Raw genomic sequence first — 144,179 nt, 5'->3', positions numbered from 1 at the left:
CCTACTGCACTCAAACCGTTCATTCCGTAGGGGTTTGGGATCGAATTTACTTAAGTAATAGAAAGCCTGTCCTGTTTAAAGGGCAATTAAGGGCTGTGTTGTTAAACTGTGCCCCAGAACTTTGTGTAGATTGTGGCCTCTCCCAACGTAGTTATCGCTGGTCTTTGCAGTTTTTTTGTCTTCGGGGGTCAGTGTTTAAATGTATATAACCCCCAATGCAATAAATCAACCCTTCTTTATTCCGCAGGCCAGACATACGAGAACAATACCCAAATAAATTCATCCAGCGAGACGACACAGACCGGTTCTACATCCTCAACACCCTGTTCAACCTACCAGGTACCGGCGTCTCGTTACTTATCTCAGAAAGCTGGCCCCAGGAGGCTCCTTACACACCGCCATAGTGCCGATCCATCTAATAACTATGCATTATTACACTATATATACACCAACTAGCAGGTATTCGTTTAGATTTATTCCACCGAAACACTTCATTAGATACAACCCAGATGCCGCAAAATATATTCAGAAATTGCTAAATACTGGCCAATGGATTTCAAGTATCAAAGCCCAATAATACAATAAGGGCTAAAAAAATCCATCTATTTCTGAAAAATACCATCTGATGCTAAGTAGCACAAGAAATCGTCCTTCACGGAGCTCATTAAATAAAATATTAGGGCTTAATTGCTAAATCTGGTATTTCCGACCATCATTATGATTATGATGACGGCACCTTCTGTGAAAAACAGAGAGAGATTCAAAATGCTGTAATATCCGACATGATTTTAAGTAGCTTATTAATCTTATGACCCATCGTGCTTTCTGTTACAGAGACCTACCTGCTGGCGTGTCTGGTAGATTTCTTCTCAAACTGTGACCGATACACAAGGTAAAAAACAATATATATATATATATATATATGTGTGTGTGATCTATATATTTATATATATAAATATATATATATATATAAATATACATATATATATTTATATATATGTATATTTATATATATATATATATATATATATATATATATATATATATATATATATATATACATTTTGTGGCAAAAATTCCAAGTGGCAAAAACAAGCTACACTTAATTTTTATGTATGAACTCCCACCCACTACAGTTTCCTTTTAAAAGAATCTATTAGGCTAACAGTCCATCTGAAAAAGAGATCTGTGAGGTCCCGAAACATTTGTAACTTTACATGTTTTATATTTTTGGCCTATAGAAGATAGACTCCCTTTGAAATGAAGCAGAGAATCAAAAGCAATGTCTGTTTCACTCGTGGCCCATAATGCTTGATCTGAGACGTCAGAGGTTTTCTCCGCCGTGTATAAAAAGTGTGAGCATTTCAAGTTTCATATTATTTTTATCGTGTTCTTTGTTTTTCTGCAGCTGTGAAAAGGGATTTAAAGATGGCGACCTCTTTATGTCTTTTCGGAGCATGTTCCAGGATGTCCGAGATGCTGTTGACTGGGTCCACTACAAGGTGATGCCGGGTTTAATGTATATACTGTCATCTGACTAGGGGGTGATAATAGATCTTCTGTTCTCACAGGGTATTTTGGCCGTGTAAGCCCCCGTTGCTCATGGCAGTTTGCCCACAAGGTGACCCCGGCTCTCCGGCTCTCACGTTGTGATCATCAGCTGACCATAAAGTGGTGGTAGATCTGGTCTATACTCTGTAGGCGATGCTGACTCTCCTGTTCTCACAGTGATTTTGGGAGGGTGTGAGGCAGGTCCCTTGTTCTTCTTGGTAGTTTGAAGATGCCAGTTCTCTCACAAGCTGCTGAAATGTTGTATTTCTTTTTTTTAGGGATCACTGAAAGAAAAAACATTAGAGAACCTGACGAAGTATGTTGTTAAAGATGTAAGTTCCTGAAGTTCTTTATTTTTTCCAAAGCATTTTAATTTTCATCATAATCACACTTTATTGTAGTATAATAATAATAACAGAGAGAACATTCTACAGCGCTGTGCGTTCTATGTAAAGGATTCTTCAGCTCTGTTAAAACCCATGTTCTCTGTAGAACATTGTGCGGCGCTGCCAGCCCCTCCGTGTACAATGCACCGGTCTGCAGCCTATCCAGCGGGTTAGTGTGCCGAAGGCTCTCGCTCAATTCTGATCTCAGCCGTCTGGGGAGGATGCACCGGCGGGGGGGACATCTGGCAGCCGCTGCTCCGGTTTCACTGAACTTTTGCTTCACTCGCCCCTGAACAAAATGGGCAGGATTCCCTCTTTAATATTTTATGTTTCCTCCTTTGTCTCGCTGTCAAGGAGCAAATTACAGTAAAAGCTGCACTTTCCTCTAGAAACTGATAAAACACCAAATATATATAAATATATATGTGAAAATATTTCTCTGCTGATGCTCCTTATACATTTTAAGATTGAACCTCGCCAGCAGCACACTGCCCTGCTGAGGAGCCATCAAAGGGCTGAGGAGCCATCAAAGGGCTGAGGAGCCATCAAAGGGCTGAGTGGCCCTGCGGTTCTTCAGCTCTACAATGTAGCAGAGTGAAAACAGTAAAAATGCTTATTTTTTGGACCAGAATACATATTTTAACGCTGTTCAAACAAATACATTGATCTTTGAGTTATTGTGGATTATCAGGATGTCACTTTGCTAATCTGCGTATATTATTAGTCTCCTTTTAATCTCTTGTTTCTACAGCATAAGCTGCCTCTGCTGTTGAGTCGAATGTGTGAAGTCGGGAAGGTTTTCCTCGTCACGAACAGTGACTATAAATACACCGATGTAAGTGCTCATCAAATATTCAAGCTGCTGAAAACGTTGCCTGGGTACAGAATATGCCCCGGGGACAGCGATCTCCTGCATTCTAGATACAACGTAACGTCCTCACTCCAGAGACACCGAGTCTTCTTTTATCTATAGCGAGACTGTAAATCAGGGAGCTACTTCTTTATGTCCTCTTATATACTTTCATAGGGCCCAGTTCACAATGTTGGAAATAACTCTCTATATAGTAAAGATTTAAGGAAAATGGGAAAAAGGCATCTTTTTTTTTTAATCTGGCCTCTATTTTTATTTTTTCCTTTCAAATTCACATATGCATTTTCTGTGCAATCAACTACAATTTCTGGTTTATCATTAATGCACATCATGTAGTTAAATGCGTTAACCTGCGCAACCACCTATATACACCGGTCATATACAGTATAGTCAGTCCTGCTGTGTTACTTTACTGTGATGTTGGTAGCTCAGTGGATCAGCCTCCCAGCAGAAGCAGTAGAGGTAAATGCATGGAATTGGTATAAAGCTAGCCTGAGCCTAAGACTAAGAACTGATTAAGGTTTGAGTCTTTACAGCAGAAAAAATACTATATGGGATTCATTCATTTTTAGGGAATGAATGAATGCTTATGAAAATAATGTTATGTATTCTAATGTGGACATTTTTTTGTTATTCTAGAAAATTATGACGTACCTCTTTGACTTTTCACACGGACCAAAGGTAATGTATGATAATTAAACGCAGAATCAGCATTTCCAGATAAATAGCAAACTTGCAGAATACGGAAACCAGTTCTCTTGGTTTCATAAATCATTGTTATCTTGTGGGTCCAACTCACACAAACGCACAGATTCACCGCGTAATAATTAAACACAAGAGAAATAAGACACCAATGAACTAAATATGCATTAAGGGTTAGTATATGAGGCTCAGACAGTCAGCTGTTCTTTGATATTCATTAAAGGGACTTTCCAACCCCACCGCTGATAAGACCCCCTGCGCGCGTTGGGTGCACCCATTGATTGGAGCGTGAATGTTCTCCTGACAGTGATTGGCAGCAATGAACCAATCACTGCATGGATTTTTTTTTGCATATTTAAGCACTAACTAAGTACATATTTTTGGCGAGGCTGTTCGGATCAGGAGGCTGTCCCTTTAAAGTAACGTCCTTTCGTATCATCAGTGTGACCTAAATCCTCGCACGGCGACTGAGCTAACGTGATTAGAGATTTCTGTGCTGCGTCCAGCGCCCGTCGTGACCGCCTCGGAGTTTGCGTGTGAGATCATGTGAGGACATGTGCAAAATTCTTTGAGAGGATCACAGGGTTGGACAGAATAGGCGTTTTGTGTTTTTATTATTTTTTTTTATATCACTTTTTCTGTTACAGCCTGGCAGCACACACCGGCCTTGGCAGTCCTATTTTGATTTGATTTTAGTCGATGCTCGTAAACCACTATTTTTTGGAGAAGGAACAGTACTGCGACAAGTGGATACTGTAAGTACTCTTCTGGAAGCCCCCTTTCTGTTGTTTGTTACCCCATGTAATATGCGGCCTGTTACTATTTACTGGCATTAGCAGCATGAAGCAAGAGTCCTGAAAAAGGGGTGCGTATTATACATTGTGCAGTGTTAACCCCACCTGTCCCTGCTGCCATAGGCAGCTTCATGGTAACTTTGCCCTCCCAAAAAGTTACAAGTCACAATCAATTTTCTGCCCCTCTAAGAATAATAATGAAACAAATCCACAGTGGCACCGACCTGGGGCTCGAAGCTGCTTCCGAGCCGGTCGCTGTCTGTAACACTCTGCAGCAGGTCAAACTGCTGATGATCCATAACATCACCCCTTAGGTAAAAAAAAACACACACATACATTATTAAAAATACATCTTTTATTATTATTTTTACATTTTATATAACATAACTGCTTACTGTCTGATCAGTGGCATTTTAGGTCGCTGATTATTGATCGAATTCACCGGTCAATATCAGTGGCCTAAACTCCTCACAATCGATCTGCTTTTGGTTACAGATTTTTTTTAACAATTTTTAACCCCATAGATTATCTGATTAATGATTAAAGAATCTTAAGGTCACTGATCACTTATCAGTCTCGCCCATCATTATAACCCCAAACAAATAAATGGCTGTTTTCCAAACCTCAATTTCCTTCCCTTTGCTGCCCCCTGCTGGTGACCTTCTGAACGGTAGCCTGTAGGAATTACTGTTGTTTAAAATATTATTATAGATTATATATATATATCTATGGATATGTGTTCATGTTTCAGACTTACACTTTTTTATTCATAGTATGCATGATTTTTCTTGTCTCCACAGAATACGGGGAAAGTGAAAATTGGGACGTACACTGGCCCCTTACAGCATGGAATTGTCTATTCTGGCGGTGAGTATATGCTAACCAAAGTCTTTTCTATAGATAGACTTGTCTAATATTCTTTGTGCTAAGACCCTGTGATTGATCTGATTCTGGAACGGAAATAATACGCATCCGTATTCTATTCTGTTAAACCTCCCTGTTTCCTTTTACTGACTTATAATATGTCTATCTTTATAGGTTCCTCGGACATTATGTGTGATCTGCTTGGAGCAAAAGGCAAAGACATCCTGTATATCGGCGATCACATCTTTGGAGACATTCTGAAGTCCAAGAAGCGTCAGGGATGGAGAACATTCTTGGTGATCCCGGAGCTAGCGCAAGAGCTTCACGTCTGGACCGACAAAAGCTGTAAGCGATTCTAGTCCGTAGCTTTGTTAGGGACTGAGTAGAAATGGCATTAATTAATGTACATACACTACTATAAGAGCTAGGCGGTAATGCTATGATTTAATTTAAAAAAAAAAGCAAATTTGATAAAGTTAATGCCTTTGTTGGCTAACTATAGTATAATAGATTGCAAGCTTTTGAGGCTATGGCTCGTCTTCAGGTGTATTATGCTGACGAAGAGACCGGGATAGTTCAGTTAGCCAATAAATGATTAATCTTTACCAGATTTGCTCTTTTTCTCTCTACAGGTAACACGTTACAAAAGTATATCCTGTATTTCAGAATTATCTTCATTCCTATTTAAGATGTTAATAAATGTGACGCGTAACAAACGGAAAGGTTTTTATTCAGGTCACCCACAGGTATAGAAAACCTAGAGGGGGCCATTTTAGGCCATCTCACTTTCTCCTTGAGCATAGCAATGTCTGGACCTGGGCTCAGGTTCTCTCTGGCTCTGCCAGATCTTATATGGTCCTCATGGAACCACTCAGAGACCAGAACCTTTACCTCCTAGAACACAGGTGACTAAATTGACTTAACCATCCACTTGTGGTCAAGCAGGGATATTAATTAGATTTGCTTGTTTAAAATACCTTGCTATACACAGCATGTGGAACACATATGAAAACCTATGAAATGATAACCCGATTACATACCATAGGACAGTGGTGTCCAACCTGCGGCCCTACAGCTGCTGCAGGTCTACATTTCCCATACTCTGCCAGGCCCTTAGCTGAAAGAGCATTATGGGAGATGTAGTCCTGCAGCAGCTGGAGGGCCGCAGGTTGGACGCTCCTCTCATAGGATATAATGTATACTTTTCCAGTCTGTGCATTCATCGTGTAATGCGGGACGATTAGATACATACCTGCGACGCGCTAGAATATATAAATACATATCACCTGTTTACGATGAGATTATAATAATGACCAGGGAGCAGCGGCAGGCGGACAGTAACTGTGGCAGGGTGAGGGTTAAAATATTTTTATTGTACAGGACATGTTTTCATGTCACCCAGAAGAATTTTAACCCTACATAGGATTACAGCATCACATGTGCATGAGGTGCTTCATCAAGGGTCCACAACCTTTTTTGCTGAGTGCCAAAAGTAAGATTTATATTTTCTTCCTCCCCTTCCCCGTTCCTGTTTGAGTGCTTCTTCAGATAAAAAGTGTTTTTTTTGTTTTTTTTTACCCAATATATATTTCTGTATTATATGCACATACTGTCCATCTCTTTGCGTCCAAACCCTTTTCTCTTCCTTACTATTTGTTTCACAACTTCTTTAGCTTTTTTTTTTTTTTTTTTGCTGTTTTCTTGGTATTTTGTCTCCGTTACCAGCGGCGTCTCCCCGACACTGTTTTCTGTGCATTCGCATTGTAAGGACCCTTTGAGTCTGGGAGGGGATTCAGACTCGGGGCTAAAAAGCGTAATATCACAAAAAAAACTATCCTCTGTGGCAGTAAAGAGGGCTCAGATCAGACTCTGCTTTGTGATTATTTTGGGCAGATTGTCCCCCTTTTTGTCATTTCTGAATCACTCCTGACTTTTTTCTCTGCTCTCACCTTCACGCTATGTTTTCTTTCGTTGAATCTAGCCCTGTTCGAGGAGCTCCAGAGCCTGGATATCTTCCTGTCAGAACTCTACAAGTGAGTAATTAAAACTAACGCTGATGTTAAAGGGGAATCCTAACGGCTTTAACAATTCCTGAATTCATTCGTTAAAACGACCAAAAAAGTTGTGCTTTTGATTTTTCAATCAGCGCAGTTGTTTTGGAGAAAAATAAGTTTACCTTGTGGAAGCTGAAATCGATGGCAGCCTGTGGCAGAGCCAGCGTTTTCTGATTAATTTCCGACCCTGAAGTTCCCTTCTCCTCGCCCAGCCTTACAAAGGCTCCCTGAACCAACCAGCAACAATCAGGAACATAACTGTGGAGAGATAACTTTACTATGGAGGAATAGGCATGCAAACAGTTAAGATCAGCCGTGAATGTAGGTTGGGGGCGATATGACATCATATTCCAACACTTCGTCGCGACAGACAGCGCTCTCTAAGAGATGTCTCTGTTTACTGGCCTGTTGGACAGCAGCATGTCCAGGAACAGGGTGATCGGCCCCTGGTCCGTAGACATCGTTACATGTGTTTATTTAGTGTATAGATGTATCCATCAGTATGAAGTAACCTGAAATTTTCAAACCTTTATTAAAAAGATACACATTGACCAACCAATCAGAATGCCGGATGCTCCATGAGAACAGGTTTATGCAAGAGGTGTGCTTTAAAAGCACAAATAATTATTATAATATTATTATAATATTAGAATACAATAAATATTCAAATAATAAACATTATTGGATACAAAATGTGCTGAGTGTGATGTGCGTGAAATCCCGTACATTGTAATTTATAAGTGAGTTCTCTAATAACATCGGTCGAGATTTCAGCCGCTTCCGTGTATTGTTACATACATGTCCTAGGCGGCAGTCTATTAAGTAATGGGGAGTCTGCAGACCCATATCAGAGAGGTCCCAAAAAAGAGACGGTTACCAGACAGTCACCCGACTCACAACTCATTTACCTGCAGTCTAAGCTTTTATGAGAAGAAATCTGAGCGATTTGGGGAAATTAAAATATGTCTTATATATATATATATATATATATATATATCTATATCTATATATTCTCTACTGGAGTCCCGGTCGCACTAACTTGTGTTGTCTGTCACTTGTAGACATCTGGACAGTAGCAGCAACGAACGGCCTGATATAAGTTCTATCCAGAGGCGCATTAAGGTAGGAGCGACTTCATTTTCCAGGTCTGGGGCAGTTGGGTGCTATTAGCATCCTGCACGTATAAAGGATAGTTATAGCCAGTGATCCCGGCTTAGGGGTGGCCATATCATATCCCCTCGCCCCATTCCTTAAAGTCTCAAAGCACCTTATTATTGGACCAGAGACGTCTACTGCAGAGACCCAAAGACAGTAGAGAGGGGAAAAACTCACTTAGGGAACTTATTTTTTTCCGTGAGTACTCTGGAAGCTTATTTGGAAGGGAATTGGTACAAAGGATATGTCATTAATTCTTGTTCTTTGTTAATCTCCATGCAGAAAGTCACCCATGACATGGATATGTGCTATGGGATGATGGGAAGCCTCTTCCGCAGCGGGTCTCGCCAGACTCTGTTCGCCAGTCAGGTGATGCGTTACGCCGACCTCTACGCCGCTTCTTTCATAAATCTCCTGTATTACCCGTTCAGCTACCTGTTCAGAGCTGCGCATGTACTGGTGAGTTCTTCACACCAACAGCAATGTTACTTAGTGAGTCTCCCACTGCAAAAACTAAACTAAAAGCTGTTTGTTCAGACGAGATACAGAACAAGTTTCATTTCTGGCGTGACATATACATGTTTTACGTCACTTAGACCCGTGTGTACAACGTGTAGAGATAATCTTGAATGGCAGCATATATGGATATATAGGTTTCGGTAATACAGCCACCCCGCCAGATCCATGGGTTGGATGGGATGGATTGGGTTGGGTTGGATAGGATTGGGTTGGGTTGGATAGGATTGGGTTGGGTTGGATGGGATGGGTTGGGTTGGATAGGATGGGGTGGGTTGGATAGGATGGGGTGGGTTGGATAGGGTTGGGTTGGATGGGATGGGTTGGGTTGGATAGGATGGGGTGGGTTGGATAGGATGGGGTGGGTTGGATAGGATTGGGTGAGTTGGATAGGGTTGGGTTGGATGGGATGGGTTGGGTTGGATAGGATGGGGTGGGTTGGATAGGGTTGGGGTGGGTTGGATAGGGTTGGGTTGGGTTGGATAGGATGGAGTGGGTTGGATAGGATGGGGTGGGTTGGATAGGATGGGTTGGATAGGATGGGGTGGATTGGATAGGGTTGGGTTGGATGGGATGGGTTGGGTTGGATAGGATGGGGTGGGTTGGGGTGGGTTGGATAGGGTTGGGTTGGGTTGGATAGGGTTGGGTTGGATAGGATGGAGTGGGTTGGATAGGATGGGGTGGGTTGGATAGGATGGGGTGGGTTGGATAGGATTGGGTTGGATGGGATGGGTTGGATGGGTTGGGTTGGATAGGATGGGGTGGGTTGGATAGGATGGGTTGGGTTGGATAGGGTTGGATGGGGTGGGTTGGATAGGATGGGTTGGGTTGGATAGGATGAGGTGCTTTGGATGGGATGTGTTGGGGTGGGTTGGATAGGATGGGGTGGGTTGGATAGGGTTGGGTTGGATAGGGTTGGGTTGGGTTGGATAGGGTTGGATAGGATGGGGTGGGTTGGATAGGATTGGGTGGGTTGGATAGGGTTGGGTTGGGTTGGATAGGGTTGGGTTGGATAGGATGGGGTGGGTTGGATAGGATGGGGTGGGTTGGATGGGGTGGGTTGGATAGGATTGGGTTGGATGGGTTGGATAGGGTTGGGTTGGATGGGTTGGGTTGGATAGGATGGGGTGGGTTGGATAGGATGGGTTGGGTTGGATGGGGTGGGTTGGATAGGATGAGGTGCTTTGGATGGGATGTGTTGGGGTGGGTTGGATAGGATGGGGTGGGTTGGATAGGATGGGGTGGGTTGGATAGGGTTGGGTTGGATAGGGTTGGGTTGGGTTGGATAGGATGGGGTGGGTTGGATAGGATGGGGTGGGTTGGGTTGGGTTGGGTTGGATAGGATGGGGTGGGTTGGATGGGATGGGTGGGCAAAGGACATATCTAAACTAAACTAAAATCTCAAGAGCTCCCTCTTTAGACGGGCCTCACTTTTTCCAGTAGTTTGTATACTTTTGGTGGAATATGGGAATGTTTTCAATCTAGTTATGTGTCGTGTGTTCTAACACCCAGCGTACCGACTTATGCAGTCCGTTATGCTAAAGGCTAAGTGCTTTTTCCTTTCCTCCAGATGCCTCACGAATCCACCGTGGAGCACATCCACGTGGACATTAACGAAACCGAATCGCCGATGGCCACTCGCAACCGCAGCTCCCTTGATTTCAAGGATACTGATTTCAAACAACGACACCACCTAACTCGCTCGATCAGCGAGATCAAACCACCCAACCTTTTCCCTCAGGCCCCGCAAGAAATTACACATTGCCACGACGAAGACGATGACGAGGAAGAGGAGGAGGAGGAGGAAGAAGAGGAGGAGGAAGAATAAAATGGTTAAAAAGAAAATATTCTTGATTGCTGCAGTGTGGAAATAAAAATCACTGCAAAGTTCCACTAGGAAAATATCCATCGTTTTAATGGACACAGAAGAATAGTTTCTCTCCTATTGTTTTATTGTTGATTCCCGTCCAACAGTTCTAAATGCAAAGTATATTTTTATGGGGGTGTACTCCTTTTACCAAGTACACGTCTCCTTTGCGAAGACAGAGCACAGTATTTTCTTATCGTTGGGTTCTTGAGTGTCGACTCTTAACTCTTTTGAGCACCGCAGACACGGGTGCAAAAGCAACTGATTGAGCAGCCCTCTGGCACTCAGAGAGTTAACGGCACCCCAGAATTTTGTTTTCAGAGGGTATCCTCCTAGTACTCTCAGGCAGCATGTATCTAGTCTGTAGATATGACGTCGTTAATACTGGCAACGGACGCGTTTAACTAGCAGTGTTTATAGCAAAGGTTATACTGTTGTTGTTGTTTTTTTGTTTTTATTATTACGTTAAACAAGCTGTGATTTTTGTGTAAAGAGTTTCTAAGTCCACGAGAAAAACCAAATCCAGTTGTGGAGTATATTATATTATAGCTTTGGAAAAGATTAAATCTTTGGACCCTGTACGTGAACGCCCCACTGAATGGTTATATATCTCGTACGCTCTTCCTGCTGCTCTAAGATTCCTGCATTTCAGCCAAAAATATTAGAGTGCGCTCCCCGTCTCGCAGAGAGTGCATCGAAGGAGAGACATTCTTGGGCTAAGTGCCGGCGGTTATATCAGATTCCCTTTTTCATTTTATGATAGGAGACAAGTTTTGACATCAGCCAACATCTTAAGGAACTTTATACGCTATCTTGTAACCCTCACATTTATTCCATTCATCGACGGGTCCTTTAACGTTCCGTAAACAAAGTTAGAATCCAGCTGCATTCGTTGGGCTGATGGACCGGTAACTACTACTACTACTACACGCGAGGAGTCACATTCAACAAAGTCCGGCATAAATTTTACTATTTACCGCTTTTAGGGTTTTAGGGTTAGTTGCAAATAACTTTTTTTTTAAATGAAGGGATCCCACTAAAATACGGCACAATTATGATCCGTCTTGCTTTCGCACCGCGCTTTTGTTCACAGTGATCATTCTAACGACAAACGACCCCAAGTAGTAAAAGAACAGAGGCGGTGACACTAACGGTCAGAACGATTATTAAAGGGCCAGATCTGTGCGTTCAGCGATAGGTTTACAAACCTCCCACATGTAATGTAAATGTGTTACATTCTGTATAATGCTTCTTAGTTGCTATCGTATTATTTTTTTTTTATTTTCTCTATAATGCAATCTTTTCTTGTGTGTGCGGATTGTGACTGCGTAGTAAGCTCTGCATTTATTTCGGGTCCATCTTACAAACTGTTGGGGCAGCAGAAAGATTTTGTAGTAAAAAAAAAAAACATTTGCCCCAATGCATTATATATTTCCAAACGTGACCAATATTTCCTCGCTGTTTTGTGTGTGAGAGCCTGCTCTGTTACTTCACATTTTAGGCAACTGCCAGTGCGGGGCATCTGCTTTCGCCTTCCCCTTGTTCCTGATTTTAAACAGTTTTGGGTGTCATGGAGGATGAAAGCCCCCTGGTTTGGACAATAAGCTGGACGTCGGGCGCTACTCGTGTATTAAGGCCGTAGGTTCCTTCTATTCGAGTATTTTTGGCTCATCTGGGTTTTCACAAGACCCGAAATAAACGAGGGCGGCTCCGATTGGACGGCTTCACCTAATCCCAATACACAGCAGTTTAGCGGAGAAGTTGGTGGAATTCATGGTGGTTCCAGTCCGACATCAGACCGGATATTCTCCTGCCTTTACTCACTTTGTGTTTTATTCAATACGTTGATTGATCTTGAATCTTTATTTAGTTTGCCGCATATATATATATATATATATATATTTTAGACATACTGTGATTTTTGTATCTAGAATAAAAAAATGGAAGCCTGCCGCTGTTGTTGAACTGCAAGGCCCATCATCCACAGCCAGACAGGAGCCAAAGATTGCGTGGATTTATTTTAAGGGGTTCTCACCCCATACAATTTCTTCTCTCCATTGATGTAAGCAACTATCCTGAGCCTGGATGATATCGGGGTGCGCGATATTTTATTATAATGGGAGCTGCGGACAGACTGTAGAGATTTGAATTTATAGGGAAATAATTTCCTTCACGAGAAAATAATAATATGGAGCCCCCCCCCCCCGTGCAGAATCTGCAGCGTTCTAGACTTTCTCCTCGCTCTGCTTCTTTAGTCATTCTTGGCCACCAAGGAGCGGGCAGCGAAGTCACCGCGTGCGGCTATCACCACCAAGCGCTGGAAACAATGCAATATTACATAGACCTCTGTATAAATGTATTGGAAGGATAATACGATCCCTTTAAAAGGCACAGCAGGCCGAGCATATCTGTCGATATAAAGTCCGCGGCATCCTGGAGTCAGAAATAAAGCGTCAGAAACGCATCCGCCGCTGGGCGCAGTTGGTTATTCATTTTCTTGTAGGGGAAAAACCGCCTGCTTCCGATGTGATTTTCATTTTCACTTTGATATCCTGTTTGCAATTTGTTCCTATTCTTTATTGGTTATTTAATCACATTTTACTGTATCACACCCAATAAACTTTGGAGATATAATGTAGTTTTCTATTTGTTTTCTCTCGAGATCAATTTATTTTTTTTTGTATATCTAACTATATATCGTGGCGTCAACTCTGTGAAGGAAGTTAATATTATTATGTACTGTTTTATATAGCGCCATCCAATTGCAGTTAACTCAAACGCCTGGGTTAGATACTCGATAGCAGAGAAAAACTAGACGTATTCACTTAGGCCAAGTATTCAGACGGAAGAGCGGATCAGATTCCAAATTGTGCATTTAGGTTGGGAGGATCTGATTCAACTTCCCTCCGCCCTTCTGCAATGGAATTGAGGGGCATACATTTGACCCATTGATGCCCGATGTCTCCTTGGGTAACAGAATACATGCTTAAAGCACATTGAGGTGTTGGTTGAATTGTGTAAAACAAATGTTCAGCATGCGCCTGCCATCGCTGTGTACAAGAAACCATCGCTGTTCCCCAGTTTGTAGTTTAATTCTCTGGCCACTAGGGGTCAGTGTAACACAGCAGAAAAATGGCCATAGCCGTAACTGGCCCAAGTAGAAATCAGTCTTTGACCGAAGTCAGTATCTTTTATTGGGCCAACATAGAAAAATATGTAGTTACTTAAGCTAGGGGATTTAAACATGCGCGGGATCAGCATATGGCTCCTGGATCTAAGGCAAGACCAACAACTGATTAAGGTCTGGGATTGGGGCCGAATGGGACTGATCTGCTGGCAAATTCTACGTTTCTGTTTGTATACAAATACATGCAGGACAGGAGCATTTTAGCTTTTACTGCTATGTATGACCATGTGTAGAAATAAAATTGACATTCTCCCTAGAAGATCAAGCCCTCCCAAGGCCCCATTCTGGGTGCGAAGGAAGGGGCTGTATATCCCCTAAAGGAAAAGATGGGGGACCCGGTAAATGGTGTGGCTTTGGAGCACCTGTACGCCTTTTTTTCATCGAAATTCAAAAAAACTTGCTGCTAAAAGGACATGGGGACCCTTCTGAGCCAATTGCTCTATTTAACGGCTTATTAATCTCAAACGCAATAAAATCCACCAATGCCTATAAGCTATACTTTCCAGAGACATACATATATATATATATATATATAAAGATCTGTAAATTAAGGGTGCTGTTCCACCTAGAGGAAACATTAGCGTTATGCTGTATGTTAACAGTGTCACGCACATAGAACTTAGCTGGTTACGCTTGCAGGAATGGTTTGGCCATTCAGCAATACTTGGAATGGTGTTTCTAATTCTGAGTTTTGTTATAAAAGTGATAAATTGAGCAGAGTAGGCGGAATGATGTATAACATGTCATTCCGAGGCGTTCCCAGGTATGCCTATTGATCGTAATGGTGACGGCATCGAGTTGCAGGAAAACCTCCGGGAAGCTTGTTAGTATCGGGCGCCACGCGTACAAATGTGTAAGATTTATATGAGACACAACAGAGGTCCAAGATAAGGAAAGGATAGACTTTATTGGTACCGAGCAGGTCTTCGGATAAGGAAAACGGACACGGCCATATCAGACCAAACGAAGATGGAGTTTTTTAATGGAGGGTTACATTTTTGATGCCGAGAAACAAGGACTTACGGTCTTCTGCTCAGATGAAGAAGATACGTCCCAAATCACCATATTTGTTTTCTGTAATGGTCCAATAAAAAGCTATTCCTTTTGACTAAAGACCCAATTTAGGTGCTCATATTAATTAGAATTATGGGGTTAATTAGAATTTTTGGGTTATTTGATTAAAACCCAAGGATCTATTCTAAGAAACATTTAAAGCAGCCTTTTATCTGCGCCATAAAGCATGGGCTTTCTCTTGCCCTACATATCCTGTTTTCTTATGTTTATATCTCATTTATAAACACGTTCTACATCATGAAATCCCATGTAAAAATATTTTTCTGCATTCCAGATCAAAGCACACTTTAGGTGTTGGCCAATCTGTGGTGGGTAGAGATGGATGATGTGAATAGACTTTCTCCTGGTCACAGGCAACTTTGAGCAGTTATTGTAGCCACAGCCACAAGGAGGGCTAGGATTCATCCTCTGGAAGAAGTGTTTTTTTGTTTGTTTGCTTTTGTTTTTTAAGTCTTCGTTCACCGAGATATCACGCTCAGAAGTAATTCCCAGGGACCCAACGGCAGCGTCTTTTGGCAGGGATCTGCTTCTCTTCTCCAATCGGCATATGAACCATTTAATATCCATTACTGCTGTAAAGAACTATGTTTTATCTAATTAGGAGATGGAATGATCTTTTCTCCAATAACATATATTATTAGAAATGCATCCTTCCCTGGGAATGAACAGATAAGCCACATTTTATGAGAAACTTTTTAACATGGAGCCCATTGTATATACATTCCTGTCTATGTCTGCAGTTTCCCACCCAACAGGTTTGGGATAAATACTTTCCATAAGTCATAATGTAGATAGAATTTCTATATTCCTATTTCCACGGTGCGTATTTTTAAACATTTTTAAAGCTATTTATATAGTTCTACAAACTTGTTTTCTTTTCCAGAGCTAAAAAAAGGAATATCCCATTAATGCAGAGTAACAAAGCAACAAATCACCGGGCTTCTGTCTGACATATTTATTTACTTTTCCCATTCCTTTCCCTTGGTGATGGTCGTAGAATGTATGGATCAAATATATCACAGAGGTCAGTGAGGATCGCCCTGGACACAAGAACTGTTTCTCAGATGCAAAGTCTTCTCTATCTGCACATTCTAGAATCCAGAGATGAAAGGGCCAGCGAGTTCTCTTCAAAAAGTTTCTGTTTGGGTCACCTCTCCTCCTAATGTTTTTGCTCCTTTATTCCCCCCAGGAACATAGTATGGGTTTAATTGCCCTGCTGAGCATTGATAATGTTCAAATACCTTTCTGTACGCTGAGTTCCTGAGGGTCTGAAGTTCTAGCTCACTTGTGCCTTCACAATTTCTCCTTCCCTCTGCTATTCCGCACACATTAGCAACATTTTGAGTCCCTCGGATGTAGACCATAGGTTGTTAATATAAAAACTGCCCAGGAGTCAGCTACTACTATGATTGCAACAAATACGTGAAAGGAGTTTGGAGGGAACCTGCTTTTTCTATCATTTACACAGTCTAAAAATATGATTTTTCGTTAATCACCACCCTGGAACAAGGTGAGACACAAGGGATTAAATCTGTAGATGTAAATATCCCAACAAAAGCAAAGATCTCTGTCCGCTTGTACTGCGACCACAGAGAGCGCACATGGGACTGCCTGAGGGATCTATTTCTGGAGGTCACTGGCTTAGACCTGACCCAGAAAAATGTCCTCAGTCCTACCATGCCGAAGGGGGTCCTCCACCTCATTCGCTCCTCCTTTTCATGCAGAACACTTGCTATGGAGGTCTGTACTTCTAGACTAAATGGTTGAAATGACCTCTGACCTCCCTAACAGGCCCACAAAGATCTGCAGCACATTGGGGGGGGGGGGGCAGTTGTCCAACAGGGGGATTGGTCCCTAAAGCAGCCTAGGGGACATGCTCTCGCCCCCCCCCAATCTATTACCCGAGATCTAGTTGGCCACTATATCCTCCATCCGGACTTTCAACCCTGGTCCAGATACCCCCTAAATAAATAATTCCCTAACATATAAACATATTCTTCGTATGATTATTATTATTACGTATAATAAAAAAACTTATTATATTATTAAATAAAAAAGAAAAAAAGGACATTAACACCAAGATAGATAGCAATCATTGTTTATCTAAAAATAGCAAAAAAAAAATATATAAATTAAAATCACAACATATACAATTTATACAAAATAAATAGAATATATTGCAAATCTACAACATCATTCCAATAATTCTAAACGTAATATGCAGAACAATCAGCAATGAAAAGTTTACACTTCGATTGGAATTGGGTTTTTTTGTTGTTTTGTTTTTTTGTTTGTGCTTCGATAAAACGTATTTACAACACATTTTTAGATATGGTTTTTGCAGAAATCTGCCGGAGCAGAGAGCGAGTAATGTACAATATACTACAGTTTATAGAGCGTGCCTAATACAATATGCAAATCGCCGCTTCGGACTGAGGCACAATCCGCCGCTGTCACTCCCGTTACGAGCGTAATAATAAGAAGGTGAGCAGAACAGCCATTTGTTTCGCAAGACATTTCTCATGCGCTAAAATATAGAATCTTTTTTAAAAAAAAATATGAAGATATTAGAAATTTCGCAACACAATTTATCTCCAGTTAATTGTGAATTGGTAAGAAATGAAAGATCACCTGGATTATCGCACTCTGTGATTAGGATATTAGATGGGGTAACAGGCAGGCGATAGAATGGATACATTGCATAGATAGTGTGATAAAGATGCACTTATATTGCAATATTTTTAGTACTTTTTTTTATTAAGTGACTGCACAAACCATCGTCATAGATATAACCTACTATTACACTTAAAGCAGTATATTGAAAGTTGAGAGGGGGCAATACTGCCGGTGGGTCTGTCGAAACCCATGTTAGTTTAGAAGGGCCACCAAAACAAACCATGATCAGAAGTGTTTAGTATTTAAGGGCAATAGAGAGGGGGAGCTTTAAGGGTTTTTAATCTTTAACTATAAAGAAGCCATTGTCACACACGTAGTCCCCCTAACCACAGACATTTTACGACAACATGTGGGGCTTTTGCTCAGCGATATTAACAATATTAACTGTAGGATACACAGAAGAGAATTCCTACGACGCAGCAAGAGGAAGGTTGTGAAAGGGCCGAATAACAAGCGGATCTAAACTTTTTATTTATTAGTTATTGTACTTTTTTTGTTGTGGTGTAAAAAAAATATTTGCTTCATTAAGCACATTGCATTATTATTGCCACTCCGGGCGCTGTGTAATGCTAAAGAAAAATCAATAATCGCTTTTATTTTTATTACGCTAATCTCTCCGCCAAGAGGCGGAGCGCTGGGATATGATGTCATAAGACATAGCGCCCAAGATAAAGACTCTAATATGATGCACCATTTTTTATGTCCTGTTTACTCTATAAAATATTTTTTTTTAACATTTTTGTTGCAGATGCTACTTAATAACTTAAGAATTTCTGCAAACCTAATAATGACTTAATAATAAGTCCCAAGACATCACAGAGTTCCAGGAGAGGGGAGCGGGTGTAATAACCAAACTTTTTACATGTTTGAGGAAGATTGCAGTATAATAAACCATATTAAGTCACCATGTGATCCGCCGGGCAGATATTTTCCAATATTATTGACAAGATCCATATCAACCTACCTCAAGGCAACAACTATAATATATAGGTTTTTTTAAGTTATAAAGTTCAATCGCTATTGAAATCTGATATCTATTGCACATTTGGCCAAACAAAATATGTTATTAAAGAATAATTCCTTGCAATATAACCCTCCGCTCAGAAAGTACAGAATTATATTCAAATGGGAGATTTTTCGCAAGCTAGTCAAGTCTGATCAGCACCAGACCCCCCCCCCATATCTCTAACAGTCTAGGAGGAAACCCCACTCAGCACTCAACTCAACAGTTATCCCTTAAAAGAGTTTCCACCTAACTCAGGAGTCACAGCGTATTCTACAAGCAGCCTTTAAATTATCAACCACCAAGAGATGTTCCAAAACAAGATGGCCGCCTCTACATGAGTGATCTTTCTAGTACAGTACAATAATATGTATGAAAACATTGAAACCGTACCATCTAACAATTACAATTGTTTGGTCTATTCAATGTATTATCTGTAAGGAAATATATTTTTTATGAAAAGTACAAAAATATAAGATACCAAAAGCTTACCGAAAATCAAAGGAGAAAAAATAAGCACCAAATGGGACTGGCAGAGCCCAAAGTGATATTAGGGTATCTACCATATGATTGGCGTTAAAAACACAACTGCCATAAACCCTAAAAACCATAAAGAGGCTATTCGATCACTCTACTCTCCCAGTAACCTTTAGAAAGTTGGACTTTTTAATACATTTCTTTAAAAAATATTAAAAAAAAATTTTTTTAAAAAAAATCTAAAAAAACAAACAAACACTGGGACACTAATGGAAAAACAAGATTAAAAAAATAAACTTTCATCATAAAGAATGAAATAAAAATGTAACTTTATTAAAATTAAACTCCTTCATAATTCAATATTACAATGTTCCATTCAGAAGCAAAAATAGACCATTTTATAATACATTTAGGTTTTTGCTACATGTAAATGCACTATTTGTTCAACAAAACACAGCTTTCCATTATTAAAACTGCCTTAGAGTATATACAAGGTAATGGAATAAGACAACAGAGCTCCAAGTAATAAAGTAATAAGGGATTGGGTTCGTCGACGACATTTCTTTTTAAAATCGAGTGTTTAAAGTGAACCTAACAGAAGAAGGTCCTCAACAAATGAATGAAATGAATGAAGTCACGATGAATGTGTGATCTACAGATTATTACAAGTCATTAGCCACCATTATTTACAGGAATGCTACCATAAAATGCACGGGAAACGCCAGGGGTCCACAGAACAGCGATTGCTTCGTGACCCCCTATGTCCACAACCAGGAGGAACTGAAATGAAGGAGTGTTTTTCAGGTTTGAAATGAACACGGAGTTGAAGGAGCCAATCACAGCTGAACATTATGAATGAAACATTAGCTTACTCCATATCTTGTTACATCATCAATATACCCTGAGACAGGACCGGCATAGCCATCTGGCACACCCGGCAAATGCCCAGTAGGATGCTGGCTATCGCCTGGCCGCACATGACATGAGCATTAAGACGCACGTATCCATCCATTGGCCCCGCCCACATCATCAGGCAGCCGCTGGCCTTAAAGTGCCAGAGCCACATTGTGATCGCCGGTCTGGCCCTGAAGACTGAGTATCTTATAAAACAACGCAAAACAGAACCATTTGGTATCTTGAAATTACCGTTTACGCAGCCAGCAAAGAAATTTTGCCCACATTTTCAATCCAAGAAAAGCTTGAGGGTCACAGTCTCCCCAAGTATTAGCTACATAAATTAATATCGATAGTGTAGGTTATTTAATAACATTTTGAACAAATCTAGAGCTTTCTATTATACATTTCACATCTACTCTGAATAGACTGATTTAAAATAAAAAAAATAAAAAAGACGCATTTTTGACCAAAGCTATGAGTCTGAATAATTTTGGTGCATCTGTGTGTTAAGCCCTATATAATATAGTGTAAGCGTTGCGTAAATTGTTGGTGCTATATAAATAAAAGATAATAATAATAATAAATAGTGTTGCTTGTATAGAAAAAGAAAGCAAAACCATCACCTTATAGCACCATAAATGACAGAAAAAACCCCCAATGTTTTATTGTGATGTCATACAAATGCTTTCCGTACAATTTTTTAGAGAAAAAAAAATGAAAATGCTGACATTATTACCCAATATTCTATTTCCAATCTGAAGCTAAATGTTTCCTTTAGGTTTGTCCATCTAGGTAGACCTGACAAGTTATCCATCATCCCAGATTCCTGTAAAATCCATACATGTTGGATTGTTTGTTATGATGTCACTTTTACAAAGAGAACCTTATGACAATTATCCTCTGTGTTTTGGGTATATCTTGCTTTAAAACAGTATTATAAGGAGAACCCATGAAAGTGTCTCCATAACATACAAATATTGTCTTTTGGAACAATACGGGCCGAGGTGGTCTGTGTTCTGGGTCTGAAGAAGGTAATTTCCGTATTCGGAAACTCTGGAGTAACCCAATAATGAAATTGTTCGTGGGTCAGAGGTACAGATTGCGCCCCTTACAGTACTAGAGATTCATAAAAATTCACAGGCAGAATATACCTGCTTGAACACAGGTTGTGTACCATTTCTGAACATATAGTGAAGTCTCACAAAGTAAAGGTTTGGGGTAAAATCCTTGTAAATGGTTAAAAAAAAAAATCTGTATTTTGGTAAAAACACCAAAGTATTTTATTTGAATGAAGTTTTTTAAAGAGATGCGTTTTAGCCACAAATGACCACATTATTGTGTATATATATATATATATATATATATATATATATATATAATTTTTTTTTTAAACAGGGGAAGGTAATTTGCTATAATGTGATATAATGTGATTTGTTATGTCTGGCAAAGCAGTTACCGGTAACATAAAAGGTAGCTATTTAAATGTCTGGGTTTTACCAATTTTATCTCAATTGTATCACTATTTAGCCTCATTCCGATGCCCTCGAAAAGTAATTCTTAAATTAATATTAACACAATATAAATAATATTAATGGATCAGATCTGTTTTACGAAAACCTCTACCAGTGATTGATTTCATGGAATAATATATATAGGGATACAATATATAGGGATATAATATATAGGGATATAATGTATAGGGATATAATATATATAGGGATATAATGTATAGGGATTTTCCTCTACTGATCACCATTAATATTTTGGTTTGGCACAAAGGGCTGACACGGACCCGCTAAGCGCTGATGGAAGCTTTGAGACGCGGATATTACGGTTCTTTTAGCGGTGGACTAGAGGACCTTTTCCTTCATAGACACATAGATGGCTTTAATGAAGAACTACATTCACTCAACCCCATATACAGAGCAAATTATCACCAAATCCAGACACAATGGGGACAAATATCCAACCAATATTTCAACCAGTATAAATATCATCTCTCTCGCAAACATGGTGTTCTACGCAGATGTAGAAGCCTGAGACAGAAGCTCTCATTGACTGAGATCCTTCTCATAGTTTGTGACACGCGGGAGCCGTAGAAAACGCGCATAAAACCAGACTTAACGCAGCGGCACCAAAGCAGACGGCATAGACAACCATCTTTGGGGGGCTGGGGGTAGCTGGCTATCCCCAACCAGATCCACCTGCACCCCGACACATCAATGCATCTTAAGTAGAGTGTCAGCTGTTTAACTCAAGAACAAGAACCCAACTCTGTTGATATGATATTTGCACCACGGCTGGCTGGCTGAAGACCAGGGCATGGCGGGAGACAGGGCTCCGGGGTTTGCCATTCTCTCTGTGTTTGGGGAAAAGAACAAGTTATTCACCTTTAGACATTAAACATTTCGATATTAGGCAGGCTGGCAAAGAAAACGATTAAGGACATTTGTGCTAAGAAAACAGCAATCTAATCACACATGGGTTCACACAGCAGCATTTATTGCCATCGTCATGGAAGGTAATGGCAGCTGAGAACAAATTATAATGGAAGTAACAAAAATAAGATCTTCTTCATATATCGGAGTACTTGGTTTTTTGGGGGCCACCAGCTGGTTTTTTGTTTTTTTTACAACGAAATTTGTTGTTGCAGGAATTAGTCGCGGTGATGGGGTAAAAAAAGACGGATTTTTTTTTTTGTTTGTTTGTTTTTTTAACTTAACCCCTTGAGTGCCGGAGATGGGGCAAACCATTTTTTTTGCATTGATTTTTGCAATTTCAATAACATTTTCACATCTAAAAATAAAAAAATAATGAAATATTAATACATACTGGTATTATTTCTGCTGAAAAGATTATATATATATATATATATATATATATATATAACTTTCAGCCTGGATGGGATGAAGCACAGCGGTTTGGTTCATATTCACTAAATTCTCAGAATGTGCCTTTTTGACATATTAAGAGGAGCAGAATAGTGCAATTTCGTTCAATGATGGCGTCACAGTCATGGCAGAAATACCGATTGGATCTCCATTCAGTTCAGATAGAAAAACTTGCAAATTAAATGACACAATATCAACATAGACAAGAATATAAGGCACTGGAAGCTAGCTGGTGGGGTTCGTATAGCGTGTCTATAGGGGAGGTGTACCGACAGATGCTGGAAATGTGGGTCCGCCATTTTCAACAAGAGTTTTAATATAGACTAAGAGTTTATTCACTAAAATGGATCTTTGCTGGTGAATTAAACATTTGATGTCCCCAACTTCACTATGCATTATGAAGGGCCGGGCACAGTGAGCTTCACCCCTAAGGGCCGGCAGGGGTCTTCACCTTGTTGATCAGCAGCCGCTCAGCCCTTCTTGCAGAAGATACTCACTGGGGTTGGCCCCATAATGTGTAACGAGGCCAGGGAATTAAAATGTTCAACACCCCTGTAAACTCCCTACTTAGTGAATAGACCCCTCCGTCACTAGACTTTAACAAAGGGAAACACTTTTTTGGAAGAAACAGCAAACTTAAAAATGAAATCTTTGGGTCAGCTTGTTAAGGTGAAATGCATTTCAATTTGTTTCAGCTCCTCGGGGAACATGGGTTAAGTCACGTTGGACCGCAAACTGATAAAATACAGCTTTAAGGACTCGAACTGAAACCGGTTGTTAATGTTAACATCCCTGGGGCACTAACTTGGTGGGAAACCGAAACGCTGGACTTGACCAATTGGTCAAAATCGCTCTAATTCTCTAAATTTGAGCTGCTTAAAGTCTGGCGGCATCATTTTTAACACAAAAAGCAGCACATGTTCAACAAATACATGGTGGCAGAGAGTGCAGACAATACAAGGAGTGCGCTGTCTACTGCCCTTGGGGGCAGATATTATAAACACTGACGTGTCCATCGTGGACCATCTTTATCCCAAGCAGGGCGCTTTAGACCATGCATGCCGCACCTCAGTTTATAGAATCCGCTCTCTTAAATATCAAAATTTGGGCTAAGATATCATATTAATGGGGTATAACAAATAAAATCAACTTTCGTGTCTCTGAATATCCTGTTAAAGGTACTCGAAGACGATGGAAGATGATGTTCTCCTGTAGGTAAAGGCTCCTCGTTTTTTGGTCTAACTCACCGATCCCTATTACGTGTTATTATCTGTCTCCGTACAAGTCTATCTCCTGCTCGGGTTCGGAGCTCTTGGTTCCTGCCGCCGCTGGCCTAGGAATCTTTGGTCTCAGGGTGGTGGGGTGGCTCGCTCGTACTCGTGACTTTTATCACAATTAGGAATCCGGGAGTGAAGCTTCAGAATGTAGTGAGGATTGTCCTGAACACCAACGCGTCGGGTTAAACCTCAGATGGGCCCTTCACTGTGCATACTGTGATTGGACTTGTTGTGCGTCACGCAGTTCTGTTCATTTAGAAGGTTCGCCGTCTCGTCCGCTAAACCGTCGTGAAGCTCGGTGAGAGTCATTTCAATTTTAGTGTTTTCACTGTCTGAGGATTGGGGCGTTTTGTCCATTCGAGAAGCCATTAGGGCGTTTTGGTACTGCTGCCTTGTGATCTATTTTACAGCCCCCCCAAAAAAAAAGAAAGAAAGAAAGAATTACATCTATTACATCAATAGGTCACACATCTTGAACGTCAGCCGAAACGCTACACTTTATTAAAGCGTCAGGTGATATAAAAAGTTACTAAAAACAAACGGACCTGGGTTTGCAGGTCTGTGAACGGAAATCCCAACAAAAATACTAAATATGAACCTCTAGCTGTATTTAACGGGAAAGCACGGCAGACGAAGGCTTTCCCGTACCCAACGACAGCATCAGCCGTGGCCGGGTGTAGAAGTCCTCTTCTGCTCTCATGCACACGGGTTTCATCGTACCTGGCAGTGATGTATCCAAGCCTAGGCCGTCTACAAACCCTCTTGGGTGATGAAGCCCCCCGATGTCCTGCGCTGCACCATGGGCCAGTTACAGAGGACATCTATGGAGGCCAACCATAGACCGCATTAAAAGGCGCCCCGTCCCGGGGGAATTGTGCCTTAAAGGCGTGCAGCACCTTTTAATGCTTTCAGGACGGCGGATGGGGTCGTTCCCGTAATCTGCTAGCATTAAAAAAGAAAAGTACCTTGACAAACTGCAGGTCTGTTACGGCTCGTACGGAGTAATCAGGGATATACACTTGCAAGAACGAGGCGTTTAGCTGGTTGTTGCTGCTCCCGAGGGTCGGTGTAACGGCGTCTATCCTGTCGCTGCGGTTTAAGGAGTCCGAATGGTTCAATCTGCACGGGCGAGGGGGGGATTTATTTTCTGCTGTTTAAAGAAAAAAAACAGGATACATCACAAAAACGTCAGTACCTGATCCGGAATGTTTTATTACATCAGCTCAGACTTCAATAAAAATAAATACCACGTAGGAACGAGGTTGGGTTTTAGAAGCCTTCAGGTTCACTTACCTGTTTCCTAGGTTTCGTATAGATATTTAATGGTGTTAAAGTCACTTAAAGAGTTAAACCACGCTAGCAGAAGTCCCAGGCTGGTAGTGTAGCGGATACGTGAATGATTTTTAGGAAATGTGATCTGGGTCGTTCTAACCCCCGCCACCTGCCTTCAAACCCCGCGTTCTTTTATAATCCAGAAGAACAGACTACGTAGATTAAGATAAGAAACACCACAAGTTTGGGACCTCAAAACGATAAAGGAACAAGACACTTGGGTTGGCTTTTTGCATGACGCTGGGATAAAACCGTTAGATCAGAAGTGAAACATAACAGGGGGCGTAAGATGGCAAAATCCATAAAAAGGAGAGAAGCCTAAAACCAAACACTGAAAGTTCCAAATTGCATATGTATTAGTACTATTAGTATATTATTAATTATCATTAATATTATATATTATAATGCATAGTAGTAATATATTGCATATTATATCAATGTGAATAATAATAAATAATAATTAATGTGAAGGATCTTTCCTTTGTGAACCCATTTCAATAATATTTTTTTTTTTTAAATAAATGGGGGACAAAAAAGGATTAAAAAATATGTTTGTTCCGTATTTATTCCTTATAGCGCTCACTTCGTCAAAACATGTAAACTAAAAAAAAAAAAAGGCTACATGTGAAAATACTTTCTCATTTTTAATTAAACAGAGATTACATGTAAAATCCCCAGAGGCCAATACCCGCAGTGTGTCTGGAATGTAAATTACTTTAAGGTAAAACTTAAAGAAAGAAAAAAGATGTTATGTCTTAAGGCTGTTTCAGTATCTAGAGAACGGTTTTGATTCTGGAGGGATCCAGAATGAAACAGTTTTCTAGAATGTAGAACAGCAGAGAAGACTTTTACAGAAAAGGCCATAGATTATTTCGGCAGATTTCTCGTGTTTGCAGGATATTTCCAGATTTGAGAGGACGGAGCGAAATGACACCTGAACTGCCCAGGGATTTTAGGGCTATCGTTGACGACCTTTGTGAGCTTCCATGCCGTTGGCATCTAGAGCTCCTTTACAAGGTTCACAGCAGAAGAACTCATGTTGTCCAATTGATGATGGATCTCAAGCCAAGGATGGGGTTCTACAAAAGCTCTCGACCATTATACACTATGTATGAGATCCACCAAGGGGACCAAAGGTGTCTAGGATGATCCAATGATGCTGAAGATCTTTGGAGTTAAATGGGTTTCTTTACCTAATGTATTAAATTTTCACTGAATAGATGCAAGATGGGTACTCTCAACACGGCTGGTCCATCACAAACAAAACAGAAGATATGTAATGGTGATCGGGACGCAGCCCGGCATGCGGTCCAAGGGTTTGTTTTTTAATCATTCCTGCATATTTCTACATGCGCTGTTAACATGGTCCAAAAACTTTTAATAAATCCAGACAATGTCAGGGGATGGAGGTGAACCGGTGCCTCTCACAAAATGAGATGCCTATAAAGCAAGTTTTGTGTAGTTATTGAGGAAATCGTTTCATTATAACACGTCAGATCATTCATTCATTCACGGTATCTTCACATATAGTAACCAGAATGAGATAAAACCCCAGTTTCTTCACGCTCGCACGATCAGTACTGACATGACTGAAGATCAAGGTTAGATTAGTGATTAAGACAAGAACACAGATGGGGTTGTGGATAAAAAGCTTTGGAAGGAAACATGCAAATTTACCTGGAGAACCAGCTAACGATTCTGTTCTGCTGACAACAAAGGTACGAGACAGGGACAAGGGAACTGAAACCAAGGAGAGAGACCATAAGGAACCAGGAAGAGAATGACACAGGGGCGGTTCTCGGAGGGTTCTAGGTCAGACCTTTTCAGGTCTAGTACCCAAAGGCTACAGATTTCTCCAAATAAACACGACTACCATCGATGTGATGTTTTACTGACACCCTCATAAAGGCGCTGTATAAAGAGTTGTATAGGGCGTCTTCTATTTATCGGAGTTACCTGGGTTTGCTTATTCCTGGCTACAAACTACAACCTGGCCTCGTTTTATGGCACTGCTAATCTATAGCTTTTTCACAATGAGGAACTCCAACATGCAACGTTCCCATTAACACCGGATTTCCGTTGTATACGGCATAATGCCTTGAATGGAATTTTAGCAAAATCAATGGGATCTACACAAAATCCTAAGAAAAATAACATTCTAGGTTTTATGACGCTGATATAAAAATGAATGCAGCCTTAACTGCAGCGATTTGAATACGACATTAAAATCTTTCAAGACTGTCATTTTAAAATATAGTTCACTTAACAGGTGGGACATGACCAGGGCCGGCCCGACAATGGAGCCAAGTGCGGCAACCGCTCCAGGCGGCACTTTTGAAGGGGCGGCACTTTGCCGCCCCAAGCCCTTTTTTTTTTTTAAAAGCGAAAGAGAGAGAAAGGGGCGCCGAGTGGTTTTCGCTTACCAAGCTGTCAGTACCCGCTCAGCGCCCCTCTCTCTCTCCTCTGCGGCGAGTCTCCCTGTTCGGTCTCGGTGCCGGCTTGTAATGCTGAGTGCCGGAAGATTTCCTCATAGCCGGCACCGAGACCGAACAGGGAGACTCGCCGCAGGACTGCTGAAAGGTAAGTACAAGGGGGGGGGGGGGGTATAAGGGTAGATAGGGGGGGGGGGCGGCATTTTAAAAATTTTGCCTTGGGCCGGCCCTGGACATGACCTCATCATTTTCCAAAAACACAATTACTATTGCTCCTATTCCGGAGGATGTCCTAATTTGCAAGCTAGCGAGCCGGGTCCTCCTTACCTAAAGCATTGGCTTATCTTACTCTGTCTATTCTAGTTTTATCAGACCCCTTGAGTATATGTATTGTAGTAAGCGCTGCAGAAATTGTTGGCGCTATATAAATAAAAGATAATAATAATAATAATAATAAAATAATAATGATCCTCAAGGGGCAACAGTGACACCTGCAGGATAAAAAAGGTACTTCATATTTTCTGTGTTGCATGTCTTTTGATGATTGTTGAATATGTATTTTTAGTTATTGATTTATATAGAAACTATGATAATCTATGGATCTGTACGATGGGATTTATACATTATAGGAGGAGTCGGTTTTAGTAACTAGACGTAGATTATTATTAACAGATTTTTTTTCCCCATGGCTTTCCAACTGAAACACCATGGCTGACCAGCTGTGATCTACAAACGCGCTCACATAATAACCTTTGAGGACTAGAAGTGAAATGAACCGACATGGGCAATCCCTTATTAAGAAGAAAAGAGATTATTAGTATAATTGATCAAAAAAAGGTAAAACAATCATTTATCACAATTATATGCCGGAGAGGATTTTTTTGGCACACGTCATGCAAATAGTTTATAACACGTTAATATTATATTCGCTTTAGAAAATAAGTAGCTATTACTAAGCATTGTGCACATTTTTGGGTTAATGGGAAAGGGATCACGTTTACCTATGTGAAGTCTTACAAAGTGATTGGTATGATTGGGTAATAATAATAATAATAATAAAGATAGTAATAAAAATAATAGTAATGATAATAATAATAATAATAATAATAATAGCAATAAATGAACTCGTTAGGTTAGGAGGGGTGGATGTAATCTTCTGGAAATTAGAAAGAAAGCATACAACATATCACAGAGCAATCTAATACAGAACTTATTTATTGGATTGGAGGAAACGTAAGGCAGAATAGAGCCCAACTGCGAGGCTGGTGACTGGAATACAAAGAGGACCGGAAATAATCAGTTATTTTATAACCCCCCCAAAGCCATTGTTCAGTGCGTGTCACCGTCCCACCGATCGGCGAGGGCCACTGGCAACGCACGTCAAAGGCTGGCCAGCTACCAGACCGGAGAGTGGAGGCCAATGATGATGGCATCATCAATAAACCGTATATATATATATATTTATATATTATCCCATATCCCTAGCATTTATCCTGCCCTGGAATATCATAGAGTATCTAACGTGTCAAAGTCTACATCCATGCAGGCTTCTAATGAACACCGAAACACCGAAAGAGGATTTGGGTCCCGCTCCATTCCTTGACGGAGGAATAAAAAAAAGTACCTGGTGACGCTGTGAGCGCCATCACGCCATAGTATGAGAAGGCTCCGGCTTCAAACTTCATGCCTTCTTTCCCAGCTTCAACTTCTACTTTCCCCTGTGAATAAATATGGATGACAGACTTGAGCAAACCCACCGACTCAAATATTCATCGATGAAATAGTTAATTCAGTTCTCTAAAGAACGTTAAAGAGATAATAAGGCTGTGTGACAAGGGTTAGATTACGTAGAGTTTACGCAGGATGTGCTCCCTGGGGGAGGGGCTATACAAATTACAGCCGCCCATGAGGTCCAAATTTCTTAAGATCTCTTTCGTACAACCGTTTGGAGTGCCGACAGTAATACGTTTCACAGAAGGTTTGGCTTTGGAAAAATAATAAGCGTCAAAAAAAGGTTTTACAACCTTGTCAATAAAGTTTTTTTCTGGTCACCGCCAGCTGACAAATATGTCGGTATCAGCGTCCTTTGGTACCGAGCTTCTAGGAAAGCATGAATGTAAAGAAGGAGCAGTTACTGAGCAGCTCAGGCCAGAAATGATCCCGCAGGCTAGTACTTTCTATAAGTTACAGCCAGGGGCAGGAGACTAGGTCATAATATATAATGCACCTTAAAGTGGACTAGAACATTCTTGTTGGTATCTGAACACCTTTTGTGTGCTTAATTATGGAAGAACTGGAATGACCGTCTTCTCTTATAAAATGAAGCCATAAAATAACATAAATAAGACAAAGCCTGAGGTGTCCAGCCCCGGGTAACGTAAAAAGCCTGACCTGTAAAACAAGGACAAAGTAATCCACGGGTTTACTACGCTGGTAGAGGTAGCACTCAGGAGACTTCTTGTTCTTGTCATCGAATTTCAGCTCTTGGATGACGTTTGGGTGCCTCAGCAGCCTCAGGAGAATCTTCTCAGACATATGGGACGGGCTGAACGCATCAACTTCTGCAGCGGAAACATTGCATATTATTAGTATTGTTATTATATATTGTTTTATATAGCGCCATCAAATTCCCTAGCACTGTACGGAAGCGCTGGGAGGAGGTAAATGAGATGCGATAACTTAACAATGCCTGCACCAGTTTGCATGAAGTAAATTACACTGGAGTCCATGCAATGTCAATTAGTAGTTTAGTAACCATACTGAATTTCTGGATTTTTGTTTATATTGAGCTATTTGTGAATTTTAGGGCTGTAGAGGATAAACCCCAACCCTCCAAACTTTCTGAGCTCCTTGAAAACAGAAACATCGAAGGAGGAAAGTCACACAGAAGGACGTGGGGCCCAGAGAGGAACTGTCCCTTCTGAAGATGGTCACTTGGCAGGTATGCATTAGAATTCGGCCCTGCTTAGCATATAGAATTTACTCTCTTTCTCCAACCCACTGTAATAGATTAAGAACTCTGAGTCAGTTGATTAACCCGATGCTAAGAGTTGAACGTGTAGCTTGTCCTAATTTACATTTTATAGGGACTTTTAGCAATTTTGGGGCGAATTCCATTGAAATCGGCGCTGACCTTTTGCTTCATCTTGTGCCGGTGGCGAAAATAATGACTAAGCAGGGGAAATAGAAGCACATGCATAAATGGCCCATTACGAGCCGCCGAGCGCCATCGCTCCCCCCTCTCCAGCGTGGAGATTGTTAGCGATCTCAAACTGTGATAAGCCCAACTCGCCTGTTGCTAGGAAACGGTGCATGGCCAGCAGAAGCTGCGGAGATATTTTAACCTTCATTTCGTTGTCAGTTTGTTTAAACGCTGAGAAGTCTTGCTTTCTTTCCCGATGAGTTACTTTCTTTTTTGTCCTGTTATCGGCTGTAAAACACAAAAATAAATCAATAAATTAAAGACGCCGTCGTTGGAGAGCGCCGCACAAAGACCTTGGCCATCACAAACGCCCCACGGCTTGGAGACCATTAACAGGCCATGCATTCTTATATCCATGCCTGAACGATGAATGGAGGATTTGGGGTTCCTGTGAACCGTACAGCGATTGGGAAAGGGTTTCTTCAACTCAAAAAAACACAACGTTAGTCTACGGATTTGATACCAATCTGAGAATTAAAGATCTTATGCCAGCAATTCCTGATACGACCATCCGGAGCTCCATATCTCAATGTTCCAATAAAGTATTTCTATTTGGTGGTTAAGTGAATAACTTATTAGAGGTCTGGGAATTAGGCAGAGACGCTCTAGATAAGGCCATGTGGTCTATTTACTCAGGGTTGCGTTGGCCAACTTGGCCATTAACTAATCATGTAACTCTGTGTGATTCCATAAAACTTCATCAAGAGAAGAAACTGCTGGCTTACAGATGGGATTTGCCCATGTACCAAGGCAGTTGTTCTACTCAACTCAATTCTAGGTAGTGATTATTATCTCTGTTAGTTAATGGATGAGATGTCTACTGGATTAGAAAATTCTGCCAATGTCTTCACGCAGGTGGTGGGGAATAGCCCAATAAAATAATATATCCTACATCGTTATATTAAAAGTGTTGACTTACTGTATAAGTCTGTTTCATCAAGGATCTCGGATTTGATAATCTCTTCGATGACATCTTCCAAGGTAACAATCCCCAGAACTTCATAGAATGGATCCCCTTCTCCCTCGTTGTTTACTCTCTGCACGATAGCAAGATGAGATTTACCTAGAATGGGGGAGAAGAAACAGCCGTAAGGAATACAATACCAAAAACAGATATTTAACTGCCATCGAATCGCTACCCTTTCTTCCACACAACGGAGAAGAGAGGACATCATATTATATTTTTTTTCCATAAAATATTTCATGAATCCAGAGTATCCTCAGTTTCTCATCAGAACTGCCATAACCCCCCATATAGCATCTATAGCTAAGATTCCCACAATACCCATGACTTCTTCTGAATGACCAAACCCTAGACCACCGAGGTCTTCAAAGTTTAGCTGACCCTTATTCTAACCCTGTCTGGAAAAAGTCGTCACGTCACAGTATGCCCCAATTATATTTCAGGGACGGCTTAACTGTTGCCATAGGACACATACAGGGAATTCATTGGTGGAAATGCTTGGTTGCTTTAGCAGCAGAAAACGCTTTTCAGAAAATAAATAAAAAAGAAACATGGTGGAAAAGAAGTAATAATCATGCTATAATGCAGTAGTGAAAGAAACCGATTTGAACAAAGTAATTATTATTACTACAGTTTATTAATAGAGCAGGGCTCGATAAACTCCGACATACTGGTACAGAAGAAGACAAGGGCCCTGTTCATGTGAGCTTACAATCTATTAAGGTTAAGAAAATCCCCACCAATTATGGCATGAAATTCAAATAACACAAATAGCTGGAATTTGTCTGCCATAAAATAAACAAAGAGCCGATTCGGCCAAAAACCCAGACAAAAATCTGCTCTGAGAGTCAAGCGGCTCTTACTAAAGTCTTGAAGAGTGACTGGACCAGAATAAAGTTAGTTCTGGAATGAGGCTACGTCTTTCCAGCCGATATAAACAATAAATTCAGTTAAATAAATTCATTTTTCCCATGGTCTATTGGAAGTGGTTAAAAATTCTTGGTGAGTGCTGTTTGCTAAAAGTCGAAATTCTTTCAGCTATTCCCAGCTTGTGATCATTTAAGAGGAATTTTCCGAAAGGGATTCTAATATTAGACTTAAAATGAACTTTCCATCTTGGGCTGCCTATATTCACACCAAAGTAACTGCTCTATAATCTGATTGTCTTGGAGCCACTCATTTAAATGCAGATAGACATGCTTTACATACCAGCTAAAACACCGAAGACTTCAATCAGAGGGGCCTAGTTTTAATTATTGGTTCAAAAAACGAGTAACAACCGTGTAGCGCCATAAAAAATAACGACCTGACCTGTGAGAAATTTTCTCAAAGGTAACAGAACTCACATTATTTGACGTAAGTTTTAATCGATATTGCGTTATTAATTTATATCAGGCGTATCCCTGCTGTCTGGTTTGGAAATTTTAAAGGATTTATTCATTTGAAATCTGTGGACGGGGGCATCCATTTTGTACACTTAGGGACCGCCCATCTCTCTCTTCACTTCATAATCATATTCCTTGATTAATTGATTACATTTATTCACATAGCGCAAGCAGATTTAGTGCTTTATAATTAGGTAGGATAAATTTTAAATCGCACAGAACTGGTACAAAGGGAGGAGAAGGCCCTGCTCTTGTGAGCTTACAATGTAGTCGGTTGAGGGCGATCCTAGAAACATTAATGGATCATCATGGGGAATATTGTGCTGATCTTATCCTCATACCTGGGTACTGTCATGGTCCCAATTTCTCAAGGGTTCAAAAATAACACATTTTTGTTTTCTGTGGGGCACACGACCTAGGAAGATCCCCATGCTCTACCATATCCATAGGAGGGTCATGTTAAGACCAATGATTATCACAACTAAAGAGTCAAATATCGATTCTGGGTGACTGGTTATTAATGTCTTAGACTCTGCTCATATATACATTAATAACTAATGATTAGCAGGGACATTGATGGCTTGGACGCATATGAAAGCATGACTTCTAGCCAGAGACATGTTTCCCTCATATTAAGAAGTTAGTTTACAGCCAAACCGTGGCTCAACAATTAATGTCTTAACGTTGTGTTGAGCAGTAAAGCACATGATATTCTATAACTACACAGAGTACCCCTAGTATGAATGCAACATTGTTATCGGTGAGAGAATTGTGAATCTTGAATTCCCAGGACAAATTGTATCATGTTAAAATTTATCTGCAACATGTTGCCATTCCATTAATACTCATAAAACACCCCAAAAAAACATGAGAAAGTGGTTATATTTTAAGCTGATCATTTCTAAAAGTGTTAAAGAGTCGGCCTATTGCGTTCTTACTGGAGAAGGTGTGTCGATACAACATTTCCAGAAAGGCTTGAGAAACACTGAAGCTTTAGGTGTCCTACAAAGAAAATTTGAAAGAGAAAGCCCAGACGATCATTTAAAGCCAAGTCCTCAAAATACCAGCCAACGGCGCAGGTCTTCAGAATGTTCTGACGTGAACGCCGATGGCTTTTGACAGTACAGGTGGCTCTGTTAGAAGAACACACAATGAATCACCTGAATTCATGTGAAGAGATACCAAACCAACATTAGCTTCCATAATAAGCTATGAGCCCTGTGTGTTTATTCTCCAGCTCCGTTTTTTTTACAGTTAAGCCGTTCCTTACTTGTTCCATGTTCTACCCAAGTTCGGAATGGCCATGTGGGAGGACTGTGAAAATATTTAATACAAAATGTTGCAACATTATTCTGCATGGGAACGCTTTCAGCACAATTAAGGCTAAAGTAACGGTTATAATTGAAAGAGAATTCCGCACGAATGACTCAGAGATTTGTCATATACATAATAGAAAATAGTTTCCAGTTTAGGAAAAATACATCTTTATAGGGCAAAGGAAACATAAATAGGGATGTATTCATTAACCAGGAGTTTAACATTTCAGCTTCCTGACTCCAGTACGCATTAAGAAGCCTCCGTTCTCTGGTTGGGGAATGAGTTTCTCCGTCAAGAGCTGGCCCTACATAATGTCTCGTTAATGCCATACTTAGCTATGTATTATACATGGCCAGCTCAGCCATTCTGATCCCTTTTACTGCCAGCCGTGTATGTGATACATGTTTGGCAAACTGGATCTGAGATTGGACCAGTATCAAGCTTGTAGTGAAGGGAAAGAAATGGGGCTCCAACTCTACAAAGTCACAAAAACTCCTAACTGGGAGTCAATGAGCGGCTTGACTGCCGACTCAACCGAGAGTCTCAAATGACGATCTGACCTTCAATCTGCAAGACCACCTCTTATCAACAGTTCTCAACAACAATTAAATGCGGGAAGACTTTTAATGTCTAACTTTACTCAACTTTTGGTGAATAGATGTTGCTTAGTCAAGTGCTTTTGGGTTAAGTGAAGTGACCCTTAGTGAATAAACTTACTTGTATGCGCAGTTAGTATACAAGTGATTAGTATAAAGGACCTTTCCCTATTTATATTTTCCTACCCGGTTTTTGTTTTCCAATCAGTATGATAGCTTTTGAGGTATTTGGTGTGAAAGTAAGAGGCTCTTTTGCTTCAGTTCAAAGGCATCTACAAGAAAACCACCATAAGTATTTCACATCAAATCACCTTCTGAGGCCAGAAGAATCGATCGCCTTCCATCAAATAGGAAGTGGTAACATTATAAGACGTATTGTCTATGATGGGGGGGCTCTTCATGCCTTCCCCATGCACTACGAAGGGCTCATCACAACAAGCTTCTCTGGGCCGGTATAATGTATTGTTAATATATACAATGCTGTGCAATCTCGGCAATTATTACACAAGAGCCGTACTACTCCTGGCTGTTCATAAGGCGTTATGATATTGACTGTCCTGCAAACCACCACTTTAGTGAATAAACTCCAATGTTTAAGACTTAGGACAAGCATCCAAAAGGAACGCTTCCACTAGCATCCCGTTCTAATCCATTTATGATAATTACATTAAGTTATAGGTTTTTTAGGTTTACTTAACTATAAAACCTAAAATTCTGAAAAGTTGCGGGTCTATTTAAGAAGCATTTTGGACATATGGTTAAGAGAAAGCCTATTATATTAAATGTACAGAATTCAGGTCCCACCCGTAGAACTCATGAGAAAAACTGCTCAGGACAATGAGAATATTTCTTTTTCCATCACGACAGGATTATTTTAAGATGGCATTTTTTCCCCCTCTTTTTGTTAGGTCTTTTCCCATAATTAGAAGAGTACGTTCTCTGGGCATTTCTTCATCGTTGGGGTGGTCAGCCAGTGTTTTACAGGATGAGATGTTTTCACAAGACATGTGCAATGGAAACTATATCTTAACCCAAGACTTGGAGGACACAGATGAGATAAGGCAAATGGAAAAACCACTCTCCCCAGGGACAGGCCACCTCTCCAGTAAACCAGGGAAAATGATTACTCGCAGTTCACAGACAATAGCTCCATCCTAAATACCATCCTGCTGAAAAAGCAGTTTCCAAAATGCTCCGAAGGTTTACGATTCCCATGAGCCTCCCAAGATGTTTGGCCAAGAGATCCGTAGACTACAACTCCCACAAAGTTTGATAGATGTAGCCAAGCACGATAGGCAATGGAGTCGCAGAACCCATTTCAATGCGGGTAAAAGCAACACTGCCTTTATATATATATATATATATATATATATATATATATATATATATATATATATATATTGTAGGGGACAAAAAGGTTAACACACATTACAACATATTGGTACAAAAGGAGAAGAGGGCTTACAAGCTATCGGACTTAATGCCATAAAATGCTACATCACAAAAATCAAAGTAGATAAAGTACAATTTATTGATGTCCATGGTACGGAAAAGAGACCAAAAAGGTTGAGTTGATGCTCCCATCCTACACCAATTATAAACCCGAAACAACACAGCTCAGTTCTGTGAATAATACAGATTTTTTTGATTATTTTTGAAATAACAGTGAGCTTTCATAAAAAAACACATTCAACAAGAAAGTATTATTTTGGAGAGGTTATTCTCTTGGTTTATTGGAAATTTTAAAAAGAAGCCTTTTTGTCATTTAAATAAAAATTAAGATGTCAACAGACATTAGCAAGATTCCTTAAAAGACGCTGCACAATCTTGTGAATCGGGAACGCTGGCAGATATCCAAAATAAATTCATAGAAGTTTTTCCCAAATCAACCCCACGCTCATATAATAAAATTTGATTAATTAAAATTTTCAGTTTATTAAAAATAAAAAGAACATCAAGAGCAGCAAACATTCTACTATGGCGTAAGGGTTAATTCAGCAAAGAGGGGGAAGGAATAATAAAAAGAAAATAGTATACTAAAAAAAAAATACCAAACAAAACATTTTTGTACAGTGATAAAACTAACAACAAATAATTCACGTAATGTTGGAAGAATTTCATAATTACAGGATGCTTTTTTTAAATAAAAAAAAAAACCAAAAAAAACGTAATCCTATTTTCGTCTTGGTGCTTTGATTTAGTTAATGAGATTTGCCACTTATACTAAAGGAATGTTAACCCTTTGGTGCCTCAAAGGCACAAAGTACACGATATATTGTGTCTGCTTTTTGACAGTTTTTGGGCAAACCGCACCAGATTAAAAATATTCCAAACGTATTTTTAATACATTAATACACTGCTGTGGATAACCCTGTCGTTTAGAGTTAAAGACAAACTCCAACTAAATTTATTTAAAAAACAAAACTAATTTCTAGTTTCTACATAATATAATATTTTCAGACCTTATTGGTTAGGCATATGGGTTCTAGCTCTGTTATGTTAGCCCAATCTACCAAACAGAGTGGCTCTGTCTTAATCCGATGCTGACCCTCTGACTAATGAAAGTCTATGGAGGAACTGACTTCATTAGCGTTGCCATAAAGCATCAGTGCAGTGTGGTGTTTGAGCAGGAAAAGTCACCCAAAGCATCACATGGCCCACAACAATGGCGGCCTCCAGGTCTGCAGGTTTATATGGCAACAGCCAATGAGTGGCTGTTTTGTGTCACATGTCAATTAAGCATTCCCAGCCAACATGATATTTTTGGCAAGGGTTTGGGCATTAACTAGTGCTACGGATAGCATTTCTAACGCTGCATTTAGTTACTTTGCTACAACATTAGTAGAGTAGATGGAAGAGCACCTTTCTATACTGAATTACATAGACCAAATAATTCACTGCATTTGGGTAATAAACCGCAGGAAGCATTTCTAAATCCAGCAATAGGGAGCGGAGTGAATCAGCTGATATATATATCTAGGGAAGAAGCCATCTACGATGTTTAGGGAAACTATCAGACACACATGCGACTTCTATGCAAGGTTTTAAAGGCATGGCTTTGCTACGGAAACATTATTTTTTCCTTTGAGCTCCGAGGATTAACACTAATCCGTTCACTATTAGAAAATGCCATTAACTCTTTTCTAGCAAGTGGCTACGGCAATGCCGCTATGCAACTCTTGAAACTTTTGCTGAAGGGGTTAACAAATGAGGCAACTGTTGGAAAATAGCGTTGGGGAGAAGTATCGGTCAGGATGAAAAGGTACCATTATTCTTGAGTCATACGGGTCTTAAAGAATTGTACAGAGATGGGCCACCGACAAGACAAGCTTCTGGAAGGTCATCAACACCATAAAAGTAGCTATGACATCACCCAAAAAGAACATGAAATTCTGAAGGGCTGCATTGCAGAAAAGGAATTTCTTTTGGAAGCTGTAGAAGTTAAAACCATAAGGGAATTTAAACAATCATATAAGAATATATAAGCCCAATGGTTCTTATCTACAGTCAAATTCTTAATATCTATTATTGAGAAAAAGTATTTAGCTTTGTGCGATTCTTTTCTCCATTGCCGTGTATTTTATTTATTTTGTTTGGTCGGATCATTTTGTGGATTTTAGTAACATATGTAGAGGGAGGCTGAGAAATCTATTGACACAGAAGTTTGTGTGCTAGGTAACCGAACATAATGTGTGGAAAAGGGTATTTTCCCCCTCTAATAAACCCAACAACCCAATAAAAAAAAAACTGAGGGTCTGAAGACCTTGATACAAAATTAGCCCTGATCTGAGCCAGACTGAAGAAAAGCAAAATCATACAAGAAGTACAAAAAGCAATGTCCTGCCATCTGCAGGACTGCCTCAACTTAGCTAAGGTCAGCGTTCATGAGGCGGAAAGCATCTATAAAACGAACATGGATGTCCCGAAGACATGAACTTTTTGGGTGCCGTGTCTGGTGGCCAGCAATTACCGCATTCCATACTAAGAACCTCATAGCAATGGTCAAACATGGTGGTTGCAGTGACACGGTTTGTGATGCTTTGTTGCTATCATTTAAGGTAGCGGGGACTCTGCTTTATATCAGTATTCTGCTGGAACGGGCCATCTGCTCATGAGCCGACGATGAAGCACAACTGGGACAAGCTGCGAGGCAATGACCCGAAACACACGCAAGTTTACATCAGAAGGGCCGAAGGACAAGGAATTTAGAGCTTTGGAATGGCCTAGTCCCAGAAACAAGTGGATCATGTTCGAGAAACCATTACCGTTATCAAATAAAAGCAGTGTTACACTGGAGTGGGCCAACATAACTCCACTACGCTGTGGACTGTAGGAAGCTCTGGTAGCAGTTATTGATGCTAAATCTGGCATAGCCAGGTTCTGAGCCTAACGAAATGATAAGCCACCTTGTTAGGAGCAGAGATACAGTATCTGGTTTTGCCCCATAATATAACGTTCTCATAAAGCTGCATGTTAGCCATTTCTATGAGTTCTCGATCTACTAGACAAGCATCCTGACTCCTTATCATACTGTCTGTGGTAAACAATAGAATGACTCAGTCTTAAGCACCCGGATGGCCACTCTGACCGACGAAAGTCTATAGAGGAACAGGCTTCGTTGGCATTGCCATAAAGCATTATCTCAGTGTGGGGATTGTGCAGGGAAAGTCACCTAAAATATCACTTGACTGACAACAATGGCGGCCTCCATGTCTACAGATAAAGGGAGTTTACAGGAATAGTCCAGAGCTAAACTACATTTCTGTATACAGCATTAGATTATGCTCAAAAAAAGAATATTCATTTCCTTTAAAGTTTGTGTCCCCCCCCTCCCCGATGAGCACTACTACGGCTAAAGCCCTCCACTGAGCCTCCCCCATCCATGGAGATACGGAGTCATTTAGGAATAGAGATCCGTGTCCCCACCAACACGTTCAAACTAAGTGACACCTCTTTCATACTCTACTTAAACTTGAAGACAGAAAAAAAAAAAAAAAAAGGTATGATGGTAGCCAATTGTTAAAACACAGAAAAAACATGTTTTACTATAAAATTATAAAAAATGAAGTTTGTTTTTTTTATTAAAAACTTTTACATTCTTACACTTATATACTGTACACCATGGTTTTTATCAATAAAATACATTTTTCTATATTATTTCTGTGTCCAATATTAGCTTAATAGAGGAAAACAATGGCGCAAACAATCTTTAGCACTTGAAACGCACATATGATTTGTTAAACCAGCATATGCTGGGAACAGAGCGTATGTTTCAACTTCCTGCCTGGCCTAACTTCCTGCCTGGCCTAACTTCCTGCCTGGCCTAACTGTAAGATCCCGATGCAACCTTCCCTGATGGATCATGGAAAATAAAGATATTTTCGACAAAATATCCAGGTTATTCCTGTGGTAATAATATCAAATTATAATAAATTATATATAAAAATTAAAATACAAAAATGGAATATTAGAAAATAATACAACGGACTTGGGAGTCAATTATAGCTGTAAGTGGGATGTGACAGCTCGTCTTTAAAATCCGAAGGAAGGGTGCAAGTGTTTAGCCTTGTTGGAAACCTTAGGAGACCTTGGTGTCCTTGAATTCTCTGTTGTCTCGGGTGTCACTTTACATCACATATGCGATCAGCTTATTACAAAACTACTTTCACCGAGACAGAGTCAGATACTCTTCGGTGACCGGTTTCCTTTAAGAAGGACCCAAAATCCGGTCACTTCTTTCAAGTCACACTACCAACCTTTAAGTCCTGTCCTGAGGACTTTTGTCCCTAAAATCTGTAGATCTTTATAAAAATATTTAATTTTAAAAAATAAACAGAGCACCAATATTTGGCATCTATAGAAAATATAGTAGCATTATTAAGAATGTTAACAAAACACATGTCACAAAATAAATATTCTTGTGTGAATTTCTTTTTTTATTTTCTGGTCTCGCTGACCTATATCGTGAGTAAATCTCCCAAAATTAAAACTGTTGGCATTAGTATCGAACAACTGCGTTGATTGTTTGTGGCGATTAAAGAGGCTTTAAGTTGCCGGAGGGATTTCTACTAAAAGTGTCCTGCTCGCTAGAAATTAATCCCCGTTCCCAGAACCCAAGTGAAATTTGATCCGTGACACGGTATCGAGCGAGGAAGACGGTTACGTTCATCTAAAGGCTTGGGCGCTGCTGCGCACAAAAAAAAGTTTAGACATCTGTCAAAGAAAGGTCATCTCTAGGAACGCAGAACCCACGAGTATCAATAGTACTAGGAACGAGCTGCGGTCAACGGCAATAAAATGCAGCAGCCAAGGAAAGCCAGCAATAGTCTACCTGCCTCTTATTCTTAACGGTCCAAAGGGAAGAAGGATGTTACATTGTAACCACGATGACGTCTTAACGTACATCTGGGAACTTCAGAGGGTTAGGCTGCCCAGAGCTCAGCATCTTCTGAGGAGGCTTTGTGGAGACAGACAGTCTTTAGAGGGTGAGGAGTTAATTGGGAAGTGAGAGAGGAGTAGGCATGGTCAAACTCAACTGCCCTACCTGGAGGAAGAAACCGACTCAGAGACTCCGGGTCAAACCCGTACGGTTCCTAGGTACGTGAACAGGGACAAAACATGTTTTAGCCCAAAGATGAGTTTTTAAAGATTTTTGTGGGACATGTTTTTTTCCTTGAGTATTAAATAAAATACTTTATGTGCCAAGTGTAATAATGATAAGCAACAAGTGGAACTTCTAAAATTGAGATTTAATGAGACTCATCGGAATCTGAGGATGCAAGAGATCCAGTGAATTTTCTCAACAAGTTTAAGGAGTGAAGAGTAATTTTCATCCATTTTTGGGCCAACTTGAACACTGGTAACACCATGGAGAGCATTTAAATCAAACGTAGAAACAAACGATTTGACGTGATGTAACAGCTCAAACCTTAATCAGTCGTTGGTCTCGTCTTAAGATTCAGGAGTTGTAAGTCTATCCCATGCATGTTTAAAATTCCCTGACTGTATTAACCCCTGCAGCTTCTTTTTTGGGGCCGTTTCACTTATCTACCACCCTCTCAGCAAGTATCGAAGCTCTGAAGGAATAGAGCAGCCTCTCCGTTGGGTAATAGAACAAGTATATTAACATAAGTTAAGTTGGGTGACATAATCATTAACTTGTTGTTTTGAATAATTAATATTCTTTACTAATAAACATATTTCACGTTCTTAAAAAAAACGGACTTTTCCAACGGAGAGAGGGCGTCAATATAATTTACCATGAAGGCCTCTTTTGGTCAAACTGCCAATGGACAAAGCAATCGCAGATACTAGTTTGGGTGTTTCAGGTCCCTGAAATTCTCTTTTTTTTTTTTGCTGATTTAAGATACAAAGACAGAATGGGCCATGCGTAACAATAAGATGTAAAGTCCCATAAGGTTTTGGGACCTCGGACGTCTCTCCTCCATATTTTCCCTTTATCTCGATTAGTGGTACTGCTGGACTCTTGGACTTCACCCTTCACCTCGTCTTACTTCCTTCGAGAAGCCAAAACATACACATTCAAATTGAGCAAGGCAGCGGCAGAGTAACCGCGCATCAAGTTACAACCAGACACTCCCTCCACCCTGCTGAGGGTCACTGTAACAACAACTCTAATACCGACGTTTAAAGAGCTGCGGAAAGCAGGATGTGGGTGACAGATCGCATGCAGAAACGCTGATTGTATCTGTGGCCGTGCAGAGCCGCAGCGGATCGCTGATACTATAGTGCATGTTTCATACACCACACCGCAAGGGCAAAGATGTGAAAGAGGTTCAGAGGCGTAAGGGCCGTATCCAATCCAGAGTGGGGCAAAAATCCAATGTGAAGAGGCGTGCGAGAAATTTCCAACATCTGAATTTCACGAGAATAAAGATCATTACGCGCTGAGATGGCTTATCTTTTTTTCTAGGTCACTGAGCTCTGTGTAATGAAACATTCCACGGGTATAGCTGCTAAATACTACTATGATAAAAAGATCGAGAAGATAAAAACAGATAAAAGAAAAGAAATCAGTCACCTGGAGCCATCCCCGGACTCTTATTACACATTTTTTTTGTATAGTGCTATTGTGTTGCTATTGGTTATTTCGGAGAAAACCAGAGGATCTCCCAAACCGGCCAATGAACCGCACTGACTGCAAAAAGCACGACACTTAGGAGATATGCATTTCTTAACCCCTTAATGACAAAGCCCGTAAATGCATTGTTTTCAATGGGTTTAAGGACAGCCTATTGTCCTTAAGGGGTTAACATAGAACTCGACAGCTGATAAGAACCGTCTGGGCCATCTAGACGCAGACCTTGGTGTCGTCTGAGATTCAGGTGCCAAATGCATATGCCATGCGTGTTTAAATTCCCTCACCGTATTAGCCTGTACCACCTCTGATGGGAGCCTGTTTCATTTATCTACCACCCTCTCGGTAGCGTAGAAACATTATTTTTTGTTGTGGGACTGTTTTTCCCCGTCAGCTGCAATCACCGTTGTGAGCGTTCTGTGAGTATGTTAACCTCTAAACATAAACTGATCAACAATACAGTCACTGAAGGTTTTTAGGAAAGCAGATAATGCGCCTTTAATAAACAAGCTTATTCACTAAACTGTAAGGTATAGGTTAAAGTAGACAAACCTTGTTATATCATGGCAGGGAACGACAATCCCATAAAGCTTCTCCTGGAAGAAAAATGTATCCCCTGTGTAATGTATAGTTAAATCACATATATTGACTATACATTATGCAGGGCCAGCTCGGCCATTCTTTCATAAGCTCACTAGGACTGGTTATATACAACACCCAGTGCATAACTCCCCTAGTACACTGTGGATGAGCCATTATAGCCTCTGTGGTGCATGTTATCCAGCACTGTACATCACTAAGACGGAGCCGGGGGGGGGCTATGACATCATATCTATGTGAACATTATTAAATGCTTATTAGTATTAGATCGACCTTTGGCACTCTGTCGTTTTTTTCTCCTTCTTGCTATGACATCATATCCTGGGACGTCGCAGTAAGGCCGTGGCACTTTGAGGACATCAAAAGTGCACATGAAGTCCTTCTTGGTGACCAATTTTATTCCTTTTTTCTTCATTTCTAAAGAAAAAAAAAACAAGTGCGTGGACTTTGCTTGACATGTTTATTGCGCTGAGATAACTTCAAGCAAGAAAAAGGTTGTTGCATGTCCACTTTGAGAAGAGATAAAAGTGTCCAACGCATCCAAGGGAAGTTGCCTGCGAAATGTATAAATCTATTTTTCCATGATGCAATGTGTGCAAAACTCCAGGACTGTGCAGAGATGTTGGCGATGTACCGTGGATTTAAAGTGACGGTGACTTTAAACATAACTTTCACTTCTTTTGAAGTTATTTGTCCCAGTGTTCCCAAGATTTTCAGCTTCTAGCGGTTTAGAAGTTTGAAGTTACTTTGTCGGGGCGACCAGTGATTGCCGACGGCTGCTCCCTGTTCCTATAGCGCGTGGCTCAGCTTTAACGCAGATCAGTGGTCCTTTAAATCTAAATGCAAGCCCACAGATTGTAAGCTTGGAAGAGCAGGGCCCTCTTCTCCTTTTGTACCAGTTTGTGAGTGAGTGCGAGTTAAAATGATCCCTCAGATTGTAACAGCGCTACGGCGCCTGCTGGCACTATATAAATGTAATGTATGTTCTTTACAGTGGAGGAAAAATCCCTAGACGAATACACTGTGATCTGACCATAGCATAAATCCCACCGTCCTGCTATCCCACCATCGCTATCCACAATGGAGGTCATACCTGGGAACTCTCCAGGTATGACCCGGAGTCTCCGGATAAAGCCATGCTTCCCTGGGTGTCCGGGTCAGTTTCTTCTTTCTATGGGCAGGGAAGCAGTATGTGGGCACTCTCCAGGTGAAACCAGTCCACCAGATAAGGGAGGGCTCCATGTTTCTGCCCTAGGGAATTCCCAGTAGAAAACAAGAAAGAGACACCTCCACAAACTGGTGAATACTAAAGATTATAAAAATTATTATAAATACCCTACAGGTCCTGCTGCTGCCCGGGAATAACACTCCTCATAAGCGTTAACAGGAACGATAGATCAAAATACCGGGGCGCAAAGACATGTGGGGAAAATGAAAATAATAATATAGTGTAATAAAATCTCAAATTTAAAAAATATATAAAGTGAAATAATTGCACTCACAAACGTGCTCAGGTTAAGCGCTCATCAATGTGATGGAGTCTGTATATCCTTAGAAATTCTGTGATAGGGAACAGAGACCAAAAATAGTGCAGATAAACGTTGATATATTTATTATAAAATAAAGGTAAAAAAACTCACAAGAGTATATGCATAACCAAGGTGTCATGCATAAAAGCAATGGAAGGATGTCCTTTTCGGTCTAGGGAATTCCCAGGTAAGGTGGGATCGTGGGCCAGTTGGAGAGATCCTCTGATCCCCCCCTCACCAGCCCAGGGAATGGAAAACCAATGAATGTCTGTGCTGTTAACAAAGATCTCCATTACAGCTTCGTCCGCAGCTGAGTGCCTAAGGTGGTTCCTCAGGTAATCCCAATCCCACTATAGGGGCTGCCCACTTCTAACCACGCCCCCCAACACAGGTGTCCCACCTGCACGGAACCCATCAACAACACAACTTCTGGTCAAACATAATATAGTGATATTTAGAACACAGCCACGAACACAATAGGAAAAGAGCAATTATATTATGGTAATAAAAATCTATTTATTATTGGAATTTTCTTTGCTTTTACATTTTGTTTTGGTGCCAAATGTTCAGTACAAAATTCTCCATGAAATAAGTCGTTAGTCCTTGCTGCCTTATCATGGTCTACTTACAGAACATAACTAGAACACGTATGTAAGAGCAACTTAGCAGGAACACATTGCCCTTTAAATATAAAGTGTTCCATAAATGAATAATTCACGGTTCTAAGGTCAGGGTAGTTTTTCTACAATCGCGCATCAACACTTCGCTGCAACAATATCCCGCGGCTATAATACTCTGGAAAGGGTTACGTAGGTGAAAAACAAGACGGCCGACAAAAAAAAAGCAGAGAGACAGAAGTTTTGCAGAAACACTATTTATTACATTAGTATATATATATTTTTTTTTATATTAGGAGCATAAAATAGAGTTAAAAAAAAAAAAGATCTTAAAAGATAAAAGTACTAGAAATAAAGATAAAATAAAAAAAAAAAACTGCCCATTATTTTTAATAAACCAAATTAGACATAAGTTTTTAAAATTGTTTTCTTTTTTAAACAGTCTGCATAATATAATGTTTCAGGCTGTCGAATATTCTTCATTTGTGTGAGTTCTCGTTCTGTTATCCTAACATACTGCCTGTGATAAACAATAGAATGGCTCAGTCTAAATCACCCCAACCAGATACTCTGACTAATGAAAGTCATTAGGGGAACAGACTTCTTTAGCACTGCCATAAAGCATCAGCTCAGTGTGGTGATTGAGCAGGGAAAGTCACCCATAATATCACACGACTGACAACAATGGCCGCCTCCTGGTTTGCAGATAGAGTTTATTGGAAGAAAATGCAATAAAACAAGGCTTTTGTCAATGCTGACCTATATTACTGTATACAAGCACTGGGGGGGGGTTGTTACTCTATACAGCTCTGGGGGGGTTGTTACTCTATACAGCGCTGGAGGGGTTGTTACTCTATACAGCGCTGGGGGGGTTGTTACTCTATACAGCGCTGGGGGGGTTGTTACTCTATACAGCGCTGGGGGGGTTGTTACTCTATACAGCGCTGGGGGGGTTGTTACTCTATACAGCGCTGGGGGGGTTGTTACTCTATACAGCGCTGGGGGGGTTGTTACTCTATACAGCGCTGGAGGGGTTGTTACTCTATGCAGCGCTGGAGGGGTTGTTACTCTATGCAGCGCTGGAGGGGTTGTTACTCTATGCAGCGCTGGAGGGGTGGTTACTCTATGCAGCGCTGGGGGGGTGGTTACTCTAAACAGTGCTGGGGGGGGTTGTTACTCTATACAGCGGTGGGGGGGTTGTTACTCTATGCAGCGCTGGGGGGGTTGTTATTCTATGCAGCGCTGGGGGTTAAAAGGTGACGCAGAGCTATGTGTAACACTGCAGAATAGACAGTGGACCTTATTTATGGCCTAATGGTCCCAAGATCTTTCGTGCTGGCAGGCTAGGGATGCGGAAGCAGAACGTGTCACCAACTTTGAACATGGACACTAACTGGAAACGTTTTGGGGACTCATGTTAGATGAATGACCCTATTGGAAGAAGAACATCGATTCATATAGCGCAATCATATTCCGCAGGGCTGTACAAAGAGTAAGCGGGACACGAGTCGTTCTTCATGTTGGACACAAACAGAAGGTGAGGAGATCCCAGCCCAACCAAGATAAGGCTAGGACAATACATGTAACACCTGCTAATCGGGCACGGCGTCTACATCAAGGCAAAGGGATCGTTCCAGAGTCCTTAAGGAATTTCACGACTGAATTAAAGCTTTCGCATTTTACCGTTATAAAGAAAAATAAGCGGGCTGTTCCTTTAAACGAGTGAAAAATAAGCGCAGAACAAAAGTCAGCGGCGAATTACTCCCGGAGAAATCGCCGATCGTTACATCCTGTATTCCTTGTTCCGATTTGGTGGGTATACAGTTTATATAACAGGTCATCCAGTTATCTTATCAGAAACGAGATTAGATAAGATTACATGGAATTTCTTTACTCTATTAACTGAAATACCCGTGTGCTTTTTAACATGGAATCCAGAGGACACACTTTAAAGAGACGCCGACATCAAGGAATCAAAGGGGCGGCAATGGTATTTAACTATCATTTTTTTTTTGTTTTGTATATGACACGTGCTAAAACTCACAAACCCCGCGACTCGCTTTATCGGTAGAGTTTTAATGAGAGCTGTTTGGTCCCTATAAATTTTCGTGTGGTCTATTTTTCAAATAAATGGTGAGTCTTCTACAGAACCCCCCCCCCCCCACAGCTAAATGCACTACAGGAGATGCATTCGGCCGAATGCATGCCCCCCCCCCCCACCGTGTCATGTACTGACACCAGTCAGCTGTGAGCAGGGGTCTCCCCACTGATTTCAATGGGATCATTTTCCTGCCACCAATTGACTGCTTAAGATGTCAAATCAGTTCCAGGACGTCCTCCCGTTGATTTCATTGGAAGGACTGCCACTGATTGACAGCTTAAGCAGCCAATTAGCGGCAAGAAACTTCAGATCGTGGAGACACGGTAAGGTTTAGCAGCGTGGCTGTAACCTGTGTGTCAGGTGAGGGCTATTTATTTAATTTTTTTTCCCGTTTTGATGGAATGAGTATTAAAGCAGGGACGGTTAGGGTTACTCATTGTATAAATTAATCATTCTGTGGACACCTATATCGTATGCCCCGTCCCTGCACAGAACCCGCGTCTGTGTGCTCTGCAATCCAATCCAGCCGCCTCTGGGTTATATGAAACAATTGAGAGAGAAAAATACGGCCGGCACTAAAAGCAGAGAAAAATTTAGGATACAACATAATTTTAGTTAACACAACTATCCGTTGAATGAATTATCAAACGAGGAATGAGAGAACATTAACAAAAAAATACTAAATAAAAATAATAATTCTCAGATATTCACCTAGAATATTTTTTCATACAAAGCAACTCATCTTAAATGGGCGTCCCCCGGGAAGTCTCCGGAACAATAAAGTGATATTTGAATGATATGAAAGTACTTATTTAACCTGCAGAAAATAGTTATCTTCAGGAAAGGCTGCAACTCTAGAGCTGCAGCAGAATGCCTCCTCCACTTCTTGTCATTCTTGATGTTCCAGTCTGGTATAATTAACCAAAAAGATGCAATCGCCGCGCACACGCGTGTACACGTACCGTATGAACACTGTAACGCGTAAGAAACTGTAAAAAAAAAAAAAAATACTTCTTTTTACAAGTGCCGTGGATAGTTTATGGCGTTTGCTTAAACAAGAGTAATGTGTAGAATTATATCGTGATGCTAAAAGTTAATTATATATATATATCATATATATATATTATATATACACACATACATACATATATATATATATATATATATATATATATATATACATATACACTTAGTTTATACATTTATAAAATATTTTAGACATTTCAAGCACCCAATCAGTGGCAAGACTCGTCACACCGCAAAGGAAGAGGGCAGATGCAGCGGTAGGGCTGCAGTTTGACTCAAGTCAGTGCTGTGTTATTTCTTGTGTTTTTGGAAGAATGTATATAATAATGTATAAAATACACACGGGAGGGGTCACGGGGACATTAAACTGCGATAAAGAAAACTGAACAACAACTTCCCAGACTGAGACGGCATAAAAATACCCCCAACTCCCACAACAGACTCTCAAAGGCTTCAATGTTTCCGATCCGGCCCCAGTCAGCCAAACGTCTTCGCTTATATCTCGTGTAAAAAGCCAGACGCGGCCTCCCACGACCCTGTCTGTTACACAAAGAAGCCTCCTCAATGTCATTCCATCCCGTTACCGCTCATCAGACGGGGCACTTCTACTAAACAAGTAACTCAGTTACTGGACTTCGATAACTCATATCCCTGGCTAAATGGAGTCATCTACAGATGATCCCCCCCCCCATAAAAAAAATTGTAAACATTTGCAGTGAACTAAAAGTCTAAAAGCTAAAACTTTGTAAAGATGGGTGAGGAGAAGGGAGAATTTCTGGACTAGGGGTCGAATGATCACTTTATAAAACAATAAGCACACGCTATAGCTTGTTTCAATAACACAGGAGTGATGGGAGTGATAAAGGGGCCACTGGAACACAGGAGTGATGGGAGTGATAAAGGGGCCATTGGAACAATGGAGTGATGGGAGTGATAAAGGGGCCATTGGAACACAGGAGTGATGGGAGTGATAAAGGGGCTCTGTACGCCTATGAAGAGATTCCATTAAAAATCAGCCGTTTCCAGCTACAAGTCATTTACAACATTAACCCCATCTGCACTGGATTTCTGAAAACGTCAGGTGATCCCAAACAGAAGTGTAGGTGTGATGGTCAGATTTCTACCTCATTTTGGTAATTTGTGTATATAAAGTGCATGCTTGATTGTGGTTTTATACTATTTAGTGTTTTAGTTCAGTTTGATGCGCCTCTAATATTAATTTGGGATAATCATAAAAATTGAATGAAACACTCGATCTTTTGTGTTTTTCACACTTTATTACATTAAACTCATCATTACAATCGATAATGAACCCCATTTGTTTCTTTTTGTGAATGTGTCCACAATCAGAGTAAGAAGTTTCAGTCCCGGCCTCTTTCACTCCTTGGAGGTTCTGTTGTTGCTTAGATTAATTTCTCCCCACGTCCTCATCATGTACACCTCGGGTTCCTTATTCACTAATCAGCGGACATTACACAGAAGCCAATCAAAATACATACACCGGCCTACAGCGGCAATGAGGCTATCAGGACTGTCAGTAGACAAGTCTATGCATAAGAGCTGACATTCTACCTTATATATAAAGTGCAAGTTGTGGTTAAATTAATTGTATTATAATCACACTCAATACAGTTTAGTGTGATGGGAGTTGAAGCCATCGGTGTCCATGATGCCTGCTGCTCATACACTGCTAATGATGTCACAATTAAGGAGCACGATGTTGAGCTCACAAAGTTGTTTACCAGCACATTTGAGCTACAGCTTGCAGGTTGTAGAGTGACAGGATCCTTGATCACAAAACTTGGAAACTGAGATTATGTGGACTGGGACATCCATGTCCATCAACAGCCATAACACCAGGCTGCGCGAGGAGGAGATTTTGGGAGGAGATCATTCTTTTGCGGCTGCCCAGAGCAATAATATCAGCTCTGTAACATCTGGCATGCCCTTAAAGCAGCGCGCTAATACCATCCAGCCGCAGGTGGATGAAGAAGACATCAGCGCCCAATTGGCCGATCCCGATCCCAGCATAACATCTAACTGGGCAGCGGAGAAGATCGCCACCAACAAACTGCTCCAATGGCTGGGCAACTTCATCCACCGGAGATGCTCTCTGCTCGTACGTTTAACACCCGAGGAGCCGATCGCCTGGATACGGAGAGTGGAGAGGAGGCTCATCGCAGATGAATGGCAGACAGACCGATTCTTAATACCATCAAATATCATTTTTCTATACATGATCTGCCGAGACGTAATCCCCTCCAGACTCACCACCAAGCAGGAGCTACGGAAGATCCTCATGATTTGTCTTTACGTCACCTATTCGTACGCCGGTCCGGAGACGTCGTATCCCGCCGTGTACTTCCGTAGAGGCCCTCGTAACGAAGACTTCGGGAACAAATGCCTTTCCGTGATTGGTGCATTGAGTGCCAAAATGCTCCGTATTAACAACGATCCGATCTTTTACGCCAAGACTTTTGCGTCCCTGAAGGCCAAAGGTGGCCGATGAAGAAGAGGAAATCAGCGCTCTACCAATTAAGAACATCTCGCTGCATTTCTTATTGATTTATAATATTGTAATAGTAATAGAATTTCCTTTACCCATTACCCCATACCGATTGGTACTTCATAAAAAAAATAAAATGTAAAATACAATTGGAAAAGATCGCCACCAACAAACTGCTCCAATGGCTGGGCAACTTCATCCACCGGAGATGCTTTCGGCTCATATTTTTAACACCCGAGGAGCCGGTCGCCTGGATACGGAGCGTGGAGAGGGAGCTCATCGCGGATAAATGGCAGACAGACCGATTCTTAATACCATCAAATATCATTTTTCTATACATGATCTGCCGAGACGTAATCTCCTCCAGAGTCACCACCAAGCAGGAGCTACGGGAGATCCTCATGATTTGTCTTTACGTCACCTATTCGTACGCCGGTCCGGAGATCTCGTATCCCGCCAAGTACTTCCGTAGAGGCGCGCGGAACGAAGACTTCTGGGACAAATGCCTTTCCGTGATTGGTGCAATGAGTGCCAAAATGCTCCGTATAACAACGATCCGATCTTTTACGCCAAGACTTTTGCGAGCCTGAAGGCCAAAGGTGGCCGATGAAGAAGAGGAAATCAGCGCTCTACCAATTAAGAACATCTCGCTGCATTTCTTATTGATTTATAATATTGTAATAGAATTTCCTTTACCCATTACCCCATACCGATTGGCACTTCATTAAAAGAATGTAAAAATAAAATTTTTGTTATGTTTTTGTATATTTGCAGATTTCAGCAAGATGTTAAGGTTAAGCACCCCACCTAACATATAGGTGCCTCGTTAATGGTGTTTAGAATAGCAAGATAGCACTGAGACAATCTAATCCTAACACGGTTCTATTGCTTCCCATGGACCGGGTCAGTCCTGGACCAAAGAGCACCCCAGGCAGGAAGCCCTTTTGCGGCCAAAAACCAGTATGTTTTTTGTTTTTTTTTCTTTTGAGATGGTAATATAGGCAGAGATCTCTCTATATGCCCCGTTTGGTACCAGATTGACTTCTACACATTGGGGTGACTGTTGGCTCCCCCTGATCCTGGCGCCGCAGACAGCTGCCTGACTTCTCTGGCGCTAAGAAGGACCCAAAAGGATACATTTATCCCAAATATATCCTTATCCTGGGCTAATAGGAAATCTTGTGGAAAGCCTTCCTAAATGAGGGGCCAACTCCATATTAATGCCCATGAACTTGATACGGGACATCCAACAAGCTCATATACACCATAGCTCAAAAGTTTGGGGTCACTTAGACATTTTCTATTTGTAACATAATTGCAAAATTATTTTCTTCTTTCTAATGTCAGTTAGCCAAACTTTGATCAGCGAACACAATGTGGCAGTGGAACACAGGATAAAGGGCCTGTACGACTATGAAGATATTCCACAGTCTTTTACGACATTAACAACTGCACTGTATTTCTGCTCCATTTTATGTTATTTTAATGGATAAAATGACTTTTTCTTTCAAAAAACAAGTGATTTTTCTAAGTGACCTCAAACTTTCAAAGCATAGTGTAGATAATAAAATTCAATTACATGTTTCTAGCATCTGTTTATTTGGATTATCTGTTTGAAAAGCCTGATCCCAACCCCAGCAGAGGTGGTAGAGGTTAATACAGTCAGGGATGGGCATATGGCTCCTGAATGGACTATACGTGGGAACCTGGGATAGGAGGTACCGATGACGTTGGTCGGCAGATGCGAACAGTCCCGCTGAAGTCAGTTGGCGGTTAATCACAACCCAGTTACCACCTTGACACGAGGAAAGTTGTTTCCTCCAGATGGATGACCACAGAGGTCATGTTTTCCATAAATATCATATATTGCTGACCGGGACACGTAAAGTGCTGCCCCCTGCAGGGTGCGAGATGTACAGACTCATGGAGGAGAACCAACTACTTGGTTATACGCCCCGCAGTCTGTAGGGGGCAGCACTTTACCTGCGCTGGCCAGCAATATGCCAAAGAGTCCTGGAAAACATGTCCTCCTCCCATCAGGTTTTTGGCCATGGATGCTTTTGTGGACCAAAAACAAGATAAGGAGGCCCTTATGTGGCTCGGGCTTATCTCTTAACGGGCCAAGCCAAGCCGCTGGTCTCAAGACTAACCCAAGCCAGCACACCTCACCCAGGTAAAGGCCTTTGTTAGTGAGACTTCACCTTTAAAACTGAGTGCTAAGTAAGGTCTTTACATTACCTGGTATGAAGCTCAACCAGAATGTCACCCACTTTGCTATTCATTATGAAGGGTCAACCCTGGCTAATTCCTCCTACAAGAAGAGGGAAGCTGGCCCTGTACACTGCATAACTCAAGACACAATGTGATTGGACTATACATTACACAGGGCCTACCATCCTTCATTTTGGTTCACGTAGTTTAACTAGTTGACGTGACTAGTCTAGCTAGTCAAAGGTTTGCTTTATAGGAGGCTAGGAATGTGCTTATTAAGCGAAATGTGGTTTTTTTTTGCTCCTTTGGCCATGGGAGCCCAAAGCAGAAGACGACACACTCGGCGCCGCGCACGGAACCTAAAAACATGTTTTTCCCCGCTTTCTGTGAAATAAGAACGAGGCATTCTTCGCTGCTCGTTTACACGCTCGCGAATCGTAATTAATACCCCCAATGAAAACAATTACTTGTGTCCGAAAGGCCTAAAGCTACGACCAGCTAATTACCAGCGCAGGTTCCCCGCTCGCGCTTAAGCTGTGGGAATGTCACCCGGCGAAGCGAAAAGAGCGTGTGAGCGCAGCTTAACCCTTGGCCTGCCAGGTGCTTTGGAATACAACTCCCAGCACTCCCAACCTAGACGCGCCCTTTTGCTTTACACAGATTCCACTAGATTGTAAGCTCACTTTACCTAACGGATCGGTTCCTCTTAGTCTTTCCGTTCTAGTTTGGTCAGGCGCTTTGCATGTTTGTACTGTAACGAGCGCTGCGTACACTTTTGGCGCTATATAAACGATCTTCGTTGACGGCGTGATATAGGCTAGGGTTGTTTCTATAAGTGGTATATATCAATATTAACAATATTTGGCAAAGATGTGTTTGAAGTACTTACTTGCATCTTTATGAGGAGGCAGCCTACTTTGGATGCTAATTAACATATAGGGCAGTATGATGATGTCACCAAATTGATCAGAAATAGGTTTGTTTTATATATACGCCCTTAAAACACAGCACCCTGTACCGATGGGTTCCGAAGCTCTGTATACCCCGTGCCACTTACTATCCATACCTAGATTTTCCGTAAAAAAAAAAACTTAAGGATCTTCTTTTTATAACAATATACACATTGTTGTATATCAGGGGCGTCCAACCTGCGGCCCTGCAGCTGCTGCAGGACTACGTCTTCCATCCTCCTCAGCCAGCCCCTTAGCTAAAAGAGCATTATGGGAGACGTAGTCCTGCAGCAGCTGGAGGGCCGCAGGTTGGATGCCCCTGATGTATATGATAGCTGTGTGGTCCCTTTACATTTCCGTGGTGTCTCTTTTGCAAATAGTAGACTATAAAAGAAAGATGGGAGCTGCAGCTTCTCCCTAAAGAACCTTTGTTTTGTTTTTTAAAGAATATATATTAAAATACGTATAATTGACTCTAATATGCAATCTTTTTTATACGGCCCTATAGTTTTATATAGTTGTAGAAGTCCTGATTAATTATATGCTTTGAATATCTCATTTCTTGGATAACAAAATAAAGGTTTGTGACTTAAAAACACATCCCAAAATGTATGGAAAATGACAAATATCAGATAAATGAGATAAATGCTAAATTTCTTTAGGGCACTGATGGCAAGTAAAGTTGTCTGACGCGAATCCGATCGCAAACCGCACAACCGATCATCGCCCGCATGATTCGGAATGATGCAATTTGCGATGCAATGGGTCCTTTGTACCCTCGGATCACGCTGTTGTGTGTTCCCGCGCTAAGCAATGGCTTGATTGTGTCATCGGAGGATTAGTAATTCAGTTTGCATCATCCCTGTTCCCAGATGTCAGCTAAAACATTTTGGGAAAAAAACACGAAAATATCCAGCATTTCAGCTAAAACTACTCCTTAGCTGTATGCGGCAAATTAAACGGGTTTTAATAGAGAACAAAAGGGCAAATTGTTAATTATATGAAATTCCCAGACAGTTAAAAAGCTTTTAATAACGAAGGATTCTGCGTGCTGGAAAGGGATACCCGAGAGCTGGAACAATTAAGGTGGACTGCATGGTACCGGGGATTAGATAAACAGGGGGGTGGTAGATCAATGGAACAGACTACAGGCAGAAGTGGTAGCAGTTAACACAGTATGGGAATTAACACATGCTTGGGATAGGCATATGGCTGCATATAGCATGGCATGATTTGTTAGTGTTTTATAAGTAAGCTAATAATGTTTAACAGACCCTCTGGCCTCCATGTAGCTCAATAAGCCCACTGGAGCGTTATTATATTATATTATATATATCTATCACAGTGTGATGCACAGATTGCCCTTGCCCACTTTAGCGTTACCAATACATGGGGCATTTCTCATGAAATTAGCATGTTAAAGGGACTGTCCGGGTAAATTTAGGACTACTGACAGCTATGCCGATATGATACACAAAAGGTATTATTTATTAAGAGCAATTCAGGTGCAAAGTTTGGGAAATGGTCATTTCGCCATAGTACCCAAAAGAAAGCTGCTGTCGACTGGACCATTCCACTGGTTGCTATGGTGATAACACCCCCCTCTCAAACTTTGCACCAGAATGGGTCTCCAAGCACCAGCTCACATCAGACTCTCGATACATTGTTTAAGGCATAAAACACACATCGTGTAACTGCTTTGACATGAATTAAATGGTGCAATGATTTTAAGCACTTTTTATTCATTAACCCCTTTGCAGAAGACGGTTGAGCTCTTAGCATGACTGTTAGGGGGACGGCTGGACCCGCAATAAATCACCTGCCGCCACGCTTCCCCTGCTAGGTCTCACACCCAACCAGCTGGAACCGGCTAGCACCACTCGGTAGTTGTAAAGATAAATGATATACAACTTCGGTGTGGAAACTGAACATTACGAGTGTGAGACCTGCTACAAAGTGTAATTACAGCGTACGTCACAGTATGGAACCGCTGGCTTTCCGCAGGTTCACAGGCACCCCATTTATTTTAATTCACTGTGTTCTGCACAGCATTCCCATCAGAACCCTACCCTGTCTGAAAGGCTACCATGCATGCATGCGCAGATGCCCAACTTATATACTAGGGTGATCATCACATTGGCCATGTTTTCCAGGACACATAATACTTACATATTGCTGACCAGCCCAGATAAAATGCTGCCCTGCACTATGTATAACTGACTAACTGACACAGAGTCTATAGAATGTTTTTTTTTACCTGTTTAACAAATTTTTCTTAAATTTGTGAGTTTTCACTGTTCTCCCTGTTTTGAGGACGGTTGTTTGCACAATGCGCATGCGCAGTGTGACTCTAGTGAACGCGCAAGCACATGGGTTTCAGCCCTACTTTGGATGATGCTCCAGTGGTTTGCATCCAGTCATCTGCACTCGTTTGCTTTGTTCTGGTTCTGGTGTTCTGTGCTCTCCTTTTATGCCTGACCCATCTGTATTTAAACGTCCCCGTCCAGGCGCTCCAGTTGCCAGTTTGCCCTCAGTGTGTTGGAGGTAAGCTCGTTCGTGGTCATCTCCCTGCTTGTGTTCAGGTGTATAGTTAACTGTGTTTTACGCCAAAATTAGTGGCAGGACTTGCGAACAGCGAGGTGCTTTGGTGCGGTGGCAAGACAAACATCTCATGGCCATTAGGTGTGACTAAACACCAGATATTACTCCAGTGTCAATATCTGCACACTCTTTCCTTGCCTTTGGGCTTCCATGTCGTAGCTATTACCATATCCTCACCTACCTTTACCTAAGGTACCCGTACCCCCCCCCATCGTACCATGCCTATGCTTCCCGTAACCCCTCAGTCGTACCATGCCTATGCTTCCCGTAACCCCTCAGTCGTACCATGCCTATGCTTCCCGTAACCCCTCAGTCGTACCATGCCTATGCTTCCCGTAACCCCTCAGTCGTACCCTGCCTATGCTTCCTGTAAACCCCCCAGTCCTACCCTGCCTATGGCCCCTATTTCCCTCCTATGCCTTCCCCTTACAGGATTCCTGACACAGGCCACTGGGTATGTTGTTTCCCAGCACCGGGCCCAAGCAGCCTCTGGTCTCTGTCCTGTAACAGCCCGCCTCAGTCATGGTGGCGCGAAGCCTTAAAGGGGGAGCCCCACCAACATGAAAGCGTATTCGGGTACTTTGTAACTGTTAAATATTTATTCTTTACCTACTTGGTGAAGAAGCTGCAGCTCCAGAGGACCACCACCTCCTTCTGCCTCAAGCAATCAGTCACCGACAGGAAAGCGATTCCTTTGAAGTCCCTGGCCGTGTGTGTGTTTTGAACTTGTGCAAGGCACCGCCGGAGCAGGGCGGGAAAAAATTATGCTTACCCTGCGGTAAGCAATTAAAGGCAGTATAATCGACACTTTCCATCATCTTATTCATTTATTAAACTATCTATAGCTTCCGCTTTTTAAATCCGTGAAATTGCACCGGAGAGAGCCGTACCTTAGCTTTAAGAGTAAAAGATTGTAAGACGCGAGGTTTGCACTCGCTGCTGGAACTTAATACATTGGAACTTATTTACCTTCAGATGGGGGCCAACATGAATTAATATTGGTTAGTTCCTTCTCTCGTATGTATGGGAAATATCTAATAAGTTTATTGAAGCCTATGTTTAGGTCTTCAAGCTGCAGTCGCCTTCCCTTCCCGGCAGAATTTGTATTGACGGCTAAAAACGATGATTCCCCGGCTATTTGTCCTCGGAATTTTGTCCTGACCACAGTGCGCCGCGCAAACAGCTGACCGAAAGCACCCCGGTCCCAAAGATAAAGCAAAGCCGAAACAAAAACACACTTGTGTAAGGAAACAAAAATTACCACTGCTCTATTTTTCAATGTGGTTTTTAAATCGCTACGTTAAGGGGAAAAAAAAAGCTCACGTATCCGTTATACCAAATAGAAAAAACAAACAATCTATATGTTTGGGTTACATGAACTGTACTGGGTTACGGGTGCTGTTCCACACTTCTGCTGATTGTACCGCTTTCAATAACCCTAAATACAGCATTAAATATACCATTCCCAGTACGGCTTTCCTTTCCTGATAGGATCTCCAGTTAAAATTTGCCTCATTCATAATTTATTTTTTTTTTGCTGTGAGGTTTGCAGATCAGCCAAGAGTTATTTGCTTTACGTGCAATTAATGTGAAAATCATATTTAGATTCTAAATATTGTAGAATAAACACGAGGTAGCCGGTACACTGCTGGTGTGGCTTGTATGTATGGTAATAGGGTTTAGTAATCTCGGGGTACAGTTCTGTCACCCCTTTTCACATACAATACATTGAGGTGCTGGGTGAGTGTCAGTGGCCAGTTTCATTGCTTCAATAAATGAACGCAGTCAGCCGAGTCCTTGAGCTACGTTATATTTATCTCCGGAGCCTGATTCGATTGTCTGTGAAAACTGTATCACTAGTAAAAAAAAAAACTAAAAAAACAGCAATACATTTTAACCCCTTAATGACAAAGCCCGTACAAAATGCATTGTTTTCAATGGGTTTAGGGACCGCCCATTGTCCTTAAGGGGTTAAAGGGAAAATTACTGTCCCCAGAAGTCCTACTAAAAAGCCGACAATCTGCGGCAGGAAAGTGCTCTCATTAAAATCAATGGGAGTTCTTTCTGCGCATGTACACAGAGAGCTGGATGCAGGTAAGTATATCTTGTGTCAGATGTGTTTGGCAGAACATATCTGTAGGGAAAGGGGCAAATACATATGGGGGGATTCAACTGAGTTTGCATGGAGGACACTATATTATGACGGCTGGAGTGTCCCTTTAAGTCATGTAATGGGATCCAGTCTTTGCTTCCTAAAACAATCACACTTTGTAAAAATGTCTAATTTTCTCCTTAAAAAAATACCCAACTAACCTTGTTATACATTGCTTGGTGCTTTTTCCAGGACGAATAAAATAAAAGACCCACGCAAATAGAACAGCCAATTGGAAGACGTGGCCAGATGCAGGGTGCCATTTTTAACCATTTGAGGGCTATTCATAGAGGCTGATTGTTATACCTACGTGAACACAGGTGAGTTAAGCGCCCTGAAGTAATTTGGCAAATGTTATCCATGTCACTCAATCCTGGCCAGTTTGAGTACCTAGAATCTGACACCCTTACCGCTAACACAAGGATTGGGGATCAGAAGTGTTTAAAGCGGCTGCTTTTATGACACAAGAAAAACCCTCAAAGGAAAAAAATATGAATGAAGCAAAGTGTTACTTGTTACATGTTTAAGATATTTGTGCTCAGTTTTCACGTTGCCTTTAGTAGTCATAAAGTTACAGATCCAGCAGTCTGTTGGGTGGCCCTTTAAGCAAACGGATATTCTGCTTAATGCAGGTTTTAAATATCGCGTTTCTTTGGAATCCTGGAATATCATGGCAACTGGTTACATTCACGTCACCCAAACATTTACGGCGTACAGGTTATCTGCTCCAACACAGAAAAACTCAAAGTACCGAAAGCAATATATTCCCACGCTAAGTTAACTTTTGTTCAGGAAGGTTGGCCTGCCAAGAACTGTATACAGAAAACTTAACAGGTGTAATAAAAGATGGTTGGTGCAATTTGTTTTGCGAGTCAAAGGGCTTTTAAGTGATGCAGGGGCATGACTAATACACGTGATTCTGCCTGTTCCCTCTGACTGCCACCATACACACACACACACACACACACACACACCTTCTTGCTTTTTCCATAGTAAACAAGCTGTGTGTGTAACTTCAACACATCCTTAAGTAGTTCTTACAATGCTACTTGTTTGCTACCCAGCAAAGAATGCAACTTCAAGTACTTTGTAAGTATTTTAATATCTGTTCTTTAAACAAAAACCTTGAGTAGAAGCTGCAGCGCCGTGACGCCTCTATGGTAGGATTCATGCCACTGATTGGCTGCTTTAAGTATATCAAACATCTCGCGTGTCAGCAGAAGTTGGTCATTTTAAGTTCGACAATCCAGATTGACAATCAAAAGTAACACCTCCACTATGTGAGAAAATAATTACATGTACATTACACCTACAAATGTCACTAATAAACTGGTCATCTTAGTATAAAGTTCCATAACTCCAAAGTAACATAAGACAAAACATTCTACTGTGGTTAAACCTCTGTTTTCTTTCAAAATTATGAAATGGTCTATCGGCCAAAAAACATGGAGAAAAAAAAAAAGGTTTACAATGAAGGCTCACAAAATGAATGCAGTCAAATCCATTACCTGGAACTGCCTTTTCCACAAGCTATTCAGCCCTTGAGATTTAAGGGTTAAACTGTAAAGTATCGCAGAGCTGGCTGCAAGGCTGCTAAAATGACGACCTCAGCAATTTTGCAAGATGTTGTGACATTGGGACACGTAGAACACTTACTTTTTATGTTACTTCAATAAAAAAAATGCATTTGAAGCCATATAAACAAATGTATATTTCAGGGGGAAAAAGGTATTTTCAAGGAAAGTTCAAAAGTTATTTGACGTGTTGATTTTTCGAGCACTTTTTCTGTAATGTGGTTAAAGCTGAAAAACTAGAAAGTTAAAAAGCAAGATAGCTGGTAGTAATTGAGTATAGGGCTCCTAAGGCCAAGGAAGCACCGGTCATTGCTGTACCTCGGTGTGCACAGGGCCAGCTGGACTCCTACAAGCTCAAAACTTACAAACCTATCACCAGCACCTGAACTTTGCAGAAAGGGTGAACAATGTTACAGACAGGAGATTGATTTATCCTAAGGTGTATCTAGGCCCCTCCAGTCTGTTTAGACCGGTGTATTGGTGCACTATATATATATATATATATATATATATATATATATATATATATATATATATATATATATATATATATATATTTCCCATTGTTTTCTTGGATGGAGCAAATTCGTTATGACAAAGGAACACAGACCTTTAAGTGTAGATACAAATGGGAGGAATAATCAAAAATTGATATCTGATATCTATAGATGTGAATTAAATAGAGTGATAAATGTTTTTCTGTAACATCACCATGCAAAGCACTAACCGGAGAAGTGTTTGAGAAGACAAATTGATCATGCGGAAAAACCAGATTCTCTGCCTGGGGGGTACGGTGTGTACTTGTCAAAACCCTGGTTTCAGGGGAAATACTGACATCAACATTGAGAAGTGGGAGAGAGGCTACAATAGATAATCTAGATAATTAAAGAGACAATCTAATGCCCCGGACAACCCCAACTATGGAAAAGGCATATTAAAATACTTAGTGAGTAACCCCAACCATCTGAGTACTTTAATATGTATTCTTCCAAAATTAAGGAGAAAAATCGGCTTACCAAGAATTTTTTTCCTTGCTCATCCCACCCCACGATAGTTCTCTTTCTGACCAGGTAGGGCAGGAAAACAACATATAAAATCATAAAAAAAGACAATGCATGGAAAAAAAATTCAGTATTGGGCAGGGAAATGAACTGCCATGGGATGAGCAAGGAAAGGGAGCTCTAGGTAAGTAGAATTACATTTCCCCTTGCCACCCCCAGCAGTACAGACATGATATAAGAAAGCAAAAGGGAAGGTTAAACAACTGCCTGAAGGACCTTCCAGCTGAAAGCTTCCTCAGCCAAGGACAAAGAGTCAAGACTATAATGTCTGATAAAGGTATGAAGGTTACTCTGAAGCTGCAGCTTTACAGATTGATTCTGGAGACGCTTCAGTCTGTTCTGCACAAGGCGTCGCTACCAACCTGGTGGAATAAGCCCTTAGGTCACTACGAGGATCCTTCCCTGGGGCAATTTAGGCCTTCTAAGACGGGAAGCTTTCTCCATCTGGCAACTGAGGCCGTTAGATACCTTCTGTGGTTTGAAAACACCCAAGAAGGCCACTAGCAAATTTGAGTGTCTCCTCCAGACCTAAGTTCTGTCAAGATAAATCAGAATGCATCTTCTTTCACTCAAAGAGTGCAATCGTTTCTCCAGCTCCGAGCAAAGAAAGGGACAAAAAGACAGAAGGTGTATCTCCTGCTAGTGTTAAAAGGCTGCTAGATACCGACGACATGCTAGTGAAAGATGAGTGAAGTTTCAGATGGTCAGTATGAGACAGGCCTCCGGCAGTGAAGTCCTGCGCTACTTGTTTAGAAAGAATGCCCTGGAAAGAAATTGTTATTGTGAACAGGGCTTATCTTGCACAATTACCAGCTTGGACAACCGAGAAGCCAGTTAATGCGGCAAATGGCATAGAGTTCAAATAAGGCCAAGAAAATACTTTTCAGATGCAAGCCCAACATTACATCCCATATTTCAGTGCACAGGAAAAGCACCTGAAATGTAACACTAACAGATAATACATTAGGAGCCTGAATCTAGGGTTTAACGGGTAGAGTTTCAAGTCAACTGACAACAAGTATTTAGTATCTTGATGCCCCCCTACTTCTCCTTACTCCATCTGTACAGACTACTGAAACCAATCTGCTTCCATCTAAGGGCTGGGACAGTTTAAGAGGGTTTAATAACCCTACAAATCCTTGAAATAGGACTTCAGATGACTCTTCTCATAGCTGGGATACTTTTAAGGAAAATGCATCCCATTCCATCAATGGTGAGTGAAAACCAACATCTGCCGCTGACCCTCCGACGATCCAAAGGCGTCATGGAGCTGAACCGATCGAAGGTCAAAAAAAATTACCATATACTTCAGATTTTTAATGGCAAAAAATCATACAATCTTACAGACTGCTAAATTTAAATATAAAAACAGGTCTACCATAATAAAATATTCTGACATACTGTATAGGTGCCAGACGGAGCTCACAAACAAACCTTCAAACCTAAAAGCGGTCAAGTAGGGGAAGACAAAATACACCCAGAGATAGTAAGAGTGCTCTCTATGATCACAGATTCTTTTATTAAACCCAGAGTAAACATCCATTCACTTATCAAGCGGTAGCCATAACAGCCCCAGATAAATGGAACCACATGTACAGACGTCCATCTGCACGGAAGCGATGAGGTTGAACCAGATTAGTACAATGACCCAAGAAATAATATTGTGTAAAAAAACAGCAAGACCTCATGATAGTTATTCAAGAACCAGTCATCAAGTCTAACTATTTGCTTTCTAATTATACCTATTTAAGGGAAGGGGGTGCATTTTTGGAGAACCCCCCCCCCCTTTCCTACTCTTATCCACCAGATTCAGGGTTCCAAGCTTCTGATGTCGGGTTTACTCCAAGACAGAAGATTCATACCATATACAAGGCGGGCTGTGGCCCATCGCAGAACGCAAACAAAAAGTCACCGCAAAACACACTCGCGCATCTGTAAGAACTATACTGACAACACAACGCAGTCAAATTCCATCATCACAAGACATAGCAATCACCAATAACCACAACAAGAACAGCAGAACTTTAAGCGGTTCCAGGGGTGCAGAGGTTGTAGAAAACGTAATGACTTCTGGGGATGGGAAGAGGGGTTCTGGGGAACGAGTTATAGCCAAAGTCCAAGGGCTCAGGCGGTAGGAAAGGAGAGCTGAGGGACTAGTCCTGCTCCTCAAGAATCTCAATGATAGAATAGTCCTTAAGCAAGCCGAAAAACACCGACAGCCCCTGAGCGACCTGTAACCTCCTCAGGACCCTAGTGGACCATAAAGCATCCCTTAAGACAACACATTAGTTGTCTGGCTCCTTCAGTGGCCCCCTACATACGAGTTCATGGAAAAGGTCTGTATAGAACTTACCAGGAGCCTAAGCTTCAAAATATGAGATCACCAGAACGTCCAATACGCCCCCCCCAAAAAAAAACAATTACACAACTTTTTTTAATTAAGGGTAAGTATTCCCATCAAAATGTTTGCCCGAGACTCAGCAGAGAGCTGGAAATTTTCATTAACATCACAAATTTTGTTTGGCATCATAGCCGACACATTGCATTTCCAGTCCTGCCCAACACGTGTTAAAACCCAGTAAGGATCCAGTCATGGTGCAAATGTTGGCTTGTTGTTCAGGACACCCCTGTGGCCTTATCTGCAAATGACATAAAAATATCCACACGCAGTGCTCAATTTAAACCCAAGCCATACCCACAGTCAGGAATGAGTTTAATGAATCCTACAGACCATGTTCATCTGCAATGAGCTACTTGGCAGTTTATTCATAATATTTTGCTTTCCCTTGTACCAAAATGACCATAAGTGTAACACGTTGTTTGTCAAGGATCTGTCCCGAGCACCACAACAAAAACAGCCGCTTACTCCCCAGCGGCACTTTCCAATCAGCGCCGATAACAGAGCATGGGACTGCCAGAAAATAGCAATTAAACAGAGGTACGCGGGCCACCGGTGTGCAACCATTAGCATAATGGAAACACTCCATCCCGAAACAATTCTGGTCATTTAAACCCTGGTCATCTTTCTAAAAATGGTTTTGTGATCAAATAGTCAATTAAAAGTAATATGTTTTATAAACAAGCTTTGCAATAAAAAACAAAACAATAGATATTTTTAGTAAGAATCAACATTTGGTTTAAAGGTTCTTTTAGTAAACAAATGTGTTTTTCTTACCCATCTTTTGTGCTTAAAAGGGTAATATTTTTAATGATATTTTAAAATAAAGTGGCTTTTTGAAGGAGCTCTCTGGTTTATAAATTGGGAGAAAGGGTGCTGGTTAAACAAAGTAATAAATAATAATAAATACGTTTCTAGTTTAGTAGGTTCCAGATCTTAAAAAATGCTTAATAGATAAACTCCCTCCCCCGGCTTACAGCGATGGGACCTCAAGGATGGAGCCTTGTGAGAAGAGAAAAAAAAAAACTGATACAAGAGCGGAATATGCCGGTACCCTCACCCCACCACGTTCCTACGGCTTCTTCGCAGCTGGTGGAACTACTAGATGGACCAGTTACAACAACCTAAAGAGTCCCGTCAGAAGCCAGACTATTCACGACCGGCGCCTATAGCACATCACCGAACGGCCCTCGACGTTCCTTACCGGTAGTGGGGGTAACGGAACTGTACTCAATACCCCAGCATCAACACAACTTTCCACGCTACCTTTTCCATCACCCCTTCTTTGAATTCTCAGGACTCAGAAGACAAACTTCTGCGAAGATACTTTGTTACAGTTCTTTTTAGGTTCCTTGGCATGTTACCTATGTAAAATTTTGTATATTCATTAAATTTTTCTAGGTAATTTTCCTTTCATACTTTAATTCAGTGTTCTGGCGAATAATATGGATGGCATAGGTAAGTTCTTTGTTCCTTACTGCTCTTTACAGGTGCATCAGTTGGCACATTGGGAGACGCTTGGATGGCCGGGGCAGGTACCCAGATCCCCATTCTGCATGCTTTACGTGGAGGGTTGTTTTTTTTTGTTTGGTTTTTTTTTACTAAGTATTCTACATATTAAAAATATCTTCAAGGCTCTAAATCTGGTTTTCTAAAGTTAGAATATCTCAGACCCCAATATTATAATTAAAAGTACCAGATTGACAAAATAAATATATTAAGCAAGGCCCACACACAGGAAACAAAACATTAGGGGGAAAAAAAACTATTTGGCATGTTTTGGACTGAAAAAGATTATTTTCTGTGATATCAGATGTTACATTCCATTTCTCGCATCCCACGGGATTTGATGCAACCCAATGTCGCCGTAAATATCAAGGCTGAGCAAAATCCTACACTGTGCGTTCCTGCTATACAACATGCGCGAGATCTGGCAGAGGAAGGCGAAAGACGACTTTCAAAGAATAAGACGTTTCCGGCGATAAACATAAAAAAGGTATACCGCTGGCAATAACCGAATGAGAGCGACAACGGCTGCAGCCCCCAAAACCTGAAATAATAGCCGGCCGTTCCTGTAAACTCGTTGCAAGATGCTGTTAAATTTCAGATTATCCACACATAAATTCTGAATTTTGCAAAACTTCTCGCTATTTTTTTCCCCTTAATTATGTGTTATATACAGCATGATACCCCCCCAACAGTGGGACAGTCCCAATTTATGGGCACTGTCCTGCTGCCCCCGTTCCGCTTTTCCAGGCCGAGGAGATGATGGGCCGGATGGGAAGCTCCTTTTGACCTGCCCTGATCGGCCCTGGGGGCTGTAAAAATCGATGGAGCTTAATTTGAGCTCCCACGTAGACTCCTTCTGGCGCTCTGAAGCAGAGCGCCACAAGAACAGCGATCATGCCCAGCCGCGTCCCTCGCAGCTCACCTCAACACAGGTGCCCCTGACTGGGGCATTTGAAACGTCGAGGGGTATGACTGATCCGAAAGCTTTAGTGATGTTACAATGGGGGGGGGGGGAATAAAATTCTACCCAAGCGGCGTGCTACAAAACCAGTAAAATAAGCCTCTTAATTACATAATTCCGAACCATGCCTGCATTGTTTGTGTGTCGGTGGAAACTCCTGACCGCGGTGCCAGCCGCACTCCTCATATCCCTGCATCGGAGACCGGAACATTCCGGGGCAAAGCCTACGACAGAGATCCAAAAGTGGCTAGAAAGGGGACCACAGAAAGGGTTGTGCTCTGCAGCTCTGGAGCTGAAGCTTCTCCTAAAAGTATTGTTCTTTAGAAAATGATGCTTATTAAAGTAGCCTAATACTGTTTGTTGGTGAGGCTGCATGAGACGTAAATTGTCCCTCTAACCACAAAGTCTTTACATAGCAACCTAGAATTTAAAAACAGAACCATTCCGCCCGTCTAGTCTCCCCATTACTCCTGATGTAAAGACTCTTAATCCCTCCTTGGTCTTCTCGTAGATTCAGGATAGACATTTGCCTTTCCCGTGCATCCTTAAATTATCTTACTCTATCGCCGCTTCTGATGGGAGGCTGTTCCATTCAGCTACCACTCTCTGAGAAACCATGACATTGTCTTGTCTGAGACACATTGGTCAGTCCATTGGGGTTCTGCTACCCAAGATGTACCCAGATGTCACATGACACTCACCGGAGGAATGGTAAAAATTACAAAATACTACACTTTTTGGCTAATACTCCGTAGACCGCAGTGCAGAGAAACGGTTATATTGTGAGAGCACCGCCTGAAATGCCAATGTCGGTAAAGTTCCCCTGGCAAGGACTTCTATACAACGGCAAAGAGACCCAACAATGTAAAGCCATACAAATAAAAAAACAGTCTGCAGCGTATACACGGTTACGAGTCCATATGCTCAGGCCCGCCAGACGTCCAGCCAAGAACGCAACTATTAAATCACATTATTATTATTATTGCTTCACAAAGTTACTTAATATATATATATATATATATATATATATATATATATAATTTTCTTAATTTTGGAATTTTAATACCATAAAATCGGCCAATGAAGAGCCCTAAATCTTATCTCTACCGCGGAAAGAATTGCCGTTTAAACGACTTGTTCAGCAGGCGCCGGCGCACGCACACTCTACAAAAGCAAAGCCATGAACGTGCCCAAAAGACACTAAACAATGCGAATTGAACAATTTGTTTGCACTGACCCCATTCACACGTACAGGATCCCCAGCAGATACACTGAAGACCTGCCAGGTCACAAGAGACCCTGAATACGTAAAAAGGGGGGCATTGATGCCACGCTGTGCCACCTGCCATCACAATGAACCATCCCAGCAATGCCCTGCAGTTAAAGCACACCTGGGCCACCCTTGCACTCAGTAGGAGGTCACCTTGCTGTCTAGGTGTCTGTGTGTGGCTGTCACAGGCTGTCTAGTCCTCCCTCTCTCCCCAGCTCCACTCGCAAAGCCTGAAGAAGCAGCAGCAGCGAATAGCAAAGCTCCCACCTTTTTTAAACTCCTCCAGCATGGCGTCCAGCTTGGTGTCGTTGAAGACGAAGTGCAGGGGGTGATTGTAGAACTTGGTGATGGTCTTCAGGGGGGTGCAGTCGTCCGGGTCCACGAAGGCCAGGTCCTTGACGAAGAGCAAGTCCACAATGTTCGACCTCTCCCCTTCATAGACGGGGATCCGGGTGTAGCCGCTCTCCATGATCTCGGACATGGTGTTAAAGTCCAGGGTGCCGTCTCCTGCCATCATGAAGCAGTCTCTCAGAGGGGTCATGACATCCTCCACCGTCTTGGTCCGTAACTCCAGAGCCCCTTGGATGATGTTAAGCTCTTCCTTGACCAGGTCATTGTAAGGGTCGGTGACCCTGAGCATTTCGAGCAGTTTCTCCCGGTTGTAGACCGTGCCGATCTCCTGGCCCAGCACGCAGTCCAAGAGCTTGCTGACCGGGAAAGAAGCCGGGAATGTCATCATCATGAAGAACTTGGTCAGGAAGATGGTGTTGGCCCCGACGGCCAGGCCATGCCTGGAGCAGATGGCTTGGGGCACGATCTCCCCAAAGATCACAATGCCGATGGTGGACACCACCACGGCCACCAGCCCGGAGCCGGCGATGTCATCGAGCAGGATGGTCAGGGTGGTGTTGACCAGCACGTTGCCGAGCAGCAGGGAGCAGAGCAGGTAGTTGCCCTGTCTCCGGACCGGCTCGATCCTCTTGGCGTAGTTCTTCTCCTTCTCGGTGCCGCAGTTCTGCACGATCCTCAGCTCCATGGGGTCCAGGGCCATGAGGCCGAGGTTCAGTCCGCTGAACATGCCGGACAGAAGGAGCAGGAGGGCGATGAAGATCACCTGAAGCCAAAAGGGCAGCAGGAACTTCTTCTCCTCCACCACGATCACCTTGGTGTCCTCCCCGTCGTGGTAGAACCAGGTGGTCTCCGTCCAAGGCTGGTGACCCCCGGCACTGGCCGCCACCACCGGGGTTGAGGTGGACGTGCACAGGTAATATGACTTGCTCTTCTCCGTCTTCCTCAGGGGTTTTATCTCGATCTCCACGATGCCCGAGCTGCTCCTGGTCAGCACCACCGAAGGTCGGATAATGATGTCTGAAGTCCGGATGCCGCAGGGGTGGCCCCCCGGGGTATACTCTATACCCAACGGGCTCTTGGCTCGCTCGTGCTCCGTAAAGGCGATCTTGGACCACGTCTCGTTGTTGATGTTTTGCCCGTACACACGCAGCTTGACCCGGGTCCTCTCGCTCACCCTCAGGGCTCCGCCTTCCATGGCAGAGACCTCGTTGGTGTCCTCCAGCCGCAGCCCGATGATGACGGTCTTCTCGCTCTCCTCTTCCCCCAGGACAGAACCGGCCAGGCAGCCGCTAAGAGCCAGGAACATCACAGCTAGCACCCGGCCGTGACTGCGCGCCGCCATGTTAAGAGTGGGCAATGTGATGGAGCCGCCCGCCATCTTTGGTCCGGGTGATGGAGTGGTAAAGGGGGGGCGGGGTGTTTGGGGTAAAAAAAAAAAAAAAGTTTCACAGCCAGTCACGTCCTGCCTTCATCCCGACTCTCGGAGCCGCGGACCCTGCATTGTCCGACACCCGTCCGGGTACTGACAGGAGGCAGCAGCAGAGTCCTGAGGTGAACCAGTGTACGCGGGGGCCATCTAGTGACCGACAAGGCACACAGCCAATCGGGTGCCGAGAGCACTGCCAGCTGGGCGGAGCAAATTGACAGCTGAAGTGGGTGGGGCCGTGTTGCAGATTCCCACTGGCACACAGCGTTTACGCCGCGTCTTGGGGGCGTGGTTATGAAAATTCGGGGCGGGTCTTAGTCCTATTCAAATAAGCCTAGAAAAGCACATGTGTGCGGTGATCTGGATCCTTATCTGAAGAGGAGACTTCTGAGGTTCTGAAACCTAATGTGAATCTATCTCTTTTTCTATGCTGGCCATATATTAACTGAAATGTTAAAATCAGGATGTTTAGCAAATATATTTTTTTATGACATACAAATAAGAGCAACATTTGCAATAATTGTTCTTTGTGTATAACCTTTAATCGTTAAAGAGGGAATCCGCTGAGAGGAGTTAATGAGTGTTTATCGTCTCCGTCTTTATCTTCCTGCAATCTGAATAAAAGGCACCAATAAAAACGCAGGACTCCTCAGCCGTCCGACTGCCAAGCGCCAGAGATCAACGACCGAGAGAATTGTGCGCTCTCTGGTCATCACTGCAAACAGGGCCGGTCGGCGGTGCCAGGGAAGTCAGGCCGCTGCCCGCTGTGCCTGGAGCCCCATGTGTAGTCAGTCCGGTACCTGGCAGGGGGGCAACAGACTGCCTGACAATTGGGGGGGGTACAGAGAGACCTACATTGGCATCATAAACGTATAAACAAAAAGACATGGAGTATACTGGTTTGGGGCAACAGAGGGGCTTCTTGCGCCGGGGGGCCGCCCTAGCAGCACTGGGGCCGCGCAGATGTCTATGTGGGGCCCACAGCTTACCGCCGTGGAGGTCACACAGTGTGTGGGGAAACTCTCTTTTCCTGCCCAGGTTCCTGCTTCCCCTGAGCGGGAAAAAGAGATTTCCCTCACAGTGAGCGGGAGCCACAGCGGTAACCATCGGACAGCATGGACACCTGCGCGGCCCCAGCGCTGCTCGGACAGCCCCCGGACCAGTGAAATCTGCGAGAGAGGTAAGTGGCAGACTGTTTAGGGTGCCAAGGTGGCCCAGGCAGGCTGTTTAGGGTGCCAGAGGTAGCCCAGGCAGGCTGTTTAGGGTGCCAGAGGTAGCCCAGGCAGGCTGTTTAGGGTGCCAGAGGTAGCCCAGGCAGGCTACTAAAAGGGGCAGAGGTGGCCAAGGCAGGCTGTTTAGGGGTGCAGAGGTGACACATAATAAATGTTATTTATTTAAACTTACTTTATTTATAAGTTCATTTTTATTTTCAGATTTCTAGTTTTTTCCAGTTTACAATTTTGTGAAATAAATGTTTTTGCCAACATTTTTTTTTTTGGGGGGGGGCTACATACCGGATCCCCCCCCAGGTGCCCCTGACAGTGACACGGCGTATGATGAGATGTAGATGAGCAGACCCTCTGAGCCCTGACCCTGCGTGACGGACATGAAATAGATCCAGTCTATTAACAAAATATGAGATGTGTTGGAAGACTAGTACCTGCCAAATCGCACAACTAGTTTTGTCAATGTGTTCAATTACTGATGGAAACTTCCATCTGAAGAAGAGACCTCTGAGGTCCCAGAAGCTTATCTCTACACCTTTTTCTTTGTAGGTTTTTGAAATAAATACCACGTTCATTTAAAGAGTCTTATCTTCTTTTGCACCCATTTAGCCATATCCATCCCCCCTAATTCAGATATTAATAGAAAAAAAACTCATTTTTGGTTTTTTTTTTTGAATTTTTATTAATCTATCACTAAAGGGTTTGCTGTTCTCCAGTATCAAACGATTCAGGCAGCGTGATCTTCCCCATCAGTCCTGGTCTTCATTTATCTCCCTTCCCAGTCCCCTTTAGCCTTGAGATGTGCAAAGATTTTGGCATAATACCCGGGGTCAAACGGAACCCTGTAAACATTCCAAGCCATTGTTCTTCCTTATTATGACATCATAATCATTATGCCAGTCTTTATGCCATATAGTGGTAAGAATATTTTTTTTTGAGAGTAACGGAAACCTGAACATTCCAAGCCATTGTTCTTCCTTATTATGACATCATTATCACTATGTCAGTCTTTATGACATATACTGGTAAGAATAATACACAACGGGCATCCTGAACGTCAATGACCCGTCAACTCCGATCAGTTATCAATCAATAAAATTCATGAAATCTAAAGCTTATGGTGTAGAAAAAAAGGAGAATGTCAGCTCTTAGTCAAAGACTTGTCTGCGGACTCCAATGGATGTTTTTCTGTGCAGTGTGCATGCGCAGACCTTTGATCAGTGAATAAGCAGCATGTGTAGCACGAACCTGAGATATGCATGACAGTTTTAGCCTCTATCACTTCTGCTGGGAGGCGGTTCCACTTATATACCACCCTCCTAATAGGAATTACTGCTCCACTGATCCAAATTAGCCATACATTTTAATCTGGCTGGACTTTTTGATGAATTGCAAATAAAATCAACCATGTAAGCAGGATATTGGGATCCACTTAATCGTTCTTCCCGCGATAAGGGTGAATAACCAGCCGGGGGGCTGCATTTGGTGTAAAAAAACCACAAAAAATATTAAGGACGCTTTAATCCCCAAGATTCACTAGTTTTACAGCCAGGTTGTAGAGCGCCCTCTACTGGCGTCTCACTAATTCAACAAATGTCACCAATAAATCCACCATGGACAGTGACATCCTACACCTTTATTAAAGGAAAACTATGTAACTATATATATATATAATTTTTTTTTTAAAACGGTCCTTTTTGCATAATATAATGTTTTCCTGCAGCTGTATATTAGCCATTTGTATCTCGCTCTGTTATCTTAATGCAATCTACTATACAAACCCCCATGATTCCTTATCATGTTGCCTTGTGGTAAACAATAGAATTGCTCAGTTCTAATCACCATGTCAGACACTGGGGGGTTATTACTGTATACAGTGCTGGGGGTTATTACTTTATACAGCGCTGGGGGTTATTACTGTATACAGTGCTGGGGGGTTATTACTGTATACAGCGCTGGGAGGTTATATTACTGTATACAGCGCTGGGGGGTTATATTTCTGTATACAGTGCTGGGGGTTATTACTGTATACAGCGCTGGGGGTTATATTACTGTATACAGCGCTGGGGGTTATATTACTGTACACAGCGCTGGGGGGTTATATTACAGTATACAGCGCTGGAGGTTATATTACTGTATACAGCACTGGGGGGTTATATTACTGTATACAGTGCTGGGGGGTTATATTACTGTATACAGCGCTGGGGGTTATATTACTGTATACAGCGCTGGGGGTTATTACTGTATACAGCGCTGGGGTTATATTACTGTATACAGCACTGGGGGTTATATTACTGTATACAGCACTGGGGGTTATATTACTGTATACAGTGCTGGGGGGTTATTACTGTATACAGCCCTGGTGGGTTATATTACTGTATACAGCGCTGGGGGTTATATTACTGTATACAGCACTGGGGGGTTATTACTGTATACAGCGCTGGGGGTTATTACTGTATACAGCGCTGGGGGGTTATTACTGTATACAGCCCTGGGGGGTTATATTACTGTATACAGTGCTGGGGGTTATATTACTGTATACAGCGCTGGGGGTTATATTACTGTATACAGCGCTGGGGGTTATTACTGTATACAGCGCTGGGGGTTATTACTGTATACAGCACTGGGGGTTATATTACAAGGGGGAGACCCACTAAAGTCTTCGAGGAGGAATGGTGGCCAAAATCAGAGGGCTTGTGGTGTTTCATATTGTGGTCAGTACTCCCTTTAATTTACAGAAAGCTTCATTTGAAATGTAATTAATTAGGAATTAACCCATTGAAGTATACAAGAGTGAGCAGTTCATGTTGTTGTCAATGAAATCTCATCCATTAGATTGTCAGCTCTGGGGCTATAGAACCCTGTGATCATACCTGGGAACTCTCTGGGTTTGACCCCAAGAATTCCCATTTCCCCTTTAAATGGGGGTGTTTTTTCCGCAATGTCAGCGGGACCCCCCCACGATCATATGGGGAGTCCTGGCCGCGTCCCGCAAGAGAAGGCTCCAGGTAGCGATACCCCCATACCCAGCAAACATTCGGAGCGCCTAGAAATGAGGGGCATCAGGGGAGGAAAGACGGACTGGGGGGGGCGTTTGGGGCCCAAAAAGAGTGTAGAGCCCCACTACATGAGTTTTAGAGGCTCGAGTGGAAGCAGAAGTATTCCTCTGTCTAAAAGATTGTAACATAAAGAACAGCGGGCGACGGGACCTGAATACCCAGATGAAGGAAAGAGCAAGCGACATGCGCTGAGATGTGACATTTGAACGCTTGGCATTATGAGCCGAGCACTCAGCGTGCGCTCAGCGTGCACTCAGCGTGCGCTCAGCAGTGGGGCGGAAGCCGAGCATTGTGAGAGTGACTTAATTAGAGTCTGGGCGTAGGAGGACGCGATCACCGGCGGGAAGGCCCCTACCTGCCGCGCTTCTGTTGAATGTTACCGGCTGACATTTTGCTTGGATTTTTCCGCAGATTATGAATGAAATATTCATGTTTTCAGGGATGCCGGCAGAACGCGCCATTGTTCTAGAAAGTAGCTAAATATCGCAGTTTGTGCTTTTATGATCTATCGCCTCAAACGTATCTGAGTGACGCGTAGAGAAGTCAAATGTATTTTATCTGCAGAATTTTATTCATAAACACATTTTCTATACACGTTATTGTGGCCCTGAGGGATGTAGAACCCGGTGAGACCCCCATACCCAGCAAACCTACCCAGCGCCTAGAAAAGAGGGGCATCAGGCACAGGGATTAGTAGGGACTGTCGACACCAAACAAGGACACAGTGCCCATTTTGGGGGACTGAATTGTATGCAGTTTATACATGAAGGGGTGACGCATATACCTGCGCGCACACACTCAGCTACAGATACGCATCTAGAAACCACGGGACCCTGATACAAAGCAGCTGGTCTGTGCCATCATTGCCCCCAAACAACTTGTATTTGCCTTCTTTGACCCTCGCCCGCCCCTTCCAACATACGACAAATGTAAACACACTTACTCACTAACACACACTCCATCTCAACCCACTTACACATCCATGCTCACAAACACACACAATTATACATCCATGCTCACACACAAGTGCACGCGCATGCTCACACATCCAAGAACACATCCATGCTCACACATCCAAGAACACATCCATGCTCACACACAATTACACATCCATGAAACGTTCCCGCTGCCCTCACTGATCATAGAAATAGAACCTGTCTGTCTCTACAAATACCCCTGCACCAGCAGAAAGACCCCATGCGCCAAGCCCCCATATCACCCAACACAACAAGCAGTGTACTCCTGCTGCGCAGTGCATGCAGCTATGGTCTTGCCAGCAGGTGCCCCTGGGCATACAGTTTCATTCGATTTGTACGTTCCATCAAGGTTTGGTTGACACAAAAGGCTTTTTTTTTGCTGAAATGTTGTAGTCGCAGGAAACAAATCTCTTTCTTTCTAGGATTTCAGGCTTTTCATGGGGCGGTTAGCGGAGGGATTCCTCCCCGGGATGCGTCAATGTATTTAATATCCGGTACCTCTATGGGACGCCTGTGACGACCCCCCCCGCACCTTTCCACAAGGACTCTGCACCAGTTCTTAAAATGTTTATTTTTTATTTATTTTATTTTTTTGCGAAATATTACAACATACTGAAAACAGGCAGGATGCGGAGATCCGGTACGGGATAAAACCGACATCATCCAAACATCAGCAGATCCTACATGATACAAATACTTCGACAAAACACATACAATGAATATGCCAGGTTTGGGGCACATATGGAGTTTACGTCACGCGTCACGAGAGGCGCTCCGATAAGCCCCCGCGTTCTGCCTTTTGTTACATAAGGATAAGCATTTTAGAGAAAGCGTGTAATAAAAGCATTAGAGAGAAGCAAGAAACAAGTCAAAACGATGCATTTGAGATTATTTTAACTATTCATTTTCCAAAATACTAAAATGTCTTTAAGATGTTGCTGGATCACATCTCCCTTACACTCTTCATATCTGGAAGGGGATTATAGGAGTTGTAGTCCATCAACAACTGAAAGTCCAAAGTTCATTATCCAATAAGAGACTACTTTCTTAGCATCTCGTTCCCAAAATATAAACGAATATATTTCCCAGGTTGGAAAACCAAATGATCTCAGATCAGAGCCTACCCCCCCCCCCCCCCCCATTGTATTGCCTAGTTTAAAACCCTAATCACTGGTTTATAACCATAGCTTTAACCCCGGAATCTGTATTCTTAGGAACACGTCTTTTTTCCGCCGCAGCCCATTGTCTTGGTCTCTTTGCTCGTTTCTTCTGCAAACTGAAATGGATCGCTCAGAAATTCCTGCGGGGAAAAGATAAGAGAGAGATACACATGAGATAAAGTTCTTATTTACTGTTAGGCGGATACATTCTGGAACTGGCTGCCACCTGAAGTCCTTTGGCCGATTCGATCAATATATATATTAAAAAAAAAAAAGTTTGGGTGTGTTTCTGGATATGAAATGCGTGCGGGGTTACCAGGGGTAAAATAAGGGAACGCTGATCCAGGATGGGTCAGACTGTCTTGGAGTCCAGAAGGATTTTTTTCCTTTGAGATATCATTACCGTCTCTTTGGGTTTCTATTTTGCTTGCTTTGTGGAACTTCATGGAATTCACTGTATGTCTTTTTTTCAACCCAATTAACTAAGTAACGATTTTAAATGCACTAAGAATGTGTGGGTTTTCTCCATACATTATAAATTATATTACATAAATTTATTTCAATATATATATATCTATAGTCATTTTTGTAACATAACGCGCCTGTCTCGCGGCTCTCAAACATCTGAAGCCCATCATAGTTGGCTCTTACGCAGGTTTGGCCACCCCTGCTCTATGCCATCATGCACCAGAAGCTGAGCGCCGGGATATGATGTCATATCCATGGCTCAGAAGAGAGGATGATGGCCGGGGAGGTAAGTAATGACGAGAGGTTGGGGTACTGCCCTGGGCCAGGCAGCCTTTATAAGGGTAGGGAGAGAACTCCAGGACACAAAATGTATTAGAAAATGCTAATTGTGCCACATTTAGACCCAAATCTTAGCTTCCCGAAAGGCGAACCTAAAAACTAAATATCCCCAAAACACAGGATTGTTTATAAACAAGAAAAGTGCAAGCTTTGTGTGATTTTAATGAATGAGTTTAGTAATATTGTGACGGCAGCAGGTCCATCAAAGATCTTCTCATCACCCTTGTAGGTCCCCTGTTGTGTAAAGTTGGATATTTACAAGCAATGAAAAGTTCAAGAGACGAGGACCAAATCGAATAAATCCCATATAACGTTTATCTGACCTGCCCCGGGTGTCGTCGGGTTCAAATCCAGATTATCTTGTGATAATCACAGTTTGATTGCCATAATATTCAGAGAACCCTTGTGATAAGACTCCCCGGAACGCCCATTCTTGGTAATCTTTCTTAAAGCATTTATAGCCGGAAAGGGCCCCTTGGCAGCCCTGCTTTAATTAAGGTGTTCCTGCCACCTACACAACTTTACAACCTGAAAGGTATCGATTGTGATTGAGATTACTTGTTACCAAAAGCAAGAAACATGTAACTGGGTTGGATCGCTAGGACTGGCCGTACCATATAGGTGACCTATAGACCCACCTAGGACGCTGAGCTGCTTTTATCAGGGGCAGTCCTGGCCGCGTCCCGCAAGGGGTAGCCGGAGCCCAAAAATTCCCAGGTATGAGTCTATGTAGTGACCAAATGTGTAACAAAATTACACCGGTCCTCATGGAAACCTTGACTTTATTTAAAGATACGTTAACTGAGTCACCTGCATTCAAGCAGGGATATCAACCATAACATACAGGAAGCAAAAACACCAATTGTGAGTCTTATATGTGATCACAGCGGTATACGAATGATCCAATCAAGCTGAAAATGCTGACTTTTTGCTTTTGCTTTTATTGAAACATTGAGCAGAAATGTGTTTTTCATGTACATGTACGGTATTTTTAATGGTACAGTCCCAACAATGGCCAGCAGGTGGCAGCATATAGTCTTTTCAAAATTGATATTTGGGTCAAGTTTTTATATTGAGAGTTTTTTCGTATGCTTTTCCCGTTAAATATGATATCCTTTCCTGTGCAGCCATATTTATTTAACCCATTCTCTAACACGCTTCAACAGCTTCCGTTCACAAAGGCTCAAAAGGGACCACGATGCATTTTTAAGAATAAAATTAGATTTAAATACCTTTTATTATAAATACTTTCATCTGTTCTACTATGGCTTTGCGGCAACAAAGGTCCAGGAGTCTCCCTCTAATAAGGATTACATATGCAAGTCCTCTGACTCTTCCTTTAAATTTAGCATGCGTTTTATTTTCTCTCTGGCTACAGACATGTAGATAAAGTTATTAAACTATAAACCTACCTTTTGGGTGCCGCATTTTCTAGGACCGCTTCCCTCATTAATGGGAAGAAAGGAAAAATGATCCTCGAACCTGGAATTCTTCAAAATCGTGTATAATTCCTCATCCACCTCCGCAGCTTCACCCACCTAACGGAACAGAACAAAGTCATGCGCAGGAACTACGTGAATCAGACACCAACGTGTCACTGCCGGAGGAGCCGCTGCCTTTTTCGGTGAAGCAGGCAGTGCTTGCTTCACTGATACTTGTCTTTCAATAAAGAAAAGTGATTTCACTTAAAAACACGGCTAAGTTTGCTGTGTCTGTGAACACAGATGACGCAGATACATGTGGCCGCATGTATCCCGATACCGTGGTTTGGCACCAACTACATACGGTGACCTATTTTGGAGTTTTCTCTCCAAAATAGATATTATGAACATCTTTTCAGTTGAGCTTTTTTCTTTTCTATGCCGCCAGTAAACGTTTTAAACATGCCCCCCATGCCCTGTGCTATACCTTAAACGTATAGTTGGCATCAAACTGCATCTCCTCCTCACAGCCTGTGATGCCCCCGTTATAAGTAACCCGTCTCTTCTCCTTAGGGGCATCCTGCGGGACTTTGAACAAGCGGAAGGTGGCAGAGATTATCTTATAGTCACCTGAAACATACATGACAATGCATAGGGTTTATATACAAACAGTAGGACAGGCCAAAAAAAACCCGAAACCATATATATTGTATGCATGATTTTTTAATAGTAAATTACAATTAAACAATATTATCATTATTATTATTTTATTATTTTGTTTATTCCCCCCCAGCAGTTGCGGATATGATTTGCAGGAACAGTGGTTCATAGCATTTCTTACAATATATATATATAATGCACATTAGTATCGGTGTACTTAATAATCACATAATACAGAACGAAACCCCCCCAATTTTTTTTTTAAATCATATATTTAGTTAATGTTTAGTATGGAATAGGCAATAACGTTTAGCCATCACATAACATAGGACCTGACGTGACAAGGTAAAAAGCGTCGGCGTCCAATCTTACCGAGCTTACTTTCCAGTTCCGCGTTCACCGTGATGTGCCTGGCGGTGACCAGCCGAGGAGCGCAGAAACCGATCGCTTCCGCAATCTGGAAAAGCTCTTCCCACATCAAAGCTCCGCTGATCCCCTCTCCTGGAATCGAACACACAGGAGATCTGATAAAACTTGGGGGAAAAAGCCTTCGAATTGTTTCGTTTTAAGTTTAGACATTAGAAAGAAAAAAAAGAATATTAGCGTATAAATTGTTGCAAGTTTGGAGTTTATGGGGGAGTTTAGAATATTAAGACAAGCAAAGCTTTCTAAACACCGCGCAGGGTGGAAACATTTTAAGAAAAAATAAGAATCTGTCCTTTTTTTGTTTATTACAGTAAGTAGGTAATTCTTGTGACTTTCGTTAAGTTCCTGATCCTGTTTGCTTTTGATTGTTTTTCCAAGGAAAGGGGGAGATAAGGAGGATAAGGGCACGAAATTAATTGATATCCTGCCTCTGCCATCTTTTGCCACAGCTTCCCTAGAAAGCTCTATTCCCACACCTTTGAAAGTAGTATAATGCCTCAAACACAGGACTGTGCCAAGAAAACCAGGACTATTGGGAGGTATGACACACCCCTGAAGGGAGCATATTGGGGTTAAGATGTCAAGTTGGACAGCAGGCGTTACTGTCAGAGGCATGATTGCAATACATCCCTCGACCCACTGGCACTGAAGAGGTTAAAGACACGGGTCCAAAAAATCCACTTATTCCCCTGGCAGTGATGGGTTAAGTGCTAATAGTTTTTCTCCACTTACCCCATAAAACTTTGTTTTTCTTCAGTTCAGGTGTAAGACGCTTGTTGATGTACATATCGCTAAAGTACATTTCTCCTCCATCCTGGGAATAGAATGTTCATTTTATGTAAAATCTACCAAATCATCTATCTATCATCTATCTATCATCTATCATCTATCTATCTATCTATCTATCTATCTATCTATCATCTATCTATCATCTATCTATCATCTATCTATCTATCTATCTATCTATCTATCTATCATCTATATCTATCTATCTATCTATCTATCATCTATATCTATCTATCTATCATCTATCATCTATCTATCTATCATCTATCATCTATCTATCTATCTATCTATCTATCATCTATCTATCATCTATCTATCTATCTATCTATCTATCTATCTATCTATCTATCATCTATCTATCTATCTATCTATCTATCATCTATCTATCATCTATCTATCATCTATCTATCTATCTATCTATCTATCTATCTATCTATCTATCATCTATATCTATCTATCTATCATCTATCATCTATCTATCTATCATCTATCATCTATCTATCTATCTATCTATCTATCTATCTATCTATCTATCTATCTATCATCTATCATCTATCTATCTATCTATCTATCTATCTATCTATCTATCATCTATCATCTATCTATCTATCTATCTATCATCTATCTATCATCTATCTATATAGCTATCTATCTATCTATCTATCATCTATCTATCATCTATCTATCTATCTATCTATCTATCTATCTATCTATCTATCTATCTATCATCTATCTATCATCTATCTATCTATCTATCTATCTATCATCTATCTATCTATCTATCTATCTATCTATCATCTATCTATCATCTATCTATCTATCTATCTATCTATCTATCTATCTATCTATCATCTATCTATCATCTATCTATATATCTATCTATCTATCTATCTATCTATCTATCATCTATCTATCTATCTATCTATCATCTATCTATCTATCTATCTATCTATCTATCTATCTATCTATCATCTATCTATCTATCTATCATCTATCTATCTATCTATCTATCTATCTATCATCTATCTATCTATCTATCTATCTATCTATCTATCTATCATCTATCTATCTATCATCTATCTATCTATCTATCTATCTATCTATCATCTATCTATCTATCATCTATCTATCTATCTATCTATCTATCTATCTATCTATCTATCTATCATCTATCTATCATCTATCTATCTATCTATCTATCTATCTATCTATCATCTATCTATCTATCTATCTATCTATCTATCTATCTATCTATCTATCTATCATCTATCTATCTATCATCTATCTATCTATCATCTATCTATCTATCTATCTATCTATCATCTATCTATCTATCTATCTATCTATCTATCTATCTATCTATCATCTATCTATCTATCTATCATCTATCTATCTATCATCTATCTATCTACCTATACATATAAACATTTTATTTATATAAACAATAACATTTTATAAATATATAAACAATAACATATATATATATATATATATACACACACAATTTATTATTATTATTATTATTATCTTTTATTTATATAACGCCAAATATTTACGCAGCGCTTCTTACAATAGATATATTCAAGGGGTCTGATAAAGACGAACCGATACATTAGGTGGAGGGAGCCCGGCTCGCAAGTTTACAATCTACACATATAAACAATAACATTATATATATATATAAACAATAACATTATATACATCAGGTGGTGTAGTGAGACCCCCCTAGCGCATGCGCAGAATGTATTCCTGTTGGTTTCAGAGTCCAGTTACTGTTTCAGGCGTGCTTTGTCTTTAACCCTTGCAGCTACAGAGTGCATTCACCTGTCCGCCGGGACCCTCTTGGTGCTGAAGAATTATCGGTTATTTTGTGTTACCTTCAAAACTCTGTAAGCCTCTTTCAGAACCGCCGTCTTATCCGGAGACAGGTTTATCACACAGTTCGATCTGCAATCACAGAAAGAAAGACTGCAGATAACAGATTGCTAAACGAGGCTTATATTCCTGTATTGTGTTTCATCGGAAAATAATGAGGACTTCTTACTTGATATTTCATGGTGAATGGGTTGGTGAATGGGTTGGTGAATGGGTTGATGAATGGGTTGATGAATGGGTTAGTGAATGAATGAATAATAATGCGCTGCAGCATGGGGCGCTGATGGCCAGAGGACGGGTCTGGAAGGAGCCTTACTGTGCCAGGGCCACTTTTCTTCCCCAGACTGGACACGGCAATCATATACTGTACATTAATGTATACGAGGGCTACTCCTTCGGCCGGATCAATGGCTAAACCCAACAGAGTCCATCAGCCCCTGAGACGCGCTTGAGTTCCACTTAAAACAATAGTCTTCATATAACTAAATGACTATAATAAATACGTCTTACATTATAATATCAAACATCCCATCCTCTAGTTTGGCAGCTTTAAGATCCTCGATATATCCAGTGATGAACTCCACGTTGGGTTGTTGGTAGCCGAATTTTTGTGTGTGGTAGTCAATATATCTTTGAGCCACTTCCACCTAAAAGATAAAAGAAATAAAGCTTACGGCTAATCTTATTTTATTATAGCAGACGTCCGTCCAAACTGACTAAAGCGAGCTCATATATCTGAAAAATAGGAGGAGAAGTCGTAGAATGTTTGATTTAAATGTTCTTGAATATTTCATCCAGTGGGCAAAAAAAAAAAAACAAACATGTCGGGAGATCCGGACTCGTCCCTCATATAACAGAGAAAATGTGTTTCTGGATGAAATACACTTCAGTTTTTAAATCATTCTATACGCAGTTGGTATACAAAAAAATCTTGTATGTATTTTTAATATTAAGCAATCTTTTAGGCAATAAAGCCATGAAAAACTGGAAAGGACTCGGGCAAAATTGGGCTACTTTGGCAAAGCGGCGCTAAGCAATGTCTGGCCGTATAGTGTGACGGAACCCCAATATTTATGCTTTAAATATGTGGTTTTTTAATGGTATTTGCTGAGTAAGCACTTTTAACTCTTACTTCGTTTTCTGTATTTATTGGTCATTATTATTCTAGCAGCGACCCCGGAATCTGCATGTGTATGCCTTATATCCTTTTGCTCTCCAGTTAATATATATTTTTTTGGTTGAAATACTAATCCGCACCTGTTCCTCCGTCATGTCTATCCCGATCACTCGTCCTTTCTCTCCGACCAGTTTGCCCAACATATAACAGTCTCTCCCGCTCCCGCTCCCCAGGTCCAAGACGCTGCAGCTCTCCAGGCATTCTGGGGCAGACAGTCCGCAGCCAAAGTACCTAATTACAGAAAAACAGAGTTACTTCCTAAACGCAGAAGATACAAAATGCTCTTTTTTGTTATTCCACGACGAGCCTCAAACCATTGCTACTTCTTACATTTCTAGCAAAAGGTACCCAGACGTGTTTACCGATTTAATGAAAAACAAATAAAAAAAAAAACTGTTCTTCCTACACAGAAAATCAACGTGACTATTTCTGCTGCTATGGCAACAAAGACTGTTAAAATCTTAATATAATACAGTCTCAATATAGTCCCACCAGTATATAAAAGAGGGAAAACTGATACGTTTATGAGAAGCAGTATGGTTGGTATTTCTAATGGTATATTCAGTAGCCAGCGTGTTATATTCAGCAGAGTTGGTGGAACGGCAGCTTTAATCACGTACAGGTTCTTGAATTCTGTACCTTGACGACACATCTTGATGGATGTCTTTCAACGCATCGCTCAGGTGTTTGGGTAGAGGCTTTGCCGGAGCCGCGCAGGCACTCGTTTTCAGGTCCTTTGTGTCATTCAGACATTTCCCGTAGTAATCCTGACAATATAATTTGGGAAGTTTTATCGCCTTTAAAACCAAAGCTCGGAGGCGCAATCGTTTCGACAGACGTAAGAATCCCGGTGGGTCTCTTAATACCAGAGCCACCCATTCACAGCCCAACTTTCTACCTAGAAACTGTGTTCCATCCTGACGGAGTGGTAGATACATGGCATAGCTTCCCGTCATAGGTGGTGGATGCTAATACAATAAAGGGAATTTAAATATGCATTCGACAGGCATACGACTCCTCAATCTAAGATAAGATTCATTACTGATTAAGGTGGTCTTAATGACCACCAGCAAACTCACGCTCGCCCCCCGGCGGTGGGGACTCCTACTCACTAATACCCCCCAGGTCTTGTTAGGTGGGTATCTGGTCTGTATAAGTAACCTGTCTGGATTCACATAACACACAGTTTTAGGTTATTATTGAATTCATTCTTTTTATCTGTATTATCTGTAGGCGTTGGGGTTATAATTTTTTTCTATTGTTTTCTGGCAACATTTCTTATCATTTTGCTATAAAGTTACAGAATTCATGATTTTTTCTACTAAATTTGATTTATGATTCGCATTGAAAGAGAAACCATTTTTTTTACAATATACCTCTAGCTTAATACCATTTTTTATTATTTTATTTGACTTTTGGGTGGCTCTTTTTTTCTAGAATTCCTCCCGGAATCCCCGCGGACTCGTGTGTATATATATATATATATTTATTTTCTCTATATATATATATTTACTCGGATGATAGGAGTGGCTTTGCTTTTCCTCCAGCTCTGCGTTCCAGAAATAAGTAATGTGAGCCGCGTCACGGTGACAGGTTTGTCAGCAGATGGTATTCTATGACCGTGTTAGAGAAAGTTCATCAGGTTCACGTCCGGAGGTCACGGGGTTCGTTTCTTACGTGACTCGTTACGCTTAAAAAAATCTGCCAGGAATAAACCCCTCTGTACTCATAAGTGGTAATGCCATACGAGCCGACCCATCTATGGGGTCCATGTAAGAGCTCGTACATTATATTACTATTTTTATTTTACGTTTATACCGTCTGATCATTTAACTCTATGCACTGAGTTTCTCGGTTTGCTACGGGGGCTCCAGAATTTTTTTTTGCATAGGGCCCCAAAAAACTTTTATCTCATCGTGTACCTGAACAAAGCATTTGGAAAGAGAAGAATACACTTTACAATTCAATTTACAAACAGAACTAATACCGTTTCTAGGGCTGTAGGACACTAGGAAACCTTCTCAGCTCTTGGGACATAGGGATAGTTTACATAAAGAAGGAAATGTAACGGAAAAAAACGTTTTACAATATTGAGAGAGTTGTAGATGAGTGGAACAACCTGTCAGCAGAGGTGGTAGAGGTTAATACAGTGATGGAACGTGCATGAGCTAGGCGTATGGATATCCTAAAAATAATACAAGAGCTGAATGGTTCTTATTTGCCGTAAAATTGGCTGTTGGTGAAATTCTAGAAGCTACGGATAGGAAGTAACTCGTACCTTGACGTCGTCGTAGGTCTGATGGGCGCCGGAGTCGGACACGACGGAACTAAATATGAAAATAGAAAATAAAAGACTCTGTCAGTGAGGACCGAGGAGGCGCAGAGGTTCTCAAAGGAGCTTGCAATCTAGATCAGTCTAATTTCGCCCACCCCATTCACACTGTGTTAATTGGTAATTAAAGGGACAGTACCATCAAATGTTATCAAATGTTATTTATGCGTCGAGAGGATTTGGCCTTTTAATGTATAATTATATTGTATTTAATCACTAAATTGTATATTTTTTTAAGGGACATTAACAGTAAGACAGAACAACTTCTAATTATTATTCATTGATTTATGTAGCGTGACTGAGGCCCTGAGATTGTGAACAGAAAGGCGGGACGAGAACCAGGAAACAAAAGTGTCATGGAGGCCAACGTTGCGAAGGGTATGAGGAAGAAGGAAGAATCCACAAGGATTCACAAAGGGTAGTGGCCCTTGGGCTTAGAGTACATTGTCACTGTAATAAGAGCGGACTCAGTAGCGCGTCGAGTGTCGTCCCAGATGCTGACAGGATGTTGACCCCATCGGCCATGTTTTCCAGGACACATATCATTTTTACATATTGCTGACCAGCCCAGATAAAATGCTGCCCTGGAGTATGGAGGATGTATATCTGACTTATTGGTTCCTTTCCATAAGTCTATACATCCCACATACTGCAGGGCAGCATTTTATCTGGGCTGGTCAGCAATATGTAAATATTATGTGTGTGCTGGAAAACATGGCCGATGTGGTCACCCTAGTTGACAAGGCCGGACTGGCCTTCTGGGACACCGGCAAATGCTCCAGTGACAGATATGCCCAGCCATACACTACGTGAGAGTAAACACGCAGCATGCGGGCACGCGTACCCAGCCGTCGGCCGCCTTTGCATCATCGGGTAAAGGCAGCCGCTGGCCTGTAAATTGCCGGGGCTGCCCCGTCGTCGCCAGTCCGGCCCTGGATGCTGAAGAAGCTTGGAGGCAAGATGGAGGACAGACTGGGTAGTTGTGTGACAGATTGGTAAGGTTGTTAAGATGGGCGTTATGGTGGCGTGTTTGAAGAAGGATGGGAAGCATCCAGAGAAGATGGAGAGAGTCAAGATGTTATGGTAGAAACAAGAAGGGAAAAGAGAGAGATTGGGTGAGAGGATAGGTGATTGGGAGAAAGAAAATATGAGATGTGGGTGCAGGAGGGAGAGTGTGGAGGGTTTCATTGCCTAATTGTTTAATATTAAAAGAGAGTTACTGTGAACGGGGTGGGCATGACTGGGTGTAGTAGTGAATTGTTGTGAGGGAATGAGGAGATGCGGGAGATGATTTGCTTGGTAAGGGGTAGAATGCAGGAATCTACAGCCATGTTTAGCAGTTTTGGAGCAACGGTAAAGATGTCTGCTTAGTGTCCTGTGTCTGGGTTGGAAACACAAACATCGTGACGTGCCGGCTGCAGTTGGGGCTACTTTCAAACGTTCAAGAGTTGTAGAGAAAGTTGCTTGATGACAAGTAAGCGATGAGATCTCTAGATTGTGAGCTTGAGAACAGGACCCTCTCTAACTAATATAAATCGGTTTTTATCTTAGTCTGACCGCTTGAATATATGGACTGTGAGAAGCGATGCGGAAATTGTTGGCGCTTTATAAATAAAAATATAATAAATAATAATGATTTAGGAGACGGGAGAGGTCCTAGATCATGGAGGCTTGCTGGAGATTCAGAGGGTGAAAGTCTCTGGTTGGGAAATTTTGTTTGGAGGCACGGGACAGATCCAACCCGTCTCTGGCAGGAAAGCGATCCTATGGAAATACATAGGATCAATATCATATTAGACACTAAGTACGAGATGTGAAGGGCAAAAAAACTTGGAGGGGGGCAAATAACTGGGAGGGGGGCAAATGTATTGATGAGATTCTAACGAACGCTTTTCATCTCAATGCGGTAAAAAAATAGTTATAAAAATACAGAGAGCCCTTAATATGCATTAGGATTATTTAGATTATGCATTTCGCTTTCCTTCTTAAACATACAGGCACATAGCATGTCAATTCTACACAGTTCTGCTCCTAGGTTCCATTTCCCATTCTAAACAAACTCTCGATGATCTTTCCATCCATAACCAAAGACGAACAATAAAAAGCATCTGTTACCTGTCTGACATTTCGCAGGGTATGTGAAAAGCGAGTCGGAATCCAGATCTGTAATGGAACGTGCCGGCGTCCGCGGACGTACAGAATGTTATAGAACGCAGAGTCTAGAATTCCAAAGGCAAGTCCGATAAGCCGCATTCTCATTGGTTCTTGGAAATTCCCCTCCCTCTCCGCCTCAATGTATAGCTACTGAACTTTGACTCTGGAAGTCACACCAGTTGCATAGCTTCATCCAGACTGGTAAATTCAGCATTCCGGACATACCCTATAGATACAATAAAGCCTGAACGGCTGAGAGAGGGTTCTATAGAGCGCCGGTGCTTTGTTGGCACAAAGGACTCATTCACTGGTTCTACATGACAGGTTGGCCTGGATCTACGTCTCACTATTCCTTTTCTTCTATATCACCATGGCGATGAGGGAGCATTCAAGAATACAAAACATTTTCCCCCGATACCCACAAACAGAATCTCCTAAGTAAAAATAAAAATATAAGTTAGGATTCTTGGCGAGTCTTGATTATATATTTCTTTGTTGTTCTCCTTCTTCCGTCGCTAAAGGGTTATGGATCCCTGCTTGTTAGTTTACAAATATTTATTTTATTATAATTATTATTATTCCACTTTTTCTGTTTTTACAAAAATGGCACCTCAATCATATATACATATTTTTTATTTTTAAATGCAATTTTTGTCCTATTCAAAGCTAATCTTTCTTCTCGACAGCTTGTTCTATTATTTAAATAATCCAGGTTTCACTTACGTCTTGAAAGTTCACTAATGCGTTAAAGCAGGTCGTTCTAATCTGCGATGGGGTGGATGGGATGCGAACGTGGAAGCCCATTCCGCTGCTTGCTATACTTGTATTTGTGTCACCTTGTCTGCCATTGTGTAAATATTCATGATGTCGCAGTGTAGAAGTGTATGCTTTGTCACAAATAAACAAGAAAATATCTGTAAACAGTATTATAATCTCATGTATCTTGATGCCCACGGGGGGTGGGGGGGGGCAGCATGGGCTATAGTGGACTGTTGTGCAGTAGGGGTAGGCTTTTTTGGCGGGTATTTAGGGGGTGGAGTTGGGGGTAGATTATTTGAGGGGCTGTTTTCTCGTGTTAAGGAACCAATTTTTTGTGGTCAGCTTACCTGTTTGCGTGTCCCACCCTCCCTCCTCTTACGTTGGTGCAGGGGTGTACCTACAGTATTAGGCACCTGGGGTGGATCCTGTATCCGGCACCCCCCTACACACACACACACACTTTAAAACTACATAGCTTCTTTAATTATATACTAAGGCAGACTGACGGTGGTACAGCATAACTGTCATCATTATATACTGAGGCAGACATTGACAGTGGTACAGCATAACTGTTATCATTATATACTGAGGCAGACATTGACAGTGGTACAGCATAACTGTTATATTTATCGGCGTATGACATAACTAAAATATGAAGCTGAAACCCTACCTGCGTGTTATACGCACGGTATATCCTTGAGCTGCACGGTGTTAATGAGCCGCGAGGAGCTGCACAATATTCCCTTGCACAGCTCTCTCGCGTGCCCTCTCTGATGCCGGGAGCTGGGCGATGACGTCACTCCGGCCCCGGCATCAGCACAAAAAGTAAAAGGCTGGAAGATAAAGAGGACCCATACCAGATCTCCCAAAAGGTAGGGAGTCTGGATGGGCCTCTCAAATACTGGCAATATTGGCAATATATAAAATGAATGTGTGTGTGTGTGTGTGTGTCTGTCAGTGAGTGTGTTTGTCAATATTTGTGTGTCACTGAGTGTGTGTCTGTCAGCTTTGCTGGCTCACTGAGCTCCTTCTTTTTGCATCACTATAATAAATGTTATAATGTAATAAATATTATTCCAACATCAAGTTCAGAGCTTCCAAGTCATTGAAATTTATTTTTTTTTACTCAGATTTCCTTGTTAAAATGAAGGTGCGTGTTAGACACCAGTGCGTGTTATACGCCGATAAATACGGTATATACTGAGGCAGACATTGACGGTGGTACAGCATAACACCTATCACTACATACTGAGGCAAACGTTGACGGGGGTACAGCATAACACCTATCACTATATACCAAGGCAAACATTGACTGGGGTACAGCGTAATCCCTATCACTATATACTAAGCCAAACATTGATGTGGTGTAGGCCTACCACTTCAGTGTCTGGCTAAGCATATAGCATATTGCACCGAAATGAAAATTCTGGACCGAAACGTAAACCGAAAATTCGGCATTCACTTGGCCGAAACCAAAACCAAAAATGACCCCCCACCTTATTAAAAGTAAGTAACACACCAAAGTTGTGATTGATTAACAGCAATCACAATCATATCATGTCCAGGCATACCCAGATTCCAGCTGTACTTGGCATGATAGGAGTGTGATTGCTGTTAGCAATCATATAATATTGATATTGATTTTTTTGTCCAATTTTGGTGTGTTAAGCAGACGTTTATTTAAAGTAACACACCAAAATTGGACAAAAAATAGAACATAATATATATATATATATATATATATATATATTTATTAACAGCAATCACACTATCATGCCCAGGAAGCCAGTACATGCTGGAACCTGGGCATGATAGGAGTGTGATTACAGCCTCTCTATGCCATGTTATCCCCCGCCCACACACTTACACATCCATGCTATCACACACACTCATTCACAAACATTCATATACTCATATTCATGTAATGTCTGGTATAGTATATAGTGATGGGAGTTATGATGTACTTTAGAGCATAACTTCCATAATTATATAATAAACAAGACATTGGCAATAGTACAGGCTACAGCATAACACCCATCACTCTCACACACTTACAACAGTCATGTAAAAACCTAAATTGAGGATATTTAAAAAATATTTTACAAAAAATATTTTAAAAAAAAGTTCAAATAAACTTAATCTATGGGTTGTGGTAGCCAAACTTCTGACATTTCTGCACTAATCCAAAGCCACGGCCTGCCGACTCCCAGACGGAACGCAGCATGGGGGTCACATAATGTAACGCGGTAGTAGCCCACCACGTGTGAGCGAAGGACAGGCTTGGGCTCTGCACAGTTTGAGTGAATGAGTAAGCGTGCGTTAGTCTGTGTGTAAAATGTGTGTTACTTATGGTGGTGGTGGGGGGGTGCTGGCCCTTCCCTGTCTAAAGTTCACAGATAAGAAATAACTATTTAGGATAACATGACTAAATAAAACAAAATCACACAATTTAGTTAATTTGTAATTTATTAAATCAGAAAAATTACTAGTTAACATAATTTACGATCACACTGTATATGTCTATAAGCGGATATTTTATAAACGCTGCCGCTTCAGTTCAGAAAAGGTAAAAGATGTTGACAGGATTTCCCCAAAAGCTGTTGTCCAGAAAGCCGCTGTTTTAGGCATATCGCAAGAGGTCCCCCGTCAGGCCCCCTCTGCTCTATCCCATGCCCATCAATTTCATTTCTATGTTTAGTTTCTCGATCACCCAAATGTTCCCCGTTCTTCACAGATTCACTCGTACGTCTTCTTGCTGCTCAAGGAAAGGCATTGAGGGCATGCGCCATGCGCACACCTGGCAGCTATCCGGTTTGACCCGGAGTCTCCGGGATACTTTCCTCCTTCTCTGGGCAGAGGAGCGACATTTGGTCACCTCCATTTCCCTCCTACTCACTCACTCACTCAAGGCTCTGTGGCTACCCTCACCCCATGCATGGCTAGTGCTGCCTCGACAGCTAGCCCCACCCCCACAAAGCCACTCCCCCAGAAGAGGAGGGGCTTCGAGTAGCCAACCCTTTAAAGCTCCCGGGTATAAGCATGAGTCCGAGAAACGGATGTGCCAAGAGGCAGGCAGCAGCAGCAGTTGTTAACAACACAGCTTATCTGAACAAAAGGCACCAGTGAATATATATTACCCATTATACGTTATCTTTTAAATTATTATATTGACTTTGATTCCTTATTGTCTAAAATATACTGAACGGAATCTTGCTCTTATTAGTAAAATCTGTTCATGTCTTAAAGGGAAAGAATTAATGAGGTAATAATGTCCCATGATACAAAGTAAAAAAGTGAGATATGGGGGTTGGGGTGGCAGCTAAATGTCCCATGATGCCTGAAAAAAAAAAATGTTAATAGTTACGACAGACAAAACTATGCATCACATCTAGCAGCAACCCTTCGGTCCACAGCAGCCCCCAGGACCGGGGGGTTTGGTTCCTTTGCTCATTTTTTCGGCAAGCTGAAACGGGTCGACGATGATTTCCTGCAGATGACAATAAAGAGCCATTTTATAAATAATACGTTTCCCCACTTCCTTGAATCAAATTATAGAATTATAATTAAATCGTTTGTCCTTAAGAAACAGCTCCGGACTCATCAAGGTCAGATTAGAGGAATCAAGCTCTGCATGCTTATGGAGAACATTCCTTTCTCCCCCGATTGAACAAAAAGTTCTATTTTGTTGCTATCGTTCGTGATAAAATACAATTTAACGCATCCATCTGGATAAAATAAATGTTTATTTATGAAGACTCTGCACAATGGGCCGGTTACAAGGGTGATCTCCCCAACCGGCCTTTTACGCTTTGGAAGCTGTGCTGGCTACATACAGCCTCCATAGACTTCATTAAAAAGTGCACAGCGCATTGGAATGTGACATCATACATCATACCCCGGAGCGCCATTTCTTAAAGTTGTACAACCTAGAGACTCTATCATGGCAAGGAGGTCTGTACGGCAATAGACCCCCTTTTGGAGTTCTTCCGCAACAGGCCAGAGCCTTGGGGAGTCCAATGGGATGACTTCTCCCCCATTCCTCCAACTGAGGGAGAGGGTCTGCGCCAAGGCTCCTCCCTGTCAACTACTACGCCAGGCCGGGCTACCGCTGCGGAGGGCCAGGGTAACGCTGGACCAAAGAAGAAGATAGAAGAAAGAAGAAACAGAGAACAAGAAGCAGAGCGAAGGAGAAACGAAGACAGTAGGTAGCAAAACATCGACAGAGAGTGGGAGAAACATTTTTTCCCCACTGAATTTTCTCCGAACCGAAAAAGGCTGTAAACAGAATTCACTGTTCGAAGATGAATGGACCAAAAACGAAAAGTCAAGCCTTAAAAGTCAAGGCTAGGAGTTGTAAGCGGACCAGTTAATTATTTTCTATCCAAGGGAGCTGGGCGACTACAGGCCAATGGAGTGTTTTTCTCCCGGGCTCGGGGGCCGGACTGGGGATAACAAGGCAGCCCTGGCACTTTAAGGATGGTGACCGTCAAATGACCTAAGACATGTATGCCAATGGACCGGCGTCAGGCAGCGGCCCACTAGAAATGTGCCCGTCTGGCCAGGTGGCCACTCAGGCCTGATTGGGCTACAGTGATTGTGTTACATTTGCCACAGAGCCGATCTAATGTTCATTTACCGCTCAGAAGAGCGAGAATTGATTTTGTTTTTAAAGGATTGCGGACGAGAACACCTTATGTACCTAATAAAGTATGCTATTTATACCAATGTTTTATATGCACGTTACATTTGTGTATCTAGCGCAGGGCTGCACAAAAACGGCCCCCAAGTGCTGCAAACAGCCTACACATTTTGGGCACCCCTGCTTGAGTGCAGTTCATACCTTTATTAAAGCACTTATTTTCTGGCAAGGATACGCAGAATTTCTGGCCTGTATGCGGCCCTGGTGGACCGAAGTCGTGCGGCCCTGATCTACCGAATGACTTGTGAGCTGAAAATATCGGGCCGGTTCCCATAAGAAAGACTCTAATAACTTTTTTTTTCGGGCCGAGGGTCAGCCGCATCCACAACAATTAGTATTAACCCCTTGTGGCACAAGGATTTCATCTGCTGCTGAGATATTGCTTAAGGACAAATATAATTCAACATTTAAAGGGTTCTTCCGTGAGTTCAAGGTTTGTTTGGGATCAGATACACGTTACAGTCACAATAACAAATTCCGTCACGGCATCCTCGGCGCGCAGCGAGAATACACGGAAGAATACAAAAAGGTCCAAACTAACCTTCTTAGGCCGACATCCTCCAGAAGAGGCGACGTCTCCAGAAGGCTGGAATAAAAACTCATCGGAAAATCTGGAATTCTTCAGGATGCCGAATAACTCTTCATCCACCTCGACCACGTCTGCTTCCTGAAAGAACCACAGGAAATAAAAAATAGTCATCTCGGTGACTTTGGACCAAACGACAGATTTCGTACAATTCCTAATATCCTCTTTGCATTCCGTCTCTGTTACAGCACCCCCTTCCTTACAGACATGTTCTCTGGGTCTTATACGGTGCAGGGAAGGGCTGGCTTGTGGGGCATAGGGACAATTGCCTCGAGACTGGTCCAAAATTGTTCACAAAGGGCCATTCCGACCTGGAAAGGCTTTTTCTGAATAATTTTGGAGCGGTGCAGGGAGGCAGGAATGCAGCGGGGTCACACAATGCAAGCAGAAAGTGAGGTAAGAAGGTGAGGGGATGAGTAAGAGGGTAAGGGAGTATGTATGTATGTTAGTGTGAGAGTGTATGTATAAGTGTGCGTGAGTGTAATGAAGGTGTATGGGTGAGTGAGTGAACATGAATATGTGTAAGTGTGAGAGAGGGACTTTGTGTTAGCGTGAGTGTGTAGGTGTATGTAAGTGTGTGATCGTTTAAGTATACGTACACGTGAGTTTGTGTAAATGTGTAAATATGTGTGTCAGCACGTATGTGAGTTACAATGACACGACGACACAGCAGCAATCCAGCAAACGCAGTTTTAAATATATTTAGCTTTGAAGATAAATGAAAAAAAAGTCTAAACATGCATATTTTTTCAGGATATTTCAGTACTGGTTTTGTTTTATCTGTCATTAACGGGAAAATATTTCTGTATCAGATTCTATCTGAAAGAGAGACCTCAGAGGTCCTGAAAGCTATGTGTAAACTGCCTATGTGTATGTACACATCATTGTGAAATTGCGTACCTTAAATGTATAGTTGACATCAAATTTAATTTCATTCTCATAGCCGGTGACGCCTCCGTTGTAAATAACCCGCCTTGTCTCCTTCACGGCGTTCTTTGGGAGTTTAAACAGGCGAAAGGTGGCAGAAACAAACTTGTAGTCACCTACAACGCAAGGGACAAAACTGTAACAATCAAAACTTTAAAGAGACATGACATCTATACCAACGAAAAGACTACAGTCCTCCCATAATCCAACACTAGAGGGTGAAAGCCTAATATAAGGAAGTTTTACTTTGTCGAGGGGGTGGTAGATAAATGGAACAGCCTCCCAGCAGAAGTAGCGGAGGTTAATAAAAGTCAGGGAACTTAAACATGTATGTATTTCCAGCCCTGTACATACATGCACAGTGCCGGCACATGTGAATATTTCACACACAAAAAATCAGTGTGTTATCTGCGGTTTTATTTGAAACATATTCTTTTTGGCAGGCATGCCTGTCTCTGCATATTATATAAAGAAGTCTCAAGGTTAAGCAAGGTTTTCAGTGGGCCCTTTCTTCCTACCCACGTACATAATCCAGATAGTGTCTCAAGGTCCTCGGTTATAGTCTAAAATATTCCAAATTAGGGGGGAAAAAATTAATTAAATAATCTGCAAAGGCAGCTGGTCGGCTGCTTTTTCCAATACCTCGGTATTCCATGGGAGGTCTAATGCTTACAAGATAAACATGCGGGAAAAGCGGTGGGAGGCATGCGGGACAAGTGGTGGGACAAATTGTCGGATTTAAAGAGAAACTGTAACAAGTGAGATATAATATAATCTATTATTATTTCTTTTTTCCATTTAACGTCATTTTTACGTAATTTACGTTTATATTTTACATTTCATGCAAATGCCGCTCCATTTCCTACACTCTTTTGCTGGAGACCATTCTGAAATCCTACTGTCTGTCTAAGCAGAAGCCGTATGATTATAATAGACTCTATCTGCATTCATTTAGCAGACGGTACGCGGACCTCTATTAGTGTCCACTTACAACCAAGTTCCACATAAAATGGCTAAACAGAATAGATTTTTAGTTCATAATTTAATAAGTCGGTCATCCTGAGGATGACCGAACATTCTGACCGACTAACTCACCAAGAAGTTCTTCCAACTCCTTGTTCTCGACGGTGATGTAGCTGGAAGTGACGAGACGTGGAGGACTAAACCCGATCTCTTCAGCAATCTGGAAAAGGTCCTTCCAGTACAAGGCTCCGCTAATACATTCCCCTGCGACACAAAGTATATCGTATATGGAGAGCTGGTTATATATTCCTGGTGCCCGGTCTGAGACGTCTCCCACAGCGGGGAAGTAACATGCAGAGAAATTCAAGAGCAAAGTCAACCCAAGAGGTGGCCACGCTAAAGCCAATGGAGACTTGGCCAGAGATAGCAATTTACTTAAAGGGAGTAACTTGTTGATGGAATGTTCATGGTTGACAGAGGGGTTATATGACTACATTATCAGTTCAAAGGCGAGCAGCCACGGTCTGAAGTATTTCCACTTAATTTCATGTAAGAAAAGACCACTGAGATCCCAAAAGACTTGCCTTTTTTCTAAGTTGGCTCGTTTGTAGGTCCTACCTACGCATAAAGACTCGATGGTGCGTTGGGGGATTGCTTTCACTTACCCCAGAGTACTTTGTCTTTCTTCAGCTCATCAGTAATTGTCTTGTTTGAGTACACATCGCTAAAATACATCTCTCCACCATCCTAAACACACAAAAACAGCAGCTTCTTATACACTATTCCATCTTAATTACAAGATTTAAACATTAGAAATGTGTGTCGTCTATAGCGGCGGAAATAAAAATAAAATAATAAAATATCAAATAAATATGTTGCAGGAAATGGTCGAGGTCTTTTTTAGAGGGTATTTTTGCAGCTATTAAGATACATAAAGATAAAATATATGGATATTCTTAACGAGAAGCTGCCGGGGGCAACTAAATAAATACCCTATAACCATCCAATGCCTCTTTCTCCCTCTACAACCCCGATGCATGTTGGCCTTTATTTTACAATATCCAGAAAGATACTTAGTGTTCCAGATCTAGCCTTCACAATGATTCCATAATTCATTCGCTTGGACTGTGTGCGTTCTGATTAACTGTATAAATCCCTAAGCCTTGTCATTAGTCATTTAAAGACATATCGATTGTTAGAAATTTAAACATTTTTATTGTTTCTACGTGGAAGTAGAAGTAAAACAGTCCATCTTCTATTTTAAATGAAAAAATGTATGCTTTTATCCAAGTATGTTAAAAAGTTTTTGCTGAATGACACTTTAAGTGGAACGGCAGCTTTAAAAGCTATTAGAAGAACTAAATTAATGTATTCATTAGATTTATTAAAATTCGAATTTGAGAAAAACAATAGACGTCAATTAAAGGGTACGCGGATAATAAAGAGGACATTCTGGGCAGCAAAAAGCTTATGGAAACAAGCTACTAATAAAGCGCTACAGCAGGGGCGTCCAACCTGCGGCCCTCCAGCTGCTGCAGGACTACATCTCCCATAATGCTCTTTGAGCTAAGGGGCTGGCTGAGGAGGATGGGAGATGTAGTCCTGCAGCAGCTGGAGGGCTGCAGTTTGGACGCCCCTGCGCTACAGAAAGGAGAATGAGAGGTTTGTGAATGTGATGACATCATCAGGATGACATCATCTGCATACTTTACCTTTAACACTCTGTGTGCTTCACTCAGCACAGCTTTTTTATCAGGAGAAAGATTTATTACACAGTTCGATCTACAATAAACACAAAAAACAACAAAAACAAAAGGATTAACCTTTTCTAGTCTTTTAAATAGAATTAAAACAGGGCCTGCTTTTAGGCAGGAGAAAAATATTCCACCTGTTTAGAAAATACCTGAATACAAAAATAAGCCAACAGTTGATTGCACAGATCTGTCATTTTATTCTTATTCAATACAAAAGTTTTTTGGGTTTCTGTGGCAACAGCCTATCAATTGCCTACTTTCGTGTCACATGGCAATTAAGCCTTCCCATGAAAAGAAATAAGAATGAGAAAGAGTTTTAGCATGAATTGAGGAATTACTCAGTAGTAAAGGGAATTATGTTTCTAAATTCTGCATTTAGTTAAAAGCATGATTAATTCAACCGCGTAAGTGGAACAGAACCTTCAAGAACAAAGGAATATACAAAAAATATAAATAATTTGTAAAGTTCCGCTACCTACATTATTATATCAAAGCTGTTATCGGTAAGGTTCGCAACCTTTAGATCTTCAATATAGGCCTGGAAAAATTCCACATTCGGTTTCTGGTAGCCAAATGTTTTTGTATGATAATCAATGAATTTCCGTGATACTTCCACCTGAAAGAAGAAAAAAAAAGAGAGAAAGTGGAATATTGGGTTTGAAATAAAACTAACTTTTCAAACAGGAGACTTAAGAGGGGCCTCCTCTGATCTAGTGCCAGGTCCACAAAACAGAAAGTTCAAACACTGAACATCATACACGTTCTACGGAGTATGTGAATGAGACATTCTCTGGTATGTTTCATGCATTTAGTAAAGGCAGCCAGGAGCAGGAATCTCATTCTCTCACTTTGACAATTCCTGATTTGAATGCAGCTTCTAATGATTATTTGTACGTGGAAGAGCACTTTTAGAAGTTCAGGCACTGAATGCAGCAGGACCTCAGCCCAACTATGTTCAAGTTCCCAATGAGGTCGAAATGGACTCAACTGAGATCAACACAAGAGACATCCTATATTTTAGTGACCGCTACAAACAGAGCTTGGGTTCCAGATACCCCAACTGCACAGATATCATAGTAGGACATCAAATACCCAGAAAGATACTTTCTTTTGAAGTCCATTGAAAGTATTTGGCCTACAGCACCTGTTCCTCCGTCATGTCTATCCCGATCACTCGTCCTTTCTCTCCGACCAGTTTGCTCAACATATAACAGTCTCTCCCGCTCCCGCTCCCCAGGTCCAAGATGCTGCAGCTCTCCAGGCATTCTGGAACCACAAGTCCGCAGCCATAATACCTAAAGGGTGCAAATGCAGAAGGGAATTGAGAAAAAAAAAACAGATTAAGTTCTGGTTAATTAGGATGAACTCAGCCAAAGCTTTGTTGCTACAACTCTACAAATTCACTATTGTCTAAGTTAACTAGGTCCTGACTAGCCCAGCCAGGTGGACTTCCTACGGGATTTCATAGGGATTCAGGTTTACACATGGTCCTTGTAGGAACCCAACAGCGAACCCGATGCATATTTCTACTGAATTCCACTGAAATCTTCCCATGATGTGGCCATAATATCCAGGACCGTGCAGAATTATACAGCCTACCCTGGAGATTGGCAACATTATTACATCATTAATTAAAACATCATAGTAAATGGCCCGGGTTTTACGGACTAGTCACTTTTTGGTTTTTCCGTACCGCGAGGAGACTTCATCATGAACATCCTTTAGCGCATCTCTGATGAATTTTGGCAAAGGTTTGGACGGGGTAACACAGGCGTTGGTTTTCAAATCCTTAGAATTTTTCAGATATTTTCCATAATATTCCTGATGAAGATAAATGGATTTAATTACTCATCGGAATGCTGGGTCTTAATTCCATCGGCCGGACAGGGAGGCTGATGGGAGGCATTGTCTGAGAAACCTTAACTATTACTAATGTGTGTCGGTATCTCATTCATTAACAACGACCTTGTAATGGACCTCCTATGGTATCTCAAGAGCAGATAACGTTCAAGGGCTGCCCAATCTATGGGAGTACGTCGGATATTAAAAATACTGCCCCGAACCTTTGAGCGCACAGATTGTTCATCAGAGATTCCCTGCTTCACGTGGTTCTGACCTTGACATCCTCATAAGTCTGACGACCTTGCGAGCAGCAGCTGGCTTCGGCAGAGCTAAGGAGAGAAAGAATGTTACGGTTCAGAATGTTCTGCATCCTCTTTTTTAGGATTAGAAGGGAAATAAGCTGGTAGTACGTATCGTGTTAGAAATATATAAACCACGGAATAATCGTTAGATGAGACAAACCTTCTGCTTGTGGTTCTTCTCTGTAGATTGGGTCGGGGGCCCCGTAGGAGTCCTTCTAAAAAGGGTAACCTGGGTGCCAGGAGCTTTCTTTACAGAAAAGTCAAACATTTCAAAAACTCAGAACATACACAGGGAACTGAGATCCCGGATGTGAAGGCTCCCCAGTAGGGTAATCTAGAACCCCAATCGCCCCTCACATGCGCAACATGTAATTTCAGTTCCGTCATAAACGTTTATCAGTATAACGAAGGTTACTCCTCTCTATATCATTATCTTTATCAGGTACATAGTCTTAATGCCACCACCTATCCTATTATTTACACAAAATCAAGTTTTTGGGGGGTTTATTTGGGGGGGGGTGTAATATTAAATATAACGTTTCACCAATACACAAACTAGCCAGTGGGCAAGAACCATGTGTAAGTGAAAAGTGGCCCACTACAGAGTGACCCTTCTCAATGACAGCTTAACTTTAACATGAAGACTTCTCTGGATCACTGACCTACATATGGTCCCACAGCACACCTAACCCAACCACATGGACAAAACACATATTCCTTGGGTATAAACGACATGGTTCATCTGGAGCGCACCGAAGAACACAGGGTCTATGTAGTCATTGTCAGTGACATCAAGAAGCCATTGACCAACCCAGTTCCCATTTATTAAAGAGTATATGACTCTTTCCTCTCAGAATATATATATAATATGGCACGCATGGTGTTGCCTCCAGCTGGATACATGAACCCCTTGTAGATACGGGCAAGTTTAAGATTGTGTGGTCCTTCACTAAGTCCTTGGTTTTGGGTGCCAAGATTTTGTGCGCCTCTGTCACAGCTCAGGCAGGACTCGGTTGTGAGACCTCCGGAAATCACATTACACCCGGCGATCAAAAGTCAGATACATTTCTTACTGTTACGTTAATTGGTATTGGATCAGGACCCTGAGGGGCCCCTAGGTATGTGTAATACATGTCACATAAAGTCACCCCGCTGAACACCCACTTCCCATCTAATGTAGCCTGTACAGCTACTGCAATGTGGCAGATTACCTATCAGTGCACAGGGGCCCCCAGAGCTCAAGGACCCCTAGGCATGTGCTTGATGCACATAATGGATAATCCAGCACTGGCTAAAACCATGTTGAATTCAACTATTCAGTTCAACTATTTCACTGTACATTACGAAGGGCCAACCCCAGTGAGCTTCTCCAGGAACATGGGCTAAGCTGGCCCTGCACAATGTATAGTTAAAGATCTTATGTAACTATTATGCCTAGATATCGCCCCCACATAAACAATCCATAATGAAGGGCCAACTCAGCACATTTTGCAATCCAGCTATAAGCAAAGTCCAGGTATAACGGACATTCATCATGACGAGACACTTGTAATACTCGCTATCTCTATGGACATTATATACATATAAGTAAATAAATAACCCAAGTAACCTTAACAAAGGTTAAGAAAAAAAATAAAAATCCCAGATTACAAAATCAGGACACAGGAAGCTACCTTATACACAAAATAATACAATTGGCCAGATGCATTAAACACTCTAAAAGATTCATATTTCAAGAGACAGGATGGAGCTGCAGCTTCTCCCTAACATAAATAGCCATTAATTTAAAGTTTAAAAAGTTGAAGAACGCATATTTAAGAATGTGCAAAGTACTGTAATGTGCATTATTTGGCGGTGAGGCTGCATGGGGCAGTGAAATGACAGATCTGCTAATGATTATTTGTTAAACACACCAGAGAGCGTAATCAGCGTCTCATGTAAGTGGAACAGCATCTTTAATTCTATAGCGCACCAGAGAAACGCATAAATAGGCCATCTGCAGGTTCAAAAAACAGATATTTTCTCATTCTAAAGGGAAGCCGCAGCATCAGGAATATCTGGGGCTGATGTGTAGAATGGGATCGTGGTGCACAAATGTTAAGTGGTCTTTTCACCATAGCAACTAATGCAATGTTCCAGCTGATTGGACCATTTCACTGGTTGCTATGGTGATTAGAGGACTTTTCAAACTTTGCACTAGAATCACTTTCTATGTATAAAAAATCACTTGTTATTGCCCTGTAGGCAATAGATACCTTATATACAAAAGCCACGTGAAACTTAACCACCCAGCCCAGGAATTTAGTACAATACTCATGTTCTGTCTTTAGAAAGGGGATTTAAATCAGACATATATATTCTGAATTAAAAAGAAATCTATGTCAATCAAATAGAAGCTCGTCAGCGTATATTTACGTCCTTTACACTCAGATCAGGGTGTTATAGGTGGATATTAGGCTAAAAACGGCATTTTCTGTACATCAGTGACGTGTCATACTCGCTATACCATAAACAAGTCCCTTTATTTTATTTTCCGTTTAGTATATAGATATAAATCAGGATCCCTGCAAAATGAAAGCAAAGCCACTGTTTTTCCTAAACTCTTAATTTAAATATAAGGACAATCTGCCATCAAACTATAACTTAAATATAAGGCGGAAACTCACCTGCAGTGTGACATCTTCAGTGCCTAATTGAAAAATGGCTGCGCCCGTACATCCCATCATGCCTCGCTGCCTGCAGCCTATGGACTTTGCACTAATTTGCATGTCCCCGCCCAGTTTCCTGCGCTAGCGTCTCTGCGGATCTTTCTCTTGCAGAATAGAGACAGGAGGATCGTAAAAGCGCCTTTTTAAATAACTTTACGTTATGTGCGCATTAGGATAGACTGCATTGTACGCAGAAGTGTCACGTGCTCTTTAAATGTACATCCAAAAGACTCATATGGATGGCGATCAGTAACAGATAATGAGATCGTTACTGGGAGGATCATCCCCTTTATTAAATAAGTGCTTTACAGGCCAAGACCATTTATGTATTTAATTTTAGATTAAGGAAGGAAACCCCCAGTGTTATCCCACCTCAAAAAGTGAGGCACTCCGGCACCTCTTAGCTCACTGCCCACTAGAACATGGGCACCAAAACCCCCTATTTATAATACCCCCTCCTGCTGATTGGCTCGTTGATGAGACAGCTTCTACACAACGCAATAGCTAGGTTTTGGTGGGGCATTGAATAAGAGTGTACCGCCCCACTGGGGTGAGCTGGCAAAGGGGGGCAATTGCCCCAAGGTCTACATGAAGCTTTTTCTACGCCATGGTCTAAGGATTCTTGAATCAGCCAATGAGTGAAAGCAATGGGAGATCTTACTGCGCATGTACAGCTCATCGCATGCAGAGAGCTGGCACTGGAGCAGACCGGAGGCGAGTATATCGCGCGCAGGGAGATGTGTTTGGCCACCACTTGAACGACGAATGCATATAAAAGTACATCACATGCATTTTTTTAACCTACATGTATTCTCCCTTTAGGGAGAAGCTAAAGTTCCCTTACCCCTCCCTGGTCCAAGATTTAAACCCACTGATTGGCCAGTGAACAGCTCACCAGCAGGGCGAGAGGAAAGGGGCAAACGCATATCGGGAGATTCTCCAAAATCCCGCCATGCATCTGCAAGAGGGACACCACGGAAATTTAAAGGGATCAATCATTATATGCATTAAAGTGCGTCCGACGCCTGGAGTTTACATTTAAAATAAAAAATAAAAAAAACCACTTTGCAACATGCATTACTTTGTATTATTAAAATGGCATTTTCACCAAATACACAGCGTTCCACAGAACTATACAGAAATACCGTCCAACATCAATGTACATGCCCACAGTTACAGATTATTTGTATTAATTGTTATCAAAACAAATAAAATATTAATTTAAGATTACTATGTTTATAGCAACATTTTTTTCTCGTTCCGTTACACAACATTGTAAATGACGACACATTTTCAAAACGTTCACAGCTTTTTACTAACAAAAAGTTACAAAAGTGATCTGCTCAAACTCATAATTTGGGTAACAACAAAAAGTAGGTTTTTTTTCTACATAGCATAGTGCAAAAAAAAAAAAAAAACATTAATAAAAAAAAGTGTAATAAGTTAGTTATCTGGGCGTGAAGGAAGAAAGGCAACATTTCCAAGCCCACCTAAACTCCGTGAAAGAATGAAAGCACTTTATAACACAGCGCACTGTATCGACAGGTAACGATCTCCATCAGCTGATTGCCCAAACGCAACGTTGTTGAGTCGATAAACGCCGGCCCTCACCGGGCATCGAGGAACACAGGTCCGCTGGAAAGCCAATGCTGCAGATCTCCGTCTTCTCATTTCAGGAGGTGTTTTAATTGGTCCTGCAGGTTTGAAGACTGCTCAACGCTACACGGGAAACAGAAGAGCGCAATATAAACATTAATGGAACTGTCATGGCTGACGTGCGTACCGGGGAACTCTCAGGGGGACTGCGGGTGAAGCATTGCTTCCTGGGGTCCCCATGGAGGAACCCTGGGTGCTGGGACTGGTGTTGTGTTGGCACCGCTCGCCACATTAGTGGGACTGCCTACCCACATCCCGAAAAGTAATGGCTCCAGGTACGGTCATGTGATCATCTCTATAGTGTAATCAGATTATTAAAGATACAACGGGCATCCCAAGTTATCTAGAACACGGAAGGTGACGCAGGGCCGGTATGCGCTAAAGCCTGTCTGACATAAATGGACGACGCACCAACATGTCAGTGCTCTGCAGACAGATTTAACGGTAAATCAGGAGTATCTGGTGCATTACAGGGCCCATGGGGAATATTTAATCCAACAGGTAGATGCAGGACGACAGTTACTTACTTCTTCTGGATGGCTTCTTGTCTAGGAAGAAGAAAGCAAACAGTTACAAAACGTGCCTGCGACAAATGATAGAAAACGTGAGCTGGAATCTTACTGGTATTGAAGGTGCGTGGTTATAATCGCCATCTTCCTGAGGCTCTGAAAGTGAAAAAAAGAACTAGTTTGATACAGTACTATAAAAAAAAAAGAAAGAAAAATAATGGGAAAAGAGGTAAATGAAGAAAGGAAGGGGAGAGAAGAGGGGAATGAAGAAAGGAAGGGGAGAGAAGAGGGGAATGAAGAAAGGAAGGGGAGAGAAGAGGGGAATGAAGAAAGGAAGGGGAGGAAAAAGGGGAATGAAGAAAGGAAGGGGAGGAAAGAGGGGAATGAAGAAAGGAAGGGGAGGAAAGAGGGGAATGAAGAAAGGAAGGGGAGGAAAGAGGGGAATGAAGAAAGGAAGGGGAGGAAAGAGGGGAATGAAGAAAGGAAGGGGGAAAGGGGCGAATGAAGTGGCGAAAGGGGCGAATGAAGTGAGAAAAACCCTGGGAAAGCAGTGTATATGCCCTTCTCCCTTAGGAAAAATATCTGATCTAAACAAAGCAAACATGAATACATAAAATGTAACTTCTTACATCTTCAGAGTGTAAAATGGCGTCTTCCTGCATCACCATATTCCGGGCAGCATGGCCTAGGAGCTAAAAAACACAAAAATACCTAAAAAAAAAAATCAGTTTAACCACGCCTACCCCACACGCCCCGCCCACAACTAAGGCACCCCGTTACGACCACCTCGTGCCTCACCTCCGAACTGCGCGATCCCTTCAGCACCTGCTTGGTGAGCGCGATGACGTCCGCGCCGCAGGTACTGACCTTCTCGGTGAGAAGACCTTTTACCGACTGTCCGTACCGCGTCTGCCCGTCCGCGGACGCCGCCATCTTGGCCACAGCTTCCTTCTCCATCAAATCACTCGCTACAGGCCGCCTACCGGTCCAGAATGAGGAAAAAAGCGAAGCCGGTAGCAGACTCGCAAGGCGTTTAATTGCGTTAAAGGGGCAGCGCCTCGAATTCCCATTGGCTACCTTTACACCAGCCAACTAAATATTAACCATTTCGTGTACACGAGGGGTTACCCGGTGTGCATGCGGTCATTATTAAAGGAGAATTGCTTTATTTGCTTTATTGCATTAATATGGAAACACCCCCTTAATTACATAGAGATGGTGGGAAATGTGCCCTAAATCACATCTATCACCTTCGCCAAATCATTGTACAGTTTAGTAAATATGTGTTTGCGCTTTAAATGAATATTTATACGTTATAACTCCACCGTGTATGTAAAGCATTTTGAAAGCATCATATATACATTATCGCATATGACAGCTATGCTGCGCCTTTACATTTATCTGGTCGCATGGGGATGCTTTCCTGCCACTGATTGGTTGCTTTAAGCAGCCAATCAGCGGCTGGAAACACTAAACCCCCGAGGAGGTGGGATGCTGCAGCTTCTCTCTAAGGCAAGTGAGTTTATTTTTATTTTAACCCCTTACTATTGTGTGATGCAATTCCTGCTTCAGGACACAATATTATTATTATTATTAAAATCTCAAGCGGTGATCGTCGGCGGGGCGGTTGATGCGGTCGCCCGGATGTTAAGACACATTGCCTTTGCCGGTATTCTCTGTCCCTCTGCATTCAGAGCTGGAAGAAACGCTGAAGAACATTATATTAGCAAAAAAAGCACCTTTTACTACTTTTTAACTTTTTATTAAAAGTGTTTTTTATAATCGGTGACTATATCAGTAGTCTCACAGACATTTAAAGAGACCACTCAGCTATAATTTGCATTAAAGTGCTCAGAATGGCCGGAGCGTCCCTTTAATCGGAAGCAGCCACTAAGTTTTTCGACGTGAGCTCGCGCATGGATCTGTCCGTCTCCGAGGACGCGCGGGGATTCCTCCGGCAGATGCCATCCAGATAAATAATATTCCTTCTTATGTAAATGCGGAGCGGGTCCAGCAGGATGGCGCGAAGCATGTGCTTAATCCATAATTACACAACTCATTTGTCTAGCAGAAGCCTTCGACGCTGAGACGGAAGAAATTCTGGGGCAGAATCGACAGAATCGGCTCATAAAAAAAATTGCTTTTAATAACTGCCCAATGTGGTTTATAGGAAATAAAATCTTAAGTGTATCTGGATTGGTCTCTTTGTGTTTTATCAGCCAATCAAAGCTGTGTGAACGAATATATTTGTGAATGAGCCTGTCCCATGTTTATAAATAAATGTAACGTAATACATTCCCGCTCGTCTTTATCCGTTTCAATGCTATGCTGGATTAGGATTATGGAATACGATGAAGTCGTTGGAAATTGCGTAAACGTCACGCTTTAATAAGTTTATGAGCTTGAACCCCTCTATATTCTATATAGCCTCCGTATACAGACATAAAGGGTCCGCTAAAATTAAAATGAATTCAGTGCCTGCTGGCCTGATACAAGGAGCATGCAATCTTTTATAAAGGGAGCCCTCCAGTCAGACACCGAATGGGGATTAAAATTGGTCCCGGAGCTTTAAGGCTGGTGGGCGATAAATGCCGCAGGTGCTGGGTCTGCCACAAAAGCAGCAATAAAGGTAAATGAGTGGCACCGGCCCCCTGGGCATTTGCCTGATGGCCAGCAGGGTAGAGCCTCAGCATATAATTCAGCACTGGATATCCACCGCTCTAGCTGCACAGGGGTTAAAGATTTTGGGTTCCTCTGATTGGCTGCTGCTGTAAATCGCACATTATTTATTTGAAAAGTACGCTGAGATTATCATTTCAAGGTGAGGAAGGCTCCGGGATGCTCGTGTTGCTGGTTGGCGGACTCGTTCTAGCCCTTGGGCTACTTATCACCTTCTCCTGGAGGTCAACCAAGGAAAGCCAAGGGGGGGTGAGATACCCCAACAGCTTGCCCTCTTTACCTGTCATCGGGAGCTTGCTGCACCTTGGCAATCGCCTTCCTCCGCACATTCTCTTCTGTAGCCTGCAGAAAAAGTATGGCAGCCTCTACTCCTTCAAGATGGGCTCCCATTACGTGGTGATTGTCAATAACCACGAACACGCCAAGGAGGTCTTACTGAAGAAGGGGAAAACGTTTGCCGGAAGGCCGCGCACGGTAAGTGTAACCCATTGTGTCTGTCTACGTAAATAAAGCATTATATAATATATATATAATAATAATATGTTTGTAAATAAACAAAAAATGAAAGATTTCTTCAAAATTACCCGATACGTTTAAAAAATCTGCTGTTAAACATAAAATTATTCCAGAAATACTGTACTAATAATAGTGCCACGGGCAACGTAAATCACATTTCCTTATCCATTCCTGAAAAACCTCCGAAAACTTTATGTATATATACTACTACCATTCAAAAGTTTGGGGTCACTTAGAAAGGTCCTTGTTTTTGAAGAAAAAGTAAATTTTGTCCATTAAAATAAAATGTTGGATCAGAAATCCAGCGTAGACGGGGTTAATGTTTTAGCAGGAAATATCTTCATAGGTGTACAGAGGCCCTTATCACTCCCATCACTCCTGTGTTCCAATGGCCCTTTATCACTCCCATTACTCCTGTGTTCCAATGGCCCCTTTATCACTCCCATCACTCCTGTGTTCCAATGGCCCTTTATCACTCCCATCACTCCTGTGTTCCAATGGCCCTTTATCACTCCCATCACTTCTTTATCACTCCCATCACTCCTGTATTCCAACGGCACGTTGTGTTCGCTGATCCAGGTTTAAGTTTAAAAAGCTAATTGATTGTTAGAAAACCTTTCTGCAATTATGTTACAGCCAGAAATGCCCTTATTTTCCATGAAAAGTATTGTGTATATATATATATATATATATAGGGGCCCTTTGTGTTCATTGAGGATTCCAAATGAAATGTAATTGTGGTGCAAAGTTCTTAATGTGGTCTTGTCACCGTAGCAACCAATGGAGTATTCCTGCTAATTGGACCATTCCATTGGTTGCTGTGGTAATAAGACCAGAATCACTTCTGGTGTCACATCGTTGGAATGGATAAGATATCAAAATTTGTTTCTGAGCCGCAGAACAATTGAAATCCTAACCCCAAAAGTCTGGAAAATGAGGCCATAGATTATGTTTATTAAAGAAATCGTGTATTTTGATTTTGTAACAGTTCTTAGCGCATATACCAGTATTCACATAAAGATCCGTAATGCGTCCAAACCTGTGATAGAACTCGCCATTTACAAGAAGTGAGAAGCGTTAAATGGTTCATCCATGGGTGTCAGCGTCTCCTCTAAGAGGGAACTGAACCATATTTCTACGGCAGAAGAACGTACTTTTTATATATTATATATATATATATATATATATATATATATACTTTATTTAACGGCTTACACCGAATATCTAGATTCTTACCAAAGGTGGGTTTTTTTTCACTACTTTTGTAGTTTTGTACAATTTCTTAGAAACCTACACAACCTCCTAAATACAGCGCAGCATACACGTTTATTCGAAGTTTATAGACAATGTACAGATACGTTTTATTCTTTATATGTGTTAACGCGTCGTGTCACGGACTCTGCTGTCAGTTCTAGGATAGTCTTATCTCAAAATGCAGTTTTATAGAACCCTTGCATATAATAACGGAAATGTGATTTTTTATGTTACTCTATGGGTCTTTTAGAGTAACAAAGAAGAGAAATCACTTACACGTTTTGCTTCTCTGGTCACATTGTTTGTATTACTTTATGTTCGGCTTGATACATCTGCCCTTCCTTGTGTTCTAATCTTTAAAGGTAACAACTGACATTTTGACGAGGAACGCCAAGGATATTGCGTTTGCTGACTACAGTCCACACTGGAAGTTCCATCGCAAGTTAGTCCATTCTGCTCTGTGCATGTTCGGGGAAGGGACTGTTGCCATCGAGAAAATAAGTAAGCATCCATTACTTTTCACATGGAGCATTTGGTCACTCATACAGCACGTTACTCATTGTACAGCGCTGCAGAATATGCTGGCGCTATATAAAACAATTAATAATAACAATAATCAGCGACAGGCAGCAGATACCTTGGGTTCGTTGTAAATGACAAGGCTAGGCAAAGATGATGTGAATCTTAGCTAAAATCACACTTCACCTGGCCCTGCATAATGCATTGTTAAATGGGAGCAAATTTATCTATGCATTATCCGGGGAAAATCACTCCCTTTTACATTAGAAACACCCAAAAAGCAGACTTTCATAATGTGTAATTTATTACAAATGCAATTTAGTGAAGAAAACCTAATTGCCCCAAAATTACACGTGTTCGGATCCTCATGGATGACACGTGGACTACAGTTCTGATCATTTTCAGGCAACCTTTGCCTGGGAATAATAGGCATTGCAGTTCAGCATCATCTCATAAGTAGGACACTTTACTCAATAGATGTTCATAAAGCTCCCTCTAGTGGGAAAGCATGAGAATGCAGGTTATTTCGGAGTAAGAAGGGTTTGAATATTTTCTTGTTTCTCTTGGAAGGAGTATTCTAAAACCAGCTGATACATCAGGGTTGCTATATGTAGAAAATATAAAAAGACTAAAATACTGAAAGTCAGCCAATGAGCACAGCTGAAAAATTAAGGTCTTTGTATGGCAGCCAAAAACACACACGCATGAAGAGGTTGTGTATAAATCTGCCCACAAAAAGGCTTCTGGAAGTGGCTCCAATTGCCGGCTTCTTTGTGCCTTGGGGTCAGTTTTTTCTTTCCTTATACAGAGGATTGGTCTTTTGTCTATTACTGGCATATGTTAGTAGCCTTTAAAATATATGTTCAGGAATCCATAGCCTATAAGCCAGAAAAGGAGACCTAGATGATCTCAAAAGCTTGCAGTTAAACAATAAAGGTATCATCTTTATCACATTCTCTGTGTGTGTACGAGAATAAATGTGTATGCAGTGTTTGTGTGTGAGCATGAATGTGTAAGTGTGTGTAAGAGGGGGCGTACATTAGCATGAGTGTGTAAGTGTGTCTGTGTGTGTGTGCAGATGTGCCAGTGTGTATGTGAGTTAACAGGGGGCTCAAGGGGCCAGTGGGGCCACTTGGCTTTATCTGCCCCCCGGGCAGCCCTTTCATAAATTGTTTCTTTTCTTCTTAGTTTCTCGTGAAGCTGCCTCCATGTGCCAAACTCTGAGCAATTTCCAAAACAGTCCCCTGGACATGGCGCCTGAATTAACGCGCGCCGTAACCAACGTGGTATGCGCTCTGTGTTTCAACACCAGATACAGCAGAGGAGACCCAGAGTTTCAAGCTATGCAGAATTACAGCGAAGGCATTGTGGACACCGTTGCCAAAGATAGCCTGGTGGACATCTTTCCATGGCTGCAAGTAAGAGAAAAGACCGAAAGAGTTTGAACCCGCAAGGGTTAAACCACAAAAAAATGAGATAAAAAGCATTATATATATATAAAGAAGAATTCAAAGTACTAAATATGTAGCATTCAGAGAAAAATATTCCATCAGGTTCCGAAAGGAGTGATCCAGTTAGAACTGCTGTTTATGAAAATGGGCAGTAAGAGTGAGCAGTGCATGCGCTGAAATCGTGTAAAATATAATTAATTTTATTCTGTTTTGAACAGTCATGTAAATTAAGAACCGCTAAGTAATTAAACTCAGGCTGTGCTTCAGGAAATTTAAGAGCCAAGTAGAATTTCTCACATCAGTATCTGTATCTGTTCGGAGACGGCAAGAAACTCATATATTTAACTGTCTCTTGTTCAGATATTTCCAAACAAAGATCTGAACATACTGAAGAAGTCAGTGGCGGCTCGAGATCAACTTCTCCAGAAGAAATTTAAAGAACACAAAGTAAGTGTTTTTGGTGTAAAGACCTTAAAAGAGCAGTCAAAAGAGAAGCAACTTAGACAGCCAAAAAAAAGTCTTTAGAATGCGCTTTTATTAATTAAATGGCTCCCTTTTTTTTAAGGGATCGGTGAAGCAAACTATATGTGCTTCACTGTCCCTGTTTCCCAGCAATCCCAGCACTCGGATACTTCCTAGCAACCGCCAGGACAGTTAATCCAAGCCGTGCCCTGTCCATATTATTAGTCTAACCACCAAGCTAGGGGTCTATCGCTGCCAGTGTGAACGTATAAGGGTCTTTTTAGTAACCCGGGAGAACCCAAGCAAAAGGGCATTTAAAAGACATTTAATGATGCATGGTGATATCGGGAAGTAGAAAAGTTTACACCCGATGCACGCATCCACCGCCCATCCTATGAAACATGTTTTCAGGTTGTTGCATATGAATGGACACATCCACAAAGCATTATGTTTCACGCCACCCAGGAACCTGAATAGTTTCATGCGTTTTATATCCAGGAGGCATTTTGCAGCGAGACAATCAAAGACTTGATGGACGCTCTGCTGAAAGCAAAACTCAGTATGGAAAACAACAACAGTAATATTTCCCAGGATGTCGGGCTGACGGACGATCACGTTCTTATGACTGTTGGGGATATATTTGGAGCCGGAGTGGAAACGACCTCGACTGTGCTGAAATGGGCAGTGGCTTATCTATTACATTATCCCGAGGTAAGAGAATGCGGCGATTCAGTGACAGGGAAGCCACATCGGATAGATAATTGTCCCTTTAACCCCTTCATGACAATTGACGTGCCAGGCACGTCATGACTTAAAACAGGTGTAGGGAGTGATCTGGTATCTAAAGAAAGCCCAATATATTAACTTGTGTCTGTTCAGTAAATGAGAGAGAAGAAAATTACAGCTAAATATGAGCACTGCAGAAGTGTTAAAAGAGCCATCGTCACGAAGGGTACAAAAAAAAAAATCAGCCATTGTCATGAAGGGGTTAAAGTGTCCTGTTGCAGGAGAATGGTGGATAATGTGCCATTCATAAAACCTAGAGATAAATCAAAGAAGAAAAAGTTTTTTTTTTTTAAAATAGGTTTTGTGTGTTATTCATATGTGATTAAATCCTCAGAAGCTAGAGGTCGACTAAGGAGTAATTGCTTCAAACACGGACGTCAACATTATTATTATTTATCGATGTTACAATGAATAATTATTGAATATATTAGGTCCAAAAGAAAATCCAGGAAGAACTGGACACAAAAGTGGGGTTTGAAAGGTACCCGTTGCTTAGTGACAGAAGAAATTTGCACTACTTGGAGGCCACCATCTCGGAAGTTCTCCGTATCCGTCCCGTGTCACCCTTGCTAATTCCTCATGTAGCGCTGGAAGACTCCAGGTAAGATGGGTGATTTAAGCAGACATAGGAAAGAGGTCCTTGCTAACTAGGCATGGGGTGGAAGATCCAGGGGGGGAGCCATTCTCCCTTTTGCGCGAATAAGCTCCCTGTATCGCCACTGTCCAATGGGCCGTCTGACACTATGGAGGATCATGCCAAATCGGCACAGCCTCAATTAATTGCTTGCGCCTGGCGCCATGCCTCTTTAATGAGCAATGCACCAGGATATGACATCATATCCCAGCACTCAGCATTAAGAAACCTGGCGTGGAAGGGTTGGTGCGGTGGGTTAGGCCAGGGGCGTCGCCAAAGATAAATACGGCACTGGGTCCTCAAGTTAGCGCTTATCGGAAATACGATTTTAGGGCTAGTCACACCCCCTAATCTCAGTGCCACCCCCAGGAGGCGGGATCTCGGAGCAGCCAAAATTGTGAAATCCCTAGAAATGTTCACGGACTTTACATACAAATGACATAATCAAGCAAGGGAGGGCAACACAGTGGCAGTGCCTAAGTTTAGCTATGTGCGCTTCCACATTTCTGCTGTTAAATTGAACTCCATAAGAAGATAATAGTTACTTTGTACAAATAATCGCAGCCGGGGCTTATGAAATAATCCTTGCTTTTTTTTAATTTCCAGCATTGGAGAATACACAATACCAAAAGATGCTCGCGTCGTTATAAATCTGTGGGCGCTCCATCACGATGACCAGGAATGGGAAGACCCGGGAGCTTTTAACCCAGGTCTGTATTTCGAGGATATATAACCTCGACACGATGTGACGTGTAATAAGAAGCATGATATGAGAAGTAAAATAATAGTCATGTATTGAAGGCGCTGTTCCAGCTGCACAAAACAGGGGGCGCTAGCAGGCTGAGTAATGAAATTCAATCAGATCTGTATCTATACCAACTCCTTAACAGGCTGAAACCCCCCAAAAAAACATCACATAGACTTTTTGGAGATGCTTTAAACTGCTATGGCAATAAGACCTCGTATCGTAGGACTACTCATAGACCTTACCATATATTACCCAGCACGGTGTAATATATAGTTACGATGGAAAGTACCATCTTTGTCTCACGGTGCATAAGATGAAATATTATGCGGCTCTTGTAACATTTTGTTCCCTTCAGATCGTTTTTTGGATGAGAACGGGAATCGCATCTATTCTCCGTCCCCGAGCTACCTGCCCTTTGGAGCCGGGATCCGAGTCTGCCTCGGGGAAGCCTTGGCCAAGATGGAAATCTTCCTTTTCCTCTCTTGGATTCTGCAGAGGTTCACGCTCGAGGTGGCGGAGGGGGGCGCTCTCCCGGATCTGGAGGGCAAGTTTGGGGTGGTGCTTCAGGTGAATAAGTTCAAGGTGATCGCCAGACTGAGGGAGGTCTGGCACGACATAGAAATCACCACCTAGCGGCAATACAGATTCCGCAAAGAAAAGTTAGACTGCAGGCTGTTTTACAGCGTAATATGGAACATTCTGGGAAAAAAAGGCAAGTTTCTAACATCTGGAACAAATCCCCCATTAGCTGTAAGAGCTCAGTGCATCATGGGAGTTGTAGTTCCACAAACTGGGAAGCACCTTGTTAGCTACGCCACATTCTTTTAGTGGTAGAGTCACTCCGTAAAGATACATCGTGGCCTTATATAGTTCTTCTAATTTTGTAAAATATTTGTGCAAAATTGCTTGTAGAAACGGGGTTTAGAAGTAATTATAACATAAACTTTCTAAGCGTAGAATATACCGTGTACAATTATATTTAACATCTAACACCACGAGGTCTATTTGTTAAAACCCAGGTTTGATCCATGATACTGCTGAGAATATCTCCAGGGTTCAGGGGGAAGTTGGAGTAAAGGGTCAAAACTTAATTTTTTTGGTTGGAATGTAGCAACTTGATAGAAATGAATCACAAAGCAGCATTGTATGTAAACAATAAAGTTATAGATTCAAGAAAAATTTTAGTAAATTTTAATTAGATTTACATATTCCCACATTATTTGTATATAATTCACAAACACACACATATATATCTATATAGATAAACTATATATATATATATATATATATATATATATATATATATATATATATATATATATATATATATAAGGGGTAGTAGAAGTATTATTAAAATCTACAGACACCAGACAAGCCAGAAGGCTTGTTTTTCCCTCAGAAATCTCATAGTGCTGCCACAACCACAAGGGATTCTGGGTAGGCGCATGCAAATAAAGTTAACAATTATCACCTTTGCCTCTATATCCACTTTATACATGGATCCCTTGAAAGTAATCACCCGCTGTACAGGACGGCCTTTAGACAAAACTCGGGAAGAGGTACAATAGCAAGGCCTTCTGGCTTGTCTGGTGTCTGTAGATGAGTGTTTAATAATACTTCTACTACCCCTTAAATTTAAGCGGAAGGGTTTCTATCACCTTTTACCCACCATAACTTATGTATAACTTATATATATAACATATATATATGTAGGCTGTAGAGGGAGGGGGTTCTGATTTAAGGCACCTATGTGAACTGTGCTCTGTTATTTCCAAACATTATGTTACTGATTTTTTTAATGCATATTAAAGGCAATTTTCCTGCAGGCTGCTTTTATTGTATACTTTCTGCACGTGTTCTATAGCATACCCCCAACGGTCCCGGTGTTCATGGGACAGTCACGATTTCCGGGCACTGTTCTACTACCCTTATGTGTGGGGATTATGTACCAGTTGGAGATTGCCTCTCATGTCCCTTGACCGGACAAAGGGGCTGTGAAATGATCTTTTCAGGTATGGTGGGCGGGGATGGGGGTCCTGCCTCCCACCACACCCCTTCCCTGCCTCCAGATACACCCCCAACACAGGTGTTCTGATTTGGACACGTGAAGTGTGGGAGGGTATGCTGTAGCCCTCCCGTTGTAATCAGTGGGAGTAGCAGCAGCCTATCACATGTATGCAACTAACACATGAAAGAGTGGGTGTGCTGCTGAGTAACAGGAAGTGTACATAGGAATGCTTCCTGCTTTCAGTGGAGCCTTCTGAGGGAGGAGCTAAATAGGACAGAAGCCTAATATTCTAACCCCAATAAATAAAGAATGCCTGCACCGATTTGGCTGCAGTAAAATGCGTTGGAGTCCATTGAAAATGTATTTAATCGTGATGGAGTATAAAAGTTCACATCATGGAAGCTGAGATTGAAAAGATATCACATATATTTGTAACTAGTTCACAAACGCTCTGTTTGATATCCCACCAACCTGCATACGGCTGGTCTCATTCCTTTGAAGATTGTCACCCTAATTATTTTGACTTAAATAGAACCCAAAGCACCGTGGAAAGGCTTCTAATCTCATGACAAAAAGGCAAAGTTTGAAGTAGGAAGTAAATTAGCTGCTTTGGTTTGTGTTCCTTTGCTCTGAACCCGGGATGCAGATGTGAAGAGAGATGTCTGAATGACGCCGCTTTACCGGTAATCAACACTTTCGCAGTTGCCGGCTACAATTAATTGCCATGGCATCTCCAGCCGCGAGGAAATGAGCTCGCGCAATTAGATATTCAATCACGGCAATTTCATTTAATCTATTTAGTTCAGAGGAGATACATCAGCGGGGTAACTTTTCAAAAATAAAATGTTGTTTCGACAAAACGATGCAGCATGCATAGAGAGCGGATACTCGCCGGTGAAAGGGCGCTCGCGGGCAATTCGATTTTTAAAGGGACGCTCCAGCCATCACATGCTCAATTAAGCTAAGAGGTCCCTTTAAATTTTCATGGTGCGTCCCTTGCAAATACACGAGGAGATTCTGGAGAACCCCCCCCCACGCATGCATTTGCCCCAACTAGATGCGGAACACACGCCACTGCACGTCATACGCCTGCGCATGGAAAGTACCCCCATTGACTCGAGTGGGATCACTTTCCCGACACACTCATTGGGTGCCTCAAGCACCCAATCAGTGGCAAGAATTGTCGGAGCTGCAGCTTCAAGTTCAGGTAACTTTTTTTTTTTTTTTAAACTCATAAAGTACTTGTTATGTTCTGTTTAAAGATTGTACAGAGCTGTGGCATATGGTGGCGCTATGTAAAACAATAATTATAACGTTATATTTACCAGCTCACAGGCAAGGCTAATTAAGAATTCCTGGAAAGTCATTCATGGAAAACTAGCTGACCCAACTCTCCTAAATGTAGGCCCATCGTGAGGAGCTATGACATCATATCCTGCGTTCAGGTGGTGCTAGAGATGCTATGCAGGTTTGCCCCGACCCCCACAGTATAATCACTTCAGGGGGGTACATGAGAGACCAAACACCCAATACTAAGATCTGCCCCTAATAAAGAAATCCGGGGCTGCCGCTCCTTACAGAGAATACACCACTGTGTGTTGGTTACTGTATTTAACCCTTCTGTTGCCCAAAGCTGTCAGACACTTTACTACATACAGTAGCGTGTAAAAGAATTGCTAGATAGCAATAAAAACACCATAAAAGCAGAATCTCAATCGCTTGAAACACATAGCAGAGAAAACCAGGCGTGTTTGGGTGTAGCAGACAGCGACGTTGTGCATGAGAGTGCAGTAACGTTTCTTTGTGTAAATAGGGGCCCCTTTTCTCACAGTTGTCGAATCGCTTGCGTAACAAGCGTGTTTAAATACACAGACGCGAAATCCTCGCACCGCTCTGCGTTCTATAGAATGTAAAGCATGCAGAGTCCCTTCTGCTCGGAGGCCTGAACAGGCACAATCCTCTCGGCCTCCACTGACAAGGGCTGCTTGCTCGCGGTACAAAGTGGAGTCTGTTCTTCAGTAAGAGATTAACAGAGGTGACCTTCGCGTGAACCGCTCACACAATGACTTTTTTTAATAAAAACAAAAAAAAATATGAAATTCCGTGTAAAACGCGCAGATATTTTTTTGTATTAACAAAAAATCTAATACATGCTTTTGCAGGATAAAGTACTTTAATTTGAATACTTTTGTAGGATCTTGTTGTTTAAATATTTGAAGACCTCCCATCAAAGCTGCTCTCCCCCGTAACCTTCTGTCTTCATGGAAGGTGGTATGGGATTATGGGAGTAGCCATCATGTACTCTGGAATGGGAACCAGAGGAATAAAGAGCTATAAAGAATAAACTATAGCTGGGTGCTACATGACAATTGCCCCATTTGCGCTCGAATACATAGATAGATTCATCAGAGCATTTACTCATCTCCCCCGCAGCTTCTGTGCATGCGCAGGATACTCATCCACAGACAGCGCCAGTGTGCACAAGAAAAACCTGTTTTAGCGGGAAGTGAAACTTTTAAAAGAATAAAGTAACTGATTTACTTAATAATGAGCGCTCTAAACAGATATTTAATACGGGATAAGTATTTTATATCCATCCTCTGTAATAAAACAAACATTTTCGGCTTAGGAGAGATTAATCTGGGTGAGTAGACTCTGTAATGACGGTTTACAAGGGCTATTATTACAGCTTTACCTTTGTGTGTATTAGTGATGGGAGTCACACATATTGCGTATGACACATAATTTATTTCTCCTATATCCCACTCTACATACTCAATATATGACCCTGTGTATTATTCCCTTAAATTTTACTTATTCATTTTTTAGAAACAAAATGAATTGCCTTATCTCAGATATTATTTATATATAAACTGTGTAAAGAAATGTATTACATCACGTTTTGATGTCTGACATCACTCTATCCGCGCTGGTGAAATCTAAGATAGAAGTAGCTGTATAAAGGTGGGACGCTCAGGTTCATGCGATTCCAACCCTGTACTGAACCCAAAACTATGTATAAAGTAAGAGGAGTACATGCCAAGGGTATGGAACTAAAAAACCTAGAATAGAGGTTTTGCCTCCTAGAGTTAACATCAAGCCTTGGGGCATCCACAGCCGATTGTTTCGTCCATCATTTCCATGAGGTTGCGCCAATCTAATCCTATTAGGTACATATTGGAACTCAATACCCAAAAGCCACAGAACGCGGGAATATTACCTTCCCTTTCTAATAGCGGAACAGTGACATCTAAGGTTTACGGGGTGGAAGTGGGGGGTGGGTGGAATTACCTAAAATGTTATGACGACATCATGACCTATTACTAAGTCCGACAAAATTTATTTGAACGAATTATCGAGTAAACGATAATTTATACCCACATTATGGCGAGTTTTAAGTAGAAATGGAGCCACCAAAGGAAGAGCGAACTAAATAAAAATAAGTTCTTCATGTCCTCTGTGTCAAAGTACAAAATATTTAATTAGGGAAAAACCCCTAAAACATTACCCCCCTCAACTACCAGAAAACTTTTCCTGAGCTCAGATAATCTACTGGAGGTTTCTGCCTCCATTCCTACTTGGAGATTATATATCCTATGAAAAATTCCGATACTTATCTTCCAAAAATAAAATAGAAATTAAGTAACACACTACGTTTTGAGACAAAAACGTTCCCGGACACATCCATTAGCTAAACATCTATCTCTGCATGTAAAGAGAGTTAGCTGACCGCCAAGAGACCTCGGTCCTACGGTACAAAGGTCTGAAAAACAACTCTGCCGGTCACACCATGTCCATCGCCGTGGAGCAATCAGCTTAAGTCATTTTTATTTATTTTTAAACAGAGCCCAGGGCAGAAATGCACGGCCGAGGTCTACATTTTAAGCGACCAGATGCCCCTTGCCACCTAGATGCTGTAGTTATCCGTAATATATTCATTTAATATTAATTGCAGCGCATACATTTTCTATCTGGGTAGGCCGGTGTATTTTTTTTTGAGCCCGGTGCATGTGGTTGTCGGCTAGACAGAGACATGAAAACTTTACGTCGCTGCGTTTGGGAATGAGAGACTCGGCCGTATCGATCTCGGGAAGCTGAAGCAGCGCTGAATGTATTATCATTATTATTATTATTATTATGCGCCAACAGATTAGGCAGCGCTATAGGACTTAAGTGGGACAGTTAACACATACGTAACAGATGTATATTTATACATAGACATATCAGGAGGTGAGAACGCTGCCTGTGAGCGGCCATATGGTACTTTTACAACACGGTTCCAGGCAAGAATGGGGGGCTTTCTAGGGTCCCTCTCAATGGCTTATGGGTAACAAAAAGGGGCTAAAAGAGGAGTGGGCTAGGGACTGCTTAACATGGCGTTTAGCAGAGGGCTTGGTAGGTTACAGGGAAGGAGAGAGAAGAGAGAATCCACCCTTAACTTCCTACTGAACTTTCCCCAAGTTCTGCTAATAGTTTGTAAACTTCCATGATCAGGGTCCTCCTCTCCTGTCGCGTGTTCAGTATGTCTGAATGTGTGCGACTGTTGTTAATGTAATTGTTCTTGCCATATGTTGTCATTTTTTTCTCCACTGTTCTAAAATTCCTATTTTCCTAAAGAAAAGGTAATTAATTAAGCAGTTCTCTGTAGTGTAATCATTGTACTCAGCTTTGTCGAAGCCGATAACTGCTGCCCCATCACCAAGATCCCAATTCAAATAGGATTCATTAATGCCGAGTCTGTAGGTTAAACTGCACGTCACCTCTGGCTATCCTGTAGGCATTTATCTGAAATATACACTATGATATATTCGCATATTAGTGTCTTCTCACTTCATTTACAATGCACTAACAATGAAGGGTCAAGGGGATCCTGTTACTAGCTAACCAAATCTAGAGCGCAAGCTTTTATGACAACATCTGTCTCTTCTTAAGGTACGTATGGATATCTGTAGCGTAGTGATGTAGCGGGGGGGGGGGGGGCGACCGGGTTTTAATTAGTTGCTGTCGGTAAGATGATGTGTAGTGGACAAATAACCCAATGGAAATTAGATTAAAACCATACTTTCCAGGTCAACTTGATGAGGTGCCGGCGGTAAAGCTCAGTGGAACCCATCAAGGTATAACCAGCCCTTCAGAGAGGTCCAAACCGGACTAGGATTTTGGAAAGGAAAAAACCCAAGTAAGTAATTTTGTTTACTTATATGTTTATCTTAGAAATCAAAGAGTCTGTTATAACAAAACACCGTACACTTGGCAATATCACCGTTAAGGTTACTTTTAATTAGCAAACATGACAAAATCCAGTGCAAGAAAATTGTCAAATGTCAAACCCATGTTGCCACAAAGACAAAATAATTTGAAGTGCACATTTGTTGTATGAAAACAAAGAAAAATATATATATTCATATATATCATTTCCCCAAAAGTAGAGCAATGGTTGCTCGGTAGGTGATGCACGTTGCATGATGCGACTTCTGCATTTTAGCTTCCGATACTTTGTGTCGGTCTCGGCGTTAACACGGCTTTTCAATTTCAACTTTTTGGTTGATAAGAGAACACAAAAATTTATATAAAAAAAACCCAAAACACAGAAAATTCCCATTTTATCATTCAAGGGAATGTTCAAACACTTAACAAGAAAAAAAAAAGTTTACAATTACGGATCAGGAAGTAATGTTGTTTGTCAAGATTACAATATGGAACACACACTTGCACATGCATGCATTCCTATAGGCATAACCACGATGTGACCACTAGTTTTTCTTCGTAGACTTTTTTTTTTTTTTTTTTTTCCTTTAGGATTAGCGGTCAGTGTAAGAATTGCATTTATGTAACACAAACCAAACGAAATACTGCTCAAAAAGGTTTCAACGTCTCCGTACATCACCAAGCGCGGGAGATGCAAAAGACACAGAAGGGCTTGATGGACTCCACAAATCCTTGGTTACTTCCCGAGATTAAGAACCTGTTTGAAATATTTGCGCGCAAGATCTTCTGAGCAGGCCAGCTGCGTGTTGGGCTTTGTATTCATTACATCAATGGGTAAAAAGGCAATGTTCTTATTAATAGTTATATGGGGGGGTCTGAGGGAGTTGGTCGTTATGTAGAAATTTCCTTTTTTTTTTCCCTTTAGTTGAGTTTTATGATTTTCTGAGCTCTTAACACAGGCGTCCACTTTAAGAGGGTAAAAAGACCACTCAAAAATTTGAGCAACGCGACCACGCGATGCTTACGGCACGCAGAGACAAGCAGGCAATCCACGCTGGCAACCGCATGATCTTCAGAGTCTACGATACGTTCTCCCATTATTGCGCTCACAGTTCTTAGGCGGTTACCTTGTGTCCTCTCCTGTCCACGGCTCCAAGAATCAACATAACTGTGTCTTTTCAGTTGGTTAAAGTCCTTAAACACTGAGCAAATCTAATATTTATTCAGTGCATCAGGATATTACTCTCAAATCCATGTGTATCCCTTTGAAGGCTCCTCTTTCACCACTAGGACAATACGTCTCCTCTTTTGCGCCAGTAATACGCTGCTGGGTTCATCGTCGCCAAACCCTTTATTACAAGCACCGGGCACAGGATCTCCAACTGCACCTTTTATCCTCCCTTGAGCTTTGGTACAGCATTTCCCCCCCACTTGTCATTTGTGTTTTCTTTTAAAATGTACATACCATTGAAAAAAAATTGAAACAGACAGGTTAAAGAGTCATTCGTGAACATTTCTCTGGTGGCAGTCGAGACTCTTCAGCCACGGGAGCTGTTGCCGTTGTGAGAGTTCGGAGAGTCTTGCTCATTGACGGTGTTTAAAAAGCTCACTGGTTGACACGGCAAAGGGTGGTGTTCCGCCGTCCCCCTCGGCCCTTGAGAACGGTCAAAAAGGCCTTCTTCTTCATCCCTCTGGGGCTGAGCATCGCACGAAGTACAGCTGTCACAGAAGCTGTCCAATGTATCATCGATTAATCCGTCAAGTTCTTTCAAATCATCATGGTGGCCTCTGCTGCACACGCACACCTCAATGCCGGAATCTCCAGTGAACCGTCGATGGCGCCCGGGCGTTTTGTCCTTACCGTCAGGAAAGACACTATGATCTAAGCTTTCGGAGCTATAGTCTTTAAGAAGCTCGTTGGAGTCTTTATCTAGGAAGGACACTTGATCTTCCATCTCCTCCAACTCTGCACCAACAGCTGGATCATTCAGGACAAGACTACTCGATTTATTTAAAGCTCGTTCAAGACCCGCCGTTGAGGGCCCACAATCCACCACGCTGGGAGGCCTTGTCCGACTGCCGCTGGTCGCCGCCGGAGAGTTGGTCTGACTGCGCTGTACGTTAGGCGCCGGCTCCGTGGCCGTTGTGCTCATACAGGCCACCACGCACTGCTGATGTAAGACGGTGTACGGTGGGGGAGGGGTGGGTGGCCTGTTAACCACTTCTTCATAAGGAGGTAGCAAGTAATTTGGCAAAAATCCTGTAAGAACAAGAAAAAAAAAAAAAAATCTAATTATGGTCTTGGAGGAGGTTTTTTTTTTTTTTTACACGTTTTAGAATAAAACTACTGATAGGACTTCAGGTAAAGGGCAAACCCCAACGTCATCGAGTTAAGTGGCCTATCCTGGGGTCAGGGACCCACCATTTAGCAGCTATATCGCGACAAATCAAATTAACCAAGGCTAATTCCGTCACAGAACTCGCAGGTTTTATGGAACGAACAGAAACTTTTACGTACGGAAATAAAACGGCACGGAGGAGTAGCTGTGAGCTTCGCGGTAGGCGATCAGGTTAATTTCATGCTGCCTCTGCTGCGCCTGGAGACGATGCTTGGCACGCCGGTGGTGGCAAACACAGCAGCAGCTGAGGATTATAATTATCGTCCACACCAGCCAAAACCCTGAGAATAAAACAGATTGGCGGTTATGACAATTTACGGCATACTTTGGACGGGGAAAACGGGTCGCAGGCCCGTTTTTAAAACCAGAACTTTGCTCTTGCGATGGGAAGCAATCAGCGGGAGCGCCATGCTCTAGAACGGCTCCAGATAAAGGTCTCTTATCGGGGCACGCTTATTTTACCCAAAAGCCTAGCAAATGCCTTCTTTAACATCTGGGCAAAAGCCCTGGGAAGTATATATGTCCCAACAGAACCCCTCATTACGTATCAAACATTTCAGGCGTTCAATTATTTTCATTCATTTACTAAAATACGATTTCGTCAAGAAAGTTTTGACTTCCAGAACCGAGGCATCCCCAGTCGTCGGAAGCGAAGACCATCTACACAAAGGCTTTTGACATTTCACCTAAATCTGCACCATTCTTTTTCTGTATCATGTCCTTAAAACTTTTATTCCTTGCCGGGGGTAGGAAAGTCTTTTTTTAGTCTACTTTTATAGGCAGTCTGTCCACCTGCCGGCGTATCATCTTCTTTAATCCCCGGACACGTGAAATAGTTTTCATTTTCTTTTTTTTTTTTTGGCCGTTCACTTTAAAATGGCAAAAAATATACATCCGTTTACAGTTAGGCGATACATTTTGCTGAACACGAGACGTCTGGAACCGTCGAATCTGGTTTACGAGAATGGAGCATCTAAATAGCTTCTACGCCCGACGCAAGAAGAAGACCGTTCCCGAGAACCACCCCTCTTGCTTTAAGAACGGACTGTGTTACCGCTACGTTTTCTGGTCATTTTAAAAGCATTTGCCACACCTTGTTGATTTAATATACAATATTCAACCCAATATTCTTGGATATTCTGCCCTGGATAAGGCGTGTACACAACTTTCTCTGCATTAAAACGGATTTGTACTCCACACAGCGCTGTCACGCTTTGCCAAATATACCGTATGCAAGTGGGATGTGTGGCAATAAGCCTTTATAACCCATGCATGTTCCTCCCGTGTAGACTAAGCTCGCAGGCCGGACTCTCGTTACTTAACGTATCGGTTTGTCTTAGTCCGTCAGTTCTAGTTTTGCGCGCCGATAACGTGGATTTGCAAGAGTTAAAGTGGATCAACCGCCCGATTCGTATTTATTAATATCTTCATTCAATCTTTATCTAAACCTATAGTCATATCTAGACACTTCGATGCACAGTACGCAGGGAGCACAGAGACATGACAGGAAATAAAGATGGCGGACAAGGCTGCGAACGTCAGAGTTAGAGGTAAGAGTAACGCCGGTGACATCATTTGTAAGATCAATGCCATGGCCCCAACGTAGCTCGGTGCCACACGGCAAACCCATGGCGCCGATAGCCTTGAGCACACGTAGACGGACCAGTTTATGTATAAACCGATCCCTGAAATTATTTCATTCCCCCTCCCCAAAAACAGGGTGGAAACACACACCCTAAATTACTGGGTTATTTTCACTACAGGCAAAGGATACGGTGTCACTCCTAAAAAAAAAAAAAAAGTTATTCTTTAAAAATAAAATCCTGTCGCATATAAAGAGGCCTTTGAAACGATACAGCGTTTTATGAACTTTAGACTATCCTTTTTAGTATGTCCAGGAAAGAACGCCAAGAAGTCCAGACGCTTAGCATTTGCTACTTTGAAAACACGACATTGTGTTGCTTTGGGCACGGACTGCTGAACCGGCAGCTGTTTGCTCGGGAAAAACTATTGTGTTTTATTTTAAATTTTGTATTAAAAAAAAAACGTAACTGCTTTCTCCAGGTTTTTCCAACCAACGGAACTGCAAAAACAGCAGTTTTCCTTTGGTTGCTATGGTTACGAGACCCGCTTTCAAAAACTTTTGTAAAAATTGGTCCCTATAAATAAGCCTGGTAAGCGAGCGAAAGCATTCCTGGAATTCTGAATAAAAAGCTTATGTGAGCGTTCCGCGGTTATCAAAAGGAGAAATTAATTTTATTTTGAAGCCGCGAAAGGGCAATGATACACTGCCTGCGGAGGAGCTGGAGGTACAGTAATGGAAATTTGTGAGCTTGGCCATACCAGGAAGAGAGCGCCGAATAAGAGACAGCCATCAGAGCGCCTAATAAGAGACAGCCATCAGAGCGCCTAATAAGAGACAGCCATCAGAGCGCCAAATAGGCAGATTAAGGTCTGAGCCTCTACTTGGGAAAACTGCATCTTCTGAGTTTACAATCTATTAGAATACAGAACATTCATGCATCCATACATGCTTACTCATTCACTGTAATAACCATTAACCATTTGTCACTCTAGGACTACGTCCTCTTACTCTTCTTTTACACATACTCTTCCGTTATTGTGTTGATTGCCCTTATTTAAAATGTTTCTATCATCCCCCCCCCCTATCTCATCTTTCTTATAAGCTATACATGTTAAGAAGCTTTAAGTTTTACCCTGCAATTATTTTAGTAGCCCTTCACTGAACTTTCTCCAAAGTATCTGTATCCTTCCGGAGATACGGGTTACTGTACACAATACTCCAATTGAGATCTCAGCAGTGCTCTTTGCTAAATTTTTTTATTCACCCAGTCAAAAAATTCATAAGATGGATTTGGCATGATCTTCCCGAAGAAAGCCTTTCGATGTTCCAACTACAAACTTTGACAACGGCTGGTGGAAGGATTAGGGCATGGAAAGTGTTACAATACCCTGGGGTTTCTAGTTTTCAAAAAAAATATGTAGTTTGATTGGGGTAAAGTTAATTGGCCCAGCTTAAAGTTGTCCCAAATAGCACACGAGCGCAGGATGACCAGATTGGGGGGGGGGTTTGAAATAGCACCCCCCCAAAAAAAAACCACCGTAAAACCACCGGGTATTCCTAACGTCAGGACACATTTTAGAATCTATTTAGCGGTTTGTTTTTTCCCATTAGCTTTTGCAGACAAGTAAAAATCAAAAAGTCAGAAAGGGTTTTTGTTTAAAAATTTCAACATATTTTATTATTTTATTAAAATAATGGTATCTTAAGAACATCCTTGTCATGGGAAAAAAAATGTGCGTACATCTAATGAGAAAAAAGAAAATTACAGCTAAACACAAACACTACAGAAATGTTAAAACAGCCTCAGTCAGGAAGGGTACAAAAATTGAAAACCAGCCATCAGGCCCCCATCACCTTGTCTTTAGACAGCGGAAGTAGAACCTCTGCCTCTAAAAAAAAAAATCACATATCAAAAAGCAGTATTTTTTCCTAACCGAAGTCCCTTCCCTTCATTTTTATCTGTAAAAACTGAACAGAAATATTAATTGAGACTGTCAGCTGGTCCTTCATCCTCTTCTATATACCTTCCTTGTTTTACATTTTTTTCTCATTTATATATCTAAAAAACGTTTTATCGCCTTATTTACTGACTGGGCAATTGTCTCTTCTGTATATGCTTTGCACATTATAGGGTAGTATAGGCACAGATCAACCCTACTTCATTTTGCATTGTGTTTTGTTGTATAGTTTGTGAACTTTTAGCGTTGGATTATTACTTACACCATAGCTCATAGTAGTAGTTGCAACATTGAGACTGTCCACAGCAATGGCCTGTTTCACATATGTAGCTTTGATTATTGACACCAATGCATGTCTCTTTATCCTATGGAAAAAAAAAAAAAAAAAAAAAACATTAAGACTGATGGAACTTTACAGGATTTCTACCATTAAGAAAATAGTGATTTTAGGTTTAATTTTCCATCTTATCCGGATCCAATACACATTTACCCCCAAGAGTAGTCCATGGCTGGATAAGACTCTCAGCCTCTGGTGCACCAAGTTTATCTGCCCCGACAAGACCAAGATGGTGACAAGCGATCATGTGATAGGTTTATAACTGAGGAATGTCTGGATTCAGAAACAAAGTCAATGGAAGGAACACCCCCCCCCCCCCAACATGGATGCACAACGTGACAACGAAGTCATATTCAGCAATTGTTTTTTATACAACCGGCCAAACCTTGGCTACAGCATAAAATCCTTTGGCACGACACGTTCCGATATTTCGCAACACTTGTAGAATAATAGAAAAACAGGCAATGTTTGGCCACGTTCCTGATACGGCTCTGTTATTCTCTGCACATTCCCTGACCGCCAGGCCACATTAAGCGTTCCTTCCTGTAAAAATCCCCTATTATTGGAAACCGGTGTTTGTAAAACGTAAATCTGTGTCCGGAGCCCCATGTATTTCCCCCCCAAAAGGCTTTACATCATATCACAGAAAAAGAGTGGCAATTACTGGAAATACGCAAGAATAGGCATCCTAAGACTATGTGCAAGAGTTATTCTTTATACCACCGTTCAAATGCTTGGGGTCACTTAGAAATGTCCTTGTGTCTGAAAGAAAAGCAAATTTTGTCCATTAAAACATGAAACGGATCGGAAATCCAGCACAGACTGGGTTAATGTTATAAATTACTATCGATTTTTAATGGAATCTCTTCATAGGCGTACAGAGGCCTTTATCACTCCCATCACCCCTGTGTTCCAATGGCCCTTTATCACTCCCATCACCCCTGTGTTCCAATGGCCCTTTATCACTCCCATCACCCCTGTGTTCCAATGGCCCTTTATCACTCCCATCACTCCTGTGTTCCAATGGCCCTTTATCACTTTATCACTCCCATCACGCCGTTGTGTTCGGCTAATTGATAGTAATTGATAGAAAAGAAAAAAAAAAAAAACCTTTCGCAATTATGTTACAGCTCAATATTTCCTTGTTTTGCATGAAGACAGCTGAGTGACCCCAAACATTTGAACGGTAACGTATATTGTTCCACACTCACAGTGAAGCACGACTGAGTATCGCACAGATGGATCTAACGAACCTAGCGGCTTATTTTTAACTCTCCACTTATAAAGAGAATAGTTTAAGAGGAAGAAGCAACATCAAACACTCATATTAGAAACACACAAGCTATTTCCATGTTACACACACAAGGCAGATGGATTTCACTGGACTCCAGCGCCTTTTACTGCATGCAAACTGGTGCAGTCATTCAGACACTGGAATTCTCGTTTAACTCCTCCCCCGCCTTCCCCGGGGAGCATACCACAGTATGCTTCTTCCTTGTACTCAGTAGAGCTCCTATTGAAATCAAGACAGCCAATCATACGTCTGCCATCTGAATACAGATGTTTTGCTAGGATAGATGTGATTGGCCGCTGCTACTGGGCAGCCCCCTCGCCCCCGGATTTGTATTGTGAGGTTATTATTAATTCAGATATCTGTGAAAAAAGGTAAAACATATTTTACATCTGAAAAAGAAAAACGTGCGTTTGTAACTTTCCGTGAGCGGAATCCATGGGAACATCTTGTTCTTGGTCTGTTCTAGATTTGCTAGCGGTGCCATCTATCACATTACACAAGAACCCGTGAACGCTGTATTTACCAAACACAGCCCACAACTCCCACTTCTGGAAAATCACAGGATTTCAGGCGTTCGTATCGATTATCCCAGCGGGCGGTAGTGTGACATTTCATAAATACATACCCACCGCTTTACGCGGACCATTCCCGCACAACGGGTTTGGATGGCCCTGTATAATGGATTGTTCAACAGATGGGGCGCCTTCCAAGAAAGCAGCGATTTAACTATGCATGACACAGGTCCAACTAAGTCCTACTCGCAGGAGAATAGGGTAGTTAGTACTTCAACACTTGCCTGCTATTTTATTAACTATCCATGCTGCAGGACATACGGGGCCCCTGATGCAATATCTACACACGGGAATAGATTCCAAGGTTGGAATAACTCAGTAACCAAATTATCTACCGATTACTGTGTAAATTGTTTTAAAATGTGATAGCCTTAAAAATGGAAAATCTGAGATATTTCTGAAATCAAGGGTTAATTTTGTTCAAACAGTCACAATAATGTGTTGAGCCAGACCACAATATCATATCAGATACATTGGTACATACACACACACTAATATATATATATATATATATATATATATATATATTATATACATACACACACATATATTATATACATACACACGTGTGTGTGTGTGTGTATGTATGTATGTACCGTATTTGCTCGATTATAAGACGACCCTGATTATAAGACGACCCCCCAAAATCTGAATATTAACTTAGGAAAAAAAGAAAAAGCCTGAATATAAGACGACCCTAAAGGAAAAAAGTTTTACCAGTAAATGTTAATTCATGTAAACTATTTTTTTTAATAAAAGCTATGATTGAGAAAAATATTTTTTTTGTTTTTATTTCTTGTATTTTCCAACCTGTCCCCCAGTTACGCACATCTGCCCCCAGGCTTGCCACTCCAATATGGCACTGTGGCCCATGATATGCCTTTTAACCCTCTATATGCCACTGTGCCCCATGGTATGCCTTTTGACCCCCTATGTGCCACTCTGCCTCCAGAAATGCCTTATACCCCTATATCCCATTCTGGCATTTAGGGGGTTAAAATGCATATTATGGGGCAGAGTGGCATATAGGGAGGTATAAGGCATTTCAGGAGGCAGAGTGGCATTAAGGGAGTTAAAAGGCATTGTATAGAGCACTCTGCCTCCAGAAATGCCTTATACCCCTATATGCCACTCTGGCATTTAGGGGGTTAAAATGCATATTATGGGGCAGAGTGGCATATAGGTGTATAAGGCATTTCAGGAGGCAGAGTGCTCTATTAAATGCCCCCTTAACGCCACTCCAGAAATGCCCTATGCCCCCATTTAACACACACACACACACACACACACACACACACACACACACACACACACACACACACCCTATACCCCCATTTAACTAACACACACACACACACACTCTCCCCTCCCCTCTCAGCCCTCTCTTACCGGTACTTCCAGCCGGAGCAGCGGGTTGACGTCGCCTTCTGCTGCAGCCGGAAGGAGGTGGAGTTGGCAGCGGGGGTTTGTATGCGTCCGTCGCGTATACTTTCCCCGGCTGTCAGAGATCAGAGTTCCCCGCACCGGTGCGGGGAACTCTGATCTCTGACAGTCGGGGAAGGTTTGCGCGACGGACGCAGACAACCCCCGCTGCTAGCCACACCTCCTTCCGGCTGCAGCGGACGTTGTCTACGCGGATCGCGTAGACGTCAACCCGCTGCCCCGGCAATACAGCAGGAAGCACCGGTAAGTGTGTGTATGATGGGGGGGGGGGGGGGGGTGAGACAGGAGGATCCAGGTCCCCTGCAGCGGTGCGGGGGATCTGGATCTTAGTCTCCTAATCAGACTCTATTTGAGGTCTGATTAGAAGACGACCCCGATTAGAAGACGAGGGGTATTTTTCAGAGCATTTGCTCTGAAAAAAACCTCGTCTTATAATCGAGCAAATACGGTATGTATATATATATATATATATATATATATATATATGTGTGTGTGTGTGTATATAATATATGTGTGTGTATGTATATAATATATATATAAAATTATATACATACACACTTATTAATATAAATTATTCTATATTGTGCAGACACGGCCTGCAGCTCATAGCATTTATAGATGTCAGGCAACTTGGAATGTAACTGCTCTATTGTACATACATCGATACATACATGTAGCATTATAAAGGGACTATACATTTTGTACTTTTAAAAGGGTTTCCCGGAGGAACGTGCGCAGATCCGTAGATTCCCAAACTATATGCAGAGCTCTGAGAAGTTTCAGGACAAACAGCTGGCAGGGATCCGATTCCCGACCGACGGGGAAGCAGTGAGGGTCACCCAGTCACTCGTGCCCCTTCTCCTTCCAGGCTCGAGCCTTTAAATTATTTACTTTCTTGTTTGGATAGCGGCCGCTGATCTCGTGGAAAAAGTCATGGAACCGGCAGCGCAAGGTCTTTCAGGGTGACCAAAGAACTGCCGGCCGATTGTGGGTTTAACCTATTCCCTGCTGCACGCTCCTGAAAGAACTGCAGAAAAATTCACAGCCAGCTGAGGCCAGAACAAACATTATAAAAGTTTGCCCAATGTGCCGGTTTGTCTATTCTAGTTAGCCAAACCCTTAAAAATGTACGAACTGTAAGAAGCCCCCGTAAACTATTGGCGCTAAATACATTTATAAAAAATAAAAAAATAAAAAAAATGTATCACACTAAATTGTGATACAGAAAGTTTTCAGGCATGGGGGTGTCCCACGCTGTTCCCCGCTGCTTTAATGTCTAATTTAATCTACAAAACAGGGGCCAAGACCAATCAGATTACATTTACGAGACAGCGTATTGGCCGAAGTTATTATATATTTTATATATCACCATCATATTCTGCAGCGCTGTACAATGGGTAATTAAACCATAATTTCTTATCACACACGCCTAGCAAATGTTAACCGATTTGTGTCTATTTGTAGCATTTAGGTTATAATTCACGCTTGTGTTTGCAGCTATGTTTAAACCGCTCTTTCGTTCGCGCGATACAATATCTTTTACGCCACAAATCAGAACAAAGCCGGGGGGGGGGGGGTTGATTTACAAAAACAGGAAATGCGTTCCTCGGACACAAAACCGATTAGTGTGCAGCAAACAAGGGGTTGTATAAAAAATGAGCACGGCGGTATCCGACGTCTAAAGCGGGAAATAAAATAACTAAACGCACTCCTTGGGAGATAAAAATAAAGTATAAGTAACGGATATTCTGTATAAAGGGCAAAGAAAGTCACGCGGAGTCCCAGAGCTATACAGTATGGCCGTCGCATTATAGAGAAAGTTGTACAGAGGATTAACCCTTTAAACAGACCTCACGGGTTCCTTCGAGTTTAAGGGGTTAAATATAATATGCTTTGTTCTGTGCCAAACAGGGATCGCTAGTGAAAATCCAGTGGTGATCTGGACCCATGTGCAAGCTTATATATTATTATAATGTATATTTATAGCGATTCTCTAAAAGCTAAGGATTTAAGCCATTACCAAGACATTTTAGACGGTTTAAATTCAGATAAAAAACACACCAATTGTCGCTTTAGCACAACCCCTCTCGTAACCCCCAACCCCGGCGTGGAAATACACGACCCGGGGTAGGTTTTACCTGTCTCAGGCCCAGCAGAAAAGGCATCCTGCAGTCTCATTCTTCAAACCAGATCTTCAGCCGACAAAGAAATTCTCCTCCGAGAAGCGTTTCCCCCGTATGTACGGGGCCGGCTTACTGCGCTCCTATTTAAACCAGGCCCTTATTGGCAGAGACTATTAAGTAAACAGGGTCCCAGGACAGGACACGGACTAGTTGCCCCTCTCCCCTCCCCATGGCAAATCGGAGATGCCTGCCAAGCTGGAAGTGACATCACTCGAAGACTTAGACAGAACTCCTAAACAGCTGTTCATTAACTCATTCAAGGCCGGCGCGTGACCGCGGCACCGCAGGGAGAAAAAAAATAAAATAAAAACATTTTCCCAGCAACACTCAGAAACACTAAAATACGTTGGGCGGCATTTTGCCAATGCGGAAACTTTTCAGGATGATGGAAAAACTTTATTTTTTATTTTTTTTTATAAATACAAACACAAATCTGTTGAGTTTTAATTCAAAAATAGACGGCTGAGCTAACGCCGTCCGTGCGCCTGTCATCGGGTGTAAAAATAAGCCCCCATCCACCCACATGGAAACAAACTGGCGCTGCATAAACATAGAATGGCGTAGAAATGATTTGCGGGGTATTTACCCCCCCACCCCCACACATGTATAACATGGAAACACAACATAACTCTAGATTGTAAGCTCCTGTGAGCAGGGCCCTCCTACCCCTTGTTTCTTTAAGTCAAATCGTTGTGTTATATACTACTTATGTCCCGCCTTCCCATTGTACAGCGCTACGGAATATGATGGTGCTATATAAACACACCCCACCACCCAGGAGGTCACGGTAATAATGCAGGATGTGGCCGGCACTAAAAGAATAAAAAGAAACTCAAAGTAGCTGAGCGCGGAACGTTACATCACATACCGGAAACACTACTTTGGGTAAAGACGTTCACCAGACTTCATTTAGGATTATCCCAAAATGAGAACCCCTCCTCAAATTCTCTTAATAGTTTTACTTTATGTGACGCCCGTAAACATCGCGGAGCGGATCCTTTTCGGGTGTCGGAGGAATCACACGGATTTAGTCAATAAAGGAATGGAAATCCTCTCCGAATGCGTCACACGAGCAGCTTCATCGCCGATTTAATGATCAGAACAAAGGGAAAATAGATAATTGGCAATAAAATCCACTTTTATTGCTGTAGAGCAACGCGATTTACGCAAACCTCACAATATTCTAAGCTCCTAGGGGGACATCAGGTATGGAAACGGAGACTTGGGTCCTAAAAAGGGAAACTTCGCAGGTATGGCTACTGTGACCTAATGATTTTTATATGTTTATATATAATCTATCTATAAAACTATATGTATATGTTAGACCACATTGACTTTAGGACACAAACCACACACATATACATTATATATATATATATTTGTAAAAAGGGAAAATCCGCAGACAGCTCGTTATTCACAATAATCCCTTATCTGAACGTCTGGTCACAATAAAGAAATAAATCAAATCAAACCATTCACAAAATTCTTTACTTTGAAAGCTATCTGAAATTTGGAGTAAACATTGAAAAGAAACCTAAAAACAAACAAATGAAAATTGATGATAAAACTAAAAATAAAATGCTGGAAGAACAACATGTCCGGGAAACGCCGAGTGGGAGGCACAAAAACAGAAAGCAAAAGCCGAAAGTTCTCACGTGAAGCGAAAACCAGAGTCACGAGCGGAGCGGCACGAGCCGCGGGACAGGAGGGTTACGTGTGAAACGTGTGAAAAATGTTTAAAGCATCAAAGAGGAATAATAATAATAATAATTAAAAAAAATAAAAAAAAAAGTGGTTTGTACAAAATATCCAGAGGAGCAAGAAAATGCATCCAAGAGGACGGAACATTTTACCTGCTGTAAAGACTTAGACCTTAATCAGTGCTTAGTCTCGTCTTACGTTCAGGAGCCATATGCCGATCCAATGCATGTTTACAATTTCCCCACCGTATTCACCCCTACCACTTCTACTGGGAGGCTCCTCCGTGTACCTGAAACCCGCTTCACGAAGTAAATATATAAACATATTGAAAAACAGGGGGAAAATTATGTGTACTAGTTTCGCATCTTGTATAAAACATTTTTCCTGCATGTTTAGGTTCAGATACAAGTTTTCTGGGCCATATGACATCACCAAAGTGATAGCGTGCGCAGCGCATGCATTAAAGTGCATCGATCACATCTTAGAACAGAGTGGCTGATAAACTGATGTCAGCGCCTCAAGCCTATCTGGTTAGATATTAAGATGCGGGGAGTTAGACTTCGTGCTTCTGCATAAAGAATGAAAGAAATGCATGCGCGCCCCTCCGAGAAGCGCTCTATTCTGGTACACCGTGCCCATTAAATGGCGGAAAGCGTGCCAGATGGATGGTCTAGCCCCTGAAGTATGCAAACTATCCGGCTTCCACGCAAAATGCCATCAGCCTTCAGATTTTAACACACATAACCTTAAATACCCCCCTGGAGACCAGGCTCTTATACAAGGAACCCTTTGGATCCGACCGACCTTAAAAACACAAAATAAAAAACAGACACACAACAGGACAAACAGTTAAAGGGACCCCAGAGAACTCCATTAAAGAATACATACTAAATTACTTTAATATTCTTAGATAAAAACCCTATGTTAAAGGGTTGAGAAGGTACGAATAACAGAAATTGTAAGTTTTTTGGGGGGTCGGATCCTGCCAAAAAGGTTATCTGGAAACCGGGCCAGGTAGGATCTCATCCAGGGCATCTTCAAAGGATACCAAATGTCCTGTCTTGGGTCCCATAAAGTCTTACAGGGGACTCAGCATCCGGTATCTTCAAAGTTATAACCAGAGAACTATGGTAACACTTCCACGAGAGGGAAAAAACCCCAATGAAGACGTTCCGTGTGCCGAACCAGCCCCAGACATCATTCACCGGCCATTTCACCCCTCAGAGGCTCTGCTGTTGCTCAGATGCCTTCCTCCTCCATGTCCCTGTACCGTATATCTCAGGATCCTGGCATACCTGCTGCTTATTCACTAATAACAGACCGCGCATGTGCATTACACAGAAGTCTGAAACTACCTACACCGGAGCGGCAATGAGGCTATCCGGACTGTCTACACACAACTCTATGCCTAAGAGCTGACATTCTCCTTATACCAATACTGCAAATGGTTTAGTTACATTTGGATTCAATGAAGTTGGTTGAGAAAAGTGATGGGAGTTAAAGTTGGCGTCCGTGATGCCTGCTGCTAATGATGTCAGAAAGGAGAACGATGGCCTGGAATCCTCACAGGGTTCTATGAAGCTCAAACAGCAGATTGCAAACGCAACAAGTATATCTCACAGCGCGGCCGTGGAGGTGGCTTCATTACTGTGGATATTCTCAAAACTGTGGATTATTGGAGATAATGTGGACGGTGACATCGATGTCCTTCAACAGCAATAAGACCAGGCTGTGCGAGGATGATGTTTATGATGGAGATGATTGTTTTATGGCTGCCCAGAGCAATAATATCAGCTCTGTAACATCTGGCATGCCCTTAAAGCAGCGCGCTAATACCATCCAGCCGCAGGTGGATGAAGAAGAAGACATCAGCGCCCAATTGGCCGATCCCGATCCCAGCATAACATCTAACTGGGCAGCGGAGAAGATCGCCACCAACAAACTGCTCCAATGGCTGGGCAACTTCATCCACCGGAGATGCTTTCGGCTCATATTTTTAACACCTGAGGAGCCGGTCGCCTGGATACGGAGCGTGGAGAGGGAACTCATCGCGGATAAATGGCAGACAGACCGATTCTTAATACCATCAAATATCATTTTTCTATACATGATCTGCCGAGATGTAATCCCCTCCAGAGTCACCACCAAGCAGGAGCTACGGGAGATCCTCATGATTTGTCTTTACGTCACCTATTCGTACGCCGGTCCGGAGATCTCGTATCCCGCCAAGTACTTCCGTAGAGGCGCGCGGAACGAAGACTTCTGGGACAAATGCCTTTCCGTGATTGGATCACTAAGTGGCGAAATGGTCCGAATTAACAACGATCCGATCTTTTACGCCAAGACTTTTGCGAGCCTGAAGGCCAAAGGTGGCCGTTGATGCCGGGAAATCAGAGCCCAACCAATGAAGAACATCTTGTGTCATCTCTTCTTGATTCATATTATTGTTATATTAATGATAACTTCCCGGTTACCCATTACCCTATACTGATTACTATACATTAAAACATTTAAAAAAAATCCTTTAAGTATTTTTTGTGTATATTTGCAGGTTTTGACAAGGCCTTAAAGTTAAGCATAACACAAAGTTACCTCGTTAATGGTGTTCAGAGAGGGCTTTAAATTGCAGGATAGTCTCTGTGCTATCTAATACTAACATGGTTCTATTGCTTCCCACGGACCGGGCCAGGCCTGGACAATTCTATGCTTCAAACTTTGTGACACCAGAAAAGTCTTCTCGTCAATGCCTGACGTCACAAATGCTCATTTTGCCCAACGGGCACAAATTCCCACAGACTCACCCCAAATCCTTGTGAAAGGCAACCTCCATACTAATGCTCATGAAAAAAAGCTCATACGCTACCATTCAAAAGTTTGGGGTCTTGGAGAGCAAGGACATTCCTAGCTGTAAGAAGTTTTCTAATACATATTATGCAAAATCAGATTTGCCATTGGAACACAGGCATGATGGGAGTGGTAAAGGGCCATTGGAACATAGGAGTGATGGGAGTGATAAAGGGCCTCTAAACCTATGCGCCGTCCTCTATAGTGTAAACGTTTGGTGTCACCGGTCTAATTCTCAGGCTTTGCATGTTGATGGAGCTGAAATACTGACACACGGTTTGCAAAAATAATGTAATAGATAAAAAGCGGAAATACAGATTTCTTATAAATTGAAAATGTTATTTGTGTGTATAAAGTGCATGCTTGATTGTGTCTGTAATCCGGATAAAATGGTTTCATACTATTTCGTTTTTTGCTTCAGATTGATGAGCCTCGAATATTAATTTGGGCTGATCACGAAAATGGAATGAAACACCCAATCTTTTTGTAAAGAGTCTTTCACACTTTATCACATGCCTTACATTAAACTTATCATTAAAACCAAATAAATAATTAAACCCATTATAGTTGTTTGTGAATGTGAAGATTGGGGGTGTTCACCCCAGAATTAACATACAATGTGCCATAATAGCATTCTATGATGTAGTAACATTTCAGACATCTCATTGAGTGTCGTAAAGCGCCTGGGCTTCATGCCCCCCGCCCCATGTGACTCCAGATGGGCGTCTCCCAGAGACAAAGGAAGAAGATTCCTATCAGAATGGGAATCACAAACAAGTCTGAATTTCCTGGGACATCATTGTGAAGATTCTCATAGATTTTTAGATTTTAGAAGTTTTCTTTGTTTTTTTTTTTTTTAGAATGGTTTTGTATATTTTTTGTATGCCCTCTGTCACCATTACCATTCTAAAGTACTGTGGCCACTTTTACTTAGATTAACCCCTTAAGGACAATGGGTTGTCCTTAAACCCATTAAAGCCAATGCATTGTAACCTCGTACATGTAGGTGCAGTGGCTCTGGGCCCTGCGAGGAGAGCAGCGAGTGAGCGTGCAGGTTGGTTTTTTTTTTACATTAACCCTTTCACGGCCACATCCCCCCCTTAACGTCACGGTGAGAGCCAGCAGGCAGCGGTTCCTGCTTCTGTTGTGATTAGTGGCTTCCGTGACAGATACGCATTCTTCAAAGCGGAAATAAAGTAAACACACATACTTGACCAAGAAGCTGCAGCTTGAGTGCTGCCCTCTCTCCTCGGTGGTCTGACATTTCTTGCCACTGTCAATGGTCGGTCAATCAATGGCAGGAAAGCACTCGCAATGCGTTTGCAGAAGCATCTTTGCAGTATGTCACGCGCTGAGAGATGTGTTTGACACCCAGAATATTTGGGGGGGTAGGTACGGACCCCCAAAACATAAAGGGATGATGCAGCCATTATATGCATTACAGTGACTACGATGGCTGGAGTGTCCCTTTAAACGTTACACAAAACACCAACGGCTACATTCCCTTCCAACACTTGAATGATTGAAGAAAAACAGTCAATTTGTTTAAGCTGCAGGTTGTAAGTATTGTGCGGATGAAGTAGGAGAAAAGGTTTAACCCTCGGAGCTGCGAGTGGCTTGGAGGATACACATGATCTCCATTAAATGCATACCCTCGCAAAGAGATGAGGCTGAACGGTGCAAACATCCCCCAGTCAGCTCTCGATTCTATCCCACCCATGGTTGTCCTGGGTTCTTACCCCGGCACGAGTTACCAAGCGGTTCCAACAACGCCAATGGGCATCCAGAACGGTTCAGCTTGGCTTCTCTTCCCAACATAAAACCAAATGTCTTATATTAAAGTTCCATATACACCATTCCTAGTACTGCCGAGAATTTTTGCTGGGAACACCTAATTGTCACATGACACAAACGCTGGCGCTAAAAGGTATTTGCCACACAAAGTGAAAAAAAAGCTTTAAAAAGTTGTTTTTGAGCAGATAAACACTTCAGAGGAAAAGGTGAATTAAATCAGGATCAGCTAAGGATCATTTGCTTAGTTCGCTACAGCGTGCAATTATTGTTATGCGTCAGCTGATCATCATCATCATCATCAAGTGTTTTTAAACCGTGAATGTCATGAAATAGCTGCCCCGATTATGCTGAAATCTAGAAATATGAGGTTTGTGGAACCAGCAGACCCACTTAAAACGGTTTGATGACATAGAATGCATATTAAAAGTAATCTATGCATTCATCAACACAGTTTGCAGGGTTACCAGAACCAGTGCCGAGTATATCACATATCTGTATGCAATATACAGGGCGGGGGAAGGACAATCCCGTAGCATTCCTCCCATGCATTTAATTTAAAATGTAAAGGGCCCACACAGCTATCGCATGCATTAAAGCGCAGAGGACACCAAAAACAGACTGTATTGTTTTAACAAGTCACATTTTGAGACAAATCATGTACAATGTTGCGACTGAACACGCGGGTTAGGATTGGTCGGGACATTGCAGCAATATTGCCTCATCCCTTCAAACAACAACAACGCAAGACAAGCGGCAACCATCGAGGCAGACTAACCGCAGCTACTCAAACAGATCTCTCAATCCTTTACGCAACGCTTACATAGCAGCGACGATTCGGACAGGAGGAAAGACGCCAGGAAGGGTCTGCGCCTTCTCCAGCTCTTCCCCACGTCTAAACACGCAACCGCTTACAAAAGTAACCAGGATCCTTAAACAAAGCAGATCTAAGTCTCCCCCCCCCCCCCCCCCCCCCCCCCCCGGCTAAAGGTATCTAAGATCAACAAAGACAGAAGAAAGAGGGAAAGCACACAATCCTCGGAGGATATTACTTTATAAGATTCTTCGGATATCACAACATAGAAAGCGGTGAGAGATCTACCCCAGGAAGTCTGGAACGGCAATCTGATTCGGCAGGGGCAATAAACGTGTTAATTAAAATGATGACACCCCCTGCCCCCGTATGGATTGCGCAATCGTAACGACCGGGCAGCTGAGTAATAGACATGTGCAACGGGAAGGAAATCGCTAGAAAACGTGCGCAGCCTAGGTATCAGTGTACGTGCAGCACAGCATAGGACACATCTTACATTACAGGGATTAGGAGCTCTTCTAAAAATGCAAGAACTGGATTGTCCCCGTTTTCGCGACGTATAATTTCCTATTTTCAGAGAGTACTGGGAGTAGGAGTCAACGGTGCTCAGATACATTAAGCGTGACTCTCCCCGATTCCTTTTATATCCCTCTGAAGCCCCATTTTCACTCCATTGTCCAGCGTGATTCGCATCACCCCAGCCAGGAGTCAACGGGTTGGGTTGTAAAAGTTAAGTTTTCATAAAACTGATTTCACCGTTTATTAGTAAAAGGCCAACGTTGGCAACATTCTCCTGCAAGGACAGCCGAGTTGGCTAAACCAGAACCAAACAGAATTAACGCCGCCGCTCAGCCTTTCACACAGGAGTGGCTCGTTGGGTCAGCCCTTTGTAATCCTCAGCGATATCAAGGAGTTGAAACTGCAACTCTGCTGCAAACTCCCTCTTTAGATAATGAACCCCAATGTGTTTGTACAGAGACATGTATGTGGCATCGTCATTGTGTTCCAGGTGAATTAGGGCAAGCACCCCCTTCGATCCTCGCAGCACCCGGGAGCAAGGGAGGCGAGAGTCTGCGGCCGCTGGTACAGTCCTCTCCGCCAAGGCTTCCTGTGGCACCAGGTTATGACATCAGAACCCGGGTCATCGAACGTGCAAGCTGCTTATAGCTTGGAGGGAAGAAGGATTTAAACAACAGGAGGGAAGTTTACTTCAAAGGAGGATAAATGTTAGACCAAGGGGCTATAATCTAAACCTAGAGGCTTACATAGAACGGAAGGAAGTTTTACTTTACTGAGGTGGTAATCGATAACTGGAACAGCCTCTCAGCAGTGGTAGTAGAGGCTAACATGGTAAGGAGCCACGCATGGGAGAAGACTATCTTGAATCTAAGTCTAAACAAAGAACTTATCAAGGTACAGAAATCACACACACATATACTCCATTCACAGATATGCGGCATTGAATCGCTCAAAAACAAGGCATAGAAAACACTAATGGAATTTTTTTTTTAGCACGGCAGAGAGAAATGAAAATGCCCACAGGGCGATGGCGTTTCCTTAAACCAAAAAGGTGATTTCCACCGAGTACCCCCCTTCGTTCCTTATCAGTGTGTCAGCAGTGATTGATCAGCCTCAGCCTCCTATCTGGTTTCCTTCCCCCATCCAAAGTTTTCTGGTTCCAGGAGAGAACACTTCATGGTCAAAGAATGCCAGAAGTAGTTAAGTGCAATTAAGGAGAGATCATTTAAGACCAGCTCGTTGGGTGTCGATTAATCGTTGCCCTTTTAATCGGCAGCTATTTCCAGAACACAATTTTGGAGGCTCGTTAATAACGCCAAGATAGGATTCTGCTCCAGGCCGCGCCGAGACTATTCTAGCCGTGGTTCAACAGAAATTTTTTTTTTACCGAGTTGACAATTCCTTCACCAGCGCAAACTTTAGGGGGTTAGTAAACGTGGACAAAAACAAAGCTCTATTTAGAAAACCATTGACATTGCTACTGTTTAAGTGTCAGATATAAGCAACACGGGCTATTGATCTGTCCGACTAGAGGACTCATCCATACCCTAATCAGCTCGTGGAGGGAAAAACGGGAAGCAGCGACCAACTAGTAGATTGGGGCTCAGAAAACAGAGTGAGAATCTGCCTGAAAACATTACGCTAGATGTTTATAAAAAAAATAAAATTATTTTTTTTTTAAAAAAAGGTATTTTTAGTCCGATTCCAACAATTAAACATTTTGGAAGGAGATCCTCTTTCAAACTGTGTTAACGATGACTTTTTTGGTGAAAACCAAATATTTGCCCAGGATTATAAACTTAAGGTAGATACGGCATGTTCATGATTTGAAATGTAAGAGTTCGAAACATTACGACCTTAACGTTAACGTTCTGTTTAGTAAAAGGGACAGCAGAGGGTCCAAGGCTGAACACGGAATGCATGTTTATGGTACTTTATAAATTATTTCATATGCATTCATTTAACAAAATAAATAATTGAATTCTACCTACTTACCTTCAGGAGAAGATGACAAAACTTCCGCTGTTGGATGTTTCTTGGCACCGACTGGCTGCTTGAATCAGCCAATCGGTGGCAAAAAAAATAATTTCAATAAAAATCAAGGGGTCTTTGTCCCCGATGGACCACACACCATGAGAACGATGGAGCTGATTGTTAACAGATATATTACACGGCAGAACACATCTCTTGTACGGCAAATAGCCGATGGCTGGGAGAGGGCAGAACACGTAGCAGGGGATTCTACATGCAAGGCGTAAGACCATAAGCATTTAAAGAGACCACCTATATGTATTAAAGTGTATATTGTGGCCGGAGGATCCCTTTAAGTTAGTCCTCCTCTTTTGGGGGAGAAGATGCCAAAACAAATAGTTTCCCTGTGCTAAGAAAACAACCGATTGAAAGCAGCAGGTGGCTAAATAACCAGGCAATGGGTGATTTTTTCTACTGTTAAACTTATACTCGATGAATGAAGCTGATTGAAGCAGCTGATGGAAGAAAACGAAGAAAGAAAAAAAAAGGTAAAGAGGGATATTTTGGAAGCATCACGGAAAAGAATAAGAATGTTTATTTTCTAGTAGAAAAGTCTTAATCCGTCGCCGTGTCAGCGTTCAAACAGGACGTCAATTCAAGCACCTGCTGCTACTTTTTCAATAAACTCACTAGATTGCGAGTTCCTCTGGACAAGTATTCTTGATTAGCGTATTAATCCACTTTAAACGCGTTTACAATGGCCGCCTTAATGAAGGATTAGATTGCAGAGCTTAAAATCGTGAGACGTGACTTGCAGCTGCGGGGCCCGGGGGCTGCCAGCTGCACCTATAGAGTTCAGTTATCACTAACTCAGACGCCGATATTATTATCTGCGTACTTTGCCTCCCACCGACCGGGGTACGTACGGAATTATACCGTGTCATGGAAATCTGCTGAACGGTTAATGCCACAAAGGCAACAATTCCTGGTCTGTTCAAATAAAAAGGCAAATATTTTATCTCATAAGAGTATCGGCTATCACTAAATCACTTTTACGATAAATGCTATAGCTTATGCCACGATGAACCGCCACACCGGCGCGGGGAACTCTGATCTCTGACAGCCGGGGAAGGTATCCGCGACGGACGCAGACAACCCCCGCTGCAGCGGAAGGAGACGTCAACCCGCTGCCCCGGCAATACAGCAGGAAATTGGAAGCACCGGTAAGTGTGTGTGTGTGCGTGTGTTAAATGGGGGCATAGGGCATTTCTGGAATGCCTTGTACCCCTATATGCCACTCTGGCACTTAGGGGGTTAAAAGGCATAT

General features: G+C 41.9%; 8 protein-coding genes across 8 annotated transcripts in view; 3 read left to right on the top strand and 5 right to left on the bottom strand.

Annotated features, from left to right (window-relative positions):
- LOC149288646 (cytosolic purine 5'-nucleotidase-like) overlaps window positions 1–10,721 on the top strand; it is a 20,373-nt gene extending 9,652 nt beyond the window's left edge. The window contains exons 5-17 of the mRNA XM_089491474.1: window positions 248–339; window positions 835–892; window positions 1,409–1,502; window positions 1,830–1,883; window positions 2,689–2,772; window positions 3,448–3,489; window positions 4,158–4,265; window positions 5,105–5,171; window positions 5,343–5,513; window positions 7,150–7,201; window positions 8,284–8,344; window positions 8,660–8,836; window positions 10,464–10,721. Coding sequence (XP_089347600.1) covers window positions 248–339; window positions 835–892; window positions 1,409–1,502; window positions 1,830–1,883; window positions 2,689–2,772; window positions 3,448–3,489; window positions 4,158–4,265; window positions 5,105–5,171; window positions 5,343–5,513; window positions 7,150–7,201; window positions 8,284–8,344; window positions 8,660–8,836; window positions 10,464–10,721 — 1,318 coding nt within the window. The remainder of the gene's footprint in view (window positions 1–247; window positions 340–834; window positions 893–1,408; window positions 1,503–1,829; window positions 1,884–2,688; window positions 2,773–3,447; window positions 3,490–4,157; window positions 4,266–5,104; window positions 5,172–5,342; window positions 5,514–7,149; window positions 7,202–8,283; window positions 8,345–8,659; window positions 8,837–10,463) is intronic.
- A 13,710-nt stretch (window positions 10,722–24,431) lies between these two features.
- LOC149288645 (metal transporter CNNM2-like) lies at window positions 24,432–70,363 on the bottom strand. Its single transcript, XM_089491494.1, has 8 exons — window positions 68,902–70,363; window positions 32,128–32,271; window positions 31,290–31,436; window positions 30,398–30,564; window positions 29,631–29,724; window positions 27,252–27,314; window positions 25,208–25,392; window positions 24,432–24,641 (listed from the first exon to the last, which is right to left on the bottom strand). The coding sequence occupies exons 1-8, from the start codon at window positions 70,361–70,363 to the stop codon at window positions 24,432–24,434; spliced, it is 2,472 nt and encodes an 823-aa protein (XP_089347620.1).
- A 6,520-nt stretch (window positions 70,364–76,883) lies between these two features.
- On the bottom strand, window positions 76,884–92,111 carry LOC149288644 (arsenite methyltransferase-like). Its single transcript, XM_089491365.1, has 12 exons — window positions 92,028–92,111; window positions 89,918–90,063; window positions 86,264–86,312; window positions 84,625–84,752; window positions 84,066–84,216; window positions 83,319–83,455; window positions 82,811–82,880; window positions 80,880–80,961; window positions 80,094–80,222; window positions 79,549–79,691; window positions 79,053–79,178; window positions 76,884–76,973 (listed from the first exon to the last, which is right to left on the bottom strand). Exons 1-12 carry the CDS (start codon window positions 92,109–92,111, stop codon window positions 76,884–76,886), a joined length of 1,335 nt encoding a protein of 444 aa, XP_089347491.1.
- Window positions 92,112–92,618: 507 nt separating this feature from the next.
- LOC149288643 (arsenite methyltransferase-like) lies at window positions 92,619–102,983 on the bottom strand. Its single transcript, XM_089491363.1, has 11 exons — window positions 102,970–102,983; window positions 100,276–100,330; window positions 99,853–99,980; window positions 99,304–99,454; window positions 98,639–98,775; window positions 98,118–98,187; window positions 97,071–97,152; window positions 96,538–96,669; window positions 95,416–95,558; window positions 94,471–94,596; window positions 92,619–92,717 (listed from the first exon to the last, which is right to left on the bottom strand). Exons 1-11 carry the CDS (start codon window positions 102,981–102,983, stop codon window positions 92,619–92,621), a joined length of 1,137 nt encoding a protein of 378 aa, XP_089347489.1.
- A 1,695-nt stretch (window positions 102,984–104,678) lies between these two features.
- LOC149288642 (BLOC-1-related complex subunit 7) lies at window positions 104,679–106,109 on the bottom strand. Its single transcript, XM_089491585.1, has 5 exons — window positions 105,975–106,109; window positions 105,806–105,868; window positions 105,289–105,332; window positions 105,195–105,215; window positions 104,679–104,730 (listed from the first exon to the last, which is right to left on the bottom strand). The coding sequence occupies exons 1-5, from the start codon at window positions 106,107–106,109 to the stop codon at window positions 104,679–104,681; spliced, it is 315 nt and encodes a 104-aa protein (XP_089347711.1).
- Window positions 106,110–108,014: 1,905 nt separating this feature from the next.
- LOC149288641 (steroid 17-alpha-hydroxylase/17,20 lyase-like) lies at window positions 108,015–114,858 on the top strand. Its single transcript, XM_089491540.1, has 8 exons — window positions 108,015–108,329; window positions 109,988–110,126; window positions 111,333–111,562; window positions 111,956–112,042; window positions 112,556–112,768; window positions 113,275–113,444; window positions 114,084–114,187; window positions 114,581–114,858. Exons 1-8 carry the CDS (start codon window positions 108,015–108,017, stop codon window positions 114,856–114,858), a joined length of 1,536 nt encoding a protein of 511 aa, XP_089347666.1.
- An 8,121-nt stretch (window positions 114,859–122,979) lies between these two features.
- Window positions 122,980–133,194, bottom strand: LOC149288640 (WW domain binding protein 1-like). The gene is made up of 4 exons (XM_089491362.1): window positions 133,168–133,194; window positions 127,646–127,748; window positions 123,960–124,121; window positions 122,980–123,701 (listed from the first exon to the last, which is right to left on the bottom strand). Exons 1-4 carry the CDS (start codon window positions 133,192–133,194, stop codon window positions 122,980–122,982), a joined length of 1,014 nt encoding a protein of 337 aa, XP_089347488.1.
- Window positions 133,195–136,615: 3,421 nt separating this feature from the next.
- LOC149288639 (cyclin-dependent kinase 5 activator 1-like) lies at window positions 136,616–137,293 on the top strand. Its single transcript, XM_089491361.1, has one exon. It carries the CDS (start codon window positions 136,616–136,618, stop codon window positions 137,291–137,293), a length of 678 nt encoding a protein of 225 aa, XP_089347487.1.
- The last annotated feature ends 6,886 nt before the right edge of the window (window positions 137,294–144,179 follow it).

Source organism: Sceloporus occidentalis, unplaced genomic scaffold (genome assembly GCF_023333645.1).
Source record: "Sceloporus occidentalis isolate IW3139 unplaced genomic scaffold, rSceOcc1.0.p SCAF_50, whole genome shotgun sequence".
NCBI lineage: Eukaryota > Metazoa > Chordata > Lepidosauria > Squamata > Phrynosomatidae > Sceloporus > Sceloporus occidentalis.
The sequence above is the reverse complement of the archived record's forward strand: the minus strand, read 5'-3'. Positions and strand labels throughout refer to the sequence as shown.

Excerpts from the sequence above, each read along its gene's own strand:
- LOC149288645 (XM_089491494.1), bottom strand. The coding sequence starts at position 70,363 with ATGGCGGGCGGCTCCATCACATTGCCCACTCTTAACATGGCGGCGCGC. Across the intron at positions 30,565-31,289 it reads CCTAGCAACAGGCGAGTTGG|TTGATGCGTTCAGCCCGTCC; the intron begins GCTTATCACAGT and ends CCGCTGCAGAAG. Across the intron at positions 24,642-25,207 it reads CAGACCTGCAGTTTGTCAAG|ATCACAAGGCAGCAGTACCA; the intron begins GTACTTTTCTTT and ends GCTGTAAAATAG.
- LOC149288644 (XM_089491365.1), bottom strand. The coding sequence starts at position 92,111 with ATGGAGGTGACCAAATGTCGCTCCTCTGCCCAGAGAAGGAGGAAAGTA. Across the intron at positions 82,881-83,318 it reads GGGATGTTTGATATTATAAT|ATCGAACTGTGTGATAAACC; the intron begins GTAAGACGTATT and ends CTGTGATTGCAG. Across the intron at positions 80,223-80,879 it reads GAAAAACAAAGTTTTATGGG|GAGAGGGGATCAGCGGAGCT; the intron begins GTAAGTGGAGAA and ends GTTCGATTCCAG.
- LOC149288643 (XM_089491363.1), bottom strand. Across the intron at positions 98,776-99,303 it reads TAGACATGACGGAGGAACAG|GTGGAAGTATCACGGAAATT; the intron begins GTGCTGTAGGCC and ends TTCTTCTTTCAG. Across the intron at positions 94,597-95,415 it reads ATGTCAACTATACATTTAAG|GAAGCAGACGTGGTCGAGGT; the intron begins GTACGCAATTTC and ends TGGTTCTTTCAG.
- LOC149288642 (XM_089491585.1), bottom strand. The coding sequence starts at position 106,109 with ATGGCGGCGTCCGCGGACGGGCAGACGCGGTACGGACAGTCGGTAAAA. Across the intron at positions 105,869-105,974 it reads AGGGATCGCGCAGTTCGGAG|CTCCTAGGCCATGCTGCCCG; the intron begins GTGAGGCACGAG and ends TGTGTTTTTTAG. Across the intron at positions 105,333-105,805 it reads CCATTTTACACTCTGAAGAT|AGCCTCAGGAAGATGGCGAT; the intron begins GTAAGAAGTTAC and ends TTTCACTTTCAG.
- LOC149288641 (XM_089491540.1), top strand. The coding sequence starts at position 108,015 with ATGCTCGTGTTGCTGGTTGGCGGACTCGTTCTAGCCCTTGGGCTACTT. Across the intron at positions 108,330-109,987 it reads TTGCCGGAAGGCCGCGCACG|GTAACAACTGACATTTTGAC; the intron begins GTAAGTGTAACC and ends TAATCTTTAAAG. Across the intron at positions 110,127-111,332 it reads TGTTGCCATCGAGAAAATAA|TTTCTCGTGAAGCTGCCTCC; the intron begins GTAAGCATCCAT and ends TTTTCTTCTTAG.
- LOC149288640 (XM_089491362.1), bottom strand. The coding sequence starts at position 133,194 with ATGCCTTTTCTGCTGGGCCTGAGACAG. Across the intron at positions 127,749-133,167 it reads TTCTGCTGGGCCTGAGACAG|GATAAAGAGACATGCATTGG; the intron begins GTAAAACCTACC and ends TTTTTTCCATAG. Across the intron at positions 123,702-123,959 it reads CTCCGTGCCGTTTTATTTCC|GATTTTTGCCAAATTACTTG; the intron begins GTACGTAAAAGT and ends TTGTTCTTACAG.
- LOC149288639 (XM_089491361.1), top strand. The coding sequence starts at position 136,616 with ATGTCCTTCAACAGCAATAAGACCAGGCTGTGCGAGGATGATGTTTAT.